Genomic DNA, 125,752 nt, shown 5'->3' with positions numbered 1-125,752 from the left:
GTGGCAATTTCTGAAAATAAGACAGCAAAGTTTTCCACATTGATTGACTCTTCCTTTCATGAAACATTTGTCTGTAACATGCAATGCTGTTTGGTACAATTTTACCCACAATAGAACTGCTTTCAAAATTGGAGTTAATCCTTTCAAACCCTGTCGCTGTATTATCAAAGTTTATGCAATATTTTAAATCCCTGGTTGACATTTCATCATCTTCACAGCAATTTTACTGAGTAGATTCCATCTCAAGAAACCACTTTTTTGGCTCATCCATAAAAAGCAAGTTCTTATTCTGTTAAAGTTTTCTCACAGGATTGCAACAATTCAGTCACATTCTCAGGCTCCACTTTTAGTTCTAGTTCTCTTGCTTTTTCTACCACATCTGCAGCTGCTTCCTCCACTTAAGGCTTGAACCCCTCCAAGTTATCCCTGACGATTGGAATCAACTTCTTCCAAACTCCTGTGAATGTTGATATTTGGACTTCTTCCCATGAATCATGAATGTTCTAAATGGAATCTAGAATGGTGACTCCTTCACAGAATGTTTTGACTGACTATGCCCAGATCCACCAGAGCAATCACTATGGCAGCTCTAGCCTGATGAAGTGTATTTCTTAAATAATATGACTTGAAAATCTAAAGTACTCCTTGATCCATAGACTGCAGAATGGGTGCTGTGTTAACAGCCATAAGAACAACATTAATCTTGTTATATATCTCCATCAGAGCTCTTGGGTGACCAGGTGCATTGTCAATGGGCAGTAATACTTTGAAAGGAATCTTTTCCTGAGCAGTAGGCCTCAAGAGTGGGCTTAAAAATATCCAGTGAACCATGTTGTAAAAAGATGTGCTGTTATCCAGGCTTTGTTCTAAGGGCCTTGGAATTTTCAGAATGATAAATGAGCATGGGCTTCAACTTTGAGTCACCAGCTAATTAGCCACTAACAAGAAAGTCAGTCTGTGCTCTGAAACTCTGAAGGCAGGGACTGACTTCTCTCTAGCTATGGAAGTCCTGGGTGGCATGTTCTTCCAATAAAAGGCTGTTGGATCTACACTGAAAATCCGTTGTTTAGCGTAGCCAGCATCATTAATTATAGTTGTCATTATTTTGTAAACAAGAGCTCTCTCGTTCTCTCTTTTCTCTGCCTTCCTCCACCATGTTCTTTAAAGCACTTTGAAAATGAACTCTCATGTAGGACTGATAGACCTTGGTCATCACTGGGGCATCTTCATCACTTCCTCACCCGCTGGAGACTCACTAAGGTTCTAAGGGACTTTCATAGTGGTGGGAGTCCATTCTGGTCACCTCGGCAATGTCCACCATCTCAGCCATGTGATCCACTCAGGTCTGCCTCTGGAGTTTCCACAAATTTCTGGGACAAGAGAATCTCTGACAGGTCTGGAAGCCTCATGCCTAACATCGTGCCTCCATGGTGCCCCAACAACCTATGATATGATAATCCTCAGAGAAACTCTTCTGCCCTCTGGTTGCCTAGAGGTACTCACTCACGTTTCTCTTCTCCACCTTCCTTTGTGATAGTTGAGCACAGTTGGCTCAGTGTCTTGGCCTTTCACAAAAGACAGGAAGAATCTTTGAATTCAAGGCTATATTTTTCCACACCCCAGGGAAATATTAAGGGACTGGTTACCACTTAGGTTGAGATATCAGGGTTTTCAAAGGGTCTGAGAATGAGTAACTTAAAAATTTATCCTGTTAAATTGAATTTTTTGAAATAACCTGGGATTATAGCTATGAATTGTAATGTAATTAGTAAAATGTGTTCTGAGTTCCAAAAACCTGACTTACAAATGAATACAACTATTTTGTAATGAGTAGAGGCAAGGAATGATACCTGCAGTTTATAATGATTACATCCTTCTACAAAGTAATATGAGTTTGCTTCTTGATATTTCATTTCAATCTGATTATACATTTCCCTCACATTCCTTCATGCAATTTGTGTGTGAATGTACGTATGAATATATGTGTATATACAAGCATACTCATTTGTATAAATATATATATTCTTTCATATATATATAATCCATGCAGACTTCTGATCTTGATACCATCTTTACACCTCATCAACTTTTTATGATCCTTGAAATTTATTTGAAAATACACAATGTCACCCATTTTTCCAATCATTCTAAGGTTTCTCTTCCCTTTCCTGATCTCCATCTTGGAACAGAAGACCATGCTTTCTCTTCCTAGATCTAGATCCCAATCATTATTTTTATGTGCATTTAGGAAGAACAAAGGACCATCTGAAATGGAAGACAGTGAAGATAAGTGTGAAAATGTGATCACGATTGAAAATGGCATCCCCTGTGATCCCCTGGACATGAAAGGAGGGCACATTAATGATGCTTTTGTGACAGAAGATGAGCGGCTCACCCCTCTCTGAAGGGCTACTGTTTTGCTCCGCACCCTGAAATTCAACACTTGTGTCTGTGCAACTGCTGAGCATCACAGTTTATCGAGGCAAGACTATATATTTTGTTTTCATCATTCTTCTTTTGTAAGAATTTTGAATGTGCATGAAATGAAAAGGCAATGAATTATACCCATGAAGACTATTGGAATCATAAGCTGCTGACTATTCAAAATATTCTAAAATAATTCCCTGACAACACAGTGTATGAGTGTAGTCATGTGGCATTTGCAGTTATTGATTTTAAAAATATATTAGTATTTAAGCATTTCTAGTCATAAGGTCAGGCCAGCATATATATATCACACTTTTGAAGATCTAAGAAAAAAATATTTCTTCCAGTGGAGAATGCCTATAATATGGTGTCTAAATCATTGAAAACGGATCCTTTTAAATATCATATTCTGTATATGACTAGATAAGGAAGAATAACAAATAATTACTATAAATTGGATGGATAAAAATGGGAGTGTTGAAATACAAGGTGGAACTTGATCCTGTTATCATACCAACAGTTGCTTATATATTTTTTCTACAAGTCTCTGATAGGACAGCTCTGCAGTTTGTACAAGTACAGTCTATGCTAACTTAATAAAGTACTTATCATTTCTTTTTGATTGACTGATTGTGGTCTGTAATTTGTTTTCACACTGTGGAACATAGTAAGTTTAATTTTTATGTTATGTTTAATCTGCTTTCCAGTCCTAGAAATAAATTGCTTTTGTTGTGTGTATCCCTACTTGAAGATTGTAGTTTTTAGACTTGATTTTACCCTCAGAATGAGAGAAAATAATAGCAAATGAAACAACTGACAAAGGATTAATCTCTAAAATATACAAGCAGCTCATACAACTCAATACCAGAAAAACAAACAACCCAATCAAAAAGTGGGCAGAAGACCTAAACAAACAGTTCTCCAAAGAAGACATACAGATGGCTAATAAACACATGAAAAGATGCTCAACATCACTCATTATCAGAGAAATGCAAATCAAAACTACAATAAGGTATCACCTCACACTGGTCAGAATGGCCATCATCAAAAAGTCTACAAACAATAAATGCTGGAAAGGGTATGGAGAAAGGGGAACACTCTTGCACTGTTGATGGGAATGTAAATTGATACAGCCACTATGGAGAACAGTGTGGAGAGTCCTTAAAAAACTAGGAATAAAACTACCATATGACCCAGGAATCCCACTACTGGGCATATACCTGAGAAAACCAGAATTGAAAAAGACACATGTAACCCAATGTTCATTACAGCCCTATTTACAATACCTAGGACATGGAAGCAACCTAGATGTCCATCGACAGATGAATGGATAAAAATCTTGTGGTACATATATACAATGGAATATTTCTCAGCCATCAAAAGGAATGCATTTGAGTCAGTTCTAATGAGGTAGATGAACCTAGAGCCTATTATACAGAGTGAAGTAACTCAGAAAGAAAAAAAACAAGTATCATATATTAATGCATATATATGGAATCTAGAAAGATGGTACTGATGAACCTATTTGCAGGCAGCAATGAGGATGCAGACACAGAAAACAGACTTGTGGACACAGTAGGGGGGAAGGAGAGGTTGGGACCAATTGAAAGAGGAATGTTGAAACATTTATATTACCATATGTAAAATAGATAGCCAGTGAGAATGTGCTGTATGATGCAGGGAGCTCAAACCTGGTGCTCTGTGACAGCCTAGAGGGTGGGATGGGGTGGGAGGTGGGGAGGAGGTTCTACAGGGTGGGGACATATGTATACCTGTGGCTGATTTATGTTGATGTATGGCAGAAACTAACACAATATTGTAAAGCAATTATCCTCCAATTAAAAGAATCATACTAATAGACTTGATTTTACTTCCAGACAGGTATCATTCTAAATTCTAATAATAATTATTATGCATGTACCCGGAAAGATTGAGGGCAGGAGGAGAAGGGGACGACAGAGGATGCGATGGTTGGATGGCATCACCGACTCGATGGACATGGGTTTGGGTGGACTCCAGGAGTTGGTGATGGACAGGGAGGCCTGGCATGCTGCAGTTCATGGGGTCACAAAGAGTCAGACACGACTGAGCAACTGAACTGAACTGAGCTGATAGAAAATTTGCAGCTCAGTCTCCACCCACTGCCATCACCAACAGTTGGTGTTATAGCAGTAGTCTCTAACTCGCTTCCCTTATCCCTTTTTATTTTGAAGGCATGGGATGGACCAATTTGATCACTAGATCATTTTCTTCACTGTTTATCGTGAAGCTGAGGGGATTTGTTCCACTTGCAAGGGTCTGTTCCACTAAATATCCTTGCTGAGGAAGTTTTCTTTACTAGCACAAATGCGCTGTAAAATTGACCATCAATATAACAGCAAAATAGAGCTTATGTCTCCTGCACTGGCTTTGACAAACATTGAGGGTAATTAGACAGCAGTCAATCATAAACCATACCTTTCATTTTAAAAATAATGATCTTGTAATGTCCCACAAAGGAACACATTGTGAGGTGATATGTAGTGGAAATAAAGTGTTGTAAATTGAGTGGAAATATGGCTGTCACTCTCGTCTCCCAGTCCTTAGCAAAAACTATAGTGAAACTGGAAAGACAGAAGCATGTGAAAACCAAGTCACTGCAGAAAAAATGAGCTGAGATGATATTTGGATTTGTTTCACAGAAGAAATGTAAATGCAGGTAGATTTTGGTTTTTGGGGTGTAGTTTCATCTACCATATTTTCCATAAGAACCAACCAATACAAAACATCACTATATAAAAGAATGCAGTGGACTCTTGCATCTAGAATGATACATGATCAGATATTAATATAATCAAGTGAAGTATACACATTTTTCATCCCTGGATAAGGAACAAAGAATAGGAGAGAACACAGGTGAAGAACCAAAAAGAGTATAAAATCCCTCAAACTCCAGATTCCCAGTCCTTATTGCAAAAGTCAATGGGCCCCTTAACTTAGTGTTTTATTTCCCATCTTACACCTTGTTTTTTATTTATTTTTAATTTTTGAATTTTGCACCTTGTTTTCTTTCAATTACATAAGCAGATGCATGGAAGTTTTCTTTCCTACTAACCGTCCTTTGACCCTTCCTCCATTCATTCCTCCATCCCTCTCTCCCTGCCTGAGGAATTTATTGAATGGAGACAGTCTGTGTAAGATAAGATGTTAGGTTCAGGAAATATAAACAGAGAATTTCCTAGAAGGGATTTGTTCATTATTTATGACAAGATTCAGTTTATTGCTGAGAATACCATTCTTTTTAAGGAAATTTTAGTTTGAATGAATATGGGCATGGGATTATGGGGTGTAGGATGGAGACATTTAATCAGATGCAGAGAAAGAGATCCCAGTTTTTTTTTTTTTTCCCCCCAAGTGTCTGATGTCTTTTGGCCCAATCTGAAAATAGATTCCCAGAACAACATGGGTAGGTCATATCCAAGACCATGGGAAAGGGTGGCACAAGAGCTCCTGGGCATGGTGTAGAACCAAGGTGAGCGCTAGCCACCATGGGCAGGCAAGCCTAGAAGGTGCCATGGTCAAGTGTCTTGCAGCACTGAACAAGTGGCCCCTTTTGCAAAACTTAGCAAAAGTTCAGTTAAGACTCATGTGTTCATCACTCCTGGATTCTATCTGTCCTCCTCCACTGTTAGTTCACAGTCCACCATAATTAGTGAACTAATAAGACAATATTATTTATATCAAGGTTGCATTTGTAAACTTAGGAGGTTGAACCAGATCAAACTGCTGCTATGCAGTCATTTTTGCCCTACAAAAATGACAGTTAACCTGTGTTTCAAGCTGTTAGTTCTCTAGTCAGTTCTTTGAAATTTAGGAATGATGTTCCCCATGTAAATATGTCATACATAGTAAGGCAGCCTTCAGGCCAGTTCACAGGAGCATATTAACCCATGGTGTAGCAGAAATATTGTGTATTTATGTTGTAAAATATTAGAAGACAAACTGTTGTAATGCCAGCAGTTTAATGAAAACAAACAAAAAGAAGACAATGTAATACAAACCAGCTTTGGTTGTGTTTTATTGTCAGTGCTTGAGGAAAAGCAGATTTTAATGGAAGAGTGAGGAAGTGCATGGAACTGGTAAAAGGAACTTAACTCTGAAGACCTTCAAAAGTTGTTAATCCTGGCTCATTAAAAATTAGGTCTATATTTATTGTCTTGGCTTCACCAACATCCACATGCTTTCCAACTGTGCCTTCTGGGGTCCATTCCCATGTGTGTGTGCTAAGTTGCTTCAGTCGTGTCTGACTCTGTGAGACCCCATGGACTGTAGCCCGCCAGGTTCCTCTGTCCATGGGATTCTCCAAGCAAGAATACTGGAGTGGGTTGCCATGCCCTCCTCCAGGGGATCTTTCTGACCCAGGGATCAAACCTGTGTCCCTTACATTACATGTGCCTCCTGCATTGGCAGGCAGGTTCTTTACCACTAGCGCCACCTGGGAAGCCCTCCATTCCCATAACCCTGAAGAAACTGTTCCCTCAAAGGTCACTAGTGAATTGCTGGTTGTCAAGGTCATAGCATCTTGGTCCTCAACTTCCTGAATCTTTTTGACCCTTCAACAGTGTAGGGCGCTCTGCTCCCCACCTTTTGACACTCTCCCTTCTTGACTTTTCTATGATATGACGCTATCATTTTACTCATCCCCTCTCTCTAACCTTTTTTTTTTTTTTTTTTGGCCACCCTATGCAGCATACAGGGATTGAATTTGTGTCCCCTGCATTGGAAACATGGAGTCTTAACCACTGGACCATCAGGGAAGTCCCTCTAACTGTTCTTAAAGAATCCAGAGAAGAAATTGAAAGGGAAATAAAGATACCAGTGATGAAAAATTAAGAGATGTTGTGTAAAGTATGGTTGAGCTCTCAGTAGTGAAAGAAAAGAGTTGCCCCTTGTGCATAATGAAGGTGGTGGAGAAAATGCTTGGGCTTAATGGTTCTCTCTGCTGACCACCAACAGGTTGCTTGCTATTCAGAGAAGGCTTGGAATAAGAAATAAAACGTGCATTAAGTAGTCATTGTATCTTAAATAATGAGTGCTTCACGCAGTGGTGGAGAGAGAGCACCAAGGTAAGAGAACACACTTTCACAATCCTGCAACTCCAAAATCCAAAACCCTCTAAAAGCCGTTTGACAGCAACCCCTGACCCAAACAGATATAGTACTCTTTATGGTCTATATTTATTGTACTCAGTGGTCTTTATTTATTGTACTTAATATTATTGAATGCAGAAATAGTCAAGTGTTTACTGATAGGACGCTGCCCCAGATCTCACAGAGTGTAGATTAATACATGGTATATTTATTACCTCTATTCCTGAGTCATTTTTAAAATATTTATATATTTGGCTGCATTGTCTTAGTTGCAGCATGTGGGATCTTCCTTGCAGCATACAGGATCTTTTTAGTTGCAGCATGTGAACTCTCAGTTACAGAATGTGGGATCTAGTTCCCTGATCAGGGATTGAACCTGGACTGCCTGCCTTGGGAGCACAGAGTCTTAGCCACTGGACCACCAGGGAAGTCCCTATATTGCCTGAGTTCTAATCCTTACACCACCATTTACTAAGTGGGTGGCCCCAGTTCATAAAAGTGGAGAGGAAGCAGTCCAGTGAAATAACTTATTTCCATTTGATGTAAATAGACTAGCTTTAAAAAGGAACTAATACTTGCCCTATCTGCCCAAAGAGCCATTGCGAGAACAGAATGAAATGAATAAAACCAGCAGGATTAATAAAGAAAATGTGCACTGTCAATGCAATTTTTACTTACTAAAATTGATAGTGAAACTTCTCAACTTGATGCCATAAAAAGTAATAAAGATTTATTTAAGGAAAATATTTTGCTGTATGAATAATTCATAATTATACTGGCTTAATCTCAGAAGTAGATAGCCTGCCCGCCTAGGAAGACACAACTACACATAAATGAGGTATTTATTTGAATTTTCAGCCCAGAGGTATTAAAACCTACAAAACTCCACTACTGTAATTGCAAAGAAAAAACAGCCAAGTCCGTACACATTAATTCTAACCACCATGATCCCTCATTTCCCCCCCATTGGCTATAATCCTATATAACCCCTGAAGAGACAGACAGAGCAGCTTGTGGCAACTCAGCTAATTATTCCAGTAATAACTTTAATTCAATTAGGTAACGATGATTATATTTTTAAATGATTTTTTTTTTATTCTCTGACTTATCATTGAACCAGTTGATATTTGTTCAATCAACTGGCCCACCTATCAATTCAGTTAAAAAATTTTATCTGGATGGATAAGATGTTCTGTTGGATTGACAAGTTAATTCACAGTAGAACTTTGTGCATCTGGTCAAATTCTGATGATACTCAGATTCTCCTATATCGAGGATTGGTGCCTGTGACTTGCCTGCCAGGTATGTGGGAGTGAGTCAGCCATCCCTGTTTCTTCATTACTTGGGGCTGTTTCCAGCAAAGACTCAAAGGTCCCGGGAAGACGGGGCCGCAAGACAGCAGTAGAACAATTAATTCATGTGATAAGCCTTTTTGGTTTTTATTTAGGAGAATTCCAGGTAATCTAACATGCTTTCTGAAAAACTGAAGTGAGTGAACTGAAGTCACTCAGTCGTGTCCGACTCTGTGACCCCATGGACTGTAGCCTACCAGGCTTCTCCATCCATCGGATTTTCCAGGCAAGAGTACTGGAGTAGATTGGCATTTCCTTCTGCAGGAGATCTTTCCGACCCAGGGATCGAACCCGGGTCTCCCGCATTGTAGGCAGATGCTTTACTGTCTGAGCCACCAGGGAAGTCTCCGGAGAACTAAAGTAAATTTAAATCTATAAATGCAAGAACTAAAATCTGCTTGCTCAAAAGTGACAGAGGCTTGCCAATGTTAATATCTTTGCCATCATTCCAGGGGTGACTGAGGCTCATATTAAACTCTCATCACATATTATAGTATTACCTGCTGGATTATCATCTGCTTAGCTATAAAAGGGAATAAAGCAGAGACATTACTTTGCCAACAAAGGTCCGTCTAGTCAAGGCTATGGTTTTTCCAGTGGTCATATATGGATGTGAGAGTTGGACTGTGAAGAAAGCTGAGCGCCAAAGAATTGATGCTTTTGAACTGTGGTGTTGGAGAAGACTCTTGAGAGTCCCTTGGACTGCAAGGAGATCCAACCAGTCCATTCTGAAGGAGATCAGCCCTGGGTATTCTTTGGAAGGAATGATGCTAAAGCTGAAACTCCAGTACTTTGGCCACCTCATGCGAAGACTTGACTCATTGGAAAAGACTCTGATGCTGGGAGGAATTGGGGGCAGGAGGAGAAGGGGACGACAGAGGATGAGATGGCTGGATGGCATCACTGACTCGATGGACGTGAGTCTGAGTGAACTCTGGGAGTTGGTGATGGACAGGGAGGCCTGGCATGCTGCGATTCATGGGGACGCAAGGATTCAGACACGACTGAGCGACTGAACTGAACTGAACTGAACTGAACTAAAGGTTCATTTTAGTAGTACGAAAACCTCAGGTTACAGTTTCAAATACAGTGCTTTAACACAGCACGTTCCAATAGATCAAGGGAAAAAAAGCCATTTAGAAAACCTCCCAAAGGATTATACAGGTGTCTCGAGGAGAATTGAGGGTGTGGGGGGCTAGAAATTGGGGTACCTGGCAATTTTTCGCAGAGTTTTGTATAGTACTTTTTTGTGTTGAGAATCCAAATAGATGCCTTACATATCTCTGTATTTCCTTTCATCACCTCCCTCCCAGAGCTATGTTTCTTTCCAGATAGATAGGTTATCCTGCTTAAGATTTAGTCATTGTAGATTTGCATATCCATATTGTAAAAATTTTTCCCTAAACAAATCCTGTTTTCTTTTCTTTGTGAACTCGAGTAGTTTTAATACTACTTTTTCTAAAGAATATATAGGTTTTATTCACAAGGTTAATTTCATTCATGAATTTTTACTGCTTCACATTATTTTATTCAAAAGCAATTATTACTAATCCTACTTAAGGAAAGTAGAAACAGCTGAGTGAATTTAAATATCTTGCCCCAAATCATGCAGCATTTAAAAATGAATTCACTTGTTGTTAGAGGGTTTGAGCACTCATTCTCTTAGTTTTCATATTTTAACTATATTTCTCTACATTTAGCTCTGTTCCGCTTATAAAGGACTTTGTCATCAATTCGTCTTCCTAGTGTAACTTGAACGTGTCATCTATGCCATGCTAGATGCTAGACAAGAGCTGGGATTGGGGTGCCAGAAACCCCACAACTGGGTAATGTGTGGGGTGGTTGCCAGGATTATTCTTGGTCCAAACTGAATACATTACCATGGGTAGTGGCATACAGAGAAATTAGAATCTGAAACAGATTGAACATGTTTCACAACTGGAAAATTTTAAAACCATGGATTATATTCTTGCTTCAGCATTTGTATAGCTCTTTGGATCATTGTTGGCCGTTCCTGTGCTATGCTTGATTTAGGTCATTTTCTCTTTATACTTGGCTTGGGAGTAATGAAGGGTGCATTTTAGAGGCTCTGGTAAAATTACAATCAGAACTGCAACTTTCCTCATCCTATATGGAGTCAGATTTAAATGGAGGAAGGAAGCCTTGACATATCCTGTTAAAATGGAAAGCTAGGGAATTCCCTGGTGGTCCAGTGGTGAGGACTCTGTGCTGTCACTGCCAACGGCCTGAGTTCAATCCCTGGTTGGGGAACTAAAATCTCACAAACTACACAACACAGAAATAGCAAACACCCAAATGGAAAGTCAGACGATACCGTTCCTTTGCTTAAACCTCTCCTCTCTACCCATCTCTTTCCGGGTAGAACCCAACCTCTCACGATCTGCCCTCAGCCCCTGTATAAAGGTAAAAGGTAAAGTGAAGTTGCTCAGTCGTGTCCAACTCTTTGTGACCCCCACAGACTGTAGCTTACCAGGCTCCTCCATCCATGGGATTTTCCAGGCAAGAGTACTGGAGTGGGTTGTCATTTCCTTCTCCAGAGGATCTTCCTAACCCAGGGACCAAACCCAGGTATCCCGCTATACCTCCTGATATTTTTTATTATAAACATTATCATGCATAAAGAAAGGTTGAGGAATAGTATAATGAACACCCACTTAGCTACCACCTAGATCTAACCATTCAAAACTGAAATTATAAAGGGCTGGGAGAGATGGGGTCCTGAGAGGGTTGGCAATGAGAGAGAACCCACTGGGTCAGGCTGTTAAAGATGTAATGGAGGATGGGCGAGCTGCCTATGAAGCCGAGGTCCTCACACAGGGAGTGGGAGGTAGGGACGGGGAGGTAGGTGAGGAAGAAGCCACGTCTGGACTGTGGTTGGGCTCATTCCTAGGGCAGCACTTGGTTTCATTTGTTTGTTTGCCAGCTTTATAGAGATATATCAGTAACTGGCATATAACGTTGTGTAAATTTAAGGTATACCATGTGTTGATTTGATATAGATTGTAAAATGATGGCCACCATAGTGTTAACTAACACCTCCATTACATCACATAATTACAATCTCCTTTTTTTGTGATAAGAACAGTTAAGATTTACTCTCAGCAACTTGCAAGTATTTAATATAGAGTCATTAATTATAATCACCATGTTTTACATTAAATCTCCAGAACTTGTCTTATAACCAGGAATTTGTACCCTTTGAGCAACATCTCCCATTTTTCCCACTCCCAACCCCTAGCAACCACCCTGTACCCTCTGTTTTTCTGAACTCAACTTTTTTAGTTTCCACATGTAAGTGAGATCATACAGTATCCATCTTTCTCTGTTTGACTTACTTTGCTTAGCTTAATTCCCTCAAGGTCAATCCACATTGTCATGAATGGCAGAAATTTTTTTTTCTCATGGCTAGTAATAGTCTAATATGAATATGATATATATATATATATATATATAACACATATATAGCTATTTTAATATGTATATATATATATCACATCTCTTTTCCAGCTTCATTGAGATATAATTGACATATAACATTGTGTGAATTTAAGGTATGCAATGTAATGATTTTTTATATGTTTATACTGCAAAATAATTACCACAATAAAGTTGGTTAACACACCTATACCTCATATAGTTACAATTTTTCTTTTTGTGATGAGAACTTATAAAATCTACTCTCTTACCAACTTTCAAATATACAATACAGTATTGTTAACTATGGTCACCATACTGTACACTACATTTCCAGAACTTCTTTATCCATTCGTACACTGACAGACACTTCAGATGTTTCCGTATCCTGCCTATTGTGACTAATGCCGCAATAGACACAGGAGTGCTAATATCTCTGAGAACCTGTTTTCATTTTCTTTGGATATATACCCAGAAGTGCGGTTGCTGGACCATATGGTAGCTGTGTTTTTTAATTTTTTGAGGAACCTCCATATTGATTTCCATAGTGGTTGTACCAATCTACATTCCCAGCAACAGTGGGCAAGGGTCCCTTTTCTTCATCCTCAGCAGTACCACCTTTTGCCTTTTGATGATACCCATTTAAAAAGGTGTGAGGTGATATCCCATAGTGGTTGTGGTTTGCCTTTTCCTGATGGTTAGTGATGTTGAGAACCTTTTCATGTACCTGTTGGCCATTTGTATGTTCTTTTTTGGTGGGGTGGGGAATGTCTTTTAGAAGAGAATGATGTGTTGTGTTTCCATTGTCATTTGTTTCAAGATTTTTTTTTTTTCTATTTTTATGTATTTGACTTATTGGTTGTTCAGGAGTGTTGTTTAGTTCCCACATAGTTATGACTTTTCCATAAATTGAATTTATTTGTGGAATGATAAATTCTGTAAACTGTTGTTGAATTCTAGTTTAATACCACTGTTGTTGGAAAAGATACGTTGGTATGATTTCCATCTTCTAAAGCTTGCCAAGACTTGTTATATGACCTATCATATGATATATCCTGGAGAGTGATCCACGTGTGCTTGAGAAGAATGTGTATTCTGCTTCTGCTGGATGGAATTTTTTATACGTCTACTAGATTCACTTGGTCTAAAGTATGGTTCAAGTCTAATGTTTCCGTATTGACTTTCTGCCTGGATGATCTATCATTGCTGCAAGTGGGGTATTGAAGTCCCTACTATAATTACATTGTTGTCTTTCTTCAGATCTGTATTTGCTTAATATATTTAGATATTCCAATGTTGGGTGCACTTATATTTACAATCGTCATATCTTCTTGATTAATTGACTCTTACTATTATATAATGACTTTCTTTGTCTGTTGTTACCATTTTTTACTTAAAGTCAATTTTTTTCTAATAGAAGTATAGCCACCCTTACTCTCTTTTGGCTTCCACTTGAGTGAATTATCTCTTTTCATCCCTTTGTTTTGTGTGCCCTTGAAGCTGAAGTGCATTTCTTGTAGGCAGCATATAGTTGGGTCTTGTTTTTAGCTGTTCTGTGTCTTTTGATTGGAGCATTCAATTTATTTACATTTAAAGTAATTATTGATAGGTAAGACTTACTAATGCCATCTTTTTAGTGGCATCTTATTCATTGTTTTCTACCTGTTTTGTGGTTCTCTTGTTCCTTTCTTCCACTCTTGCTGTTTTCCATTATGAACTGATATGCTTTGACTCCCTTCACTTTATCTTCTGTGGATCTACTGTAGGTTTTTGTTATATGGTTACCACGAGGCTCACATAAAACACGATATGGCTATAACAGAATATTTTACACTGATAGCAATTTAACTTTGATCACATGTAAAAACTTTCCCCTTTTATGGTTTTGATGTCAGAATTTGCATCTTTTTATATTGTGTATACATAACCAAATTATTATAGCTATTTTAACTAATTTTGTCCTTTAAACTTTATGCTAGAGTTAAGTGTTAACACACCACTGTATTACAGTATTAGAGCATTCTAAATTCTTTACCAGTGTGTTATATATTATGCTACTAATTAGCACTCATACCTTTCAGCTTGAGGAGTTCCTTTCAGCATTTCCTGTAAGACAGGTCTAGTGGTAAATGAACTCCTTCAACTTTTGTTTGTTAGAGAATATGTATCTCAATTTCATTTTTTCCTCTACTTTTTTCACCTCCATTTTTGAAGGACAGCTTTGCTAGTTATGGTATTCTTGGCTAATAGTTTTTTTTTTCCTTTTAGCCCTTTGAATACATCATCCCATTTTCTCTCTAAGCTTACAAGGTTTTTGCTGAAAAATATGGTTATACCCGTATGGGGCGGGGGTTCCCTTGTATAAGAGAAAATTTTTCTCCTTGCTGTTTAAAAAATTCTCTCTTTGGCTTTGATTTAGTTTTATTATAATGTGTCTTGGAAAAGACTGTTTTGGATTGAAATTTTAGGGGTAACCTATTAGCTTTGAGAACTTGGATGTCCAAATCTTTCCCCAGTTTTGGGAAGTTCTCAGCCATTATTTCTTTAAAAAGTCTTTCTAACATTTTGCCCCTCTCTTCTCCTTCTGGAATTTCAATGATATAGACATTATTTCTCTTAATGATGTCCCATTAGTCCCATAGGCATTCTTCATTCCCTTTCTTTCTTTTTTGTTTTTCCCAGAGCAGCATTTGACTGGAGCTCTGACCATCCAGCTTTGACCTCTGTCAAGGTCAAATTTAAACCCTCTTAAACCTTCCTCAGCCTATGAAACCTTCCAGAGACAAAGATTCGATAGTCTATGTCAGTGTTGACAACTGTCAAGTGATTCTCCCTTAGGACTAAACTTGAACTCTTGCCATCATGTCCTCTCAACCCATTTCCTCCTATCATTTTCTTGGGAGTAACAGAACTGTCTGGATTATATCTCCTACACATTGACGTCAACAAATTTCAAGGCAGAAGTACAGCATCATTTTCATCTATTTTTAAAAATTGTAATTATCTTCTTCAATAATCTTACTGGCGCTTTTGAACTGAACATCCCATGGAAAGAGACAGGAATTGAAATGGAAAACACACTGGCAGATTTACCCTGGTTCTCTTACTGGGTCGTATAGAGCTAGTTACTGATCATGCTGAGTGTTTAGAAGTAACAGTTTCCACAAACGTAGATTGTGAACACTCTGCAAGGTAATCTATAGTAAATGCTTTAAGTGTTAATTTCTCCCCTGTCATTTTAAACTCAGGGCTAATTATTTGTACTGATATTTTATTTTTTCCTGCTTTCTCCTATTTGTTATTGCTGCTGCTAAGTTGCTGCTAAGTTGCTTCAGTCATGTCCGACTCTGTGCGACCCCATAGACGGCAGCTCACCAGGCTCCCCCGTCCCTGGGATTCTCCAGGCAAGAACACTGGACTGGGCTGCCATTTCCTTCTCCAATGCATGAAAGTGAAAAGTGAAAGTGAAGTCGCTCAGTCGTGTCCGACTCTTAGCGACCCCATGGACTGCAGCCTACCAGGCTCCTCCGTCCATGGGATTTTCCAGGCAAGAGTATTGAAGTGGGGTGCTCAATTTGTTATTGAGACCAGTGCAAATGCAGACATATAAATGTCTAACAGGGTTAGTTATTGCTCAAATGTCTTAGCAGCTTTGCTATTGGGATTAGGTAATTTACTATTCTGCTTGGCCCTGATTGAGATGTAGGGAGGTGGAATCATGCATGCATGATTCTTGAGAGTACTGTGTTCATAGCATTTTAATAGGTCAGGGTCCCTTAGCCTCAGCACTTGACACTGGGGCCAAATAATTCTTATTTGTAGGGGAGCTGTCTTAGGTGCTGTACAATGTTTAGCAGCATCCCTGAGCTCTACCCACTAGATGCAGTAGCACCGTCTCCCAAGTGGTGACAACTCCAAATGTCTCTAGGCATTGTCATCCATCCCCTGGGAGACAAAATCATCCTGGTTGAGAACCACTGTTCTCTATTACAGACATAGATTTGCTTTTAGGAGAACAAAATGACTGCTGTGCCATCTGAGGTTGTTGTCTGTGAATCTATGATCTCTAATTACTCTCCATTCCTGAACATTCTCACTGTACTGAGAAAAACATAGCTTTTCACCAAAAGAGGTAGAGCACCAATGGTCTCCCTTCAGTGAAAATTGTGAAGATGAATGCAGTAAAAGGAGTGTAAGGAAGGAACTGTGTTTGTGACTTGTGCAAATTTGCTGTCATCCTGGGACCATTTTTCCAGCTGTCCAGGTATACATGTTACGCTTCTTTATGCCTTGACTGTCCTTCTCGTCCATGCTTGCAACAGGAATTCTTTCAAAAAGCCCTTTCTAACCACAGTCTGGGCATGCGTTTGAACTGCTGAGGTTCCAACCCCAGTTCCATTGCTTCCCAGCTTTGTGATCTGGATGGCGTGCCTTCGGTTTCCTCATCTAGAAAATATGGATGGTGCTCTCACTTACCTCATGGGGCCATTGTGAGGATTAAATGCAGGGGCACATGCAAAGTAGTACATTCTGCCTGGCACATAATAAGCACTCATCAGAATTTGCATATTATTGTTTTTATTGTTAGCATTATTGTAGTATTAGTTTCTAACATTTAGAGTCTCATCTGCTTTTTCAAGCATTTCTGGCTGAGTCCTTGGGTTCATTCTGACTTCATATTTCTCTGAAATCATGAAAAGTTTTATATTCTTACAAATCAGAGTTTATTCCATCATCTTTTATCTGTGTCTTCTGAGTAAAATTTCCCAGAAACACAGGATGTAATGAGCCAGAGTTTATGTGTTCTACATGATTTGCATTCTCTCACCCATCTCGTTTATTGGATAAGTAGTTAACACTGTTGTTAACGCTGTTGTGGGGATCTATATCCCTGGAAAAAATTAGGTAGTCATTTGGGAAAATACCTTTTCTTTCCTATTAGGACTTTCTCCTCCTCTTGCCCACTCTTATTGCTTATATCATATATAGTCACTGGGTAGAGACATCAGGATGATATTGATACTAAGATGGAAACTCCCTCCAGACCAAAGCACAATTCAGGAAGATCTCACAAGCTCTGTCTTCTTTCCTGATATTCATAAGAACCCACACTCATGGTTAGAGTGAAATCTCTACAGAAAATGTCCCAGAAATAGCATGACCTAGATTAAGTATGTGAAAGGCATGCCCTCCTACTCTCTTAAGACATAGCTGTGTTGAGCTGGAGGTCTACCATTTTCCAGCATGAATCAGATGTAAACCTTGATTAGTCTAAGCCAGTTACGCTAGTCCTCTGAGAAAGCTTTCCTTAGTCTTAAAAAAGTCATTAAAAAAACAGAGATTCACAAGAAGAAACTGTTCTTCTTTTTCCATATTGTCATTTCTGGATGTGACACTTGAAATGAGTGTAGCCATCTTGTGACCCCAAGGGGAGCTTTAATCGGAACGGAGGCCAACATGCCGAGGGTGCACAGTGGAAAGATGGAAGAAACCTGGGTCTTTGATGATATCAATAAGGCACTAAATTAACTAACTCTGGATTTAACACATCATAGTCTTTCATTTGCATGAAAGTTAATATGGTTTCCTTGTTGTTTAAAGCCAGTTGAGTAAGAGTGTCTTCTTACTTGCAATCCAAGAGCATCATAACTGAATAGATAATTTGGAAAGACCTTTGTGAAGTTATTGAGAGGTCGTGTGGGTTAGCTTTTGCTACACAAAAAGCCACCCTAAAACTCCATGGCTTGAAACAGTAGCCGTTTGTTTAGTTCGTGATTCTATGGGCTGATATTTTTTTCTGGGCTCACCTGAGAAGTTCTGGTTTTAGTTGCTCTCATTCATTCATGCATCTGCAGTCAGTTGCCAGGGAGGCTGGGGGCTGGCTGGTCTAGGATGGCCTCAGCTTGGTTGTCTTATCTGCTCCATTGGGCCCTCGCTCTGCAGGACTTTCGGTCAGGCTGTTCACTTGGTAAGCTACTCAGCCTTCAGAAAGAGAGAGAGAGAAAAAATGGAGTGGCCCACTTTCACTTCTACCACATTCTATTGGCCAAAGCAGGGAAGAAGAAGAAGGGAAGAAGGGAAATAGACTATATATCTTGTTGGGAGAAATTGCACAGCCACATTATAAAGGGTGTTGAAGAAGTTTTGCAGACCACTGCAAATATCTTGCAGTGAATATTTACAAAGCCCTCTCCCTGATTAGTTGAGCATCATGGTAAATAAATGGGTTAAAATGTGGGCACCTCTACTTGTTAAACAGACTTGGGCTCTTTAGTTAACCTCTTTAAATCTTCATTCACAATCCTATTAGGTGGAAATCATCATGATTCCTTACCCATAGGGTAACAGTGAGGATTCAAGAAGATACTTCTAAAGTGCTTAACACAGTCCCTGGCATATGAATATTAATCATGATTTGTAATCTGCAAAGACAGGCCTGTGTGCTAGCTAGTTAATGCCCTAGCATTCTCTCTCCCTCTCGCTCATTTTCCTCATTCTCTTCTCCTCTCTTAGTTAAATAAAACTCTGAGTAATTTCTTGTCTGTTCTGCCACTACCTTTGCCCTATGGCTGTTCTAGTTGGCAGCTGGATCACAGCATCTCCATATCTGTCAGAGGCTCGTGCCCCCTGTGAAGCTCTTTAGGACACTGGCTTGCCAATGCCTAATGCTCACTGATGGGTGCACTGGGGCCTGGCCTAAGGCCTTACCTTGTCTTGGGCCTTGTTACTTCTGGGTTTTGATTACCAGCAGCTTCCTCTTTAGGAGAGTGCGAGGTTGAAATCCCAATTGAGTAATACATGGAGATTTTGGCCCTCCCCTACCACTTCTCCAAGTTTTCCAAGGAGTGTGTTACTTGTAGGCATAGATCTAGACTACGAAAAATGTCTCTCAAGTGCCCCATGCTCCCGGGCACCCTGGATCATCCAGAAACATTGTATGGAAGAATTGGAGCTGTCCCCAAATTTCAGGTTCATGTTGAATTTGTATGGAACTTGGGCATAAAGACTTCTTGACCAAATAAATTCAGAGAGGATTCTGAATCAGCTTTGAAAGAAGATCAAGCATCCCAGCAAGCTATAACTGACTCCTGCTCCCCAGCTAATTTTAGGGAAATTCCAGTTTTACAAAGCTGCTGCTGCTGCTAAGTCGCTTCAGTCGTGTCCGACTCTGTGCGACCCCATAGACGTCAGCCCACCATGCTTCCCTGTCCCTGGGATTCTCCAGGCAAGAACACTGGAGTGGGTTGCCATTTCCTTCTCCAATAGTTTTACAATAGGAGGGGCAAAAAAGCTTGTGACAATACCAATCAGAAAATCCAGGGGAAAGACTGAACAGAGAAAGATACTCTACGAGAGTTCCTCCAAGTGTATTCTCAAATTTTCAATATTCACAATTGCTTGGTGATTTTATCCTTGCACAGATCACTGAGGCTTTGCCTAACCTCATATAAAGCAATGTCAAAATATCAGGAATATCTGAGATCCAAAATTAACATCTTATAACATAATGGTGTGATCCAAGTTCCAAGGTCCTAAGGCCTTGATTCTTTTCTGGGTGGAATCCAAATGAATATTATTAATATCTACCACATTCTGACTCTCCTAGAAAAAATGCAAGGCTGTCCTGGGATTTATGTTACATAGTTTCTGGTTTCTAGGCATATTTCATCTGACATATTTCTCCAGCCAAAGAAGATTCCTAATGAAACATAACAGGCCGGCAAACCTTGGGAGGGTCTTTAATGACAAAGAATGAGATAGTTGTCTCTTACCCAGCTGAGCTTCCAGCCTTTATGTATTTGTGGTGACATTTCATCAAAAGCCAAGATATTTTTATTTAAAAAACGGTAGATTCTGAAGTCTCAGAAAAGTTCTTATAATTTCAAGTGCTTGTATCCATGTGGGCAAGAGATTGAAGCTTTTACCATTCAACTTTTGACTTCCAGACTGATCCTCCTTGAACCTCAGATGTTAGGCCCTTGAGGATTTATAATGTGATTTATCTACTCCACATGTCTCTGATCTGGCCAAGGTAACTAGCCCTGGCCAAGCCACACTGATGACCCAGACCAGATACATCCCTTAGAAGAGGAGGTAGGAAGGGTACAATGTGTCTCCAAGATAAACCTACTAGACTTCAAAAAGACGACTACTGTTGGACATTTCTAGCTGGATCAGAAAATATGGCTCTTATACTCAATCAACAGACTACAGTAGAGGTCAGTAGGGATGAAGGCTTATCCTAAGATATTTAGTTGGTGATGGACAGGGAAGCCTGGCATGCTGGAGTCCATGGGGTCACAAAGAGTCGGACACGACCGAGCGACTGAACTGAACTGAAGAAATATTAACCAAAGTGTATTATTATTATTATTTTTTTTACTTTACAATATTGTATTGGTTTTGCCATGCATCCGCCATGGGTGTACACGTATTGCCCATCCTGAACCCCCCTCCCACCGCCCTCCCCATACCATCCCTCTGGGTCATCCCAGTGCACTAGCCCCAAGCTTCCTGTATCCTGCATCAAAAGGTCTTCAGTCACCCTCAGATTCCAGCTGACAGGTAGGAGCTAGCTGCAAATGGAGTCTTCTATGCTTTGAATGCCCATCAGTGTTTCAGCGTTGACCTGGACTGGGTTTAAGCTACTTGGCTTCAACTATGTATCATGTCAGCTGCCTTCTCTGCACCTGCATCTTGCTTCAACTCAACCATCCTGTGCTCCTGAGATGAGTCTACTCGTCTATAAGCCAGTTGAGAAATGTGATGCTCTGGTCAAGTTCCTAAAACTCCCTTCTATCACTTCCCTGTGCAGTCCACAGATGGCTCCCCTAGGGAGGGTTATTTGAAATAACTTTTTTCCTTCTTATTCCATCCTATTTTCCTCCTGAGGTCTGGACTAAGTCATACTTGCCAGCACACCAGAATCCTGAATAAGTAAGACCCTTTCCTCTTTGTCTTAACTGGAAAGACCTATTTGACTAACCATCTCTAGATAACAACTCTCAAATTTTCTATCTTCATCCCCGACTTCACTGCCAACCTGCAGGTTTGCATATCTAGTTGCCTCTTCAGCACCCTCACTTGGATTTCTCATGACCTCAACTAAACTCCTAGTCTTCCCTCCAAACCATTTTACCTGCAACCATCCCATTTTAATTGACGTCAGTCTCATCCTTCTAGTTGTTCAGTCCAAAAACCCTGGGATAATCTTTGACTCTCTTGATCTTTCACAGCCTACAGCTAATTCCCCAGAGAATCCTGCTGGTTTTGTTTTCAAATTGTATTCAAAATCTAGCCACCTGTTCTCCATAATGCAGCCAGAGTGATTCTTTCATATATAAATGACATGGTATCACTCCTCTGTTCAAACTCTACCATAGATTCCCATTTCATTTAGGATAAAGGTTCAAGTTTTGCTTCTAAGGCCCTAGATATAAGTTTATATTAGTGGCTCTAGTGTTACCTGCTATTTTGTACAGTTTGGGTTACATGACAAGCACTGTACTATCATAAATTCAGACAAATAATCAGTATAACCTTCCTGGAATCCACAGTTTGACTTTTACAACTTGAACTCTGTCTGTTGAAAACATTTGTCAATTGGTTAATGAAGATTATCTTTGCTCTATCTGTAAGAAAAAGGGACAGCTATGCAACTAGAAATGTAAACAGGAAAGAGCTTTAGCTTTTCCTTTGGGTTAAAGAGTCAACTTATTTATTTTAAGTAAAGTACTTATAAATTCACTTTGTGTGATAAATATGTGGTTTAAACCAATTGGACTAAAGGCAAATCATTCTTGATCATGTACAGTTTTAAATTCACTCTGTTTTATATTCCTGATATCCTTTCTTATTTCTTAGAAGCATTACTCTATCAATTTTAAGATAAGAAATTATGCAAAACATCCTTTTTTCTCTGACCAAAGTTATCTTCTCAACTTGGAGAACTAGAGGAAGTTTATGCTATAGCTATTTAGAGACCTCACCGTTTATTACTCAGTTGGAAGTGGATAGAAAGCTGAGCAGTAAGGGAAATAGGGATCTCAAAGTCTATGCACTTTGCTCGAGCAGGATGAAGACCCACCCTCAGGTCCAAGCCTATGAAGAGGGAGCGTTCTAATTGAACTCCATGGTTGTCTGGTTCTTGCTTAGTTCTCAGCATACAGCACATCAAACACAGGGAGGGAATTTGCAATGGGCAGGGCCACTCAAAGTGCAATCTTCAAGAAGTGGCACCGAATTAAGAGCCTGCAGAGACAGCAAAGTTAATAGCAATAAAGCTGTTTGGAGCCATTTAATGTGCAGCCCCAAAGATGTTGTCATGTTGGAGCCTAGTCAGTGAATGCTGTCCAAGATGATGACACTGAGTCACCTGGAAAGAAAAAAGGGCACATAAAGTAATGTTCAGGCAGCACTCTGATTAGGATGGAATATATTGTAGGAAAATACCTACTTTAAATGGTTAAAAATGCACAACTAGTAAGAATCAGAGTAGTACCTTTTCATTTTGCCTACATGTGCACACTCATTCTCAGAATAAGTTTTCCTTCAGAACTCTTACGGTTGAATCTCCCATCTCCCTCACTTCTCAGTGTCCCCTAATTATTACATAGCTTTGCACACTTTGAGTGACTTTTATTCCTAGGCATTTTTCTCTGTGTTCTCATGTATTCATTGATAGAACACGTATAATGTCCCTGTGAGATGGCTATACTATTATTATCAGCTTTGAAATAAGGAAATTAAGTATGAGGGAAATACTAAGTATTATCTGCCCAAAGTCATACAGCTAATTAGTGGCAGAGTCAATCCGTTAAGCTACCCAAGTCTTCTTCTAAATGAGTCCTGTGACAGAGGAGAGCAGTCTTTGCTGGGTCTCCTTTCTCACATATGCACCATGCTTCAGATGATGTTATTTTAGTCCTACTTATTGCAGAATCTCATGGACAGAGGAGCCTGGTGGGTTACCCTTCCCATAGGGTCACAAAAAATCAGGCCCAGCTGAGCAGTTAACAGGTTTCTTGCTTTCACTCTCTTCTTTATTTTCCTCTGGATGCTCTCCTCTCTCTCTCTAAAATTGTAGGCCTCAGAAATTAGCACAGTGCTCTGAATTGTTTTGTATCGAATACTTCTAGTAACAAAGACTAAGTCCAAGATGGGTTTACCTTCTGGTGGCAGCCATGTTGGACTGATAGCTCATGTTAAGCTTTTATTCAGCCTAGCTTGACAAGGCATCTATAGTAGCTCCCTGCCTGACCTCCTTGCTTCTGCCGTACTCCCTCAGTGTCTGTTCTCTAACTAGCAGTGAGAGTGATCCTGTTTAAACAGCTGCCAGATCACTTCTCTGCTGGAGGCCCTCCAATGTCTTCCCACATTTCTCAAGAGTAGAAGCCAAAGTCCTACAATTGTCTTTAAGGCCCTCCTTACAGCTTCCTATCCATCTTCACCTCCTGCCACATCCCCGTGCACTTTGGGCTCCAGCCACAAAGGCCTCTGATGTTCTTGAGACCTTTGCACTCGCAGTTCCCTCTGCCTACAACAGACTCCACTCAGATATCCATGTGGCTTTCATCTCTTTCTTCAGGTCTTTGCTCAGATGTCATCCTCTCATCCCCACCCCATCATTTACCACCCTCCTTTCCTGCTTATTATAAAGCCATGGCATTTACCACCAGCTATTTGTTTCTTCCTGCTACCTCACCTCATATATTATCCACAGAACTTTTCTTGTCTTATTCATTAGTGTGTATCCAGTACTTAGAATAGTGCCTTGCATATAGCACATAACCAATAAATAATTGTTAAATCAAGATTCTTTTTTAAAAATTGAAGTGTAGTTAATTTACAATGTTGTGTTAGTTTCTAGTGTACAGCACAGTGATTCAGTTTTATACACACACACACACACACACACCTGGGCTTCCCTGGTGGCTCAGATGGTGAAGAATCCACCTGCAATGTGGGAGACCTGGGCTCAATCCCTGAATTGGGAAGATCCCCTGGAGGAGGGCATGGCTACCCACTCCAGTATTCTTTCCTGGAGAATCCCCGTGGACAGAGCAGCCTAGTGGGCTGCAATCCATGGGGTAGAAAAGAGTCAGACACAAGTGAGCAACTAAGCACAGTGTGCGCACACACACGCGCGCACACACACACACATATTCTTCTTCAGATTCTTTTTCATTATAGGTTATTTTAAGATATTGAATATACATCCCTATACTATACAATACATCCTTGTTGCTTATCCATTTTATATCTGTGACTCAAGACTTTTGTTGTCTTCAACATGAACTGTTGTTGATCAGAGGACTGCTTAATTCTGTGCTATGTGGTTCTTTTGGGGACATTTAGATCTAGTTGTAGAACTTCACATTTTGTTAAATCTCTTATTGAAATGAAAGATACAAAGGTAATAAGTCGGGCAGCGTCTGATTTGTTCCTAGTGAATCCCTAGATATATATTTGAGATTAAAGATATATATTTTCCAAGTACAAACCACAGTCTAAAAAATGATATTTTATAGTTTTGTCAGGTGTCACAACCAAACTCTCCCTCTCTCCTTTTGAAAAGAAGAGTAAGTTTCCTCAATCTCCAGTCTACTTTTTTTCTAGTGCTTCATTCTTTAACAAAGAATCTGTTCGTCTGGCAAGTTGTTTTCCTGGGTCCCATCCTCTGGGTCTTCAGTGGATTCTTTCCATTTTCAGAATGGGCTGAGAGAACACTTCTGCAGAGCTAAAAGAACATGAGTATCTTCTCAGTAGGGAGTCAACAAAAATTTCAATAATTAGTCACTGCTTATAGTTGGCCATTGCAAGCTAGTTTTCCTACAGAATTATTGTGACAAAATTCTCCCATTTCCCTCACTCCTCAAAATTTCTTGGCTGCCAGAATTTTCCTGCTTCAGTGTTATCTTAGGCTCCTTGTTCATCTATTTTTAGCTTTCTGATTTCATATCCTGCTTTCTCTACTTCAACTCGATTGCATTCACCTGACTTTCTGCCTCAATGTGTTGAAGTTGGACTACTCACATTTTTTTTTTTTTTTCTGAATCTAAGAGCTTCATTCAGGAAGCAACCTGAGTAGACTTGTATTTCAGCTTTTATTAAAGTGACATCCCGCCTCTTTGTTCAGAGCCTCACGCACTGCCCCCTTTTCTCTTGACCGGTTTTTCTCTTAATGCTGTGAGAAGCGAGTGGATCTCAGCTTCCTTGAATGTGGGAGGAGCTTGACTGAAACTGCACTGATCCCTGTCAGCTCACTTTGTTTTAACCTTCTTGATCATAATTGCTTAAATGTGTCAATTACTTTATGTCTTAGAAAGATGATGTCTTTTGATTCATATCAAGGGTAGTAAGAATCCACCTCTCGGGACTTGCCTGTTGGTCCAGTGGCTAAGAGTCTGGGCTTCCAATGCAGAGGGCGCAGGTTTGATCCCAGGTCGGGGAACTAAGATCCCACATGTCGTGCAGTGTGGCCAATAAATAAATAAAAAGAAAGAAAGAATCCACCTCTTTTTGATGTGACCGAACCAGATCCGTCACATCCTTGAAGGCCCACGTCCCTGTGCTGCTCCCAATCCGTCCCGACATCATTGCTCTTAGACCACTGACAGCACTAAAGGCCTATACCATACACTCAGATGGCATGCTTTCATATCCTGGCTCTGCCACTCCCTGTGTGAGTGAGGTTTGGACATTTATTTAAGTTCTCTGAGCCTCAATTTCATAATCTGTATAATGGCAATAAAAATGTTTGCCTCTAGGTTTGCTTCAACGAGATATTATAATGCAAAGCACTTTAAACAATTATTATTTTTTGCTCTTCAACAATAATATGTACAATGTTAGAATAAGGGGAAGTAGTGGAAAGTTTGATTTAAAGGCCTAGTTACTGCCATTTCACCTGGACCTGGAAGACTTGTTTTTCTGGGTGAAGAAATGTTTTCCCTGTGTGAAAGTTTCATAATCACAGCCAAGCAGGCCAACGAGCCCTACCACTTAAAGCGGCTCGTCTCTTTTATCTGTAACACTTATATCTATAGCCTGGGAATGAGGATACTGGTCCAACTTCTGATATTCTACAGGATAACCACTGAAATCTCTCTGAATTCGATGCCATGATCCATGGCAATGGATGACTAGGACTGACATGGACACTCTGAATTTCATTCCATGTGGTGGCATTCTGATTTCCCTGTGAGCCTGACTGAGTTTTAAACAGGTAAGTGAAAGGGATGGAGGCACAGTGACCATCTGGGAGAGAAAAGAGGACCCTTTTAAAGTTTTTCCAAGTTAAATCAGGAGAGTCAACTTGTGGAGTGAAGGGTAGTTTTATAATTCAAAAAAATGGCCCTGGAAGTGAAAATTTACCAGAAAAAAATGAATTCTATAAAGACAAGGGCAAAGTTGTTTACTTGGGAAAGTATTATCCAAGTGGAGATTTTTTGTGAATATGAGTTTAAAATAAAAAGGAAGGAAAGATAAGTGATTATTAATGGACTTGTCTGTAAAACATCTAAGTCCCCAAACATTAGCCCCAAGATTCCTAATACAAGAGCTCATTGGTCACTGTAAAATCCTAATATCTTCAGTGTATCTTTAACAGATTTTAAGGAACATATTAACCAAATGTACAAGTTTTGATTTGGCCATAAAAATGCAAGAAGAGCTGTGATTCTCTAGGATTAATGAATAACATTTGTTTATTTGATTTGCTCTAAGAAATCATTCTAAAATCTGTTTACATATCTGGCCTCTCCAGGATGAATTTTATGTTGGTTCAGCAGATTGTTTACAGTTTTTTCTTCTTCTTCCTTTTTTTTTTCATCTTCCCTGCTCAGTGCCCAACCCAAGGTCAAAGGCTGATAGAGAGTAAATCTCATGAGGAGGTTTTACTCTAGGGAAGTTGTTCAGTGGATGGGATCTTGGCGTACAGAGAAAGATGACAGGCTCTTTCTGGCTCCTTCTCAGCCTTGTTGCTGTAACTGCTGCTCAATCCACCACTGAAGAACAGGCCAAGACATTTTTGGAGAAGTTTAACCATGAAGCTGAAGACCTGTCTTATCAAAGTTCACTTGCTTCTTGGAATTATAACACCAATATTACCGATGAGAATGTCCAAAAGATGGTGAGTCCTCATGGCTACAGAGGGGTATTGGTTGCTTCTTAAAAATCAGCTTACTGCCCAGGAAACTGAAAAGGGAAATCAAACAAATGCTCTGAGCTATGAGATTGGATGTTTGCCTCAGTATTTCTGATTCTGGAGTCCCAGATGACTGAAAAATTGACCTTTGAGTTTACTTGAAAAAATGTTACAAAATAATTCACTGGTCTCAGTCCAGATTCTTGGTGAATATGCTTTAGAAATTTGCCACCATAATTCTTATCATAGTCAGGCTTTCAAAGCATGTCACAGAAATGCCATAAGTTATTCAGTTAATAATTTCCTCAAGCCTACAATGTCAACAGGAATATCTAAAGACTCTCTACAAATCATCTATTAACTGAAAAAATATGCAGCTGAAGGCTTAGTGAAAGAGCTCGCTAGTAATTAAGATTACCAGGGGTCGGGTGAGGCTGGACTTGGGAATTCCTTCCTTAATTGTCACGGAGTTCTGAGGGACTTTCAGAGCATACAGGATCCACAGAGCCCTCCAAGAAAACCCATAATCAAACCAGTTCTGACAAATCTCAGAATGCTCTGGGAAAGCAAGATGTACTCTTTGACAAGTGCAAGGATTTAGGAAGTTTCTTCCCTCACATATCTCAAAGCAGTGCTGGAAATGGAGTGACATTATTTAAGCAAAGTTTTTGTGACACTTGTCCAGCAATGCATTCTTTCAAAAATGTAGTTCAAATCTTATTTTTTCAAATAGTGGATTACAGGTTTAAGTTAAATCACTGCCACTCACTGGACAGATTCTATATTCTGGACAGATTCAGTCTGAGATCTGCTGCTTCATGTGAATTCCCCAGGAGATTCCCCCCCACCCCCAGTTTTTCTAAAGAGATTTGGACAGCCCAGTGTTGTCATAGGAGACCATTTTTTTCCTTGTCTCGTATTTTGGTCTTACCTTTCTTCACTCTTCATGGTTGCTTTTTTCTCACATTTTATTTGGTCTTGATGAGCACTGTGCATTTGTTTTCATTCTCAAATAGTCCGTAGGTGGTGTTGAAGGGAGACCAGCATTGTGCCTAAGAGCTCTGGAGTCAAGCTGCCGAGGTCCAAATCCTGGCTCCACTGCTTTCTACCTGGGTGAACTTGAGCTACTTAATGAACCTTTCTGCGCCTTAGTTTTTCTGCCTGTGAAAAGCCACGTAATACCATATTTGCTTCATAGGGTTGCTGTGACAACAGCTAATACACAAAGCCACCAGAATTGTGCTCAATGCTTGTGAGCCTGGGAGAACAATACAGTACCATTGGTGTGAATGTGAGAGGGTATTCTAATTGCTGAAAAAATGTGTAACAGTTCTGTTCAGTGTCCAGATACTGAGAAGGCATTTTACAGAAGGAGATGCAGTGATGTTTGTTGAAATCATCTCTGGATCATTAAGTGCTATCACTTTTGAATTGCACTGGTTGATTAGAGGAAAGGCAGAAATGAAAGGGCATAAGTCCACGAAGGGTAGTCAAAGTGCAGACAGTATGGGCCCTTTAAAGAAAAGTGAAAATATGCAAACACAAGAAGCAAGCAGGGGGCCCAGTATCTCCTTCCTCCAGCAGTGGTGAAGGGTGAGTTAGCGCATTAGTGCATCTGTGTGGATTTACCTGGGGAGGAGGCAATAGACAGGGAGGACAGTGGCTCATCTGTTCTCTTATCACATTTATTGAGATCCCCTAATGAAATGGGAACTGCAGCTGGTGCTACACGAGGTACCAAGATGAATAGGAAGCTGAGATAATGGTCCACTGCTGATGGCCATGCTTATAGAAAGAATTGGAGAAATGGAGAATGTTTTCCAAGGAAAGAGCCACTGGAGTGATTTACGGGGATGAGAGAGAGTTAGAAGGGAAAACAGAATTAGCTCTACAAAGCCTAACTCAAAAAGAAAAAAAAAACATGAGTCTGAGATGGAAGAAGAAAGACTAGAATGTTCCCAGTTGTATTGGCCAACTCTCTTCAGATTAGAAAGGTGGTGCCTTTGAAAGCTCAAAAGAGATAAATTTACAATAAATAGGAGGAGGTGCTGTTTCTATTACAGGTAGTGAAACTGGTAAGACTTGTAAATCTAGACCATTCTTTAATCTGAAAAAGTGAGACATTGAAAACTATAAATAGGTTTTGGAAATATTTAAGCGAATGTAAGGATTGTAGATGCACTGTGGGTGAGACATGCATTTATGAACCCAGTTCTTTACCTTCCTCAGTATCAAGGCCCAAGGCTATGTCACTTTACAGTGCCATCTCACTGAAGGTGACGTGACTGTGTCCTTTGCCATGTGACTTACATCTGCTGTTAGCAGATGTCTTACAAGTAGAGGCATGGAAGGACTTGAACGATGGGACTTTTCCTTTGCACCTTTGCCTTTACCATGAGGACATGCCTGGATTGACCAGGTAAAGAGTGAGAGATGTGTGGAATAGTTGTCCTAGCAGAAACTAATCCCCCAGAGTTTTAAGAAGATCCAGTTAAGATTAGCAGAGTTGCCTGGCAACACTCAGTGATTCTAGGCACACAAACAATGAACACTTATGCCGTTGAGATTTTGGGTTGTCTGTTATGTAGTACTATTGTAGCAGTCTTCTTCCCTTCGCTCAGTCGTGTCTGACTCTTTGTGACCCCATGGACAGTAGCCTACCAGGCTCTGCCGTCCATGGGATTTTCCAGGCAAGAATACTGGAGTGGGCTGCCATTTCCTTCTCCAGGGAATCTTCCCAACCCACGGATCGAACCTGGGTCTCCTGCAATGCAGACAGACGCTTTACCATCTGAGCCACCAGGGAAGCCCCATTGTAGCGATAGATAACTAATATAAGAAGAGAAATTTGGGCTGTATGACATGTGTATGTTCATATCCTATCATGATTGAGGGCAATCTGTCATTTCATAATTATTCCTTGGTATAACGTTCAGAGTCAGAATATTGGGCTTATCAGCCAATCGACCTAGTGTGGCAATTCTTAGATAAAGTCATGAGAAGAGTTTAAAATAATAGAGGGCACTAGAATTTGATCAGTATAGTGTCCCCAAAGCTCGCTGTTTAGGAGAGGTCCATCAGATAGATATAAGAAAAAAAACTTTGTTCAAAACAGATTTCCACATAGTTCAGAAATTCAATGAAAAAAAATTACCAGACACTTGCTTTAGAGCAAATACAATTCTCATGTTTGAGATCAAACATTCACCAATTAAACTGTAATTCTCTTCTCAGTAAAATGACATTACTTTTTTGTATTTATTGTTGGTTTGATTTTTGAAAGAGTCCTTTGTAAGTCAAAGGATTTTTGTTTCTTTTTTTGCAAAGTCAGAAGCTCTTTGGCAACATGGGAGGTCCCTGGACAATTTTTTTCCCCTGGAAGAGAGTGAAAGGATCCTGCCACTGGCAGGGGCATCCTGGTTCTCTGTTCCAGTATTTGGCAGTAGCTACTACAGCTGCCCCCAATTCCTGTGGGCACAACTGTGAAGGGAGCATTGAAGACTGCCCTGTTGGAGCCCCAGAGGTCTCAGAACACTTCATAAATATTTCTTGTTGAGTTATCAGAAGCTGTGAAGAGACAGCAGAAGGCCCACACTTACCCTTTGGGTGGGCAGGGCCCCTAGAGCCCTTGGGCACACCTGCTTCCTGGACCTTTTCCTCTGTCTTTAGGGCGGGGTCACAGTGAACCCAGAGCAGGGTCATTTTAAACTGCTATTCTGTACCCAAGGAGAGAACGCAGACTTCAACCCTGTCTGCAATGAGTCTGTCCCACACTCCCCAAGATATGTAAGCACCTACACATAGGTACAGGGGTGGGGAAAGGTCAGTGTGATGCAGATACGATGGAATTCAGGAAATCTGATGCTATCGTGATTCTGCTAAGCTGGCTGTGATGCCTTGGGCAAGTCACTTACTTTTTATCTCATAAATGTAAGATAGTAGATGGGCCCAGTCAAGATTTTTCGGTGGATAACAGTGGTGAGTGGACAAGTTCCACCTGTGGAGGATTAACAGGAGTCAAGTGCATTGGAGGTATTGTTCATGCTAGTTTTCCTTTGTCATGAAAACTTTATAATGTCCCAGTTGAGTGATGTAATTTGGTAAAATTGAACTTGAGCAATTCAAAATGACATGTTTCATGCCATCCAGATTTGACACACTCATTGATCTGAGCACTCTGACAGAACACCAGGCGGCCACCAGCTACACCCAGGGAGGGCAGCCTAATGGTCAGGAACTACTGCTGCTTCTCAGTGTGTGCCAGGTAACTGGGCAAAAGACAAAACATTTAATTTTGGCTAAATCCTTTGGTTTGGAGCAGTTCCATGGAGGTTTAAGATCTAGTTATAGGATCTAGGGAATAAAATGAGTTTCCTTTTTCTTTACTTTTACTATTGAGGGCTTTTATAACAACAGCTTTATTGAGATAAAATTGCGTGCTAAGTCGCTTCAGTCATGTCCAACTCTTTGTGACTCCATGGACTGTAGCCTGTCAGGCTCCTCTGTCCGTAGGATTTCCCAGGCAAGAATACTGGAGTGGGTTGCCATTCCCTTCTCCAGGGGATCTTCCTGACCCAGGGATTGAACCTGTGTCTCTTACATCTCCTGCATGGGCATTGGCAGGCAGGTTCTTTACCACTATCACCACCTGGGTTATGTACCATAAAATTCACCAATTTAAAGTATACAATTCAATGTTTTTTAGTATATTTACAGAATTATGCAAATATCATCACTATCTCATCTTAGAACATTTTCATCACTGCAAAAAGAAAGCAATCTCTTCTTCCCCTAACCCCCCAGCTCTCAGCAACCACTAATCTACTTTCTGTCTATAGATTTGCCTATTCTGGACATTTCATATAAATGGAATTATACACTAGATGGTCTTTTGTGATTGGCTTCTTTCACTTTGCATGCCATAGCATGTATCATTATTTTGTCCCATTTTACTGCCAAATAGTATTCCATTTGGAGAAGGCAATGGCACCCCACTCCAGTACTCTTGCCTGGAGAATCCCATGGACGGAGGAGCCTGGTAGGCTGCAGTCCATGGGGTCGCTAGAGTTGGACACGACTGAGCGACTTCACTTTCACTTTTTACTTTCATGCATTGGAGAAGGAAATGGCAACCCACTCTACTATTCTTGCCTGGAGAATCCCAGGGACGGGGGAGCCTGGTGGGCTGCTGTCTATGGGGTCGCACAGAGTCGGACACAACTGAAGCGACTTAGCAGCAGCAGCAGCAGTATTCCATTATATGGATTTTACTTTACTTGTTATTGTAAAAATTTTCAAGCACATATACAAGAAGAAAGACTAATATGTTGAATCTCCTTATACCCATCACCCAGCTTCAGCAATTATCAACACTTCAGCCAATCTTGTTTTATTTTTCTACCCAACGCCATGTTTATTGGATTATTTTGAAGGAATAACTATATGTTTTATGTAATAAATGTTTCACCTTGTAGCTCTCAATGTAAGAATTTTTAAATAACCTTAATAGCAGTTTCATGTCAAAGACTTAACAATAATTCCTCAGTATAATCAACTATCTAGGCAATATACAAATGTACCCTAATATCTCATTTTAAAAATTCAGCTGGTTTGTTTTAATCAGGATCTAGCAAAGTCCTCTCTTGATCATTTTGGCAGATGTACTTTAAGTCTCTTTCAGTCTATAGAGCCCTTCCTCATTTTTTTTTTTTTTGTAATTTATTTGCAGAAAAATTGAGTTGTTGCTCCTAGAGAAACTCCCACATTCTGGATTGGCTGACTGTGTTCCCATAATGTTGCTTAACATGCTCTTTTGACCCTTGTATTTGCTACAAATGTATAGATCTGGTACAGAGGTCAGCACACTTTTTTCTGTAAAAGGCCAAGTAGTAAATATTTCAGGCTTTTTGCCCTATTCAACCCTGCCATTGTAGACCAGTCAACTCTGCCACTGTAACACAAAAGCAGGTATAGACAGTACATAAATAGGTGTGAATATGCAAACTTTATTTATAAAAACAGATGGTAGGCAGAGTCCTGCTCTAGAGACTTGATCAAAATCAGGTTTCCCCTGTGAGGTTTTTTAATAGGTATGGAAATTGAATCTATACTACTAGCAGGGTGCAGGAATATTGAGCCAAAAAATTAGCCAAAAATTAATTCAGGTTCCTAGAGCTCTGGAAAAAAGAAGCAAATTAAAAAATCTGTAGGGACCCTTTTTAGATCCAAAGCTCAAGGCATTTCTACTTTATGCAATAGATACAAATAAATTTAAGACAGACCAAAAATTAAATAGGAAAAGCAAGTCAAGCTTTTATAAGAAAATATAGGTGACTTTTGGTTAGGAATGGTTTATTAAGTGAGTCTTGGTTGGGAATGGTTTATTAAATGAGTTTTACTTGAGAATGGTTTATTAAATAAAAGACAAAAAGATCAATCTATAAAGGAAAAGGCTGAGCAAATAAATTTCATTAGAATTAAAAACAAACTTTTGTGCACCAAAAGACATCATAACTGCACACACACACAAGACAAGAAGCAGAGCCCACCCGCGGTGTCCATGGATACAGGTTGAGATGGCCGCCCTCCAGCCCTAGACACTGGGGCGGCAGGATGGCGAGGATGTCGGCTTCGTTAGTCCGGGCCACTGTCCGGGCTGTGAGCAAGAGGAAGCTGCAGCTCACCCGGGCCACCCTCACCCTGACACTTTCAGCAGTAAACAAGATAAAACAACTTCTTAAAGATAAGCCTGAACATGTTGGTGTGAAAGTTGGTGTCCGAACCAGGGGTTGTAATGGCCTTTCCTACACTTTAGAATTTACAAAGACAAAAGGAGACTCTGATGAAGAAGTTATTCAAGATGGAGTCAGAGTGTTCATGGAGAAGAAAGCACAGCTAACAACTGTTAGGAACAGAAATGGACTATGTTGACAAATTATCCAGTGAGTTTGTGTTCAATAACCCAAACACATCAAAGGAACATGTGGCTGTGGAGAAAGCTTTAACATTTGACTCCTCAGGACTGCTCTGGCTGTAGGCCACCAGAGACCTGTGGAAGCTCTGGGGCTTATTGACGAAACCATGTGACTGTCACATACATGCTTAAGGTGTGTAATGTATGGCTGCCTTCCAAGGAAAATAAAGTGATGCATTTGAAAATGAAAAAAAAAAAACCCACAAGAAACAGAGCTTGAGAAAACATTTTGATACATATAATTAACAAAAGATTGACAGCCAAGATATATAAAGAAATTTTACTAAATGATAAAGACAAAAATTCACTAGAAAAATGGGGGAAAGATATGAGCAACAAATGCATAGAAGAAGAAATTCAAATAAATATATATATATATACATATATATGTTTAACCTGACTAATAATCAGGATAACATTATTTTAATAGTGAAATACCAAATTGACATAAAATCGTATTTGCCAAAATATGATATCTGTAGAAGTTGAAACTTGCTTTTTAACCCATCAGTTCCACTTCCAAAAATTCCACCTGGAGAGCCTCACCTGTGTACTCAAGAAACTTTATATATTTGCAGATTTAAATTAAATATTAGCAATTTTATATGATTTAACCTAATACAAGGATGTATATGGTAAAAAAAAAAAAAGTATTACTTAAAGACAGGAAACGTTCATAGATGAGAAATTATTAAATAAATTTGAATTTGGTCATATACTTAAATATTATACAGCAGTTAAGATCAATAAGGAATATATACTTGAAAAACTAGAAAAAATAAGTAATGCTAAGTGAAAAAAGCAGAGAGATTTTCTTTTTTTCTCAACTTTATTGAGATATAATTGACATATAACATTGTGTAAGTTTAAGGTGTACAAACTGTTGATTTGATACACTGATATATTGCAAAATATATGGTAGCAGTAGTAGCAGTCTTAACTAACACCTGCATTACATCACATGATTACCATTTGAGAACATTTAAGATGTATTCTCTTAGCAACTTTTGAGTATATAATATTATATTATTGACTCTAACCACTAAATAAATATGCCTGAAGCAACTATTATAAAGTGTTAACATTTTAAATACCTGAGTACAGGTTTTTGTGACATTTGCTATGTTATTTATACTATATTATATTTTTATTATGAAATATATCAAATATATATCTGGTGGGCCACTTTCTGGCAGGACCCAATTTCAGGAGTGAGTTTCTTTTTCCCTATAAATTAAAAAAAATTGAAATGTTTGAAAGCCACATTGCTTCCTCCCATCTGGAAAAAGAAAAAATAAAATTTTGATTCTCAAGACAAAGCAATAGAATTCATATTCTTATAATTTAGATTCCTTACTTTGTTGAATAGAATAAGTGTTTTTAAAAATATGCACATATCTGGGCCTATTTGACAGAGAAGGCAATGGCACCACACTCCAGTACTCTTGCCTGGAAAATCCCATGGACAGAGGAGCTGGTAGGCTCCAGTCCATGGGGTCGCTAAGAGTCGGGCATGACTGAGCGACTTTACTTTCACTTTTCACTTTCATGCATTGGAGAAGGAAATGGCAACCCACTCCAGTGTTCTTGCCTGGAGACTCCCAGGGACGGGGGAGCCTGGTGGCCTGCGGTCTATGGGGTCACACAGAGTCGGACACGACTGAAGCGACTTAGCAGCAGCAGCAGGGCCTATTTGAAAAGTAATCAAGGCAGTTTTCATCTTTAAATCTGATGTGGTTTGGAGAGCTATGTCTGGATACTGGGTCAACACATGGGGCCTGAGAGTGGAGGGTTCCCTGGGAACTTGTTGGGTGCCAAGTCACTGCCTAGATGTTAAGATTCCTTTGAGTTTTTCATCTTCTATCTTCAGGAGACTCTCATACCTACAGGGAAAGAAGTGGTTTAGAGACTGCTGAAAGAATAGCCTAGCAGTTGATAGTGAGGCATAGAAAAAAAGAAGATGAAATTTTAATTTTTTGCATTTCAAATAACTTATCACAAAAGCATTTTAATTGTTTAAATAAAACTATCATAATTTGGGAAGAGACCACAAGACCTATGACTTAAAACAAAGCTCATATGAAAACATCTAAAAGCATAATGAGATCATATTTAACTTGCATATCATTAGGGCCAAAAAGAACAGGATATCTTATGGAACGGAAGGAAATGGCAACCTGCTTCAGTATTCTTGCCTGGAGAATCCCACGGACAGAGTAGCCTAGTGGGCTACAGTCCATGTGGTAGCAAAGAGTTGAACACAACTAAGCAACTAACAGACACACAAAGTGTAATTTAGTATTTTATATTTTCAGTCCTTGAAATGACAAAGAATCTCTCAATAGGATGAGAATATGGTATCCACTACAGTTATACATAGCGGGTCAGACAGGGTTTTAACTTCCTGTGATTATACTGAGTTATGTGTGTCTTGACCCCAAGCCCCCATCAATGGCTGCAGAAACGTTTGCTGTGTTAATTGCTTCTCTTCTGCCTTTGCACAGAGGCAGTATGGGATGCTGTTTATTTGACCTGTAATAGTTCTTTTTGAGGAGAAGGCAATGGTACCCCACTCCAGTACTCTTGCCTGGAAAATCCCATGGACAGAGGAGCCTGGTAGGCTGCAGTCCATGGGGTTGCACAGAGTCGGACACGACTGAGCGACTTCACTTTCACTTTTCACTTTCCTGCATTGGAGAAGGAAATGGCAACCCACTCTACTATTCTTGCCTGGAGAATCCCAGGGACAGAGGAGCCTGGTGGGCTGCCATCTATGGGGTCGCACAGAGTTGGACACGACTGAAGCGACTTAGCAGCAGCAGCAGCAGCAGTTCTTTTTGAACCCTGTAGCAATGTAAGTAACTGTATATGCTTCAATTCATTCATCATTCAAGTGCAAAAATTACATATAGCTGTCAAGCAGTATCTAAGTGACTTGGTTGGTATGTATGAACTGACTTTGATTCTCTGTGTAACTGCTTAGCTGTCAGTTTTATTTAGGCATAGGAACCTTATAGTATGAATATGGAATAAATTGTAAATAAGATTAAAAAGAACAGCTTGAGATGGAACAGTGTATCCTCAGGGGCCAAAATTCAAGACAACATAATGTTTTTGTGATACAAAGTATAACACTTCTAGTATGATAATGATAAATAAAACAGATATCTTCAAAGTTCCCACATACATTATCATTTTTAAAAATATTTTAAGACTGAGGCCTTTTGGGGATTCTGGGTTGTCTCCAAGGGAGATTGAAAATAAAAGAATGCTCTTAATTTGGGATCAAATTTTACCAGAAATTTTGCTGTAAATCATCCTAGATTAGATGAAAAAGGGAAGGGGCTGAGAGGTGGGTGGTGGATTATGTAAATGAATCTGTGCTGTAGAACAAACTCCTTTTTCCATAGCTCATTCCTTCTCATTCAGACATGGTACAAAGAAGACTAGAATATGTTGAATCCAATCTACAGCCAGTGGTTAAGAGCATTTAGCTTTAGAGGCAAACATATCTGTGTTGATTCCCTGATTCTTCCAGTTAATAGCTGTGTGACCTAGTCAAAATTACTTACCTGCTCTGTGCTTCATTTGCCTCGTTTGTTAATTGGAGACAGTCACAACCACCTCACAAGATTGTGCAGACTCATTGAACAGTAGTTCATAAGGGGTTGTGTGTGCTCAGTAAAGAGAAATCATTTTCCATTTCACTGTGACTCTTCTACTCATCTCTTGTATGATCCATTGCTGCACCTTTCATGAACCACTCTCATCATGTCACACACCTGCTTGAAACCCCTAAGTGACTCCCTAGTATTCACAGGATAAAAGTACAATTTCTTGATCTAGAAAATGCAGTCATGCCTGGAGTCCTGCTTTGGAATCTCTACTATTTATCTATTGTGTAAAAGATTACCACAAAAGATTATCTATTGAGTAAAAGATTACCAGATCAAAACAACACACATTTATTATCTCCTGGCATAATTTAGCTGGATCTGCTTCTGAGTCTTGCAAGATTACAGTCAAGGTCCTGGCTAGAGCTGTGGTCTCATCTGCGACTTGACTGGAGATGAATCCACTTCCAAGCTAATGTTAGTGGTAGCATTGAGCTCCTCGTATGTTCCTTAGGATGTCAGTCGGAGGCCATCTTGAACTCCTCACCATGTGGCCCTAGCCATGGGACAGCTTACAACATAGCATCTTGCTGCATCAGTATTAGCAAGGGAGATTCTTCTAACAGGATAAAAATGATAGCCTTGGAAGTTCCCTGGCTGTCCAGTGGTTAGGGCTCTGTGCTTCCACTGCAGGAGGGAACGAGTTTGATCTCTGGTTAGGGAACTAAGATCCCACAAGCTGTGTGGCTAAAAACAAACAAACAAAACAATCTTATCTAACATAAACATGTATATCCTTCACTTCTGCTGTATTCTCCTTTTGGAAATGAGTCATAGGTCCTGCTCACACTCAAGGGAGACACAGGAGGGTGTGCCACCAGGAAGTAGGGGTCCTGGGAACCATCTTAGAGTCTGCCCGCCTCAGGATCCAGGATTCAGATGCTGGCAATTAGTTGACAGCTCTACCGTTTATTTTTCTTAGCCCCTTTCTTCACATACGAAAAATGGAAATAGAGTAATCTTCTATCTCTTGGGATTGTTAAGAAAATCAAATGAGGTAAATTATTTTGCAAAGTACTCTACAGTGATCTATTTTCTGCCTACTTTAAGATCTATCTTAAGTTCCGCCTCCTCCAGGAGTCCTTGCCAAATCTGGTCCCTATAACAGGAACTGCTTGGCCCCACTCGTAGTTTATATGGAATCATAGGCTTTTATGTTTCAGTAATGAAACATTCATGATGTGTATCTTATCTCCTTGATAAAACAATAAGCAGCTTAAGGACAAGGACTTTTTTTCTGTAAGTGATAAAGTAGCTACCATTTTTTAGTGCTTAGGATGTATCAGGGACTCTGAGAGGCATTTTATTATTTGCTAAATTTTCTTGTCCTTTCAACAACCCTTTGAGGTAAGTTCTGCTATTACTCTCATTTTATGGATAAGGTAACATGACTCAGGCTAAGTAATTTGCTCAAGGTCACACAGCTAGTTAGAGGTGTCTGACTCGAGGAATGGAGTTCTTACGTGCCTCATTTGCTACCTCTTTTTTATAGTCTAGAAAAGTACAGTGTAGAAAGTGGTTGCTCGTTTTAGCCTTTGATAAATGGAAGTGAGCTTGTACACTGAGAGAAGACTGCTGCTGCTGCTGCTAAGTCGAGTCAGTCGTGTCCGACTCTGTGCGACCCCATAGACGGCAGCCCGCCAGGCTTCCCCGTCCCTGGGATTCTCCAGGCGAGAACACTGGAGTGGGTTGCCATTTCCTTCTCCAGTGCATGAAAGTGAAAAGTGAAAGTAAAGTCGCTCAGTCATGCCTGACTCTTCTCGACCCCATGGACTGCAGCCTACTAGGCTCCTCCGTCCATGGGATTTTCTAGGCAAAAGTACTGGAGTGGGGTGCCGTTGCCTTCTCCGAGAGAAGACTGCATTGGATACATATGGAGAAGTCAAGATGGGGGGCAAGTGAACCCTGGTATCACTACCTGCTTCTTGGTTTCTCTGGTGAGTGGGTAATCACATTGGCTACCAAATGGTCATGTTCAGGGCAGTCTTGAACTGGAGATCAAAATTCAAGATTAGAATCTCTGGTAAATCACCATACTATGAAGCTTCCTGCAAACTGGTTCTTTCTCATGGTTCTCATCACCATGAGAAGCTGTATTCTCAGGAGGTCCGCTCCAAGCTCTGCTGGGCTTTCCCTTTAGAGTGTTTATCATTGAATCCTTGAGTGACTCACCCACGTCACAATGCTAAGGCCATACATCCCAGGACCCCACAACATAAATCATCTGTGAGAATTCACTTCCAGTTCTGTGGACAGGACCCTTGGGAAAATGAAGCAAAAGGCCAGGAAGAGAGAGTGACCAAGAGTGGCTTGATCACGCTTAACCTAAACCTTGACCTTCAGCAAAGTAGAGAATTAAATAACTCAGGAAATATTAGATGTTCCACCAGATGTTCTTTGGCCTGTATCTTCTGTCTATTTGAATAGTCCCATTCTAACTTCAACTTCATTTTTTGTTGTCATTTCAGAATGAAGCCAGAGCCAAATGGTCTGCCTTTTATGAAGAACAGTCCCGGATGGCCAAAACTTACTCACTCGAAGAAATTCAGAATCTCACACTCAAGCGTCAATTGAAGGCCCTTCAGCATAGCGGGACCTCAGCGCTCTCGGCAGAGAAGAGCAAACGAGTATGTGACGTGCTAGCACTGATCCCAAGAATGGAAATACTGGGGAAATCTTAAACATTAGTATCACTCAGGGCTGCTTACTTTATCTGCAAACCTAGCAATGCTCACAATAGAAAGAGCACTGTGCCTTGGTGGGGTGGTCACGTAATTTATCCTCCAAATTGGGATCCTTTGAGAGTGAAGGGGGACGCTGGTATGTTAGGACACATTGTTAAACTAGGATTGTCAGGGCTTTGTGGTCCATAGATACAGTGACAGAGATCGCCTTCCTGAGGACCAGGCACTTAGCCCATGTCTGTGCTTCTCAACTGCAAGTGATTTTGCCTACCAGGGCCATTTGACAATGTCTGGAGTTAGTTTTGGTTGTCACAACAGTTGAAGGGTGTTATTGGCCTCTAGTGAGGAGGGATGTTGCTAAACACTCTGCAAAGCGCTAGGAAGTCTCCAGTGACAGTTGTCTGGTCTAAAACATCAGCAGTCCTAAGCTCGAGAAGCCCGATCTGTCATCTCATCCTCCCCCACCCCTTTCATTCTTGACTGTCTTCTGCAACTTCTTTAAAATGTTGCTAAACCACTGCAGCTCAGACCACTTTAGGGATAGGCGAGTCACTTCTTTCTAAAACATCATTTCCATATGTGGGTCCCTCTAAGTAATGGCAAGATTCTTCCTCCATTAAGCATAAAGCGATTTACCTCCACTTTCTACCATCTTCTGGGGCCAAATGGCTGTCTCCTATAATAGTCTTCAAATAAAGGAAGGCAGGTTTTTTTTTTTTTTTAACTATTTAAGGCTTTTTTCTCTAGCCTAAAACATCCTTCCATCTGTTGATTTTTTCTTATACGATGGTTTCAAGTTCCCTAACCAGTCCTGGTTGCTGGCTTCATTTTGTCAGTATCCTTGGACTGAATGCAGCCCTCCAAATGGGTTCATCTCTGCGTGAAAGTGAGCAGAGGTATGACATCCTGCTCTTCCAAGACATAGCTCTCAGGTGCCCCCTCTTTGAAGCCATTCCTGAATTTCCAAGTTACTAATTCAACCATTCCCCCCATATTGCCACATCACTTTTTGGTGACAGTTGTAGCATCTGTCACTCTGTTATGTAATCATTGATTTCATGACTCGCTGTGGCATGTTTGTGGGGCTCTTAAAGACCAGTGACTCGTTCATGTCATAATTATCAGAGTGTAGGACGTAGTAGATGTTCAGTAACTGTGCACTCAGTGAAGCCTAAAAGGAACAATAAACACACTACTCTTTGCATGTGTAGGTGAGAAACATTCTTGGCATTTGGGCAGATCTGTTTTTTTTTTTTTTCCGGTCACTCCACATGTATTTATCATATGCTTATAAAGGCAGTCTGTGCTAGTTGATGATGGGAAAATTTAGCTGAGATATTCCAACCCTACATAAAAGAAGATACTTGGCCAAGAAGATGTGAACTTCTGTATTTTGAGGCATAAAAAAATTGCATGATTGAAAAGACATCTCTACATTAGCATTCTCTTTTGTATATCTTCCATTTTTAACATTGTTTATTATCTTTAATTTGTAGTTGAACACGATTCTAAATAAAATGAGCACCATCTACAGTACTGGGAAAGTTTTGGACCCAAATACACAGGAGTGCTTAGCACTTGAACCAGGTGGGCTATTCATTTTGAGCAGTGATTATAAAATTTACTTTTTTTTATTCCAAGCTTTAAAAATGAGATTAACATCAGATGATGATGTTGTGCCTTTCAGATGGACAATCCAAAGAGGGAAAAATTCCAAATGTGTGTGTTTTAGCACACGGATGTTCTTTTAAGTTTTAACAGAACTTCACTATAAATCCTGTCACACTCAAGTAGTTTAATTAAGTTAGTAATTCAATGATCTCAGTGGTTTATTTTCTCTGCAGAATTATTTTGAAGCTCAGATAAGGGTGAGGACACAAAATGGATTAAAGATCTAAACGTAAGACCAGAAACTATAAAACTCCTAGAGGAAAACATAGGCAAAACACTCTCCAACATAAATCACAGCAGGATCCTCTATGACCCATCTCCCAGAGTAGTGGAAATAAAAGCAAAAATAAACAAATGGGACCTCATTAAACTTAAAAGCTTTTGCACAACAAAGGAAACTATAAGCAAGGTGAAAAGACAGCCTTCAGAATGGGAGAAAATAATAGTAAACGAAGCAACTGACAAAGGATTAATCTCAAAATTATACAAGCAACTCCTGCAGCTGAATTCCAGAAAAATAAATGACCCAATCAAAAAATGGGCCAGAGAACTAAGCAGACATTTCTCCAAAGACATATAGATAGCTAACAAATACATGAAAAGATGCTCAACATCACTCATTATCAGAGAAATACAAATCAAAACCACAGTGAGATACCATTTCACGCCAGTCAGAATGGCTACAATCCAAAAGTCTACAAACAATAAATGCTGAAGAGGGTGTGGAGAAAAGGGAACCCTCTTACACTGTTGGTGGGAATGCAAACTAGTACAGTCACTATGGAGAACAGTGTGGAGATTCCTTAAAAAACTGGAAATAGAACTTCCTTATGATCCAGCAATCCCACTGCTGGGCATACACACTGAGAAAACCAGAATTGAGAGACACGTGTACCCCAATGTTCATCATAGCACTGTTTACAATAGCCAGGACATGGAAGCAACCTAGATGCCCATCAGCAGATGAATGGATAAGAAAGCTGTGGTACATATACACAATGGAGTGTTACTCAGCCATTAAAAAGAATACATTTGATCAATTCTAATGAGGTGGGTGAAACTGGAGCCTATTATACAGAGTGAAGTAAGCCAGAAAGGAAAACACCAATACAGTATACTAATGCATGTATATGGAATTTAGAAAGATGGTAACGATAACTCCGTATGCGAGACAGCAAAAGAGACACAAATGTATAGGACAGTCTTTTGGACTCTGTGAGAGAGGGCAAGGGTGGGATGATTTGGGAGAATGGCATTGAAACATGTATATTATCACATGTGAAATGAACCACCAGTCCAGGTTTGATGCATGATACAGGATGCTCGGGGCTGGTGCACTGGGATGACCCAGAGGGATGGGATGGGGAGGGAGATGGGAGGGGGGTTCAGGATGGGGAACACATGTACACTCATGGTGGATTCATGTCAATGTATGGCAAAACCACTACAATATTGTAAAGTAGTTAGCCTCCAATTAAAATAAATAAAAAAAAAATAAGGGTGCGGACATGAATGAATCATGAGATTTCATTGAACAACTTTATGACCTTGATATTTGCCAGCCTTTCAATTCTTTACAAATGAAAATTTCTAAAAATTCTAAAAAAATTTTTTTTCCCTTTGGGTGCTTTGTGATAATAGGTTTAGATGACATAATGGAAAACAGCAGAGACTACAATCGGAGGCTCTGGGCTTGGGAAGGCTGGAGGGCTGAAGTTGGCAAGCAACTAAGGCCATTGTATGAAGAGTATGTGGTCCTAGAAAATGAGATGGCAAGAGCCAACAGTAAGTTTGCTGGGCTGTGGCGGTTCTGAAGCTCCCTATAGGGCTGTGGGGCTATTTCTCATGAATTACCAAGCCTGCCCTTTGATATAAGGGGTATCCCTAAATTAATCACCTGCTGAACAATTCAGGTTACATGTCTCCAAGAGGAGACCACTAGGGAATAAGGAAAGGTGAATTGACATTCTACAGTTTAAAGGGCTTGAGAGCAAGACTAAGTTACCAGGCCTCAAACAAATCAGTAGTCTGGGAAGGGCTCAGGCTCCTGAGGGTTCCTAAGGTAGTCTGCGGATGGACAGAGTCTATTTACCAGAAAGGATGAGAAACAGAGATACCGTCTCTCCTTTAAACTCCCATGTGGCCACAGTTCATTCTCGAAGGTCATTTGTGTGATTATCTCAGAGTGGTGTCCCAGAAAGAAACAAATCAGAGTACTTTAGGCTGGGAACTGTGGTCATCAAAATCTTAACATGCGGAGGAATTTCCGTATCTCTCAAGTTATCCTCCTGCCTGAAAGATGAGCTCAAGCGTGGCGTTGTGAGGAAATTTCTGTTTTGGTCGTTTACTGCCTCCTGGGGTTGAGGAAGGGAAAGCAGTTTTCATCTGTCTTTCTGTGTTCCACTGCCGCTTAAACTCATGTTCTCAGGCCAGAGGCGCACTAGAGACTGGAACCCATCGTCACATCCTTCCATCCAAATATTTACTTCTCTCCTCATCTTCCTGATCATTCATCGCCAATGAGCATGTAAACAGTAAAACGACTAAAATACATTTACAGAGTTTATTAGCGGTTATCCTGACCCAAGCTCGTGTTTCTTGGCAACAAGACACTGCATGAAGCACAGAGATGGGCTGTGTATGTTAGAATTTGCCAACAATCACAGGTCCACTGTGGCCGTGTCCAAGATGGGTTGGGTTACAGTTGAAAATATAAGGCCCTAAACAAAATGAGAATTTAAAGACCCAATCACATGTTTTAAAGCTAAAGATGCTAACTGACCTATGGAGAGAGTAGAGACCTGGGGTTAGGAGACTAGGAGTCTGCCTCTCACCCTCACCAGTTGTGTGACCTTGGACAAATCCTTTGATCAGCCAAGAGCCAGCTGTTACCCAGCACCACGGGGACTGTAATACTGACCATCTTGTAGAGTTTTTGTGCTCATTAGATGAGATAATGAATTAAATTTCAGACACATTAGCTAGTGTTATTCATTTGTATCCCTTTGAGTTGAAGGCCAATAAAAATGTGACAGGTTTTTGGATTTTTTTAAACCTCCCAGGAAGGCTAGTCTATGTATACTGTGCTTTATCTCTTTCTTTCCAGATGTTCTCATTTTCTTCTTTTTAAAACAGATTATGAGGACTACGGGGACTATTGGAGAGGGGATTATGAGGTGACTGGGGCAGGGGACTATGACTACAGCCGTGACCAGTTGATGAAAGATGTGGAACGCACCTTTGCAGAGGTAACGAGACACAGAAGTTCACATATTGTATGATTTCATTTATATTAAATGTGCATAATCGGCCAAACTATAGAGAAAGAGATCAGTGATCACCTGGGGCTGGAGGTGGGAATGGAGTTGACTGCAGGCGGGTACAAGAAAACTTTTGGGAGTATTGGAAATGTTCTACAACTGGGCAGTAGTGATGGTTGTCCAATAGTATACTTTTATTAAAACTCACAAAACTGTATACTTTAAAATGGGTAAATTGTATGATATATAAATGATACTTCAATTTAAAAATGAAAGAAGTAGGTAGCATCTTAAAATGAATATATATATTTTTCGCATTTGCCTTCCAACTGGGGCTTCCAAAGTGGTGCTAATGGTAAAGAACCCGCCTGCCAATGCAGGAGACATAAGAGATACGGGTTTGATCTCTGAGTCGGGAAGATCCCCCAGAGGAGGGCATGGCAACCCACTCCAGTATTCTTGCCTAGAGAATCCCATGGACAGAGGAGCCTGGCGGGCTACAGTCCATGGGGTCGCAGAGTCAGACACGATTGAAGGAACTTAGCATGCACACCCTCCATGCGGTATTTGTATCCCTCCAGACGTGTTCACCGCTTTATGCAGTGGAACTAGTCAGCATCTATATCTGGTAAGAAGGAATGCATTCAAACTCTTCAGAATATTTCAGAGGAGAAGAAATTAGAATTTAGGGTAATTCTACTGTCTAAAGAAGCCTCTATTTTTAGTGTTGGGGATTGGAAATTGGAATAGGCTATTCTTGGTCTTAAACTGTCTTCCTGGGCTTTTCAGATTAAACCATTATATGAACAACTTCATGCTTATGTGAGGGCAAAGTTGATGCATACCTACCCTTCCTATATCAGCCCTACTGGATGCCTCCCTGCGCATTTGCTTGGTAAGAAGCTCGGGGAATTCTTTGTCTACTTTGCTCTTTGCTGTTTCCACCAATAAGGTAGTTATTTTGGGGTGAGGCCCAACTTTTGAAAAATTCTGTGAATGAAGTTAGTAACATTCTAGAAATCATATTTTGAAAGCACTGTCTTCACCAGAAAAGTCATTTTAAATTGTCCTCTATTGCATTACTTTATGCACAGAGAGTTGTTTTGTTTGGCCTCAATCCATAGATAAAGGGATTATTTAAGATCACCAGAGAATGAGAGTGAAAATGGGGAAAATAAGTTTTTGTTTTGTTTTTAAGATCCTCAGGTTTATTTTTATTTTTTAATTTTTGGGCTGTTCTGGGTCTTCCTTGCTGTGGACGGGCTTTCTCTAGCTGTGCTGCACAGGCTTCTCTTGTTACACAGCGTGGGCTCCAGGCACATGGGCTTCAGTAACTAAAGCTCATGAGCTCTAGAGCGTGGGCTCAGTAGTTGGGGCACACAGGCTTGCTTGCCCTCTGGCATGTGGAATCTTCCTGGACCAGGCATCAAATCTGTGTCCCCTCCATTGGAAGGTGGATTTTTAACCACTGGACCACCAGGGAGGTCTGAAACTAAATTGTATGATTCAACTTGATTGGCTGACCCTTGAGGTGAGATTTTAGCATCATGTTGTCAGAGGAAAGAAGCTTAGTTGGTTGGGAGTGGTCAGGGGTGAGAGAAAAGCTATCTAGAATTAAGGTATAGCCTGAGTGAAAGCTCTGTAAGTTGATTGTTCAACTGCAACAATATCTTTTGCTGCAAAGTACTTGGTTTGGAATCACATGGGTAGTCAATGAAATCCTCCTCATGAAGAAAGCTGCCTAGCTTAAGAGGAGAAACAGTCTTCAGAGAACTCCGGATCCTGCTGTAGAGCTTTAGTAGACCAGGCAAGACCTGGAGCCCTTTACTGAACTCCCTTATTCCTCGCCAGAGAGTGGTCACCCTCCCTCCCCTCTCCCTCACCCTCAAAGCCTTGGCCAAAGAAATATCTGTGTTGGCAAAGTTTACATCCTGCATACACAGCAAGCCTACTACAGCAAGCTAAGTTGCTAGTAGCTGATTCTTTACAGGCAAGCTTCTTTCTTAGCAGGAGGAAATCTGGACAAAGGAGCAGTGGAGACTTTTTCCTCTAAAGCAATATATAAATACTCTCTACAGTGTCTTTGGCAGGCATCCTTTGGCAATTCATTTTCTGCTTAAACCTGTCCGGCATGAGGTGGCTCTTGCTTCCTTCCAAAATAGACTCATCTATCACTACACTGTACCAGTTATAAGAAAGTCCTACGTTATGTGGAGGTGAACCAACACCCCTCTCATGCCTTCCATTCATTCTGCCTAATTCTGTGCTCTGAGGTTACCCAGACTACGTCCACTCTTCTTGCACAAGATGGCCTTCTAGAGAGTTGTAAACAACCATTGTCAAGGTACAGCACAGTTCCTGACACAAGAGTATGTACGCAGTATATTTTACTATTATTCTTGTCATCGTGTATACACTATTTTTTCTCATATGTTAAATATCCTACATAGACTTTCAGCCATTCTTTAAAAATCTCACTTTTCTACTTGTTCTCATTTGGACAAGCAAATAAATAAAATCAACCTTTATTGATGTCCCTCTTCAAATACCATGCTTAGAACTGAGCAGTTACTCCAGCTGAGGCTTGCCCGGCATAGAATAAAGATGGTGCTGTGACTTCCTTTGTTCTAGACACTGTAATTCTATTCTTTTACCTTAAGGTGATATTTGCATTTTGGAAGCCACGTCATACTATTGTTGGATCCCTTTTGGTCTTTTACATGTGCGCTGTGTTTCAACCTGATGTCATATATCACATATTTCCATAATAGCTATTTCTTTACAGTTGAAGCATAGGACTTTGCATCTATCTCTATTGAATTTTATCTTTTAAAACATGAATTTGTTGGCATATTCTTCAGGTAGTTATTTTGCTCCATTCCTTTGGTGCCAGAATTCTGGTCCTGCTGTTACATTGATTTTTTTTTTTCCAGATCCATTTTCTCTTTTAGGGTTTCTGGCCTTGGAATCCAGTTTAACATTTGTTTGAGATCTTTGAAAAGTCACCCAGTTAAGTAGATTACTATAGTATAGTAATAAAAGTGGAACTTAGTTACTAGTTATTAGCAGAGTGTCCTGAATGATCATCCTATATGCGCTCAGTTTTCTTTTCCATTATAGTTTATTACAGGATCTTGAATATAATTTCCCATGCTATTCAGTAGGACCTTGTTGTTTATTCATTCTATATATAAAAGCTTGCATCTGTTAACCCCAAACTCCTAATCCATCCTTCCCCCACTCCCTCTTCCCCTTAGCAACAGCAAATCTGTCTATATACTCTCTGTTAAATTCAATATCATAGATTACTAGCAGTTTAATTTGTAGTATTTTGTCCCATGGATGAGGGACTATATAAACCTATTTCTAACCTATAGTAGCTATGATGTCCTGTATATTTAATACATTGTGCCTTTGAATTGTGATTTGAAATGAAAGAAACAGGGATGATTCCTTAACAAGCTTTGCCTCACCACATCACCTCTTGGCATTTTAACCTTTTAGAGGAGACAGTAAAAGAAGGGAATGTTGAAAATATAAAATAAGAGAAGAGGAAAAGAGGTAGTGAAAGGAAGCGCAGAAACTATTGAGTTGGCAAAAAAGTTCATTCAAGTTTTTCTGTAACATCACTTTTTGGCCAACCCAATAAATTAAATCTAGAATACTCTATGGCCTGTTTACCAGTCCCACCTCATGTGCTATGTAAAATCATGTCTATACTTCTACTATATTTATCACATATTAACAAACCTTTTTTTTAATAGGTGATATGTGGGGGAGATTTTGGACAAATCTGTACTCTTTGACAGTCCCCTTTGAACACAAACCAAGCATAGATGTTACTGAAAAAATGGAGAACCAGGTAGGAAGAAGACACCTTGAAAACTAAATCCTCAACCTCGTTCCTTTTTATGCTACCCTTCTCTTCTTATGTTATAAAGTCATGTAAATGAGAAAAATTTCAAGCTATTTTAAATTTATTTATGTAGGTGTTCTTTCATAGAAAAGTGGTTTATAATGACAGTGACGTCTAGTACCTAGAATAAGAATGGCATTGATCTTGCTGAGAGTAACTAAAAGTGGAGATGACCTGGTTTTCCATTAAGCAATAAGATGTGGAACTGTGAACTTAACAATTCTTTCTAAAGTTAGTCATTACTATGTAGTCAGTAACCTCTATGAATAGGGGAAAAAAAGGATATCTTTAGATTTTTGCATATTAAAAATCATTATTGTTAAAGATACCATAAGAGTCTGCAATGGTTTGCAAATAAACTTTTTGTTACCATCTTGGAATAATTGTTTTAATTCTCTGTGTTCCCTTCTATTGATGAAAGCATATTATAGTTGTAATTGTGTGTTTTTCTTTATTGAGCTAATACTCTACAATTCTGGGTAGAATCTATAATCATACATCTATTAGCTGTGTAAAATTTTTCCAAATCATTGCACTGTGATTTACATTAGTATTTATGCATTGCTTGTGAAGTTTTAAATCTGTAAGCAACTACGCAATGAACACCTTCACTTGCATAACATATTCCTGAGGTAAGTCCACAGCAGAATGAAAACATGAAGCTTCAAGAGCCCCCAAACTCCTGCAGCTGTTCTAGCCCCATTTTGCAATTGAGTAGCAGCAGGGGCTCATTTTTATGTACCTCCGTAGCCTGTCTACGGTGTTTTCACACCCACCATCTCTCCTAATGTTATGTTTACAACAAATCTATGGGACTATCAGAGCAGGTCGGAGAAGGCAATGGCAAGCCGCTCCAGTACTCTTGCCTAGCAAATCCCATGGATGGAGGAGCCTGGTGGGCTGCAGTCCATGGGGTCCCTACGAGTTGGTCGCAATTGAGCGACTTCACTTTCACTTTTCACTTTCACACAATGGAGAGGAAATGGCAACCCACTCCAGTGTTCTTGCCTGGAGAATCCCAGAGATGGGGGAGCCTGGTGGGCTGCTGTCTATGGGGTCGTATAGAGTCGGACACGACTGAAGCGCCTTAGCAGCAGCAGCAGCATCAGGGCAGGTATTGTGATAGTTCCATGTCATAGGTGAGGAAACTGAGGCTTGGGTAAATGATTCACCCAAAGTCACAAAGACAGTCAGTCAGTGGCAATTAAGGTTGGAACACAGAATTTGCAGTCGGTTTTTTACCCATTCATTCTTCATTCAACAGATATTAACTGTGCTTGTCAGTCTGCACTCTTGATATACATTCATTTTCCTTAAGAACACCATAGTCACCAATAGCAACATTGTCTGACGTTAAGCCTTTGAAGGTAAAAAAACAATCCATAGTGTCTCTTATATCCAGTTACATATTTTCAAGGCAGACATGGGAGAAGAAATTAACTTGACTGGTTTTTAAAATCAGAGGAAGTTTTCTGTGTCACTAAAAAGTGATTCGTTAACTATCTGCCAACTGTACAAATTTAGTTTGACTGATGTATGGGCCTTATCTCCAGAGAAGTCTTGGTCAGCTCCAGGGACACTGGTTCCCAGAAAGATTTGCTGAATGACAGACACCTTCTGCTGTCCTTCTGCAGTTCCAGAATATTCTGAAAGTTTACTCTTGCCTGGAAAATCCCATGGACGGAGGAGCCTGGTAGGCAGCAGTCCATGAGGTCGCTAGGAGTCGGACACGACTGAGCGACTTCACTTTCACTTTCACTTTTCACTTTCATGCATTGGAGAAGGCAATGGCACCCCACTCTAGTATTCTTGCCTGGAGAATCCCAGGGACAGGGGAGCCTGGTGAGCTGCCGTCTATGGAGTCGCACAGAGTTGGACACGACTGAAGCGACTTAGCAGCAGCAGCAGGTTCCTATACAGACTATGAAGCCTAGGCCCAGCTACCCATTGGCTGCTGGGTCTCTTGTGGGCCTTTTTGACTTCGAAAGCATGTGACTTCATGTTTGCTTTATTGTTTGTGTCTTCCTCGGACACAGACACTAATAATCCCCAGCCTAATACTGGGGCCTTGTTCACTGAACGAACTCAATCAAGGGTTGTTGTCTTGAGTTGAACAGTTTTTAGCAAAGAGAAGGTCATTAGTACTTGTCTTTATACCTGGAGCATAAAGAATAAAGGCAAAAAAATTCATACATAATCACAGTCTACTCCTGACATTTTAATGCACTTCTTCATTAAAATTATACTATATATGTGTTTTACATATTTTATCTTCTCACTATTATTTTTAAAAATCAATAAAAATTCTTTATAAATCCAATTTATTTAGGTTTTCTATTCCACAAAGGCATCATTATTTAGCCATTCTGGAGGCTGTTTCCACTTTTCCCTCTATTAAAAATCATTTTGTAACACATACAATTTGTCAAATATATTTTAGTTGAAAAATAGTAATAAAAATCATTTAAAATGTAATTCTTTGACCTAATTTCGGAAAATTTCCTAGGTTAGTTCCCTAGAGACTGGATTACTGAGACAAAGAGTATAAACACTGTGAAAGCTGTCTGTACATGTTGCCAAATTGCCTTTCAGAAAGGCTATGCCTTTGTACATACCCAACAAAAGGAATGCTGTGATTTTAATGCTACAATTAAATGCTGTTCTTTTTTTCCCCCAGTCCTGGGATGCAGAAAGGATATTCAAGGAGGCTGAGAAGTTCTTTGTGTCTATCAGCCTTCCTTACATGACTCAAGGATTCTGGGACAACTCCATGCTGACTGAGCCAGGCGATGGCCGGAAGGTGGTCTGCCACCCCACAGCGTGGGACTTGGGGAAGGGTGACTTCAGGTAGTGAGACTGACGTTCACACTGCCAGTACTTGAACAGGAGACAATGGAGGGATGAGGATGAGTTTGGATTCCTTGTCTGCTTCTCTGAGCGCTGAAGAGAGGAGTGAATTTTCCTTGAATAGAGGCTGGGAGTCCATGAGACCATATCTGGGTTTCCGAGGAAAAGGGGGTTGTCCTCAGGCCCTCAGCTGCACCTTTAGACAGTTTAGCTCATCTGAAATAATATGCATTCATTAGAGTTTCATGGTCACAAGTATCGTGGTGCCCCCATTAGGAAGGGCTTGGTGCAAAGATGTATGGAAGATGAAATATATGAAGCAGACATTAATCCCCCCTCCCCGTTTCTTTCTTCTGAGTGAACTAGGACAGGTGGGTAGAAAATCTGCTATGTATCATAGGAGAAACACAGAGAGTACTTAAATCGTTTCTTTAGGCTTTGCAGGTCTCTGTTGCAGCTACTCGTCTCTGCCCTTGTGGCATGAAAGCAGCCAGAGACAATACAGAAACAAGTGGTTGGGGCTGTCACAGTAAAGTCTAATTTATCACAACAAGTGGCCAGCTGCAGGCCAGAGCTTACTGACTCCAGTACTAGGGTAAGGCTGAAACATGAGGAAGTGTGTATAAGCTTCCAGCACAGGATCTTACACACAGTAGACATTAAGTAAGTACCTGTTCTTATAATTGTGTCAAAGAGAATAGAGGAAAACCAAAATTAGAAAAAGAGGTCATATTGGGTGTATAGAGGAGATTGAGTTTGTTCCTGAGCAGTAGGAGTCCTTAAAGGGTATTTATTGGGGGATGGTGTGCTCAGAGTGGTGGGAAAATGACAACACCTACTGAAATATGACCCCTCCACTCACCTACCTGAAACTGCTCTTGCCAAGTTGAAAAGGACTAGTATCTAATCACCAAATGCAGTCTTTGGGCCACAGCAGCATGAGACAGTGTTGGTTGGTTGTCTTTGACGTGTTTTTTTCACTAGTGTCTGCATTGTCCTCCCTTCCAGACTTCTTTGACTTCTCTCTCTGTCCCCTTTTCCTCTCTCCACCCTGTACATCCTGGGACCTCCTGGAGCTTTGTCCTTGGCCCTCCTTCCTTGCCATCCTACACTAGCTTCATGGGCCATCACATCCACTCCCCTACTTACATGCTAATGATTCCCAAATGTCAATTTCTAGTTCCCACCTGCCCCCCCCCCCACTTTTTTTTGTTTTTTACTGCTTCTCTGTCCTAGCTGTCCCAAACTGCTGTCTGTGTTCCCATTCTTTTCTCAAGCCATCCTCATTGAGCACTTCTAGGAAGGTCAGTCTCTTGACCCTTCCTGCCATCTACCTGGCAAACTGCTGTGCTTTAATCAAGGTCAAGATTGCTCATTGCATCTTGAGTCATGCCATTCCTGGTGCTTCTAGGAGACTAGGCCTGCATTTACTCATCATTATGGCCAAGGCCGTGTCTGCTGATCACTTGTAGAGCACTTGCCTCAGAGTTGTCGTAGTAGAAGACTCTGTCTTCCTTTCTATTAGTCTGTGAGTAGGAGGACAGGATTCAGCCCTGCCCATCACTTTATATTGAGCACCTAGAACAGTTTCTAGAACATATGAGGTAGGTCCTCAAGATTCATTGGTCAATAAATCTTGGAAATGTGATGCATGCTATAGAAATCCCATATAACTATTATGATGAATAAATGAAATTCAGTGAGGTTCACGTTAATCTTGCCCATTTTTGTTCAGGATCAAGATGTGCACGAAGGTCACAATGGATGATTTCCTGACAGCCCATCATGAGATGGGCCACATCCAGTATGACATGGCGTATGCCGCACAGCCCTACCTGCTCAGGAATGGCGCTAATGAAGGTTTCCATGAGGCTGTCGGGGAAATCATGTCACTGTCCGCAGCCACACCTCACTATTTGAAAGCGCTTGGTCTTCTGGCACCTGATTTTCATGAAGACAATGGTATGAACATTTTTCTCATGGCTTCTTTTGGGTATTCTTTATTCTGACATGGGCAAAGGTATTTCTTGTCATGCATAAGATATATTTAATTTTTGCCATGTAAAATATAATGTATTTATGGGTAACTGGGAATTGCTTCTGGTTAAAGAAAAAACAGTATATAACATAACATGCCAACTTTTGTTTTTGTGTCTCTGAGAAGAGATAACTAAGTAAATGATCTTGGGACTCTAAGAATCATCTAGCAGAAAACTTTTATTTTATTTTACTTGTTGTTTAGTTACTCAGTCATATCTGACTCTTTGCGACACCATGGACTGTAGCCCACCAGGGTCCTCTGTCCATGGAATTTTCTAGGCAAGAATACTGGAGTGGGTTGCTGTTTTCTTCTCCAGAGGATCTTCCCCACCCAGGGACTGAACCTGTGTCTTCTGTATTGGCAGGGGGATTTTTTATCTCTCAGCCACCAGGAAAACCCAGAAGATTTTTAAAAAGATGTTAAAACAGACCCACAGAACTGAAATGGCTTATCCAAGGTCACCTAGCTAATTAGTGTCAGAGTTCAGATTGAATTCCCCCAGTTCTAGGTAAAAACCTCAATGATGGAGCTGGGAAAGATTCTAAAAATCACTTTGCAGAGGAAGCAAGCTAAAGGCATGAGAGGGAAAATAACTAGCCCAAGGTCCAAAAGCAGCATGGCAGAACCAGAACCAAAGACCCAATCCACAACTTCCCCACAATATTATGGGAATATTATGGGAGTTCTTAAGGAGCAGGTGGTAGAATACGAAGATTGGAAGAGACTGAAACTTTTTTTTTCATCTAGCTGAAACATGAATTTGCCCCATAACATCCCCTCAGATCCAGGGCATCCTTCAGCACCTTTGTTTGAGGCAGCCTTTTTCTCTTTGGATGGCCTGGACTTGATGGAACCCAACAAATATTCACAAGATCCAGATTTTTTTCTGTGAGGATTCTTTCTTGTAAAAGGACACTTAGAACCAAATATGTTCTTTCCCATGTTTTTTTCTCCCCTCATAACACCAGCTCTGCTGACTGGTGCATTTAGTCAATGAGGTCAAGGTCATAAGCTCCATCTTTGTGTGGACAGTTCACTTTGCCTTGACTTCTGACTCCAGACCTTGATGATCTCACAAGTACTTGGGAGTAGGTCACTGTAAAGCCATCATCATGTCTGAGAAAATGTAAGCACAGACCCAGTGGGTAATAGACAAGTAGCAGTATCCTTCCAGAAGTGAGCAACAAAGGAAAGGGGTTTCACAGTAACCACACCTGTTGCCTGATTTTAAATTATTCTCAAGTCAATTCACAGAAAAGGGTTTTATCATTTTTTAATATTCCTTTACAGCAGGCAAAGATGATTGAATCACTGGTTTGAAAAACTCCTGCTTCTTTCCTTGGCTCTGCTCCTGATCTGTGAATTATATTTGACAAAATAAAGTCCTTCATTCCTTCTTTTCCTCTTTCTTTCTCCCTCTCTTCCTTTCTTCTTCCAAAAGTGTAAATCATTTTTAAAGACACTAGAAAGATACAGTGATAATAGCCCCCTGGCTACATTCCAGTAAGCTGCATTTATACAACAGATATGAGCTCCACGGCCCGTTTACACCACTGCTGCTGCTGCTGCTGCTGCCAAGTCGCTTCAGTCGTGTCCTACTCTGTGCGACCCCATGGACAGCAGCCCACCAGGCTCCTCTGTCCACGGGATCCTCTAGGCAAGGATACCGGAGTGGGTTGCCATTTCCTTTTCCATTTACACCACTAATAAAGGATAAATGAAATAATATAATTTGTTAAAGCATTATAAACTCTGGTAAGGAAGATATTTGTAAGGCCTGAGGAAGCCTTACAAATAGCTGTGAAAAGAAGAGAAGCGAAAAGCAAAGGAGAAAAGGAAAGGTATGCCTATTTGAATGCAGAATTCCAAAGAATAGCAAGGAGAGATAAGAAAGCCTTCCTCAGTGATCAGTGCAAAGAAATAGAGGAAAACAACAGAATGGGAAAGACTAGAGATCTCTTCAAGAAAACGAGATATCAAGGGAACATTTCATGCAAAGATGGGCTCAATAAAGGACAGAAATGGTATGGAAGGAGAAGATATTAAGAAGAAGTGGCAAGAATACACAGAAGAACAATACAAAAAAGATCTTCACAACCCAGATAATCACGATGGTGTGATCACTCACCTAGAGCCAGACATCCTGGAATGTGAAGTCAAGTGGCCTTAGGAAGTATCACTACGAACAAAGTTAGTGGAGGTGATGGAATTCCAGTTGAGCTATTTCAAATCCTAAAAGATGATGCTGTGAAAGTGCTGCACTCAATATGCCAGCACATTTGGAAAACTCAGCAGTGGCCACAGGACTGGAAAAGGTCAGTTTTCATTCCAATCCCAAAGATAGGCAATGCCAAATTGCCTCAATTCTCACACGTTAGTAAAGTAATGCTCAAAATTCTCCAAGCCAGGCTTCAGCAATAGGTGAACCATGAAGTTCCAGATGTTCAAGCTGGATTTAGAAAAGGCAGAGGAACCAGAGATCAAATTGCCAACATCCACTGGATCATCGAAAAAGCAAGAGAATTCCAGAAAAACATCTATTTCTGCTTTATTGACTATGCCAAAGCCTTTGACTGTGTGGATCACAATAAACTGTGGAAAATTCTGAAAGAGATGGGAATACCAGACCACCTGACCTGCGTCTTGAGAAACCTATATGCAGATCAGGAAGCAACAGTTAGAACTGGACATGGAACAACAGCTTGGTTCCAAATAGGAAAAGGAGTACGTCAAGGCTGTATATTGTCACCCTGCTTATTTAACTTATATGCAGAGTACATCATGAGAAATGCTGGGCTGGAGGAAGCATAAGCTGGAATCAAGATTGCCGGGAGAAATATCAATAACCTCAGATATGCAGATGACACCACCCTTATGGCAGAAAGTGAAGAAGAACTAAAGAGCCTCTTGATGAGAGTGAAAGAGGAGAGTGAAAAAGTTAGCTTAAAGCTCAGCATTCAGAAAACGAAGATCGTGGCATCTGGTCCCATCACTTCATGGGAAATAGATGGGGAAACAGTGGAAACAGTGACTGACTTTATTTTTTTGGACTCCAAAATCACTGCAGATGGTGATTGCAGCCATGAAATTAAAAGATGCTTACTCCTTGGAAGGAAAGTTATGACCAACCTAGACAGCATATTAAAAAGCAGAGACATTACTTTGCCAACAAAGGTCCGTCTAGTCAAGGCTATGATGTTTCCAGTAGTCATGTATGGATGTGAGAGTTGGACTGTGAAGAAATTGAGCACCGAAGAATTGATGCTTTTGAACTGTGGTGTTGAAGAAGACCGTTGAGAGTCCCTTGGACTGCAAGGAGATCCAACCAGTCCATCCTAAAGGAGATCAGTCCTGAGTGTTCATTGGAAGGACTGATGTTGAAGCTGAAACTCCAGTACTTTGGCTACCTGATGTGAAGAGCTGACTCATTTGAAAAACCCTGATTCTGGGAAAGATTGAAGGCGGGAGGAGAAGGGGACGACAGAGGATGAGATGGTTGGATGGCATCACCGACTCAATGGACATGGATTTGGGTGAACTCTGGAAATTGGTGATGGACAGGGAGGCCTGGAGTGCTGCGGTCCATGGTGTCCCAGAGTTGGACACAACTGAGCCACTCAACTGAACTGAACTGAAGGTATCAGTAAATTTAAAGTTCATGGTACTTCTGATTATCTATTGGATAATTAGAGGAAGGAGGCTGTTTTTTCTTTGTATCTTTTTCCTCCCTGGTTTACTGGCTTTTGGCCACATCTATTTAATATCCATTTATTTAGCAAAGACTCACACAGGGCCTCATGTAGCAGACACCAGTTTAGATATAGTCTTGAATGAGACATTGACAGTCACTGCCTTCATGGAGCTTACAAGAATAAATAGTATGACTAGGAAAGCAGGCGAAATAGCCCTACTTAGCTCTGACAAGAGGTAGTTAAGGAAGGCAACTGAAACTAATGCAAAAAAGAGGGTTACTTGTGGATTTATTTAACCTGTTCTATCCAAGGCTTCACCCTACTTCAAATCCCTCAGCTGAGAAAATGAATAAATACATATTATTATGTCCACTGTCAATATTTCTCATGTGATCATGCTTATAGTAAGTATATCTTGAGGAATAATATCTTGAGATTAGGAAATCATTGAACACGAAATGTCTACTGTCATCCTCATCTTAATATTTATCCTTTCCCATTTTCCTTTCAGAAACAGAAATAAACTTCCTGCTCAAACAAGCACTTACAATTGTTGGAACTCTACCATTTACTTACATGTTAGAAAAGTGGAGGTGGATGGTCTTTAAGGGTGAAATTCCCAAACAGCAGTGGATGGAAAAGTGGTGGGAGATGAAGTAAGTCAGTGAATGTGCACGCAATCAGTAAAATGTTTTCTCATGAATTTGCTGTTTATTTAAAAGCATCTAATTGGCCTATATAGACACACACACACTCACATAACTACTTGCTTTTTATTAAGTCTCCATTTGGGTGCCTTCTCAGATAACATTTCCTTGGCTTTGCCCACTCACTCAAAAGCAGGGTCAAGTGATGAAATTTCTCATGCTCTATCTTCTTGCATGTTGAGGCACCCGTTAAACTCTGATATTATTTAGGAAGTAATCAATGTGTTCATTTCCATTTTTTATTTTGTCCATTCTTTGAAACAAAAATTAATAACCCCATATTTTAGGTAAAGCACCAGGGATCCAAGACTGATCGTTTGCACCAGCGTCATTAAAGCGTCTGCCTGCAATGTGGGAGACCAGGGTTCGATCCCTGGGTAGGGAAGATTCCCCTGGAGAAGGAAATGGCACCCCACTCCAGTATTCTTGCCTGGAGAATCCCATGGACGGAGGAGCCTGGTGGGCTACAGTCCACGGGGTTGCAACGAGTCAGACACGACTGAGCGACTTCACTTTCACTTTCACTTTTCTTTCAGCAGGGATCCAAGACTGATCGTTTGCACCAGGGATCTGAGGCTGATCGTTTTTGATGTTCTCTTTGACTTCCAAGAGCTTTTAGTTTATGGAGGGATGTGGAAAATGAAACCACTGCAGTGTGTTGAATTGTGATGGAGGGTGTGGGGATCCGTGAGCATCCAAGGGGGGATCCAAAGCCCTGGCCAGTGAGTCAGATGAGGAGAGGCATCCAAGCTGAGGTTTGAGAACAGTGTGGGAGTTAACCAGGTGTACATAGAAGGGAAGGGAGAGAATTCCAAGCCAGTGAAAGCCTGTCACATTTGGGCCACAGATGGTGATGCCTTTCTGTAGTTTTAGTGCTGCGGCATTCATCACTATATCCCAAGTGCTTTGCACAGGGCCTGGCTCAGACATGGATGAAATAATGATGAAAGTACTACTGAGGAAGATGGAAGGAAGAAAAGAGATCTCCCCACCATGTTAGTCAGACTTCTGTTAATGATTTTTCTTTATTTTTCCTTTTTGGAGTGAAGATCTACAATTATAACATTTAGCCCCATGTCCATAAGTTGAAGTCAGTGCCACTGCTAAGATTCTTTCTGTTGACATAAATCCTCCTTGGGAGGAAGGAGACAGCATCTCTAATAACTGTCTCTAGCATTTAAGTATTACCAAAATTATGTCTATCACGATCCCACAATCAGAAAGGACAAATGTATTCAAACAATGCCAAATACATGGTTTCTGTACCTTTTTATCCTGATTAAATTTTGACCCCTTTTAGTTTATTTCCAAAGGTACATGGAATCAGGCCATTAAAATGGTTCATTGTACTCTATTCATGTAATAAGTCCACATGAAGTCTTTTTTTAGCGTTGGGCATTGCGGCTGGCCCTGGAACTATAAAGATGACCAGAACACAGCCCTGCCCGCTAGGTGCTCAAGTCTCCAGGGCAAGAAGGAGCTGTATGTGAATAATTATAAAACAGAGAGAGAAATGGCAAAGGAGGCAGAGCTAGAGAAGGCCTAGGGAGCTGGAGGGCTTGCTGTGGTGGCAGGTGCTTGGGGTCAGGGGCAGGACTCACAGATGAGGGGGCATTTGAGCTGACCTTGAAGAATCAGATCAATCAGAAGAATCAGTGATGTTTCAATTTTAGAAAATTCTGCCTACCAGGAGCCCATAAAATATGGTGCAGGAGAGGAATTTTTAGGACTTTCACTGTATGGTTTTGGTCACATAATACACTTTATGAATTGGTGTTTTGATGATACAGCTATTTTTCAATGTTATATACTGGCTGAAGTAACAAAAAACAGAGATGATTACATGATGGGCTTTATTCTGTAATTCTTTACACTGTTTCAATTTCACCTGACCACAGATTCCAATAGAAATGCCATTGACTGATGGCACTGCACAATGGCACCATCTATACCTTCTCTCAATTCGTGACCCACAGCTAATATACCTTCTTTTTCCTCCAAAGGCGAGAGATAGTCGGAGTGGTGGAGCCTCTGCCCCATGATGAGACATACTGTGATCCTGCGTGTCTGTTCCATGTGGCTGAAGATTACTCATTCATCCGGTAAGTGACAGTTTTCTTCTGTTTCACTTCTAGAATTTGTAGACAGAATGACAACTTTAATTTCTCTATCTCCATTCACCTCCCCCTTAGAACCTCAGTTTCAATTCTATGTAACTGAACATGATATATTGAGTTCAACAAAAGTTATATGAGCTCCTTTTCTCCACCAACAGGGAATTTATCGTCTCCTTGGGAGCAATAGAAATGTTTCTGTTTGTCTCCTTGTTACTGGCAGAGTTCAGGGTGATTGTAATAGAGCATTTTTAACTTGAAGTCCCCAAATCTATGTTCTTCACCTATTAGCTCCAGATCTTGAATTTGTTGAGTCTCAAAGTTTCTTTATTTGTAAAGTAGAAATAATATTGATGATTTGCCAGAAGGATTGATTGGCATCAGTTATGTGAAAAGGCTGTAAATCAGTAAAACAATACAAATGTGAGCTCACATTTAACAAGATAATGCGGCCTTTTTATCAGCTGACACATAAATGCAAGTATGATGAGTCTATAGGGTTTGTGTTTGGGTCTTTCTTGAGTGAAAAGAGGTTTAACTGACATTTCTTTGCTTGCTGGGGCCTCGAAATTTAAATATATGTCCCAATCTATGACTTTACCACAGAAACTACACACGGGACAACTCTTTTTTTTTCTTTGTCTCTTTTACAGGTATTACACAAGGACCATTTATCAATTCCAGTTTCATGAAGCCCTTTGTAAAACAGCTAAACATGAAGGTGCCCTGTTCAAATGTGATATCTCAAATTCCACGGAAGCTGGGCAGAGGCTGCTGTAAGAGATGCTTCAAAAATACTGAACCTGTCATCCTATTTAATGTTACTCATTTCCATGCCTAGGTTTGAATTTGATTTCTTTGTTCCAAAAAAAGAAAATTTGGGGACTCAAAACGTCTTCATCCATGAATTCAATGTTTGTTCTGTGATCACACAGGAACCTGGATCCTGTGATGGCTAGACAGGCCACCTCCTCTCCCCATGTCGTAACTAGAGAGCTCTCTAGGGAAGAGAGATTAAAAGATGAATACATCTTTTACCATGCCTTCTTGTCTTATTTGCCAGGAGCAAACTTAGTCAAACCAAAGAGGAGTAACCATAGATTGAACATGTAAACAGATGTACATCTGGAATCCTTCCAAAGGCCCTGAACCCACCTTCCCCCGCTTTTTTTTTTTTTTTTTGTAGCCAAATGCTGCGCCTTGGAAAATCAGAACCCTGGACCTTAGCATTGGAAAATATTGTGGGCATAAAGACTATGGATGTAAAACCCCTGCTCAACTACTTTGAGCCCTTGTTTACCTGGCTGAAAGAGCAGAACAGGAATTCATTCGTGGGATGGAGCACGGAATGGACTCCATGTGAGTAGATGGCATTGACACATTTCGAATGGCCCTTTTTCTGCTTCCCTAGTCCTCTCTGGCCCTACTCTCATGGGACTTACACAGTTGAGTGTGTTCTCCCTCTACCTACCCCCTGTACTATGGTGGCAGATGCCATTTTCTCTGGGAGGAAACACATTTGTTGAGCACCTACTGTGTACCCGACCCAGTGAAAACTCCCCTCCTCTTGTTTTCAATCTGCTTTACTAGCCCCATATTTAAAATAAGAGTCTAACAGTTTCCAACCCACTGTATGTGAACCCTGCTCTTCAAAGGCAAATACGTTTAACAATTTTAATGCAGTCCCCTCTTCTTTCTGGCAGCTACATCCATATTTCTAAACAGTTTGTTTATATTGTCATTTCCCCATTGCTCAGTTTTAGACATGCACTTCTGCCTACTCTTCTGCCTCCATTTCCCATTCTCCCAATGAAATTTAACATAATTTTTAGTAAAGAAATTACCAATATTTGCATCATTATACCTGCAGAACCGAGTAATATACTATTTTATATCTTTTTTAATGTAGCTTTTTGTTTGTCCTGAAGTTTCTATTGCCTCACTTTTTTGCATGCCTAATTTGCTGTCTATGCTATATTCTTCTCCAACTATTCCAACGTATCTATTCTTTTCAGTCTCATTTTTTCCTAAAGAACTCCCTCTCAGAGTCCTCCGGTCTCAATCTGGACCGCAGTTTTCATCCTGAGTCATGCCTTTGCTGCTGTCCTGGGTTGAATCCACCCCTTCCTGACGCCATGTCTTCTTTCATGAATTACCTCCCATTTTGCTGCAGCACAGCCTCCAAGTGACTTTCTAAGCAAGAGCTCATGGGGTAGGAGCATCAACTGTTCCCCTAAGTGGCTATAACCAGACCTAGACTTTCATTTTCCCTGTTTTCAGTCCAGTATCTTCTTCCTAGCCTCTGCTGTACCTGAATCCCAGGCCTCTCCTGGATTCTCTGGGGGGTCTCTACTGCTCATGTGTACACATTACACCATGGCTTTCTGACCCTTGAGAAAGCATTTACCACTCCTCCATACCTTCTCATTTTCCAAAGGAGTGTTTATACCTTTAAAAAATTCCTTTACTATCACTTTAGTGGGATCTTGGGAAAGGAAGGAAATAAACACACATGGTTAATCTGCTGTCTTTAACAACAGTCTGTTATTTCTCTTTAATCAGATTCTGACCAAAGCATCAAAGTGAGGATAAGCCTAAAATCAGCTCTTGGAGAAAATGCTGTGAGTATTCTAGATAGCGCATCTATGACTTTTCAGTGCATTCCCTTATTTAGGGCACAACAAGCCCATTTCAGTGCAGTTGAAAAGATGAAAGGGCACGTGGTTCTCTTAAAAAGCCCTAGATTCTGGCCTCTGGCATTTGAGTTGGTTTTTTCAGTAATACATTTCTTGTTGAATTAGCTATGCCTCTGTTTTCCTTGTGACTCTGAAGGTATTATGAAGATCAGTGAGAAAACATATAAAGTATCAAATACCTACCCTCCCAATTCACTCTAATCACAATTACTTGTATTTTTAAAAAATATATTTATTTGGCTGTGCCGGGTCTTAGTTGTGGCGTGTGGGATCTTTAGCTGCAGCGTGCAAACTCTTAGTTGTAGCATGTGGGATCCAGTTCCTTGACCAGAAATTGAACCCAGGCCCTCTGCTTTGGGAGCCTGGAGTCTTAGCCACTGGGTCACCAGGGAAGTCCCCATTACTTGTATTTGAGGAAGAGGACATGTTTATATTTTTAGAGACTGCTTTTAGAAGTATTGTAGGCAGTTTGGCTTTGTTTTGTCTTAGTCAATCATCTAGGTACTAGAAGCTTGTTTTAATCTTAGACCCCAGCCTTGGACCTGCTTTATCAGAATCTGCGCTTTAACAACCCCCCAGGTGGTTTGTAGACACAATAAAGACTGCTGCTGCTGCTAAGTCGCTTCAGTCGTGTCCGACTCTGTGAGACCCCATAGACGGCAGCCCATCAGACTCCAACGTCCCTGGGATTCTCCAGGCAAGAACACTAGAGTGGGTTGCTATTTCCTTCTCCAATGCATGAAAGTGAAAAGTGAAAATGAAGTTGCTCAGTCGTGTCCGACTCTTCTCGACCCCATGGACTGCAGCCTACCAGGCTCCTCCATCCATGGGATTTTCCAGGCAAGAGTACTGGAGTGGGTTGCCATTGCCTTCTCCGAACAATAAAGACTGGGAAGCAACAATTCAGACCACTGTTTCTCAAGCTTGACTGCACACTGGAGTCATTCAAGATGTTTTTAAAAATATTAATGCTTCAGCCCCATTCCCAGAGATTCTGACTTACTGCTCTGAGGTGTGGCATCAAAACCCACTCCAGTATTCTTCCCTGGAGAATTCCATGGACAGAGGAGCCTGGCAGGCTACAATCCATAGGGTCACAAAGAGTTGGACATCACCGAAGCGACTTAGCACGCATGCATCTGGCATCAAGTCATCAAAGTTCCCCAGGTGATTTTGATTACAGCACAGCTTGAGAACCACTGAGGCAGAGATGCATTTCTGGAAAACAAAAAGTTTTACAGAAAATCAGATTACTTACACCTTCATGTGAATTACTTTAATCAGCTATTGCTTTCTCCTAAACACCTGTCTCAGGTTATCCAGTTTGAAGCATTTTGTTTCAGGGAAAAAGAGGAGAGGGTTGCCTCAGGCAGATGGAGATCAAAGGCATGCATGGAAGTGTGGCACCCAGGAGGCTTTGCAGGATTAGAGAGCAACCTGGCATTATTGGATAAAACAGTCCAAGGTGCTACAGAAAATTGTTCTTTTCACTGGATAGAGTCAAAGATGGCATTTCTACCCCCACACTTTTCTTGGGAAGTTAACTATTGTCCAAGGCTCCACAGGAGTTGTAGTGTAATTTTCATATATAAGCAAAACATCTAAATATAAATAACATGTCATTGCTGTTGTTTAGTCACTAAGTGATGTCCAACTATTTGCGACCCCATGGACTGTAGCCTCCAGGCTCCTGTGTCCATGGATTCTCCAGGCAAGAATACTGGGGTGGGTTGCCATTCTGTTCTCCAGGGGATCTTCCCAACCCAGGAATCACACCTGGTTTCCTGCATTGGCAGGCAGATTTATTACCACTGAGCACCCAAGGAAGCCCATAGTAGGAGTAAAAAATGAAGATTTCAGAAACAAGTATAAAATGGAGGTGTATCACTTCTCAAATCTGAAAGTTCAAGTTCCTATTTCTTAGAAATCATTGTCTCTGGGGTTATTTCTCCTTCTGTCCTATTTTTATTAACTCTTCCTTGGACTGATAAAATTTAATTTTAATTTAAAGTATCCAGTAGATCAGGATTCTTTTCAATTATCTTCTTTTTTCTTGACATGTTTTTTCCCCTGTTCTCTTTCCATGCAGTGAGGGATTAGTAAATAGTCTTCAAAGGGTTAGATGGTGTAATATTCTGAGGCCCATTCACAGAGCAACAGGCTGCTTTGATGACAGTGGAGTTATACTTTTAGCCAGAATAACTGTCCAGTTCAAGCTACTTCATAGCAAAGTCCACCTGGATTTTTGATACTATATTGAGAACTTAGCCTTTACTTTTTAAATATAGAAATAATAACCAGAATATTAGTGGCCATGTTCAGTTCAGTCGCTCAGTCGTGTCCGACTCTTTGTGACCCCATGGACTGCAGCACGCCAGGCTTCCCTGTCCATCCCCAATGCCTGGAGCTTGCTCAAACTCATGTCCATTGACTTGGTGATGCCATCCAACCATCTGTTGTTCCCTTCTCCTCCTGCCCTCAATCTTTCCCAGCATCAGGGGTCTTTTCCAATGAGTCAGTTCTTCGCATCAGGTGGCCAAAGTATTGGAGTTTCAGCATCAGTCCTTCCAATGAATATTCAGGACTGATTTCCTTTAGGATGGACTGGTTGGATCTCCTTGCAGTCCAAGGGACTCTCAAGAGTCTTCTCCAACACCACAGCCATATTAATAATATTATTACTATTAAAGCAACTTTCCCAATAAATGAGTGGTATCAAGCTGGATTCAATGTAGCAATCCTTTGAATTTTTTTTTTATATACAGCTAAAATTTTCTTTTGAAAATGTAACATTTTCAAATTGAAGTATAGTTGATTTAAAATGTGTTTGTTTCAGAGGCCCAGAATCCGTTCAGTTATACACATACATATATATATATTTTCAGATTATTTTCCCTTATAGGTTATTAAAAAATATTAAGTATAGTTCTCTGTGCTATACAGTATGTCCTTGTTGATTATTTTATATATGGTAGTGTCTGTCTGTTAATCCTAAATTCCTAATGTTTTCCTCCCCCCTTTCCCATCGGGTAATCTTAATTAGGTTTGTTTTCTATGTCTGTGGGTCTATTTGTTTTATAAATAAGTTTCTTTGTATCGTTTTTTTAGATTCCACATATAAGCAATATCTTAACAATATTTGTCTTTGTCTGGCTTGCTTCATTTAGTACGATTATCTCCTGTAATTGTTTTTCCTAAAAGAGGGAAGAGAGGCAAGCTTTGTGCTATTCATGATCTCTACTGCCATCTACTGGAGGAAAGGGTGAATTTTTTTTTCTCTTTGAACAGGTTTTTCCTGGACTACACAAATTTTACACAAGCCATTGGTTTAGCACTGGAAAACAAGAATTACCTTGTCTACAAAAAGCTATTTTTTCCTTTGAACTTGAAGTTTCTTTTTCTTTTACACTTACACATGTCTGAGAACTTGCTATAAAAATAGTAAAAGGTCAGCATACTTGTCTACAGTATATGGATGTTTTAACCAAAACCAATGGCACACATAACTCCCATCTATAAACCTGCCCTAGAGTGCTTATTTCAGCTTACTTTAAGTTAAATTCAAGGGACCAGTGAGCCCTGTGGTTCTTAAAGCATTGGTGCTGGACCAGCAGCATTGCCACCATGTGGGAGCTTGTTGCTGCTGCTGCTAAGTCGCTTCAGTCGTGTCCGACTCTGTGTGACCCCATAGACCGCAGCCCACCAGGCTCCCCCGTCCCTGGGATTCTCCAGGCAAGAGTACTGGAGTGGGTTGCCATTTCCTTCTCCAGTGCATGAAAGTGAAAAGTGAAAGTGAAGTCGCTCAGTCGTGCCCGACTCTTAGCAACCCCATGGACTGCAGCCCACCAGGCCCCTCCGTCCATGGGATTTTCCAGGCAAGAGTACTGGAGTAGGGTGCCATTGCCTTCTCCGTGGGAGCTTGTTAGAGACGCAGAATTCCAGGTCTTCTCTGAGGCTTTCCAGAATTCAGTGATTTGACAAGCCCTCCAGGTGATGCCAGTGCACACTCAAGTTGGGGGTCACTGACCTTATGCAGAGCTAGAATCTTTGGCATATTAGACAATTTAAAATTAACACATGGCGGGAAGTCCCTGGTGGTCCAGTGGTTAGAACTCTGAGCTCTCTCTGCTAAGGGTGTGTATTCAATCCCTGGACTGGGAACTAAGATCTCACAAGATGCGTGGCATGGCCAAAAAAAAAAAAAGCTTGTGGAATATCAGGTTTTAATGTCCCCATGATCTCTACTGAGCAGTGTTTTTGTTGTGAATTTTCAGTATGAATGGAATGACAACGAAATGTACTTGTTCCAGTCGTCTGTGGCATATGCCATGAGAAAGTATTTTTCAGAAGCCAGAAATGAGACCGTTCTTTTTGGGTGAGTTGATGTGCTGTGCTCTCAATCAGTACTTCCCTTACTCTTGGATCAGAAAGTTTTATGCTTCAACTTTTATTCACGTGAAATTGAGAAAAACCTCCTAACAACTATTAAACCTCATTGCTCTCCTGGAATTAGGGCCACCTTTTTTAAGGGATGCTTGTGACTTATTTGACTTGTAGATGGAAGAGCTTTGTTATTATTAAATGGCCCTCTCCTCACCTCTTCCCCCCCACCTTCTCTCCTCTCCCTTTCTTTTCCCCAAATGCTCTCATGCACCCTCAGCACTGAAAACAAAAGGCAGAAATCTCTGCTCTCATTGACCTTGTATTCTAATGTATCTATTTTGTGTGTGTGTGTGTGTGTGTGTGTGTGTGTTATAGACAGTCAACAAAATATATAAATGAAATATAGTAGAATTTGATGGTGATAAGTCCTAGGGAGAACAGTGCAATAGGAAATGGGCAAGGGAGTGCTTGCTGGTTGTGTGTGTGGGCGGGGGGGTTACATTTTAACTAAAATGGTCAGGGAAGACCTTGGTAGTATTTGAACAAATAGCTGAAACAGGAGAGGGAGTCAGAGGTGCAGACCATGGGGAAAAATGTTGCAGCTTGAAAAATAGCAAGTAGAAAGATCCCGAGGAACAAGCATCCTTCACCTATTGAAGGAACAGCAAAGAGGCCACTGTGGCTGGAGCAGAGTGAGCTAATAGAAGACAAGTAGGAGATGCGGTCAGGGGCAGACTGGGGCATGGGGATGGGAAGGTGAGAAGAAAGTGTGTGTGCACCGCCAAAGCCATTCTAAGGCCATTGGCTTTCCTTCTGCATGAGAAACGCTCTGAACCACATGATCTGCCTTGGGTTTTTTTTTTTTTTTTTAAACTTTACAAATTGTATTAGTTTTGCCAAATATCAAAATGAATCCGCCACAGGTATACATGTGTTCCCCATCCTGAACCCTCCTCCCTCCTCCCTCCCCATACCATCCCTCTGGGTCGTCCCAGCGCACTAGCCCCAAGCATCCAGTATCGTGCATCGAAGCTGGACTGGCAACTCGTTTCATACATGATATTATACATGTTTCAATGCCATTCTCCCAAATCTCCCCACCCTCTCCCTCTCCAACAGAGTCCATAAGACTGTTCTATACATCAGTGTCTCTTTTGCTGTCTTGTACACAGGGTTATCGTTACCATCTTTCTAAATTCCATATATATGTGTTAGTATACTGTATTGGTGTTTTTCTTTCTGGCTTACTTCACTCTGTATAATAGGCTCCAGTTTCATCCACCTCATTAGAACTGATTCAAATGATTTCTTTTTAATGGCTGAGTAATACTCCATTGTGTATATGTACCATAGCTTTCTTATCCATTCATCTGCTGATGGGCATCTAGGTTGCTTCCATGTCCTGGCTATTATAAACAGTGCTGCGATGAACATTGGGGTACACGTGTCTCTTTCCCTTCTGGTTTCCTCAGTGTGTATGCCCGGCAGTGGGATTGCTGGGTCATAAGGCAGTTCTATTTCCAGTTTTTTAAGGAATCTCCACACTGTTCTCCATAGTGGCTGTACTAGTTTGCATTCCCACCAACAGTGTAAGAGGGTTCCCTTTTCTCCACACCCTCTCCAGCATTTATTGCTTGTAGACTTTTGGATTGCAGCCATTCTGACTGGTGTGAAATGGTACCTCATAGTGGTTTTTAGTAAACATTCGTTGTTTTCATTTTGGCTGCGCTGGGTCTTCATTGCTGCACGTGGGCTTTCTCTAGCCGTGGCAGGTAAGGGGCTACCCTTTGTTGTGCACAGGCTTCTTATTGTGGAGGCTTCTTCTTGCAGAGCACAGTCTCTAGGCACGAGGCATGTGGGCTTAGTAGTTGGGGCTGGCTGGCTCTAGGGCACAGGCTCAATAGTCGTGGGTCACAGGCTTAATTGCTCTGTGGCATGTGGAATCTTCCTGGACCAGGGATCGAACCCCTGTCCCCTGCATTGGCAGACAGATTCTTATCCACTGTACCACCAGGGAAGTCCCTGCCTTGCATTTTATTAGGATCAGTCTCATCAGCTGTGAGAGCATAGTCTTGTCACATCCTACTGTAAACCCCACTCCTCACCCTCACCTGTGGGGGCAACATGCCGAGTTTTGCCAGGAGGGGCCCGGTTGGAAGATATCAGGGCACCGCCTCTGTCCATGGAAGGGAGCCATCGCTGCCCACCATGTTATCACAATCCTGGGTCACCAGTGATTCCTCGCTGATTCTTCCGCTGCTTTGTTTGAAGTATTTCTATCACTAAAAAAAACTGTGGTTCTTATATGGTAGCAGAACCAATCATGCCAAGACTTGCTCTCACACCTTAGGGAATTGAGTTCACGTGCTTTGGGCAGTGTTAAGGTTATTGGGACAGTGACATCCTTCCATGACGGGTCCTGCTCCAGGGCTCTCCACTCTACCCTGTGATTGTCCCCCCCATCTCCAGCAGCAGAAGTCTGCATTCTCTTCACAGTGTCCTCTGTGCCACCAGGGAAAATGTTTCTTTTGTTTCTCCACAGAGAAGACAACGTGTGGGTGAGTGACAAGAAACCAAGGATCTCCTTCAAGTTCTTTGTCACGTCACCTAACAACGTGTCTGACATCATTCCGAGAACTGAAGTTGAAAACGCCATCAGGTGATACTTGACTTTCAAATGCAGGATAGAAGGGTCAGGGGCCCCAGTGCAACAACAACAGTAATGAAATGATTTGTGTGTTCCTAAAGGTGCCAGGCACTGTTCTGAGTCATTTGCGTGTTTTTCCTCATCTGAAAAACTTGGGTTTTAATTCCAAAAGGATCGCATAGCAAGGGGATTGCCTTCATTGGGTTTCTCCAGATGCAGGTCCTTAGACAAGGATTTGAAAGTAAGTAGTTTAATTGGGAAGTAACCTCAGGAAGAATGGATTGAGGAGTGTGGACAGGAGACAGAATGGAAGGAAGGTAACCTGACATGTTATGAGCAAGTTACCACCGTGGGCAGCTAGAACTCCATTCTGCTGGGAATTCTGGGAGATGGTGTGGAATATGCACCTGAATTGTCCCATCAGAGCTGGGGTATTTATTCACCACTTCCCATCAGTCACTGGTTGAGAACTGCGTACTGCTGCTGCTGCTAAGTCGCTTCAGTCATGTCTGACTCTGTGCGACCCCATTAGACGGCAGCCCACCAGGCTCCACCATCCTGGGATTCTCCAGGCAAGAACACTGGAGTGGGTTGCCATTTCCTCCTCCAATGCATGAAAGTGAAAAGTGAAAGTGAAGTCGCTCAGTCGTGTCCGACTCTTAGCGACCCCATGGACTGCAGCCTACCAGGCTCCTGCGTCCATGGGATTTTCCAGGCAAGAGTACCGGAGTGGGGTGCCATCACGACAGGGGACAGTAATTCCCCAGCCTTACTGGCCTGCGGATAGGGCTGAATCTTGCAGCCTGAGAATGCTCTCAGGCAAAGGCAGCAGGTCCCGGCTGAAGGAAGTCTAACCAGCACGCCCAGAAAATGGGTAGGCAGAGGGTACCTGGGCAGGTGTCGCCATCATTGCTGTAGGGACTTTGATGCAGAATTCATTTAACCAAAGTCTGAAACAAGGCAGGCAGGGACAGGATTCCTTAGATACTAAATAAGTAAGTGTTAGTCGCTCGGTCGTGCCCGACTCTTTGTAACCCCGTGGCTTGTAGCCCACCAGGCTGGATAGATGTTGATGTTTCCCCTTGTCATTAAAAAAAGAAGAGAAGAAAAAAAAGGCTTAATATACCATTGCTATGGGAAATGCTACTAGGTGGCGCTCTTGAGCTGCTTGTCGTCTTTAGAAGCAGAACCAAAACTTGCTGGGCAGAGTTGGCCTAGAAAATCTGGCTTAGTGGGGTTTACAACCCAAGCACACCCAGACTCACTGGCTGCCTCCACAAGACTTGTCTTGAGGGAAGGTGCTAGCTGAGATCATCACGAAGGAGCCCAGCACTCCTGCAAGCTCCGAGGAGTCCTCAAACTTTGTATTTCCAGAGTGACGAGACTCTTTCAGATGGAGGTTGCTGCTTGGATCTCTCTTTCTGGCTGGACTCTGACTTCCTGACCTGCACTGTATTCAATGGCAGGAGAATGGGATGCCAGACACTTTGGTTTTCAACCTGGAACACTGAACATTTCACTGTTTTTTGTTTTAAAAGTAACCTTCATCCTTTTTCCCTCTATGAAATTCGGCCTATCCCAACACAGTGCTGGAGAATTTGGCAAAGGCTCCTCCCCCGTGTTCCTCCCCAGAGCTGCCATTTATTAGGATGTCAACACCTTTTATTTGGAAAATACAGCTGTTGAGACTTGTATATAGGGCCTGATTCATCTGTAGAAGAGGTGGATCCAATTGTCCTTTTCCATTATTTGATATAAAGTCATTGTAGACATACCTCAACAGAAGGGAAATTCTTACCAAATATGCAACTTCACCTTTACAACACAGTAGTCACAAATGAACAAATGCCAGCCATCTGCACATTTCCACACTTGCAACCTCATTTTCCAGTGAAGCTGTTTCCAAACCTAATCTAGATCACAGGGTATGAAAGAGGTATGATTGTTAAAACTCAAATCTGTCAGTGAACCTGGTTATTGACTTTGATTTCATTGCTTCTTTGGGTAAGCCTTATCAAATCTTTTTGGAGACAGTGATATAGGCAGTAAATAACTGCACTGTTTTCTTTTGCCTGAGTATTTTGCTTTTGGGAATAGGTTGTCCCGGGACCGTATCAATGATGTCTTCCAGCTGGATGACAACAGCCTGGAGTTTCTGGGGATTCAGCCGACGCTGGGACCCCCTTACGAGCCACCTGTCACCATATGGCTGATTATCTTTGGGGTCGTGATGGGAGTGGTAGTGATTGGTATTGTTGTGCTCATCTTCACTGGGATCAGAGATCGAAGGAAGTAAGTGACCTTTCTTGGACTTATTTATCCTAAAACAGAACAGTTTCAGGAAAACTAACTGGAAAATTTGCAGTAAGTGGTAGGTTGTACAAGCCAATTACATATGTGGACAGTTCCACAGCTAAATATTCTTGTGCACCCCCTAGAAGTTTACCAGATTTCATCAGCACTTCGCCACCCTAGCAGGCCCCACCATACAGATCTCCAGCCTGGAGTTTACTACCGATATGCCCCAGTAAACTCCATCCTGGCCACAGCATCATTTCTCTACTGCTAAAAGGCACTCCAAGCTCTGCAGTGGTGAGTGGGCTCGGGGGGGATTATCCTTACTGAGGAGTCCTCCTTGGTCTAGAAGTGATCCTAGAGAATGCATTAGTGATGGATTTGAACTGTGAAATGGTTCAAGAATGAGCTCTGAGATTTGCTCCAAACTGCTACGCTTGAATCCTCTGCATCCCTCCTCCCATGGCTCGGATGCCTTACTATACCCTCAGTTCATGGGTCAGGCACCCTCTAAATTGTTCTCGAGTTGAAGATCCAAGTTCACTGTGGATTTAAATCACAGAGGCCTGATGTATAGTTGTGCCCTGCCACTAGATTTGTTTTCTGATCTTGAGATAGCGTTTACTTTTGTTGAGCTTGTGTAATTGAGGTTAATCATATTTTATAACACCTAACAAAACTCTTTGCACACATTAGGTTGTTTAAATGTGTTCTTTAATTTTAATATGCACTAGTCTGTTTTGCTTAATTTTCTTCACTATATTGTTTCCACAAATAACTTCATTTTTAAAATTAGGCATTGACAAAAATATATTCATATAGTAAAAATGTTTTAAATACAAAAGGATACATAGAGTTTCCCTGTCACTTGTTTTGCTTCCAAGTTCCCTTCCTAAAGTTGACAAAAATGGTCAGTTAAAAAAAATTTTTATTAGTTGTATAGTTGATGGACAATGTTGTGTTAGTTTCAGGTATACAGCAAAGTCATTCAGTTATACATGTACACACATCTATTCTTTTTCAGACTCTTCCCGTGGAGATTATTAGAGAATACAGAGTTCCCTGTGCTATACAGTGGGCCCTTATTGGTCATCTATTTTATATACAGTAGTGTGTATCTGTTAATCCCCAAGTCCTTATTTATCCCTCCCCTCCCTTTCCCCTTTGGTAACCATAAGTCTGTGACTCTGTTTCTGAAAAATGATCAGTTTTTTGGAGACCCAGTGTATCAGAATCTGCATTTTAGTAAGGCCCTTAGGTGACTCATATGCACACTACAGTTTGAGAAGTGCTCTTCTACATAGTACAGGTTTGCATGTAGACGCTATTCCAAAGTTCATTCATCAGAGAAATTCTTTTTGGGCTCCTCCTTCATGCTATACACTGCATTAATAGAAGCTACACAGAAAAATAAGACTGCTTATGTATTTCTTACATTAATGTATTCAGCAACTGTATAATATATAACTATGTAATTATGTTCATGTATATATAAGACAGAGATTCAGAGAGGCCAAGAAACCTTCTCAAGTTTGCACAGCTAGTCAGTGACACATGAAGATATGCACTTGGTTTCTAAAGCTGGTGTCATAGTACAAAGCGGGCCCATCCTGACCTTCATACTTTGGAAATCGGTAATTTAGTAGGGAAGTTTTTTATAATGAAGTGATTGGCTAAATGACCACTGAGTTCCTAAAAATAATAATAATGGTTAATATTTATTGGGGATTATATGCCGGATACTGTGAGTACTCTGCCAGCATTATTTCACTGAGTTTACATATTTGCCATCATTTTCTGAATAGTTAGACTGAGGCACAGAGGCCTCCACTCTCAGACTTCAGAGCTTATACCCTAACCAGTCTCCTACTCTGCCAACCATCGTGCCAACTGATCATCGGGCTAAAGAAGTGAATTCAATGCACTCTGGGTGCCCACAGTCCATTAAAAGGGGACTGGTATGCAAATGAGTACAGGTGGTAAGATGCTGAGATGGAAAAGATACCTGGGCCATTGGAGTCCAAGGGAGGCCGTGTCACTCTAAGATCATGATATTAAGGTGAGTTCACTTTATTTAACAGGAAAAATCAAGCAAGCAGTGAAGAAAATCCTTATGGCTCTGTGGACTTGAATAAAGGAGAAAATAATTCAGGATTCCAAAATACTGATGATGTTCAGACTTCGCTTTAGAAAAATCTTTTTTATTTCCTCTTGAGATGAATTGATTGCATGTAAATATTAATTTCACAGTACAGAACATAGGCAATGATAAGAATGTCATTAAATGTCAAAGCTCTGGCTCTGTTCAGGAAAAGCTGTCCAAAGAATGCATGCCTGAGAAGAAGGCATCTTCCCTTGCATCACCTTTAGTACTTGTTTCCGCCTTAGGACTTGACTTCTGTTTCCTTAAAGAGATGTTTCTGTTTGAGAATAGAGACAGTATGTCTTTGGCCTCACAGGCTGTTCAGGGGTAATGGAAATGGAAATTTCCATTGTGTTGCTAGAGATGGATAAAAAGGATACAGGGCAGGAGCAAGTGTGTGGAATCTGGACGGATGGCTCTTAAGGACGTGCCTGTGAATGGATGGAGCTGCGAGGTGGAGCCTGGCATGCACTGTTCACTTGGGTTTAATTCAAGTGTAAAGGAGGACATGCTCTCTTCACGTTAACTTAATCTAGGTACTCCAGTGATTCTCCCCAGTCATGATTGGACCAGAACATGCCTTCTTCAGAGTGACAGGGCTACAGAAGAGAGAAGAATCCAGACAGCCATTGGAGGACGTTGCCTTTTTACTTTCAAGCTGCTTGGTCACCGTCTTTCTGACAATATCACACTAGCCCCAGGGGCTTCCATGAACCCCCTCCCGAGCTGCCATGATAGGAACTTGCTCCCGTTGCACTCTAACTATGAAGTGCACGGGGACCCCAACTGAATGTCACTTCTGAAGTGGGCTCCCAATTTCTTGACTCTTCTGTATTTGCCCATAATGTTTGAGTAGTGCTGAGCACAAAGCTCACAAAGACAATAAATACTTGATTCACAAACTCCTGTGGTCTCGTGTGTACTTCTGTGCTCGGCCTTCCGTGGATTATCTCTGCTTTTCACTTCCAGGGACAAAGCTGCCTGGGTCTCCCGACCTCCCACATGTCTTGAAGTGCATCCCAATATGTTCAGTTACTTTATTGTATAAAGTGATTATGTTCAATAAAATCTGTTGAAAAGAGTTGTATTAAGAGCGTCTACACTCAGGTTAGGAGCCAAACCTGGTAATGCTTTTACAAATCTCAGAGCCCCTAGCCCAGTTCTGAGCACAGAATCCAATACAGACCTGAAAACGTATAAAATGGATTATGTAGATTAAAATATCCAAACTCTACCTATCGGTTCACTTTATGTGGTGACCAGCATACTGTAGAGTAACTTAGTCAAGTAAGAAGAACTAGCAGCTTGTGCTCAAAAGACTGGAACTTCATGCTCGCTTTTAGGAAAGGGCTTTTAAAGGCAGCATTAGAGCTGAGGGTTGTAGGGTGCCTGATCAGCTTGAGGACATTCTTCTGATCAGCTGATGGTGAGGTAGCTTGGGTGGTATTTCAAGAGTCAGCATCATCAACCTTCTGGTTGTAACCGGTTTGGGGTCCATGTGCTGGTGGTCAGGATGCAGTTAAGTTCTTCCACCTGGTAGGGATTTTGCTGCTGCTGCTAAGTCACTTCAGTCGTGTCCGACTCTGTGCGACCCCATAGACAGCAGCCCACCAGGCTCCCCCGTCCCTGGGATTCTCCAGGCAAGAACACTGGAGTGGGTTGCCATTTCCTTCTCCAATGCATGAAAGTGAAAAGTGAAAGTGAAGTATCTCAGTCGTGTCCAACTCCTAGCGACCCCATGGACTACAGCCTACCAGGCTCCTCCGTCCATGGGATTTTCCAGGCAAGAGTACTGGAGTGGGTTGCCATTGCCTTCTCCGGTAGGGATTTTAGTATCTGCCAAACAGCTCAAGCACATGGCTCAGGATATTATCTGTAACCCTTGAGGAGGAACTAAAGTTCCTTTACTTTGCTTTATAGCTAAACTATGATCATTTTGTCTTGATTGACTGTTTTTCTTTGTTTCTGCATTTTCTCTTTTCTCTTATGAAATTTGCTCTATAGAATGCAGGGAAGGTCTAGGAAGCTAAAGATTTTCTACAAACAAGAGGCAGGGTGATGGGAAAAGAGGGGTCATCCCCGGGAAGGTCCCATAGAGTCCTGCTCAGTTTCATCTTTAGATCAAGTATATAAAAATAAGGAGAAGAAAGAAAAACGCCCTTTGGTGGGGGGGGGGGACCAGGAAGACCTAGTTTGGGCATGAGAAATCTTTCTCACGGAGGCATTAAGTCTGTAGTGCAAGTCTCTGGTGGATGGAATCAGAGCCGCAAAGACTGGTACCCACTCCTGACGATGGGCCTGTTGAGAGGGAGGGGCTGTGTTATTTGTTCCTTTTCTCTTGGGGAGAAGGGAACCTGGCACACAGTACCTGCTAAATAAATGCTCACTGAACATATAAATGCCCTAGTGGCTGTTTCAAAAGTTCCAAGAGATTTGTGTGCTTCTGTAAAGAAAAAAAAAAAAAGGAACAAATAACCAAGAACAATCATTCGCAATAGCTTAGGGGGAGTGAGATGAGGAAGGGTGTGAACGTCCCTTAAGGGAGATTGTTCTATCTAGAAAACAGTAGCGTCTTTTCACTGTAATGCAGCCCTTCACATAACCTCTCTCTCTCCCTTCTTGACATTACAGACATGACAGTGACGGACTCCAAAATGATGAAAACCTAAGGGTTCAGCAGCAGGCCGTGAAGGTGGACATTCCCAGGAACAGTCTGAAAGCTACAGTACCTTTTAGTAATAGTCATGAGAAGCTAAAATAGGACGCGTGTACTTCTGTGTCAAGATAGAAGACGGAAAGAGAAAGTTCGGTTACCAAACTAGCCACAAGTCCCAGGGCTCCAGACGCGAGGATTTTAAATGGTTACAGTAGGGCTCTCTTATCCCCAGTTTCACTTTTGGTGGTTTCAGTTACCCGCGGTCAACCACTATATGAAAATATTTAGTAGAAAACTTCAGAAATAAACAATTCATGAGTTTTAAAGTGATGAACTCTCGTGACGTCAACTCTGCTCCCCCAGGCTGCGAACCGTCCCTTTGTCTGCTGTGTCCCGCCCGTTAGTCACTTAGCGGCCATAGTTATCAGGTCTGCTGTCACAGCCTCAGTGCTGTGTTCAAGGGACTCTTGTTTTACTTACTCCTGGCCCCAAAGTGCCAGAGGAGTGATGCTGGTGATTCGGAAATGCCAGAGAGAAGCCCTAAAGTTTTAGTTTCCTTTAAGCGAAAGGGTGAAAGTTCTCAATATGGAAAGAAAAAAATGAATGCTGAGGTGGCTGAGATCTACGGTAACAATGAATCTTTTATCGGTGAAATTGTGAAGAAAGAAGAAATTCATACTAGTTTTGCCGTCTCACATCAAACTGCAAAAGTTACAGCCGCAGTGCATTAAGTGCTTAGTTAAGATGCAAAAGGCATTCAATTTGTACAGTTAGATATTTTGACAGAGAGACTACATTCACATAACTTTTATTACAGTGTAATTATTCAGTTTTATTATTAGTTATTGCTTTTAACCTCTTACTGTGCCTAACTTATAAATTAAACTTGATCATAGGTATGTATGTATAGGAAAAACATATTATATATGGGGTTTGGTACTATCCTTGGTTTCAGGTATCCACTAGGGGTCTTGGAATGTATCCCCTGCAAGTAAGGGCAGAGTACTATAGAAAGCAACAATCTGATACAAGACCATGGTTATAATTGAGTTGAAATTGATAATAGTTTGAGCAAAAGGAAAAAGGCATCCAGTTTTACCTTAGCATCTTTAAAAGTTGTCTCTGTGACACATAGTTAACATATTATTGAATAACGTTGTTTAACTTCAGTTGTATATTTGTGTAGATGATGACATAAATCCGTTGTTCTGATTTGGATATCAGATGAGAACTGTATCATTCGAATTGAATTATGGAACACCTAATGGTGCCCACCACATAATGAGGTCTCCTAGGGCAGTTCGGAATGACTGCACAGAAATATCTGGGAGGTTATTAAAAGTACAAATTCTCAGGCTGCATTCAGACCTGCTGTACCAGAATCTCTGGGGTAGTTCCTAATGAACCTGTGTTTTCATAAACTCTCCATTTGATTCTCATGCATGCTAAAACTGAAACCATTGAGACATGAAGGCAGGTGTCACCATTTCTATACTTGTTAATAGCATATTTAATTATCATGATAGTGGTGATATTAAGAAAAACAACAAATATCCAAAAAGTAATTTTTCATTTCTGCTCAATCTTTACACATAATATACATCCTCTCTATTTTGCTATCAGAAAATGTGCTTCTGCTATAGGCTGGAAGGTATAATACTAAGAGAAGCATAAACAAAATTACTAACTTGACCTAAATATCAAGGAAATCTTTTGTTTCCTACCTTGTTTTTTTCTAGATAATAGAACAGACAAAACAGCACACAGACTACCGATAAGAAAAACTAGCTAAATTACAACATCTGTGCTATGCTACTTTCCTTAAAAAGAATGAAAATGTTGGTCAAAATTTATACTCATTCTCATCAGATCTTCTCACGTATTCTTCAAGGCTTGTCTTTTTCCCGAAGTGGTTCAATGGATGATAGGAGCTGCTGAAATGTGGGACGCTTTTCTGGAAGCTAGATAAAAGAAAAACCCAATGGTTTAGTTTATGAAGGTTCCCATTTAAAATAAACTATGTAAAATATTTATACCTCAGTCCTAAAACTAGCAATTCTTAAAATGTGGAAATGCTATAGATATTTCTTCTAAAGAGAAAACAAATAGAGCCCTAAGAATTGAGAAAGAAAAATAAGAGTATCTTTATTTGAGTAAGATATGACTGCATACCTTGAAAACCCAAGAGAATTAATAATAGAACAAACCCAAATAACAAAGGAATTCATCAGGAGAGCAGTATATAAAATTAACTGACAAAATCAATAGTCTTCCTGTATATATACAATAACCAATTAGAAGATATACTGGAAGAGAAAACTCAATTTACAATAGCAACAAACCCCAATAAAATACTAAAAAAAAGTACTCCCCAAATGAGGAAAACTTTAAAATGCTGCTGAAAAAACACAAATGTAGAATTGAGCACGTAGAAAATAACACTGGTTGTCTTTGAATAGGACACATCAATAACATAGAGATGATGGATCTCCCAAGTTAAAATACAAACTCCTCCAAATATGAACAAGCTTGTTTTAAGCTGAACAAATTGATTATCTAGTTTGTGGATTTTAAATATGCAAAATAGCTAAGAAAACTATTCAGAAAGAGTCAGACACAACTTAGCAACTAAACCACCACCAAGAGAAAAGGAAGTAGGTCTGACTTACAGGTGTCTGTTTCTGAGTGGGAAAATAAAATTATGACTACAAAAAGTGATAAAGAGTTTTGTGGAAAGTGGACACCGGGAAAAGAGTTTTGTGCATGGTCAAGATTGACTAAGTTTAAAATAAAATCTGACCAAATGAATTTAAAAGTAAGCTGGGCTTCTCAGGTGGTGCAGTGGTAAAGAATCCTCCTGCCAATACAGGAGACGCAGAAGACACAGTTCGATCCCTGAGTGGGGAGGATTCCCTGGAGAAGGAAGTGGTCACCCACTCCAGTATTCTTGTCTGGAAAATTTCATGGACAGAAAGGAGCCTGGCGGGCTACAGTCCATGGGTTCACAAAGAGTCAGACATGACAGAGTAACTAAAAGATCATAGCCACAACTAAGACTCGACACAGCCATAAAGAAATATGAACAAAATTGTTGGCACCTACAGTGCTGGTTTCAGATCACAAACACCTGAGAGCAGGGGCCCAGGGCCATCGTCACCGGCTCTGTAGCAAGTGTGCGCATGCTCAGTCGCTTCAGTCCTGTCAGACTCTTTTGTGACTCCACGGACTTGTAGCCCGCCAGGCTCCTCTGTCCATGGGATTCTCCAGGCAAGAATATTGGAGTGGGTTGCCATTTCCTTCTCCAGGGGATCTTCCAAATTTAAGGACTGAACCACATCTCCTGTGTCTCCTGTATTGCGACCAACTCTTCACCACTGAGCCACTTGGAAAGCCCCTGGAGCAAGTGCCTCCGCTCAGAAGCGCTCCTTCCGGTGGTGGTGACGCAACAACCAGCCAGATGCACCTGCGCCCCTGCCCGCTGCCCTCCCCTCGTGGGGCACTCGCCTCGTGCCAGCAGCTGTACATGATGTGGTAGACGGTGTCCGACGCCAGCTGGGGCCGGTAGAGCCGGTGGCCCTGGGAGACCTTCACGACCACCTGCGAGTTGTCGTACAAGTCGTAGGGCTGCTTCCCCAGGCTGAACACTTCCCACATCAGGATCCCTGCCCCGCGACGAGGGCGGCCAGCCGACAGAGGAAAGAGAGCCCACGTCAGAATGTACAGTTTGTTACGTGAGCTTCACGCGCCCGGCAGGAAGGCTCTGGGTCGGAGCCTGGGTCCCTGGGGGATGAGTCCCAGCAAGAAGGGCAGGTTAGGGAGGACAGACTGGGCTAGCCCTTCTGGAGCCCCAGCTCTCTTATTCCTGCTCCCCGAGGCCCCGACGCCCATTCTTGCTGGGAAACGGGGAGGCGGCCTGGGTCGCTGCAGGGGGAGGTCCCTGGGGCCAGGGCCCCTGGGCTGCTTCAGAGAGGCGGCGGCCCCGTCGAAGCCACAGTGACAGCCCCAGCTTCAAGCCTTAGAGCGAGGCGTGGAAGTCCCCGCCCTTTCTCTCTGCCTTGGCAATAATTTCCTGGCACTCACACATTACCTTTGGGTGGAAATTTAAGATAAAGTCGTGGACAACTTTCCGGCTTTTCTATTGCCTCAGTGCTCTAGAACAGTGGTTCTCCACCTTCTTGGCACCAGGGACCCATTTCGTGGAAGATAATTTTTCCCCGAGACCGGAGAGGGGGCAGGATGGTTTGGGGATGTTTCAAACGCATTACATTTATCATGCACTTTATTTCTAAGATAATGCTGCCACTGATCTGACAGGAGGCACCGGGTCTCTGCCCTAGAGGCTGGGGACCTTTGTTCTAGAATACTTTGTGGGTCAGGTGTCCTTTTCAGAATCTGCTTAAAACCATTGGCTTCCCCTCAAAACAGTGAATGCACAGAATTTTCTGACTCATTTTCTGGAAGTTCACAGAGTGTTTTCTGGAAGTATCCAGAGTATGGCAGACTCCAGATTAAGGAACTGAGCTCTGGTCATGGTGGGCAAGAGGGTGGCGTCTCGGGCCAGTCAGACATGGCTTTTGAGGCACAGGTTTGCCACTTACAAGGTGGGCAGGCTTCTTAGCCCTTCTCAGTTCTGCTTCCCCGTCTGTAATATGTGGATATTTGCATGCCACAAAGTTGTCATGAGGATTGAATAGGATGAAACACTCGGAGCACTTAAAGGACGCTGGGGACATTTTAAGTTCTCTAAATGGTGGCCATTATGCTGTCATACTAGCCACGCAAGAGAATTCCAGCAGGGAACCAACCTCAAAACCTTGGAAACCCAGACATATGTAAGAAGGGAGAAAATTGTTCTGGAACCATAACTGAAGTACTAACTTCAAAACTTTGACTTTTAGGGCTACAGATTTTATGTAAAATATTTATAGTCAGGCATTATTACAATTTGTGGGGACTGTGTGTGTGTGTGTTTTAAACGTTCTAAAAGAACCATCCAAAAATTTGTTGACTCCTTCACAACTCCTTGGAAGTGGGTCCACTTATCTCATGAATAATATCGTTGCTTAAAATGTCTGTGGGGCTCCTCTTTGAGAATTGCTTTCAGAGGTTCTGGTTTATTTTGAGTATCCTTACTAGGGTCAGATTATTTAAGAAAGAATTTAGTTTTTGGAAACGGCCAGAAAATATTTGCAGCCAAATTCTGGCACATAAAAGATAAGCAATTGACCTGGGTAATACAATTTTTGGTCAAAAAGCAGTTGTGACTATTACGAACTCTGATTTTTTTTTCTAAGAAATTTTTGTTAACTTGAAAACAAAGTATTTTCAGAGTGTTATGGGTATGCAAATTAACCTTATTAATTGCCCTTTACACTCCGGAAATATCTTTGTACTGTATTCAGTCAGGGCTCTGGGGCCACCTTTAAGGGGCAGAGTAGTGGCTTGGCTGCCTGGGGTCTAAACTCTTTCTTGGTCTACTGGAGACATTCTGATTTCATCTATTTGTACACTGGGACTTTGACTAAGATATATTTTAAATAACACAATTTTCTGATAGTTGGAGTAGGGCGGGCCTAGAGTCTTATTTTTTTAAAATATCTTTTATAAGGCATATGAATTGATACAAAGAGATTGAAACTAATTTTGACAAGTTCATCAGCACAAAATGACATTAAGTATTCACTAAAATGCTCTTTGTAGTTTTTCCTTTTTCTGTATATTTCTTGGAATTTTTTTACAGTGAACAATACCAGTTTTATAAAAGGAAGAATTATTTTAAAAAATTATCACATAGAAAAATAAATGGCTAACTAAATTTTCCTTTGTTCAGACAGTCTCAGTTGTCATGTAGAAAGTCAAATTATACTTATGGACTAAGACAGGCATGAAATAGTTCTCAGTTGTATTTAATACATTCCATAACCTTATGATAATTTGTAATACTTATCCTGAGCCCATCTGACAGTGATTTTAAACAAGCCTGACATTCCTACTGATGTGGAAAAATACCAGAATATCTACAGAAGCACAATTTAAGAATTATTTCTGTTTTCTAATTGCTGCTGCTGTTTATTGGCTAAGTTGTGTCCAGCTCTTTGCGACCCCATGGACCGTAGCCCGCTAGGCTCCTCTGTCCAAGGGATTTCCCAGGAAAGAATATTGGATTGGGTTGCCATTTCCTCCTCCAGGGGCTCTTCCTGATCTAGGGATCAAACCTGTGTCTCCTGTTTGGCAGGCAGATTCTTTACCACTGAGCCACCAGGGAAGCAATTTTGTAATTATGTTTACTTAATTTCAATGCAGATCTTTTAATAAAATAGGGAAGGCCACACAGTAAGTTTGCTAGGTTTGAGGGTCATGCAGTCTCTGTGGCAGTTACTGCTGCAAGCACAAAATCAACCACAGACAATACATAAACCATATGTGCAGAGGACACGGCAGCACTCCAATAAAACTTCCCTTATAGAAACAGGCCACTGGAATTGGTTCTGTGTCATGGTTTGCTGACCCCTGATCTAAATGATGAATTTTAACAAAGACACTAGCTGAAATTGGGATGGGCCAAAGAAAGTGCTAACTCATGTTTGGTGTTTACACCAGGCATGCCCCCCGAAATTGATCAACTCAGAATAATGGTTATCATGCCACTTTCATGCAGAAAGTTGATGACTTCATTTTAAGCCCTTTGACGTTTTATACCTCATGCAAACTGGGTTTTAATTTTCAGTGACTCCTTTTTGAAAACGTAAAATCTTCAATGCAAAAAAGCTTTTAGCCCTTTGGATTTTTATGAGGAGGTGTTAGCAACACGCCAATTATACAGTAAGTGGCAGACATCCTAACACCGACCCAAGAAAGGGTCACCATCATCGTCTTCAATCCCTTGCTTATCTCTGGGTATACAGATCATTTTGTAAGTGCTCAGAGGATTTGCTGAAAATGGATGTTGCTGCTATGTGGTTTCCTGTTGTGGAAGCCAGCTTGTGAAATGGGTCTCATGTGGCCACATTCTTACCGAACGCCCATACGTCTGACTTGCTGCTGTATTTGAAGTAGTGAAACACCTCTGGGGCTGACCACTTGACTGGAAACTTTGTTCCTACGGAACTGACATATTGGTCATCAAGAACATACCTGCAGGGGAAAACATCAACACAGCCCTTACACCGCTTGGCTGTATCAAGTGGGAAGCCCTCTGCTGGCCGACGCAGGGCTTGCAGCCATCCAGTCTCCGCCGAGGGCCTTGATTTTCTGGATCTTTCAGTTTTTGAGCTTAGCTACAGGCTGCTTATGACTTGTAAGCATTTTTTAAAAATGGTATCTAGTTTTGAAAATACCAAAATATGAATGCCACGTATTTGGTAAATATAAAATTTTAAAAAAACACATAAAAGTGAAATCACTCTGAATCCCACCCCAAGGATAGTCATTCTACCACTTAAGATACATTTTTGCTTGTACTTTCCAATCTTTTTTCTATATATAATTTGAACAAAATTGGGTTTCTGTTGTACTGAGGTTTGCTTTCATTTTTCCTTTAATGACATATCAAGAACATTTCCCCCATGGTTACGTTTTCTTCTGCAGCATCATGTTTAATGGCTGAATAGTCTTCCCTCTTATGGATTAATCTTATTTGTTTAACTGTGTAAGTTGCTTCTAACCTGCTGTTGTAAGCAATGATGGACAACAATATCTTATGAAAATATCAAGATGATAAAAATATATGTTCAAGGATATGCAGTACACTTTTGTTTATAATATTTAGGGGTTCTGGAAGAGGAGCAGCTTTTCATAATGAATTTTGAAGAAAACTTAAAAAAAAAATACAGATCTCCCTATGGTGTTTTTAGGGACATGTTTGCTAAATATAGGGCTGGATTTGGTCAACTCTTCAGAATTTGAAACTATATTATCCCTCCTCAGAATTACATGTGGTTATGTTGAATTGGCACAACTTTATAGCTGTATTTTGTCTCAATGGCAGGGACATCTGCTTGCCCTCTAGACTCAACTGTGGGCATTTTGAGGGCAGAGATTAACTCATTTATATCAGTATCTCCCACAGGGCCTAGGCATTAGGCACTCAATAAATGTTTGTTGAATGGAAAGGCTACCAGATATGTCTTCATTTCCTGTATAAAACCATGAAAATTGGCTCTAAGGCTTAAATAAATAGTAAGAGGATTCAGAATTCAGGAAATGGAAGATTCTTCTTAAACTGCTATCACAATCAAACTAATTTTTCAAATCCTAAAGTGTTGCTAGAATGCCAAGAGAATGAGTCTACGGCCTTACCTGATGCTACAGAAAATTTAATAAATGACAAGAAAATTTTTCCTAGTGTTAATGCTGTGCCCATTTGAGCATATAGTATTAAGAAAAAACCAGAACGGGCTAAAGGAGCCATCATACACACACAGAAACACACACACGCATTCTCTCTCTCTCCCTACCCCACCCCAATCAAGGCTTTTTAAACTTTTCTTGTTTTTTCCTGGCTGTAACAGGTTATATACGAATATTTAGGATCTTTTGTGGATTTATTTGCATTTAGAAAATATTTATCAAAGTTTTGAAAGAATTAAGAGAGCTTTGGGATAATTTCTGAAGAACAATCCTATTTTTATCAGTGAAGAAATGAGTGTTCAGAGGTAGTGTGAGTGAGGAGATCCAGGTTTCTAAGCCCCCAATTCAGAGCATGTTTTGTACCCCCGTTTAGATGTGAATGGAAATCCCTCTTTCACGCGTTGCCCTTTTGGAACTGGCTTACCTCGTCATCCCAAAGTCAGAAACCTTCACAGAGAGATCACTGTCTACCAAGCAGTTCCGAGCAGCCTTTAGAGGGAAAACAAAATTACCAACAGTGAAAATGACCAAGGATCCCCTGACATCAAAATCACACATTTTCCTTCTCTTTGGGACATTTGTCAGCAAAATCTAAGATATCACAACCCCAAATGCTGTATTTAAAAGAAAATATCTAGAGTATAGATGTTGTCTTTTTTCCTTTGCAATTTTCAATCTTTCAAAATGAAAATGTGCTCACAGAAGTATCTTCCGTCAAGCATCCATCCTTGTCAAACGGTATGAGAGGTATTAGACATGAAACACAGAACCTGAGCTCGTCAACGAGAAGGGAAAAATCACGTCTAGGGGTTCCCTCTCCATTGCTAGGACCCTGTGTGTTAACAGGTGCTTTGAAGGTGTAAATGCAGCACTGAGAATCCGGAATGCACTGGCCTAGCATGCGTGGCATGTTTGCTGTTTAGCACCAGAAAATCTCTAAAGATCAATCAATACCAGTACAAATCAAGAAGAATACTCTCCACATCCACCCTGACTCAAAGATGTACGCATTTCATTTCTTGTGTTTTCAGTTATCGTATTAAATGATTGCTTTAGCACTAAATCCTTCCTGGAGTAAAGGTAAGCTTGGGTTAAATGATTCTGGGAACCACTAAATTGACCAAAGTCTTTCCTTTGCATCTGTTTTCCATTATACCACGACCTAACTACATAGACCTGGATGGCTTCTTTAGAAATTCCTTCTATACTTAAGTGTTTTATTTTGAGTTGTGATTTTTATCACAAAAGTGTCATGTGCTTAAGCAAATGGGCAAAATATTGGTTGGTCAAAAAGTTCATTTGGGGTTTTTTGTAACATCTTATGGGAAAACCCAAATGAACTTTTTGGCCAATGCAATGTAAGTGAAGATGCTCTCTTTGCCATCCCTCCCAATGGCCCCATTGCTGAAGATGGGAGCTGGAGATGGCTTTCTTTCCTTACCAAGTCCCGATGTATGAATTGGTGGCTCTCCAAGAAGGCCATGCCTTCACAAACATCATAGCACATTTCTAAGAGCTGGGAGGGTTCAAGTCTTTTTCCATGACTCTTCAGGTAACTCAGTAAGCAGCCATTGGTTATATATTCAGTCACTATGTATATAGGGTATCTCTTTGAACACACTCCGTAGAATTTCACCAGCTTGGGATGGTTGAGTTTCCTGGAAACAACAGATATTCAAAGTTCAATACTGAATTTCCAAACTCCATTTTCCAGATGTCCTGAAAAAGAATCACTGTCAGATTTTTGTTTGTTTTAATTTCTGCCCTTATACTGGAACAGAAGAGAGGGGAAAGTTTAGGATCTGATTCTGGGAGCATTAGCCTTTGGAGGCAGAAAAAAGCTGCCTCCTATTGGACACTGACAACCTCAGCATCCATTAAGCTGCTTTGGGTGCTTATTCAACTTTCCTGCAGAGAATCAGGGAAGCAGTGGTCTGTCTAATACCTCAGAAATCCTGCTTAGTCTTGTAGCATCTTGAGAACTTCTATGACTGATTTGGAGGAAGCTATATCCTAAGAGCCGGAGAAGGCAATGGCACCCCACTCCAGTACTCTTGCCTGGAAAATCCCATGGACGGAGGAGCCTGGTGGGCTGCAGTCCATGGGGTCGCTAAGAGTCAGACATGACTGAGTGACTTCACTTTCACTTTTCACTTTCACGCATTGGAGAAGGAAATGGCAACCCACTCCAGTGTTCTTGCCTGGAGAATCCCAGGGACGGGGAAGCCTGGTAGGCTGCCGTCTCTGGGGTCGCACAGAGTCGGACACGACTAAAGCGACTTAGCAGCAGCAGCAGCAGCAGCATATCCTAAGAGCAGTCACTTCTATTTTAAAGCATCTAACTGATGTCTAAACATTTCATTAGTAAAATGAAAACAGTTGTCATATTAGAGAAGTGAGATTAGTTGTGATTTTCTTTTCTTTTAAAAAAGCTTCATTTTGAGTTAGGATGTCATTTTTTGTTAATAGATTAGAAAATAGTAACTACATGACATGGGCTTCCCAGGTGACTCAGTGGTAAAGAGATCTGCCTGCCAAGCAGGAAACATGGGTTCCATCCCTGGGTCAGGAAGATCCCCTGGAGGAGGGCATGGTAACCCACTCCAGTTTTCTTGCCTGGAGAAGTCCATGGACAGAGGAGCCTGGCGGGCTATAGTCCACGGGGTCACAAAAGAGTTGGACATGACTTAGCAACCAAACAACCACCACAACCACATGACATGGCACTTCTAGTAGGTCCCCACAGCTATTAGGATGTTCATCAATTACTCCTTATGTAATTGACCTACTTTTATCGATTAACAGGATGATTCTTTTTTCTTTTCCATTATGGTTTATTACAGGATATAGAATATAGTTCCCTGTGCTATACAGTAAGACCTTGTTGTTTATCCATTCTGTATATAATAATTTGCATTTGCATTTTGCACCCCAAACTCCCACTCCATCCCTCCTACTTCCCCTCCCCCCTGGCAGCCACAAGTCTGTTCTGTATGTCTGTGAGTCTGTTTCTTTTTCACAGATAAGTTCATTTGAGTCCCATTTTAGATTCCGCATATAAGTGTTATCATATGATATTTGTCTTTTTGTGTCTTCACTTAATATGCTAATATCTAGGTCTATCCATATTGCTGCAAATGACATTTTTCATTTTTATGGCTAATATTCCATTATATATTCTATGATATGTGGACTCTTGGTTCAGGCCTTACAGATGTTAGGGACAGTCCTGTTAGCATGAATGTCCTCTCATGATGAGGGCTAAACAACAGTTCCTCAGAAGAAACTTACGTCATGGTCTGGGCCTCCTGGAAGAATTCATCTTCTGACATGGAGCCCTCCTTGATCATCTTAACAGCAACATCATACTTCCCCTTCCACTTGCCCAGATGGACCACTCCAAACTGGCCACTTCCCAGCTCCTTCAACAGGGTAATCTCTTCACGTTTCAGTTCCCAGATTCCTAATAAAGCAAGACAGGCACTCTTCAGGATAAGAATAGAAGAGTTTGAGGCTAACAGCTTCTCAAGTGACTTCCTCTCCAGTGAGACTTTAATATTGACAACATGAAGAACAGCAAGACTTTTTTAAAAAGTTGCTCACTTAAAAAGAAAACTGTTAGTTATGTGATCTTATGACCTGTTAAACCACATGACAATGCCACCAGAACAGTATTGTTCCTGAAGTAGCTTCAATTAGTGACAAGAAAGATTAGAGTTAAAAAACCTTTAGCAACCAGAGGTATGTTGGAAAGACTTGATGTGTTTAGTGCTCTTAGCTTGGTGAAATAACATTACATTTTCTTATAAAACAAATTAAACTCTGATCCGGGAGGGTGTCATTATTGTAAATTTACTGGGGGAAAAAAAGGAAGACAGGAAGCAGATCCCTGTTCAGATAGGGCCAGGGAGGGCCTCAGCTGTAATATATTCATTAATTTTCTTGAACAAACTAAAATCTTTTCTATCCTACCAACCTAATTTTGTAATCTCCCGAGCATACCAAAAAGATGGATCCACTGCCTGTCCTTTCTCATTCTGGGAGTCTGTGCCTGATCATGGGGCTAGTTTGCAACCTTGTGTACTTATGATAATGACACTCTCCCAGATCAGAGTTTAATTTGCTTTATAAGAAAATGTAATGTTATTTTACCAAACTAAGGGTACTAAGCACACTAAGGATTCTTTACCGCTGAGCCACCAGATGTATAATATATAAAAATGTATGTATATATACATATAAATATATGTATATTTTTAAACCACAAAAGATAGGAGTTTAGGAGCACAAGGGCATGTCCATACCGCTTCCCAAGGACACAGAGGTGGGAACCTTATTGGCCTTGGTCGACACAGGGTGGCGGAGTCGTGTGATCATGCCTGCAATGAAATCAGCAACATTATCATCACATGATCACATTGTATCACATCACATTACATTACATTGGTTCACATCTCTGCTTCTGCTGTGTCTAGAGGAGCTGAAAAAGCACAGAGTTCAGGATGTTCTCATGCAGAAAGAATCTATTTTGACCATATTCGTCCTGTAAAATTAATTTGCTGGACTTGACTAATTAGTTCTATTAAAGCAAAAATTAAAAGTGTAAAACTACTTTATATGATTTTTTAAAATCTCATCAAAATTAGTTTCTTGATGGAATCTATTTAAAAATTTTCCCCATTTTTTCTAACTTTTCTCCTTTTTTATTATTGTGTTATTAGCTAGCCATCTGGAGAAGGCAATGGCACCCCACTCCAGTACTCTTGCCTGGAAAATCCCATGGACGGAGGAGCCTGTTAGGCTGCAGTCCATGGGGTCGCTAAGAGTCGGACACGACTGAGCGACTTCACTTTCACTTTTCACTTTCATGCATTGGAAGAGGAAATGGCAACCCACTCCATAATTCTTACCTGGAGAATCCCAGGGACGGGGGAGCCTGGTGGGCTGCCATCTATGGGGTCGCTAAGAGTTGGACACAACTGCAGTGACTTAGCAGCAGCAGCAGCAGCACAGTGGATTTACAATACTATATTAGTTTTGGGTGTACAACCTAGTGATTCAGTATTTTTATAGATTATACTCCATTTAAAGGTATTAGAAAATAATGGCTATATTTCCCTGTGCTGTATAATATATCCTTATAACTTGTTAATTTTATACATAGTAGTTTGTATCGCTTAATCCCCTACCCCTGTCTTGCCCCTTCCCTGTCTCTCCCCCAGTAACCGCTAGTTTGTCCTCTGTATCTGTGAGTATGGTTAGTTATATTCTTACTTTTGTTTTATGTTTTAGATTCCACATATGTGATAACAAAGTATTTGTCTTTGTATGACATTTCACTGAACATAAACCTTCTAGTCCACTGACTTGTTGCAAATGATAGAATTTCATTCTCTTTTATGACTGAGTAATGTTCCATTGTATATATGTACCACATCTTCTTTATCTGTTCATCTGGTGATGGATACTTAAGTTGCTTCCATATCTCGGCTATTATAAATAATGTGTCTATGAACATGGGGTTCATATATCTTTTCAAGTGAATGTTTTTATTTTCTTTGGATATATACCCAGGAATGGAATTCCTGGATCATATGGCAATTTCTGTATATATATTTCAGCAGTCAATCAGGCAGAATTAAAAAGAGTGATAGTACCCAGAGTCAGTGAGAATGAAGTGTTGCTCTTGGTGGGAGTGTACATTTCTGAAAAGCATTTGACAGTGCCTCAATTTTAAATGTTCTTAACCATTATCTCAAATTCTTTTAGGGAGTTTGGCTACAGAAACACCCATACAGGTGCACAAAGCTATATTTACTGAAACAGCCAGTATTATGGGAAAATATTGTATATACTCCAACTGCTTATCAGTGTAGGATTAGGTGAAAAATGATGGAGTCATTCTACACTAGAATTCTCTTTTAACAGAACAGACTCAACTGTATGCACGTGCGTGGAAAGACCTCTAAGATGCTGAGGAAAGAAAGTAAGCTGAAAAGTAGTATGTGTAGAATGATCTCATCTCTGTAAACATATAATGTGTATACATACACACATATATAATATATATACATATATAATGAGTGTTAGTATCAGCGTAGAAAAAAATTTCAGAATAGACACTGACTTGTTCATGGAGGTTATGTCTCCAATGATGCACATTTCTATCTTATTTGAATTTTGCAATCATCTTCTATAGGCAGAAAAAAACCCTGCAAATATTTTAAAAGGGAATCTCTACTTCTAAGTCATTGAACTCACTCAGCTTTATTTTTTTCTGGCATTGTAGAGTGTATAATGTTATATTCCAGGAAATGTAGGGTAAAAACTACACAGCAGGGCTTCCCTGGTGGCTCAGTGGTAAAGAATCCACCTGTGAATGCTGGAGAAACGAGTTCGATCCCTGATCCAGGAGGATCCCACATGTCGCAGAGCAAGTAAGCCTGTGCCCCACAATTACTGAGCCTGTGCTCTAGAGCCCAGGAGCCACAACTGCTGAAGCCTGCACAGCCTAGAGCCCATGCTCCACAACAAGAGAAGTCACTGCAGTGACTGCCCACGCACTGCAACTAGGGAAAGCCAGTGCAGCAACAAAGACCCAGCAGAGCCCAAAGTAAATGAATAAATAAAATTGTGTGTGTATATACACATACACATACACACAAAACCCCGCACAGCAGGCATAGGGCTTGTGAGCATTTTCCCCCTACTTTCATGGTTCCTTATATAATTGAGAGTATTGGGGGAGGGGGAGGGATAAATTAGGAGTTTGAGTTTAGCAGATACACACTACTACATGTAAAACAAACAAGGTCCTACTGTAATGCACAGAGAATTATATTTAGTATCTTATAATAACCCAAAATGGGAAGAATCTGAAAAAGAATATATATATACATATAACTGAATCACTTTGCTGTACACCTGAAACACTGTAAATCAACTATTCTTCAGTTTTAAAAAAGAATTTGGAGGGTCAGTAATGTCCAAGAAAATTTATATTTATCAGCATAAGAGAAAAACTGAACCAAGTTACCTGCTGAATTGTGTTGATGATAGTGAATAAGCTTTGGAATGGAATCAAAACAGTAGTTTTCTGCCAGGTACAATTTGTTCTCAGCATTTGTATGCACATGGTAATGTTTGACAGTTCCTTTTTTATCACTAGTAAGGAAGAAAGAATGTTAGGATGTTTTAAATCAACAACTGAAGCTTGATTAAAGAATGATTAAATCATTTTCTTAGGTACATTTGCAAATTTTGGAGAGGAAAGTCAGAGACGGTTTCTCAGTCTCGACATCCAGTGTTTTTTCTGAAGGTATACATGACAAGCCATAATTATGTAAGAGAGCTCCTCTCTGAACTCAGTGGATCCTTTGTGCTCATACAGAATTCACCTATCATAAAATTCCCCCTTTCTGTACGGTTCTTCCCTTAGTAAGTATAAAGCAGCCATCTTCCTTTGATGATTGAGAGCCCTGCAGTTTTTAGGATCATTATTCTGAAATATCAGTTCTCTTTTAGGATAATAATGGAGATTAAAATGTGGGAAAAAATGGTCACTAGACTGTGGGTGGAGGCTCTTTTGGGAGTGGAGTGTACAGGATGGAGTGGGTGGGAACAGCCTTTAATTCCTCTTGTGAACTTGTACCTTTTCCACATAAAACATTCTTTTTCTTTTGCTCTACTTGTAGAAAATCGTGGTGAATTGATGCATGTTGATTTAGGCTAACCAGCAATGATGTGCCTGTCTTAGATTTTAGAGTATGGCATGGCAGTCCAGGCTTCCCTGTGCCTCAGACAGTAAAAAATCCACCTGCAATGAAGGAGATGCAGGAGACAAGGGTTCAGCCTGAGTTGGGAACATCCCCTGGAGAAAGGAATGGCTACCACTCCAGTATTCTGGAGAATCCCATGAACAAAGGAGTCTGGCAGGCTATAGTCCATGGAGTTGCAAACAGTCGGACATGACTGAGTGACTAAGTGCATGTGTGCGCGCGCGTGCACACACACACACACACACCAGTCTAGAACTGGGTTTTGAGTAGAGTTCTGTTGCTGGCTAGTTACCTCATCCAGTTATTTCAAAGTTCAGTTGAGATTATGACCATATCAGTTTGCACTATACTTGGCACATAAAAAACTATTAATATATTCTTATTGCTATAATACCACCCTTACTAGAATTGTAATTATAAAAAGAGAAAGGATGCTTTCTTGTTGCAAATGGCTCATTGGCTCTTGGTCTTAGAATCAAATTCAGCCCACTGATGGTGTTTCATAAAAGAAGCCTTCTGTAGTCATTCACTGGGATTCTTTTCATTTGATTTCTCATCTGTTTGCTGATTTTTTTCTCCCTAGCCACCTTCAAAAATGAATCTGGTGTCAAGAAGCTTAACTAAGAGGACTTTTGACATCAGATTTGGCTGAAACTGGAGGGCCTGAGGGCCGCAGAGATTTTGATATTCAGTGATCCAGGCCTTCTCTGCCTCCTTACTGGGTTGGCTTGAGTCACCACCCACATTTGCAACTTTGTGCATGAGGTGCACCGGGAATGTGGCTTCTAGCAGTGAAAGATGCCATGCGGATGTTTATGGTGCATGCTGTTATCTCAAATTGGAAGTCGGCACTCTGTGAAAACATTCCTGAAATAAAATAACTTTTACATTAATTATTTTAAAAATACATATATGCAGCATGAGACAGGGCATATCGAGAAGCCATCAAGGCCCTTCAGTCATTCAAGGTCATTCAATCCAACCATTAAGAAAGGGTCGCAAACGTAGACTTTTTTTTTCAAATGGTCCTAATCAAGATCTGACCAGATTTCAGCAAAGACACAGGGATATGGTTGAGAGAACATGAACATGAACTCAGCTGTTGAAGATCTGGGTTCAAGTGGGTCATTTATTAGTTTTGAGGGTGGGTCTTTGTAAGCTCTGTTTGAACCACAATCCTCTCATGTAAAATGGTGCAAGTAAAAACAGCTTTCCTGTTTGCTTCACAGGATGTTTAGAAGGAACAAAAAGGCTAACAACCAATGGGAAAGTGGCTTATAAAACTCTGGAGGGGAATCCTGATGTTGATGACAGCTTGCTTGAGATGACTGTGGGGGCCTTATATACACCTAAGTGTTGGGATAGAAGTAGTGAGGCAGCTCATATTACTTTTTCCAAACAACAATAATAATAGTAAACACATTACTATGTGCCAGGCACTGTTCTGCTCCAATATGTGAATTAATCCATTTCATCCATAGAACATAATAATTGTTATTATGTCCACTTTTCAGATGAGGAAGTTGAGGCACAGAAATTAAGTAACTTGCTTAATGTCCTAATGTTTTGGAATGGCAGAGTCAGGATTTGGACTCAGAGGTGCAGCTTCACACCGGAACTCTTAACCCCACCAATAGGACAGCATCCTAGAAAGGAGCCATCAGTGAAAACACTGCTACACTGAATCAACCTCCTGCTCCCACTGGAAAGACTTACTAAAAACCAGACGTTGGGGTAGGTTTCTCAGTTCGGCTGGTGGCTAGAACCAAGAGTGGAGAGGTGCCATTGCTATTTTTCTCTCTTTCTAGGCTCAGGATGAATCAAGGGGGAATAATGCAGGATTCCTTTAACAAGCGTTTCCTGAGGCAGTCCGTATACTGGGCAATACTCTGCTGCCTGCAATGGGTAGGAGCGAATCACCTAGAAAACAGCCTCTTGAAAGTAGTGGGGGTGGGGGAAGGCAACTACAAATAGTCACATTCAACAGAAATACTTTGATTCCAAATTCCAGAGTTGAAAGATGGGGTCTTATCGCAAAATGTGACCCAATGACCAGGATATTCAAAGAACATACACAAGAAGATAAAGAAATCCACATCATACTTACTTCATAGCCTTACTAAACAAGGACACTGTGTACATTCCCGCCTGGCTGGAGTTTCTAACCATAAATGCTCCTTCTTTCCCCTAAATAGAAAGGCGAATATGGAAGGGACAGAAAACATTTTCATTATTCTTGAAAATGACTTGTGCTGGTAGGTGGTAGGAAAATAGATCTTTTAGATCCACTTTAAATGTCATTGACAGCACAGATTGCCCACTAGTTGGCACGGAAAGAACTCCCAGTTTAGCTTCCCTCTTTCTCTCATCCATTGTCTTTATAGGTTTACCCTGTGAAGGGGACGACAGAGGATGAGATGGCTGGATGGCATCACTGAGTCGATGGACGTGAGTCTGAGTGGACTCCGGGAGTTGGTGATGGACAGGGAGGCCTGGCATGCTGCGATTCATGGGGTCACAAAGAGTCGGACAAGACTGAGCGACTGAACTGAACTGAACTATGTGCCTCAACTCTTCCTCTCCAGTTAATTTTTAACCTGTGATAGTTTTCCCTGTTTGGTGTTTGTGCAAGCCTAACATTTTAATCTTTCAGAAATAAAATTTAAAGCCAGCTATCCAGATGGTAAACAATCTGCTGGCAATGCAGGAGACCTGAGTTTGATCCCTGGGTTGGAAAGATCCCCTGGAGAAGGAAATGGCAACCCACTCCAGTATTCTTGCCTGGAGAATTCCATGGATAGACCATGGGGTCTCAAAGAGTCAGACATGACTGAGTGACTAACACTTCTATCACCATATCATGCCCCTGGACCACCAAAGATACAGAACAAATCATTTGTTAAATTTATGCTCAACTTGCTTTGCTTAATGTTCTGATTCTAAGCAAGTTTAGATTGAGACAAAGTGGATTTTAAAACTGTGAATGTGAAAAAATACTGAGTTCGATAGTGGTCACCACCTTCTCGTTATTAACCCCTCAAAGAAATAATTGGTGTGCTGTATTACGTTGAACTATAGCAAAGTATTATTTTTGTAGGTCAAAAGAGTTTGCCATTGGTAAGTCCATTACCAACTAGTAACAAAATCCGATAGATTTACTCCCCATTACATCTGCTGTATTCTGGTTTAGGTGCTAATGGTTTTTGTGACAGAATTGAAGTATGAGGTGCAGATGGCCCCCAGTAAGTCTTCTCTTTGTATATTCCTGCTCTGGGTAGTCCCCTCCCACATTGACTCTGGGCTGGGCCATGTGATTTGCTTTGGCCAGTGGGACATTAGCAAACATGACAAAAGCTGAGACTCCGTATTTACTTGCCCTGAACTGTGAGGCTTGGCCTCTTCAACCACTGCCTTGAGATCACCATGCTGTGAGGAAGCCCAAGTTAGCCACATGGAGATGGAACATGGCACCCACCCTGGTTGACTACCCCAGCTAACCCCACTGTTAGTCAGTCCACCAGCTAAAGGCAGCTACGTGAGTGAATCTAAGCAAAACCTGCAGAAAAACTGCTGGCCCAGCTGCCTCCAGAATGGTGAGGAATCATAGATCTTGCTTCAACCACTAAATTTTTGAATGGTTTATTATAGAGCAAAGGGAATAGAGGAAGGCTAGATGTGAAGGACCTGGTAACCCATAAGCTGAACAATTAGCACTATGATGTCTGGACTGTATAATTAACGATAGGGTTTCTGTGAGCAGTGCGGTACCCTCTGAGCCCAACAACAGAAAGACATTCTTAGAGGCTATTTTAAAGATGAAACTACTTACCTTTTGTCTCAGTAACTGCTCAGATTGTGACCTGGAGATGTTACCTGCAAACCAGCTGCAATAGAAAAGAATTCCATTTTGAGAATGAATAGTTTTTAATTGCATAACTTGTCACTTAACTTTCTCATCTGTAAAATGATGCATTGGCTTAGATCAGGGGTTTCCAAACTTGGCTGCTGAAGAGAATCACTTGAAGAGCTATTTAAAAAACTCAGATTCCTGAGTCTCCACCACCCAGTTGTGATTCTGGGGGTGGGGCCTACATATCTTTCCTGATTGTTTCCCCAAGGCACACCTCTCACCCCACTTTGGAATCTAGAAATGATGGAGACAGAGACTGTCTGTATGGTCACAGCTGGGCTTTCTGAATCAAAGGAAGCCTTCCAGTTCATCTAAATACTAAAGACTAAAATCCATGATGAGAGGTTCACTCCCATTGGTTTAAATCTTTGTCAATTGTTAAAGTACAATTATCTTTGGATAATTTTTGTGCTGGTCTTTCTCAGTCATTTTTATCTTAGTTTGAATGATTCCAGCAGGTGCCTTCTGGAGGGTAAAAGTAGGGGAAGTGGAGGCAGTGACATGTACTTTGAAAAAGCTCTCACTACACTTGTAGCCAATGAAACAATAACAGAACTCATACAAAAACAAAGCTAGTAATATGTGTTCTCCTAGTGTCCAACTGACTTAGTCACTGTCAGGTAGCAGGTTGTCTGAGAGATGCAGTGTGCCTTGTTATTCCCACTTCTCCTTAATGCCAGCCTCTTAGTCCCTGGTGGCTCAGATGCTAAAGAATCTGCCTGAAATGCGGGAGACCTGGGTTCAGTCCCCAGGTCAAGACGATCCCCTGGAGAAGGGAATGGCAACCCACTCCAGTATTCTTGCCTGGGAAATTCCATGGACAGAGGAGCCTGGCGGGCTACAGTCCATGGGCTCACAAAGAGTCAGACAGGACTGAGCAACTACACTACAACTAAATCCAGGAGATGATTATTTGTGCCTAATTGTTGTCCAATGATAGAATCTTAGATTTTGGAAAGGACCTTAACAGCCACTTAAGACCACTCTGTCTCTGTGTAATTGAGGTGAGCACACATTCTTACTTGCCCAGAGGAGTCCACTTTATGTCTGTATGGTCCTGTGTCTTTGTCCTATGTCCAGGTGTAACACTGAACAGTACATTCTTCCTCTTCTTAAAGTATCCTAGTTTGGATGTTCAATGATAAGGTCACCCTTGAAATAGGAATCTCCCAACATAAAAATGCTCTGATATTCAAGGCTCAGTTGTGCTACTATGTGAAATTACTGCATCATAACTAACTTCAAAATTGGACTTAAAGCTAATAAGAGCCTTCAAAAATCATCCTGATGAGGGCCTCCAGGAAAGAAATAATCAGCAGAAATGTCATAGGCTGTATCTATGAAGACAAAGCAAAATAAAGGGATGGGGGTCAGCTAGGTAATAAATCCCAAGAATTTGTGCAGCCAGTTTAGATCATCTAGATTGGGGGGAAGTATATTGATGAGGATGAAAGAGGAGAATGAAAAAGCTGGCTTAAAACTCAACATTCAAAACACTAAGATCATGGCATCTGGTTCCATCACTTCATGACAAATAGAAGGAGAAAAAGTGGAAGCAGTGACCAATTTTATTTTCTTGGGCTCCAAAATCACTGCTGACAGTAAATGCAGCCATTAAATTAAAAGATGCTTGGTCCTTGGAAGAAAAGCTATGACAAACCTAGACAGTGTATTAAAAGGCAGAGGTATCACTTTTCCTACAAAGGTCTGTCTAGTCAAAGCTGTGGTTTTTCCAGTAGTCATGTACAGATGTGAGAATCGGACCCTAAAGAAGGCTGAGCGCCAAAGAATTGATGCTTTCGAATTGTGGTGCTGGAGAAGACTCTTGAGAGTCCCTTGGACGGCAGGGAGATCAAAACCAGTCGATCCTAAAGGAAATTAACCCTGAATATTCATTGGAAGGACTGACGCTGAAGCTGAAGCTCCAGTACTTTGGCCACCTGATATGAAGAGCCAACTCACTGGAAAAGACCCTGATGCCGGGAAAAATTTGAAGGCAAAAGCAAAAGGGGATGGCAGAGGATAAGGTGGTTGGAAGGCATCACTGACTCAATGGAGATGAGTTTGAGCAAACTCCAGGAGATAGTGAAGTACAGGGGAGCCTGGCATGCTGCAGTCCATGGGGTCACAAAGAATAGGACACGACTTAGCAACTGAACAACAATTTCATTAGTAACAGCCCAGTTTATTGTCACCCATCCTCCAGTTTCATGGCCCAGAACCTCACAGGAGTTTCTCCATGTAAATACAGCCTTTTCAGAAGAATAGAATAGAAATATCTATGTCTAGTTTTAGAGGAACACAGAGGACTTTCAAAACTCACTCATAATCATCAAGGTTTTCCTCTTCTTCAGATGAACTTGATTCAGGGGAGCCCCTTAAGAAGAGAGGAAACGTAGTTAATACACACACACACACACAATACCAAGAAATAATCCAAGTGCCTCACAGTGCCATGTCAAATCCCACCCTGCTTTTATCCACATAAATAAAATCTGCACTGTTAGATTTCCCTTTTTTGCACTTGGGAAGGGGTCAGCAAAGTGAAGAGAAGGTTGCTCACAAGTTGAGCTCATGCTCAGCCTCATAAGACATTGGCTCCTTGATACAGGAGGATCCCAGGAATGTAGATTTCTTTGACTCTGTCAGAAGAGCAGACTCATGAAATAGATGAAATGCTTCAGGGGCAGCTGTGATATGAAGTTAGAGAAAGTCTTGGGTAGTGTATAGAGGTATTCTCAAAGAAGAGTTCCTCAACACCACGTTGTTTTCCCTCTGGCTCACATAGGTAGGTTCGTGTTCATGCTGACACCTGTGTATATCATGTATGATGGGTAGGAAATATCAGTGTAACCTCGGAAGTTATCCATTCAGACCACTGTCAGGATTCAAAGAAGCAAACTCCATGTATTTGTTTGTTTTATAGTCACCTTAAAATTAAAGGCTAGTTGCAAAATTTTTACACCTGTGGTTAGTTTTCCTGCAGATGAAAGAAATCCTGGCTGCAACAGAATATCTGAAGTTGATTTACCATGACATCTTTGAGGTGTTGTGATTTACAACATTTCTTTCCCTTTGATTACTGCATGCCAAATCTTCACTGCTACAAAAAAGAGAGATACAGTTCATAAATTTATATTTATTTGTAAATGTTAAATGACAAAAGTAATTGTTTGGATATGTTTTAGCTTTATTTAATATTGTGACCCATATATGTCACTTGGTTTGGAAATTGAAGCTGATGAGTCATTTTCACATTTTCATCCTTGCAGTGAGCCCACTAAAAAGCAGTCATTTGATAGGATGCCTAAACAAAAGAGAGTTTTTAATAATGGCTCATAATAACCCCAAACAATAGAAAACTTGGGTTAATAAATCATCCTGACTGGGTTTGCTCTGATTTTCTTGTATGTGTGCAAGCATTCTGTCATTAATATATTTTAATATGTCATTTTCCTCTTTGCTGTTATGCTTGCAAAGGAAAGTCCTGAAAATACTGAACCTTTTAACTCCATGTGTACACACACAGATCTGCAGGGTTCTCTTCATCCTCTCCACCCATCATTTTATCTCTTTTACTTGGTGTGTGAAGCAGCCCATGAGGCAGTGCCGACTTCTCCAAGTCCAAAGGCTGTTTTAGTTGGAAGGTAGGACCTATTTCCTGTTTGCCTTCACAACCCAGGCTCTTTTTCAAAATCACACTTCAGAGTGACAAGCTTCCTTAACAAGGAAGTGCTCCTCTGGCTGCAGTTCAAGGAAAGCCTGGAAAGCCCCAGCTTCCCAAAGAGCCTTGCTCACTAGCAAAGCTTTTTCCCTTCAGCTCTTCATAAGAAAGCTCTTATTTAAAAATACCAAGCAATTTATTTAGCCTTTTTGTGGTTTTTAAGAACATGTGGAGAGTGTCCATCAGTTGTGCATCACTTAGGTTTATCCACATGATGGAATACAATACAGACATTCACAATAATCAGGTAGCTTACACAACAGTGGGAATGTCATGAACACTACTGAACTCTACGCTGCAAAATGACAAAGGTGGTAAATTTTGTGCTGTTTTACCACAGCTAAAACATTAAAAAATTAAAAGTGTAGTATATCCTCATGTCTTCAAATAGGAAAAATGTCCCAGATGTGAAGTGAAAAGTGTAAGTGGCAAAGAAGACTATAGGTGAAGGTGTACATCCTGAGAAGGCAGCCACAGCCTCGTTTGAATACTTGGCATTGGCCAGTGATGCCAAAGCACGTTGCAAAAACCTACCCACTCTAAGCTCTCTCAGATAAAGGATATATTTTAAAGATTTGGTGTTCTGGAATGTGGGGTTATTTGGAGGAAGAAGGAAAGAAAAGAAAGGGAATAAAGTGCTCAAGTATTGTACACATCATTAGATTCAATCATCTAAATGGCAAGTCTGTGGTGCTGAGTCCCAGTGGGGCCACCACTACTCTGGGCTTCTGGCTCAGGCACAGGATTTTCTGAGAGGGCAGCCCTGTCTCATGCATGGCCTGTGCAGGCTGTGCTGAGGCTCAGCTCTGAGGCAGTGCGGTAATACCTACTTGACGCGCTGTGCAGCTGGACTGAAAGCTGGGACTTACCTTCTCAGTTTTCTTACTTGCCACCAGTCAGGGAAGTCTTCTTTTGAAATATACTTCATGTTGATGTTTGACTGGGAGCCATAGTTTTTCTTGGAATCACTGTCATACTGGGCTAGAGTGGTACTTGAAGATGGTTCATCTACTTTGAGAATAGGAACTGCTCTAGGAATCTTCAGCTTTGGAGGACAAGAGATTCAAGTACATCACAGTGAGGCACAGATTCATGAGCTGGGAACTGACAATCAAAGTATATCAGCTCTTAAATTTAAAAAAAATAGGAAAGAAAGGGGCAGTAACTAGTAGTCACAAGACATGGAGCAGCTGGAACTCTCATACTTTCTTGGTTGGAGTATGAAGTGCATGACCACACTGGAAAGTTGTTTGCACATATCCTAGGACCCATATATGCCCAATAGTGAAACCAAAAGACATATAAAAGAATGTTCCATAGCAGAATTATTTCAATTAGGTAAAAACTGGAAATGACCTAAATGCCCAATAATAACCTTATTGTGGCTGTAGTCGGTTAAATCATGCCCTTTCCCCAAAGATGTTTATGTCCCAGTCCCTGCAACCTGTGAGTATGTCACCTTACATAGTAAACATACTTTGCAGATACGACTTAAGTTAAGGATCTTGAAATGGGGTGATTATCCTGTATTACTGGGATGAGCCAGATATAATCACAAGGGCACAAGGGCACAAGTGAGATGCAAGAAGGTCAGAGATTAAGGAACAGGTATAAAGATGGAAACAAAGATCAGAGAGGAAAGCAGATGCTACCAATCTGGCCCTAAAGATGGAAAAAGGGGCCAGGAGCCAGGGAATGTAGGCAGCCCCCAGAAACTAGAAAAAGTAAGTAAATAGATTTTCTTAAAGCCTCCTAAAGGAATACAGCTTTGTAGACCCGATTCTAGACTTCTGACTTTAGAATTATGAAAAAAACTTTGTGTTGCTTTAAGCCACTAAATTTGTGGTAATTTGTTACAGCAGCAATAAGAAACTCATACAGCATTATATTCACACAATGGAATTCTGTACAGCAATTGAGGATAAACTGCAACCACATACTAAACTATGAGTGAATCTCATGATAAAATAGGCAATAAACAACTATATACTTTATAATTCCATCTGTGTAAAGATCAAAACTAGGCAAATAATCTGTGCTATTATATGTCAGCCTAGTGATTACTTTTGGTGGAATGTAGTGACCCAAAGGGAAGATAAGGGTGGTCCTGGGGTTCTGAGATGTTCTCAACCCATCTGAGTGTGAGTTATTACAGATATGTTTGGTTTGTGAAAATTCATGAAGTTGTCCACTTAGGACTTGTATACTTGTCTAAGTGCATGTTATACTTCATTAAAAATTCATATAGATATATAATCTGAATTTAATTTTTTTCACATATTTTACTTTTTTCCAGGGATTGGCATCCTAGATATTTTAGCTATGCTATTTATGAGCTGTGAGGTGCTTCTTTCCAAAGATAAATGCAGTAGAAATTTCCCAAAACAGAAATCTAAACAGAATGACTAGAGAGCAGATTTTAATTTTCCTCATCTCAGTAAAACAAGTCCTTTACTGAATGATCTGGTGAAAACAAGCAGAGGAAAACAGGCTTTTCACAGTATCTTCTATGATCCTTGATCACTTACGGCAGCTTATAATCAAAACAGACTTGGGAACCCTTGGCCAATGATTTGCCCAACTGATCATTTTCAGCACATTTCACAAAGAATTCCTCACCAGAGACTAGATGCCTCGTTTGGGCTCCTAAATTTTCCTCTGCTCTTAGATTTGTTTAAAATAAACTTTACTGGAGCACAGTTTATATACCACATGCCACCCTTTGTGGTATTCACCCTTTGTAAGTATAGGATTCAGTGACTTTTAGTAAATTTATCAAGTTGAGCAATCATCACCACCATCCAGTTTTACCATTTTCCATTACTCCTATAAGATCTCTTGGGCCAATTTCTAGTCAATCCCCATTCCCATACTGACCCTAGGTAACCACCAGTTGACCTTTGCTTGTTGTGGACATTGCTTTTAGGTGTTTTACAGAGCCATAATTTTCAAGCTTCAGAACTGAAGCATGTATCCAAACCAAAAAACAATGTCACTGATAACAACATAAAATCCCCAAACCTTAATAATTCTATCAGCTTCCTAGGACTGCCATAACAAATTTCTACACATTTAGTGGTTTAAAACAAAAGAAATTTATCCTCTTACAGTTCTGGAGACCAAAAGTCCAAAAGCAAGTTTTCATGAAAGGCTGAGGGGGAGGATCTTTGCTTGCCTCTTCCAGCTTCTGTTGGGTCTAAGCATTCTTGGCTTCTGGCATCATAAGTCCAATCTCTGCTTAGGTCTTTAAGTGGCTACCTTCTCTGTGTATCTCTCTGTGTTCCCTCCTCTTCTTATAAGGACATCAATAATTGAATTTATGATCTATCCTAATCCAGGATCTCATCTTTGTCCTTAACTAATTATATCTCAAAGACCCTCTTTCCAAATAAGGTCACATTCTGAGGTTTTGGGTGGACATGAATTTAGGGAGACAAAATTCAACCTGTGACAATAATGGATTTAGTTTTGTCTTTCATGTTGGTTTACAAAAATTATATGTTGTTTTGTTTTGGCTGTGCTCCACAGTATGTAGTTCAGGGATGTAACCCATTCCCCCTGGAATAGAAATGTAGAGTTTTAACCACTGGACCACTAGGGATGTCTCTAAAAATTATATGGTTTTTACTTTAGATAGAAAGAGAGAAGTAAGTATGCATGAATGTGTGTGAAAATAAGTACCCAAGCCACCACAGAGCTGATGGGTGGATGGAGATGCTCTCTTCATTTCAGGTGAGCTTCCAGAAAACTACTGGGAGCCCATGTTATATGTCTCAAGGCATTTGAGGAGGCTGACACCTACCTGGGAAGCCTAAAAGCAGGAAGTTACGGCTTTGAACCCAAGAAAGCAGAGCAGAAGGATAGCCTGTACTGTGAACTTGAACCACATACAATTTTACTAAGCAGAGAGATCAAGGCTCTGTTTTCCTGTAGGCCAACTCCACCCTTGAGAGAGAGTTAGCTGGAAGCCATCTTGAAAGGAACTCTGCTCAAAATGAGTGAATGGACCCAGTAAAAAGTTGGAGGGGTAGAAACCGAAGAGCTAAGGTCAAGACATTTGCTCTGTCATAAAACTACACCCCAGGGGGAGACCCGTGAAAGTCTCCCATATGATAAAGAGTCAGTGTTAGAAAACTGTCTCACCCAGAAGCCACCACTACCAAATCGTGATGGGGCCAGCCACATATGACTCTCTTTTTCATTAGACCTTCTCTTCCTGAGCCTCGATCCTGAAAGGGTCAGAAATCTTAGCCTCTCCATGACCTCTTCCCCAAAGCAGGCTGCCCTCTGATGCAGACTTGAGCTAAGGGAAGGGGGTAAGTTTTAACTTGAAATGGTGTTTGGAGTCATATGATTATAATATTGGCTGGATCACTTTAGAGGCTATTCTCATGACTACTAGTAATTGGGAAAATTTATTTCATCTGAGGTGACTGGAAAACTATGAAATGTCCAGATTCCATCCAGGAACAGAGAAGAAAGCACACTAAGTGGCTTTGAAAAGATAATGGAGGGAAAGAATTATATTCTGCTTGTGTCCTGTGTTGTCCCATTCCTTTCCCAGGGCACTTACATGAGGCAAACTTAGCCATGCTGGTGGTAGAGGAGGAATGCCAGCCAATAATAGCTGCCTGTTATATGTCATACCATCTTAAGGACTTCTCTGTCATACACCATTTTTTTGCGTTTACAGGTTAGAAATAGGCTTGGTTATCAAATGAAAAAATATAACATGATAAAAATGGTTCTATGTTTGAATTTATTATTTGCTACTGCCATAGCTATTGGCGATAGCACACATCTTCTCTCTCTTGCTGGGCATTCTGAATGAAGCCCATGTATTCTAGTCTTGAATTTGGCAACTCTCGGTTTATTTAATATACCCTGACTGTGAAAAAAAATTGAAATGTTGACGTACCACTCTGTCTGGGAAGATGGGAACCCCGTGTTTTTCTTCTTTGGGGGCAGTGTGCAGATCAGCATCTGAAGAGTAAAACCAAGTAATATCAGAAGAAAATTTAAATAAAACAAAATAAAACACCCAATGTTATGAATCAAAAGAGTGAACTAGTTAGTGTGAGCAATATTCCAGATTACACGGACTTAGACACAACATCTGGAGTGATTATGTTGCTCTCCTGTATGATATCCAACTCAAATACCACTTCACCATTGATTATCAGTATCTTCCCAAGCAGATAAGAAATTCAAGTTGCTCTAAATTCTATAAGCTGTTAATTTATACCACATTGCCACCTGGTATTTGAATAATAGATATCTAATCTCGTTGGGTAGTGTCAGTGACCCTAGGATTCAGAATCCGTGTCTGATTCTTCTTTGATTGGCCCCTACACAATGCATATAAATAGCTGATTTACAAGTGAACACATCTATCCTGAACTTTTTCCTCTCCCTGTTCTTAGTATAATTGTTGGTTTTTCTTTCTACTCACACATGTAGATAGATATCCAGTCTGTGAGTGTGAAACCAGTATATGCCTTTTAAGTGGGGTTGCCGTATGGTTTATTGACCAAGCTGGGACATTTCTGACGGTGATAGGTAGGCTTTTAATAATTATGCCAGGTCCCCAGCTGAAGAATGAGACTGTCTCAAACAAACTGGGGTGTATGGTCAACTTACTTTAGGCCATGTACTTTGGAAAGATGCCCAACTGTTTCCTTCCTCGTAGATATGCCTGTGGGCTGCCCTGTAGCTCACAGAGGAGGAGGTTGAGGGAGTAAATTACACTTAGGCAGATAGACAATATCACAACTGCCTGTGAGCCTAACACCTCTACTAAATTCTGTAGTTTTCTTCAGAAGCTGGCAGAGAGCCTGTGGCACCCAGGACACATGGCAGGTGCCATGCAGACAGAGGCCAGGAAGATGATCCCAGGGCAGTGCTCTCTCTGGCCTGTTTTCTTGCTCTTTCTCGGGAGGTTAGGGTGAGGTCAGAGCTGGAATCTGGCCTGCTGAGTAATAATGCCGACCACAGACAGAAACACTGGGGTTAATGATTAATGTTACAAGGAAACATTACTCTCTGGCCTTCACACTGGAGGGAAGATCCATGCACAGTGCATTCTGTAAAGTTCATTGAATCATTATCATTCATGAGTATAAAGAGCAATATGATCTAATTAAGATCAGTAAATATTCATTGTGTAGTTTCATTGAGATGGGAAACGCAAGGACTATTTAGTCACTGATTTTGCTGTAAAATTACAAGTAGTAACATTAACATGATTCTCAGTGAATTTGAATAATATTTCATGTCCCTGTTTGTTCTACAGTTCTTGAAGTTGTTATCATGCAGCTGATCTCACGTAATTCTTTAGTTATAATCCAAGCATATTTTGTCCAGGCTGGTAAAACTGTTACCAAAACAAGTTCTCCTTTTTATTTATCAACAGCTTAATGTTGTTAAACAATGATAAATTTCTAAAATATATGATTGTTTCATGTAAGTATCCTGGTGATAGAATGGGACTCCACAGGGCACGAGCAGAAAACAGTGTAATTCTTTCCCTCCATTAGGCCTTCAAAGTCACTCAGTGGGCTTCCTGTCCCTGGATAAAGTCTCAGATAGATTTCCCTAGAAATATAACTCTGGATAGAATCTGCACATAAAGCAAACCCTATACTACCTTCTCTGTTGTTATGAGGAAATCAACAAACATATACAGAATGGCAAGTCATTTTAAATTTATCTTTGAAAACTTGGCCATCCATCATTTTGGTATCTATGGCAATACTTATATTTTATCCTTTGACATATTTTTTAAAAGAATGTTGGTGTTTTTAGTTTATGATGTTAGTTTATGAACCATGGTGATGTATGTTCACCACATTCTCCTCTTTTGGAGTTTATCTTAAACCAGGAAGAATTTTGGAAGGAAATAAACAGCTCCTTTCTTGATTTATGATTTCCCTTTAAAAACATTTCTCGTGACATGAATGAATGGCAGATGTTTGTGTTGTTATTATTTTATGGAACATGACTCAGTTGACTCTGGAATTATGTTTCATTTGTCAGATAGCATGTTCAAGGCTGGGTATGCACAATGCTGACCAATCTGGCACATTATGTTTTCCCGAACTGGTGAGCTGTTCTGGCATTTGCCAGTTCTGCCTAAAGGGCATTGTACCCAGGGTCCAGCCCAACAGAGGAGTCACATTACATGCTTCCCAGAGAGTACATCCTGGGGCCGCTTTGCAACTCTGCTGGCAGCACAGGAACTTCCCGTCCACGAAGAACCCACTGTGGTACTTGATCAGCAGGTGGGGGTTGCCCCTTATCTCTGGGGAGCAGGCAGGAAGAAAACACAGCATGAGCAAATGTTGACCCAAGAGAAGAAGCACATTCAGTAAGTGCTGTCATCGTAAAACAATGAAAACCTCATTTTGCCAGTAACCAGCCTAAGAGCAAATGGTTCCTAAAGGATGTAATTCTTTCACTCAGAAGTTGAAAAGCCAAAGAGAAAAGTCTAACCATGTTTATAGAGAACACACAATAACTTACATCAGTCTTAAAAAAAAATACCTACTAGAAAATACATATACACATCAGCTTGGTGTTAGGATTTTAGAGTAGGACTAGATCTTAACAAGAAGAAAAGAAATTTCCAATAAACATATACTCTCCCTTCTACTTTTTATTTTGAAACATTTCAAGTGTACAGAAAAGTTGCTAGAATAGTGAAGGAAATGTCTATATACACTTCATACTGCTGCTGCTGCTAAGTCACTTCAGTCGTGTCCGACTCTGTGCGACCCCATCAACGGCAGCCCACTAGGCTTCCCCGTCTCTGGGATTCTCCAGGCAAGAACACTGGAGTGGGTCGCCATTCCTTCCCCAGTGCATGAAAGTGAAAAGTGAAAGTGAAGTCGCTCAGTCATGTCCGACTCTTCTCGACCCCATGAACTGCAGCCTACCAGGCTCCTCCATCCGTGGGATTTTCTAGGCAAAAGTACTGGAGTGGGGTGCCATTGCCTTCTCCGACACTTCATACAGATTCACCTATTTTTAACTGTTTGTCACATTTGTTTCTTCTTAGTCTCTTTTTTTACATACATATTATTAAAATTTTATCATTATTTTGCTTAACCATTTGAGAGTAAGTTGCAGATATCATGACCTAAATAATGTCGCCCATTAATACTTTAGCATGTAACTTCTGTTAACAAGTACATTCCCTTATATAACCATAATACAATGATCGATTCAAGAAATTTAACATTGATACCATACTAGTACTTAATATACATTTTGTATTTAAAAATTTTCCAGTTTTTCCAATAATACCCTTTGTAATCATTCATTTTTTTCTGATCAAGGATCCAATCTAGAATCATACATGGCATTTAGTTATCTAGTTTTTCTTGATCTGGAACAGTTCCTTGTCCCTTCTTTGTCTTTTGTGACTTTTGACCTGTTTCCACAAAGGATTAGATGGGAATATAATACTAAGGAATATGGGATTACTTTTCTAGGAGTATGTGTGTATTTTAAAAAAATGTGGGAATAGGGCAATGTTGAATGCAAAAAAATGAAGTTCCAATATTTGAGTATAATACTGTGTCTGCAACAAATTCACGTCTCTCAAAATGCAGCAGAGAAACCTACAAGGTCTTAGTAGAGAACAGTTCAAGAAGAGTCTCCAGGTAGGGAGGGCTGGTCTAGGTGTGACTTAAACTCCTTCCTTCTTGATTTCATATTCATCTTGAGGATTCCGTATTTTGATACCAGGAGAACAATGTTCCTTCTTTACAACCCTGACTCCAGGAAGTGTCTGGGAATAATAATATCTACTTTGCTGGGTCATTGGGAGGAGATGAGCCAATCTATGTAAAGCATCCAGCATAATGTGTGGCTCAGAGGAGGTGCTCAGTGAACAGTGGGCTTTAATGATATCATTTCTTTAGTGTAATTCAACTCAACTTAGCTAAAAAATTTGGCATTAAAAAGCTTTACCAAATATTAATGGGAATTAAAGGGAAATTATTACAGAAGTCACAAAAAGCAAAAGAAGTTAGGATTACAAAACACTAGTTCTTGACCTTAGTCCCTAATGGTCATTGCAATTCCTTGGGTACATTACATGCCTTTCTGCTCTGTAAGGTCCTGGTCTCTGTGTACCAGGGTTGTTATTACTTCCTATTACATGAATTTAGCTTCGGGGGTAACTAATTGTTTTCCAATCAAGTCCAGAAGTCCACACTGCAATACTCCTACCATCTAATAATGACACTAAGAGAAACTCATATATTAATATGTGTATAGGACTTCACATTTACATATTTTCCCTCACTTGCACCATTTCATTTAACCTACTCAGCAAACTGGAGGGGAGCTGCTGTTGCTACCATGGCTCTTACAGAGTCAGGTAAGCTGAGGCACAGAGAGGTGGTGTCGCCTGATCGAGTTCATTATCTAGCACATTTGAGACTCAGACCCAAGCTCGATCTACTATATTACAATGCTCACATGCCCACTTCCCTGCCAAACTCCCTTCAGTTTTAATTTTTGAGAAGAAAGGAACACTTTATTCACATCTGGTCAGCTGAAGTCAAAGCCATGGTAGCCGACACTCTTGAATCAGCCCAAACCCAATGTAGGTTACCATCTGGGAAATTTCGTGTCTCTGATGTCCACCTCAGTTTATAATACCTGAGCCAAATAATAGACACAAAAACGTTGGGACACGGGTAGGGGGGTGGTGTCATTCTAGATCAGGGAAACTTCATAGGAGAAAGGATTTGAGTGAGGGAACCGTTTTGTTTTCCTGTAGCAGATTGGTTGGCCACACTGACAGCTGATCTCACCCACCTTCTCTCTTGCTATAATCCATCACGGAGGCTGGAAAAGCCAGATGCTGTCTTCCAGCCTCCTTCTCACACAGAGATGGCCATGAGACACAGTTTTGGCCAATGAGACACAAGCAAGAGTTTGCAGAGAAAGGTTTCTGGGAAAGCTCAGAGCCTTTCTGGAAGTCCCTAAGGGTAGCAAAGCAGAGCTCTAGAAGGAGCCAGTGTTCCTGCTGACTCCATTGAGCTGCTGCACCAGCCCTGGGCTTGTTTACTTCTGGATTTGGAAGAGGAACAAACATGTATTTGAGCAGCTGTGTGGTGTCTTTTTACCTGTGTCCCAAAGCATCACTAACTGGTACAAAGGGCTTACTGTGCACAGGGCAGCCCTAGCGATAGGGGCTCTCTCTCAGTTTAGAGGCTACGAGAGTTACTTCTTCTCTCTCTTCTCCTTTTATGTTCCATTTGCCTTCACATGAGCTGCCCAGGCAGAGAAGGCAACAGCACCCCACTCCAGTACTCTTGCCTGGAAAATCCCATGGGCAGAGGAGCCTGGTAGGCTCCATGGGGTTAGGAGCCTACCAGGTAGGCTCCTAGTAGGCTCTTGGTAGGCTCCTGGCAGTCCATGGGGTCATGAAGAGTCAGACATGACTGAGCAACTTCACTTTCCCTTTTCACTTTCCTGCATTGGAGAAGGAAATGGCAACCCACTCCAGTGTTCTTGCCTGGAGAATCCCAGGGATGGGGGAGCCTGGTGGGCTGCCGTCTATGGGGTCGCACAGAGTCGGACACGACTGAAGCGACTTAGCGGCAGCAGCAGCAGAGTAGGTGGATGTCTAAGTGTTGTAATTTGAGGTGTAGTAAAAAAGAACCTGAATCTAAAACTTAAATAAAATTATCCCCATCTGGGAGCTTAATATCTTAAATTCTACCAGTAGAGCCATTCGTTTGAGTTACGTATTGTTCTTACACCTTTACCCACCTTTAAAATAAAAATATCGTACGGAGAAACATCATAGTGCCAAGTTACTATTAATTTTCTCTCTTCTGCCAAAGGATGTTACCAGGGCAGCCTAAGAATCACTAAATAAATGTTTCATCAAATTCCCAGTTTTGCCTGGCATTTATACTGTACTCTTAAAAAGTTGGATTTGGGTAATTGAGTTATACGTTCTTTGTAATTAGGTATTTGATGTCGGCCATGTCTGTTTAACTTCACTTATCTAGAAAACAGAGAATAATATTACTCCTTGCCATAGAGTTGTCAAGAGGATTACCTAAGAGAGTGTTTTACAGCTATTCAACCTAGTAGCTGGCAAACGATAAATACTTTGTAAGTGTTAAGACATAAATTTCTATAAACGTCGAAAGTACAGTAGCTACGGGAGCTGCCAGAGCCCCATGAGGACCTAAACTTTGCTCTGATAAAGGCAAGCACAGTGGGTGGAGAGCAGGTGGCCTGATTTCCTCCCAGCTGCTGGATGGCACAACGCACAACACCAGCTCTGTGCTACCAGGCAGGAAAGGGAATCAGATCCCCAGGCTTCCTCTAGGTAACAAAAGAGAATGCAAAACGAGGGTGAGTGCAGCACGTTCTCTGAGGCTGGTAGGAAAATCAACAGATTCTGTCTTGGTGGTAGGCCCTTTTATTGCCACAACTTTCTCCACCAAGTCTCAAAGAACTCAGTCAGCAACTCCCTTTAATGACTTTTTAAAAAGTACCTTTTTGTAATGCTTTCAGCCACTGACTTCGGCTCTCTTCATTTGATGCATACACATAGAGAAGCCCATCTTTATAGACAATCTGGAAAGGAAAATATTTGGTGTGTTTCGATGTAACTGTGTTATAGTTCACTCTGGTGCAACTACAAAATTTTTGTTATTCAAAAGAAACATTGAGTTTTATTACATGATATACATTAGCTCTGAATTAGATTTTTAAAATTTAGTTATTTTTATCCTCTACCCTTCAATATATTTTATCCCAGATATGTTTATACTTCAGAAAACCACAGCAACGATGCATCTAGCAGCAAATATGGAGGTCTCAGCAGGAATCCCCGAGCCATGGAGAATTATAAAAGTATAAGACCTTAGACATTACAGATGTCTTAGGAGTGTTCTGGTCCATCCACCAACCCAGTGCATGACTCTCTTTGTAGCCTACTGCAAAGTGTTTATCTGCTCTATTCTGGAAAATATCTTCAGGGATGGGATGTCCTTTCCTTTTATTATACCATCCTGGTCAATATCCTTTCATTCTGATCGTTATATAGCTCATGCTTATGCTGGGTTAAAATGTGACTCCCTACGGTCATGTCCCATGTTGGGAGTCCCCAGGATAAACAGTTTTCTATTTTTTAAGACGTTTGGTGAGATGTGTGAACATTCTAATGTCTTCCCCAGATCCTTCTCTAGTTTATTCAGCTTTTGTGGGTAAACAATGCATTGCATTTATGCTCTTTTCTAGACAGTTTAACATTTTTATTCCCTTTCAACTCTACAAAAATATGAGATTATGCCCACTGTAAATGAGGAAACAAACTCAGAGGTTGAGAATATTTGTGGGGCATCAAAGCCAGTGTACTTTTGAGTATTCCATGCCATGCTGATATTCATTTCAAAGCTTCTGCCATGAGCACATACTCCCTTGGTTTCTCCCAACTGAGTAATGTTCTTTTTTTTTTTTTTAAGTTGTAAGTATGGGTTGTTCACTGACTGGATTATTTTATTTTATTTCATTTTTGGCCACTGTTCCCTCATACTAGTACAGGGTAATCTGACCATTGGAAGGACAGTCCGTCTGTCTTTAGAGCAGATAGATAAATATTCCTAATATAATAAAAGTAGGGAAGCTGTTAGATCAGGCCATTTCCACCTGTACTGTAGGCACAGTCTTCACAGCAAGCCAGTGTTTGAAATACTTGAGGGTAAAATTCTAACTCCTTAGCATGCCGTGCAATGCCATTCATGATATGGCCCAGCCCACCTTTCCAGACTCTTCTGTCACTCTTTCACTGGGCTGCTTAATTCTAAGCACCATCTGGGTCTCTCTAAATATGCCATACTGTTCCACCTACCAGTGCCTTGACATCTGCTATTTCTTTGGCTTTGCTGCCCTCCTGTTTTTGCCGAGCTAAACCCCATTGTTTTTCCCAACCCAAGTGTCACCTCCAACAGGAAGTCTCCCTGACTTCTTAGAGTGAGGAGTGCAGCTTCTGCTTTCTGGGACACCATGGGTACGCTGACGTTTTCATCTTAACGCTCTGTAAATGCCTTGGGGACAGGGATGGCATTTTATTCCTGACATTGTGCCTAGTACCTTGCAGTGTAATGGAAATGCTCTGCAATTTTGGATAAAAGAGATCATCAGACCCCAAGGCAAGTCAGACCACTGAGGCTTACACACTTAGTAAACTGCACAACTCCCATCTGGGGATGTTACAAATTCAGAGAGAGAGGTTGAGAATGCTGTCTATGGTTACATAAATATAAGCACATGCCATCATCTTAATGAACCATTTTGCAATGTCTTTATTTATCGCCCCAATACTGAGTTCGTAGTAGAAAATACTAAAAGAACAGCTATCCATCCAATGGATGTTACCTTTCCCCTTACCTGAAATGGGTACTGTCTCTCCACAGGGGTCTGCTCCTCAAGATTAACTTTCTCCACACATCTGATTTTCTTAATCTCAATCGATCCTTTTCTGCTGCCTCTTTTCTGAATTAAAAGGAAAATATAAGATGCCTCATGTGATATACAGTGGTACACAAAGAAATGCATAAAGTTAAGGTTATGCTTAGGAGAGAGAGATTGTGAGATGACATGAGCATGTGAAAATCATTCCAATTATTCCATAATAGTAAAAATTCAATGACAACATAATATATTTTTCGAGTGTGGACATAAACTTAATTAAATTCCCCCAAAGCAAGTTATTTGATAATCTTGAAACACATTTCAAATCTCCTACCATATGGTTAATCTACTCAGTAACATCAAGGTTTAACTCCACAACGCATTTTCATTTTTCAATTTTATGACAGTATTTCAGTATTTCTACCATGATAGATTTCTCAGCTGCATATAAATACTCTTATTTCCACCCATGAGACGCCAATAGCAAACTGTCTTCCACCTTCAGTGATGACAACCAACCAAAAATGGTCCCAGCCATTGCTGAGTGTCCTTTAGGGGGCAAAATCACCCTCAGTTGAGAATCAGTCTTCTAAAGTTACACTTTTCCTTAGTAAAGTTAACCAATGTTTGAAAAATCCTTTATCTTGAATTATGGGCTTCACTGGTGGCTCAGATGGTAAAGAATCTGCCTGCAATGCAGGAGACCTGGGTTCGATCCCTGGGTGGGAAAGATCCCCTGGTTGTTCAGTCACTAAGTCATGTCCAACTCTTTGCGACCCCATGGACTCCAGCACACCAGGCTACACACTCCAGTACTCTTGACTGGAAAATTCCATGGACGGAGGAGGCTGGCGGGCTACAGTCCATGGGGTCACAAAGAGTCAGACACTGAGTGACTAACACTGGTATCTTGAATTAATTATAACTTGGTTAAGAAAAGACAATGGGATAAGAGAGTACAAGTTGGTTTTTACTGTGTAAGCTGAGAATTCTGTTTCCTTATATTAAGCACTAAGGCAATGGCACCCCACTCCAGTACTCTTGCCTGGAAAATTCCATGGATGGAGGAGCCTGGTGGGGCAGTCCATGGGGTCGCTAAGAGTCAGACACGACTGAGCGACTTCACTTTCATTTTTCACTTTCCTGCATTGGAGAAGGAAATGGCAACCCACTCCACTATTCTTGCCTGGAGAATCCCAGGGACAGTGGAGCCTGGTGGGCTGCCGTCTATGGGGTCGCACAGAGTCGGACACGACTGAAGTGACTTAGCAGTAGCAGTAGCAGCAGTGGAGACTTAAAAATAAGTAGTATAAAAACAATGGAACAAATAAGAGTCTTACCATTTTGTCATATTCATAGTAGGAGAGATTTGTTTTGGTTAAAACAAAAAGCCGCTCCTTGTAATTATTGGGTGACATTTTCTTCTTTTGCTGTGACCTTTTGAGAAGAAGTTCTTCTAGAATGGATTTTGTGTCCATATCGTCGTCCTAAATAAAAGAAAGTGATTAAAATGCGTGTTAGCAGCATCTGGCTAGGTTCTCTTTTAGCTTTCATAATTTTTATTCAACTATTTCTCGTTAAGGGATAGTATTGTTGTTCAGTCGCTAAGTCATGTCTGACTCTTTGTGACCCCATGGACTCCAGCACACCAAGCTTCCCTGTCCTTTCATTATCTTCCAGAGTTTGCTCAGATTCGTGTCCTCTGAGTCGGTGATGCTATCTGTCTCAACCTCTGCTGCCCTCTTAATTTTAAAAAAAGTAGAACTACAGAGGAAAATGGAACAAAGCATGCTCTTAAATGCATACATACCTGCACTTTTTCCCTACTGCCTTGGCTATGACTTATATAAATATGTTGATTTTTTAATATCATTTTTATGTGTGCTCATCCCCCACTTTGGATCATACATTCACCATCTTCACACTACCCTCCAGATCACCACATCAAAATTCTCCTTTTTTCCTTAAGTATTCTATGGACATTTGTTGAATTGAATTGAATATCATCCAACTTTTAAAAATTTCAACTCCTGACAGTTCACCACGTTTGAGGTAACTGATCAACTGAAATTTCCCTCCACTAATGGGGTCAATTATTGGACCAAATTATCCAAACTACTGTGAGACTCTGATATTGTTGCTAAATGACACCACAACCCCTGAACATGATCAATCTTTAGCATAAAGGACATGGGTATAATTTTCACTATTTCTAAGTGTTAAACTTTTTCAAAAGTTAATCAAGAGAGATGTAAAAGAACTGAAAGAGTCGGTGCTTCATAAACTAAAATACTCTCGCTTTTTCTTCCAGAATTGCATAAAACATTAAAAGTTAAGCTATTTCTGGAAAATGAATGCATTTTCTGATTTCTCCTGTTGCTTCAACCCTCTGTCTGATACCAGGTCTGGTAATGAAAAGGAATGCTAAGTAGTCAGTCACAAGAGAACAACTTCCTTATGTTCTTCTTTGCTTTGTGAAATCACATGGTTCTTAGCCGTCAGACGCCCAATCATTACTATCTTTTTTGTTTACTGATAATCTGAAGGTAATTAACTTTACTCACCTTAATTTTGATAGAGCCGAAGAAGTGTGCTTCTATGTCTTTAACTCTCAAGCTCTAGGCAAAAAGTCTCTGCTCTGAGGCACCCCACTCATATTCCTTCTGGCTATGCCAGGATCATGCATTAAAAAGAAGGTATTTGCATCCAATTCATCACTTGATCAGGAAGCAGCCACACAGACATTGCTCTGTCTGGATGGAGGCAGATGCCAAGTGAACCCATCCAATCACTAACGGGCACGGCCCTGGAGTATGCTGGCCCGCTGGGGTAGGGGAGTTGAAGAAAGGGAGACTGAGAAACTCAGCTTGACATAGAATAAACTATCTCAGGCCCAGACGACTTCCCTCCTGACATAGGCCACGCCACTCTAAAAATGGGAATCAAGCAACTCAGCTTTTATCGTTTATCATACATGGATCAGGCGATTATTTATGAATCCCTCTAGCGTTCTCCAAGGGTATTGCTTTTCTCTTAGGCAGAAGTAGTAATCTTATCCATTAAATATAGTAAAGTCTTTGTAACTCTTTACTTTGAATATTGTTTTATCTGGAAGAAAAGTATAATTCCTTTGAGTGCTATTCTCCATGGTCACTGGTTTGTTTGCCTTGGACTCAAAAATGAGGCAGAGATTGGGGTGCAGTAAACCCAGCCGGATCTGGGAAGGCAGGGATCACATCTTTCTTTCACCTTTGCCTCCATGATAAAGTCTATACACACGCCTGTTCAGATAAGATTATTTTCTACACCAATAGCCTATGGCTGGAAGAGAATTCACTTGAAGACTTACTGAAACTATGAAGGGTCTACTTTTTGTTAAAGTCTGCTTTGGAGGAGCCATATCATACTGGTCAGAGGTGTAGGGAACTTTTGCCTTTTAAATTTCTCCATGAAAAAAATTAACAAAGCTGAAAGAGAACACTGTGAAAACTCCTGTCAAAGATCTTTTATATCCACACCTGAAACATTCTTCCTCAAAGCAGAGTGGTAGTTAAATAGATGTTGTGGTTAGTTGAATATAAAGTTAATGTTGCAACATTTATTTCAGATGCTGAATCAATGTGTAAAATTTAGAGCACTGTTTTAGGGAATTCCCTCGTGGTGTAGTAGTTAACATTCCATGTTCTCACTGCTGGGGACCAGAGTTCGATTCCTGATTAGGGAAATAACATCCCACAAACTCAAAAAAAAAAAAAAAAGCACTGTTTTAAAAATGCAAATTCCAATGCCCAAGGTAGTGCACAGTCCTTCCTGGTACTACGTGTGATACACATGCTTTTCTGTTTATAGAATTTGCACATTCATCACATGAAAGATTCTTTCTTGGGGAATTTTATCTAAAGAATTAGTATGATGAACCACAGAAACCACTGACAAATGAAATTCACAAAGTCTCTTCTGTATATTGAAGGGAAGAAGGACATTGACTAGAAAGGAAGGTACCAAGTCCTCCAGAACATTTTCTAATACAACTCCAAGAATTTATACACATTGTTGCATCTGATGGAATATAATTTGTCAAATTTTAACAAAAATGTTTATTCCAAATCGTAACCCTTGTGAATTTTTTGGCTTTCATTTTTAAAATCATATGGATATGCATTTATTCAGCAAAACCAAGAAGCACAGACAAGCAAAAGGAAACTTAACATTTTGGTGAATGTACCTCTAGATTTCTTTTCAAATTACATAGGCAGTTGTTTCTTTTCACAAAAATGAGTTCACATGCTGTACATATGTGTCTGTAATCCATGGTTCTCATGTCATAAACACCCGGAGCCACCTGCTTTTGATGTCCTTCAAAGTTCCACTCCCTTAAGATGGACTCCGAGCATCTTAACAAACTTAAAGAACCCTGTTTGGATGACTCACACCTTTTTTTTTTTTACCTCCTGATCACTTTCTTCTGAGACAAAACCTGATTCCTGATCAAGTTTGAACAAGCCTTTCTCCTTCTGTTTTCTTCTGTCCCTTCCTTGTACTTCCCTCTTTTCTGAGATTAGCATAGATTCTAAATTGGAGGCATATCTATGGTGAGGACTAATTTTTAGAAATAGAACGTCTCCCATCTTGTATTAGCACAATACAATAAGTCAACAGGGCTCTGGGACCACTGTTGACTCAGCTACCTCTCCAGCGACTAGCAAACTCAGGTCTGCCTACCCACATTTAAGGAAAATTCATTTGGGAAGGTTTAAAAAGAAACTAAAATTCTGAAAGTGATGGGAATACCAGACCACCTGACCTGCCTCTTGAGAAATTTGTATGCAGGTCAGGAAGCAACAGTTAGAACTGGACATGGAACAACAGACTGGTTCCAAATAGGAAAAGGAGTATGTCAAGGCTGTATATTGTCACCCTGCTTATTTAACTTATATGCAGAGTACATCATGAGAAATGCTGGACTGGAAGAAGCACAAGCTGAAATCAAGATTGCCGGGAGAAATATCAATAACCTTAGATATGCAGATGACGCCACCTTTATGGCAGAAAGTGAAGAGGAACTCAAAAGCCTCTTGATGAAAGTGAAAGAAGAGAGTGAAAAAGTTGGCTTAAAACTCAACATTTAGAAAACTAAGATCATGGCATCTGGTCCCATCATTTCATGGGAAATAGATGGGGAAACAGTGGAAACAGTGTCAGACTTTATTTTTGGGGGCTCCAAAATCACTACAGATGGTGACTGCAGCCATGAAATTAAAAGACACTTACTCCTTGGAAGAAAAGTTATGACCAACCTAGATAGCATATTGAAAAGCAGGCATTACTTTGCCAACAAAGGTCTGTCTAGTCAAGGCTATGGTTTTTCCTGTGGTCATGTATGGATGTGAGAATTGGACTGTGAAGAAAGCTAAGCGCCGAAGAATTGATGCTTTTGAACTGTGGTGTTGGAGAAGACTCTTGAGAGTCCCTTGGACTGCAAGGAGATCCAACCAGTCCATTCTGAAGGAGATCAGCCCTGGGATTTCTTTGGAAGGAATGATGCTAAAGCTGAAACTCCAGTACTTTGGCCACCTCATGCGAAGAGTTGACTCATTGGAAAAGACTCCAATGCTGGGAGGGATTGGGGGCAGGAGGAAAAGGGGACGACAGAGGATGAGATGGCTGGATGGCATCACTGACTCGATGGACGTGAGTCTCAGTGAACTCCAGGAGTTGGTGATAGACAGGGAGGCCTGGCGTGCTGCGATTCATGGGGTCGCAAAGAGTCGGACACGACTGAGTGACTGAACTGAATTGAAAAAGAAACTAAACAGAATAAAATTCGATCCTAAAGCTAGAAACCAGAGATCTATTTCCATAGAGAAGCTGGTGGGATTTGGCGGGATACTCGTATATCAGTACCTACATAGAATAGATGCATCAATTTGCTTACCAAATAGTTCAGGCTGCCTATTTCCATAAACACATGAAACTAGGAAGATTAAAGTGCAAGGGAGGCAGAAAAGAATAGCTAGAAGAAATCAGTATTTTCTGTAAGGAAGTCAGCAACCATGTGTAACCTTTAATGCATAAAAGGTGCATGCTGAATTAACCAGATATATATATATATATATATATATATATATATATATAAATATATAAAACACACATGTGCATATTGTTTTCAGATTCTTTTCCCTTAGAGGTTATTACACAGTACTGAGTAGAGTTCCCTGTGCTATACAGTAGGTCCTTGTTGGTTCTCTATTTCATATATATTAGTGTGATCTGTTAATCCCAAACCCCTAATGTATCCCTCCCCTCCCCTTTCCCCCTTTGGTAGCCAGAAGTTTGTTTTCTGTGTATATGCACAGCCCATATTCTTGAGCATAACACTGATGGTAGAGAAGAACATGCCAGCTGTGTAATCATCCTAATCAGAGAACACTCTAACCTAAATGTAGGGAGGTAGCTACAGGGTATCAAAGGTGGTAGAAACCCTGGAAGTCATTTTTCAGAAGCAACACTGAGCCCCAACAGCTTAGGTGACTCAGCCAGAATCGCAGCAGTGTGACCTGAGAGACACAGCCCAGGGAGCCAGATCACTGTTGTCATGTCTGGGACACTGCCCACCCCTTCATGGCAATAAATACACTAAAACATCTGTATGTTCAGCTAAACATATGATAGCCTTGCTTAAGCTTCAGTATGGTAGGACTCGGCATCAATTTCAGTCTTGCCAGACCCACACAAAGGACCTTTTATTGGAAATATCAGAAAGATGTGACCCGTTAAGTAATCTTTCAGCAGGAACCTCCAAAGCACTGTTAAACAGCAAAACTCTAGCCCACGTTTTGAAAATAGGTAAGAACATACAACCACAGAAGTTGGAATAAATTCTAAGTGGTGCAGAAGCAGAGCAGGAAGCAGGAAAGGAAGGGAGAAAGGTATGTCCAGTTAAAAGGGGCCATCAGATAGTTCCTGAAACCAATGTGTATATTTCCTGACTGGCTCAGGATGGAGCCTTTAAGGCTTTAGTTTTTAGAATTGAGAGGTGAGGGTAGCAGTTCCTTACCCATTTATTTGATTTAGTTATCCTCTTTTACTTTGCATGTCATTTACCTAAGGATTTTGATAGGTGTCAGGATATTAAAATAATACCTAGCATGGGAAAGCAGTGGAGGAGGGAGAGCGGGAAGGAAAGGGAAGACGCTCCAAGTGCAGACTGGGACCCAAAATGGCTAGACCTGTGACAAACTTGATCTCCCACTATTTGCCCAAGGCCAGGCCTGCTTATCTTCCTGCTAAATAACTGAAAAAAAAAATATGATGGTAAGTTAAACGGGAACAGAAAGCTTAACTCAGAATCATGTAAAGTGATTGAAAAATATAACTCTTAAGACCCTGGCCTGAGACGAATACTGGCTCCACAGAAACTACGTATCTTAACCACTGTGCCACCTGGGAAACACCCCACAGAAGCTGCCAGGTCCCCATTTATGTGACATTTTGCAGGCAAGAGAAAGTTACAACTGATCTTGGCATGACGTGGACAGAAATCCTTTAATAGTGACACTTGAATCCAGCATTTTGAAACACCATACTTTGGTTGCTCCAAAACGAATTTTTGAAAACTACACAGTTTGTGAAGCTATTTTTAGACAAAGAAGATGAGAATGCCAGTGTCTTTCCTGTTGGAGCTAATATTTGCTTTAGGTGTGAAATTCGTCTTCAGTGCCTCATAGAGCTTTGCTAAACCCTTCCTTCTTCTCAGCAACCTCTTTCCTTCTGCTCCCTCCCCTCTGCCCAGGACACCTTTCTGGGCACCTTCCTTAGGAAAAAAGCAAAAAGTGCTAAATCCACATCCTAATACCTCATGCTGAATTTATTTAACATGTTACACTGCTAAGGATACAGGTTGATGTGGACAAAAGCACCAGGCTTTGGTGGGTTCAAATCCTTGCCCTCTCTCTATGCAATGTGGCACATTACTTAACCCTGCTAAACCTCAGCTTCCCTATCTGTAAAAGGAGTAAAACAATAACCACCTCAAAGGATTGTTAGGAGTCGAGAGAAAATGGCAGTATGCTGCCTAGCACCCTAGTAGCTGTTCCAGAAACCTGTACCCCTTCTCTCATCACTCCATAGGTGAAGTTTTTCAAGAGATCATAGTGAAGTTTAAAAACTGGAGACAGTGAGATGACCTTCAACATACGTTTCAAGCCTTGCCCCTCTTCCCCCAGCGCCCCTGCCTCTGTCCCCCGGGGATAAGAGGTATTGGGAAGAAGATTCCCCATGCCTTCTCTAGTCAACAAGCACCTGCTCTGTGGGTCTGTTACAAGCTTTCAGTCCTGGGACTGGTTACCTTAAAATCAGATTGACTGTGTATTTGTGCCACCAGATTTCTAACAGATCAATATTTGGATGTTAATTCAAAGTGTGGTCCATGGACAGGTAGCATCAACATACTCTGGGAGCTTGTTTTAAATTCACACTCTTAGATCTCACCCCAGCCCCAGTACATCAGAATCTGCATTTTAGCAAGATCCCCAGAGGACTTATGTGCACAAGAGAGTTTGAAAACCACTGACCTAGACTACATTATAGTTGTACAACCTCTTCAATCCAATGAAACCATCACGGTCCATGAGAATTTTCAAAATTCTATGAATTTGGCTGCAATTGTGTGGTTCACCTCCCTCCCATCTTCTACCTCCATCTAAAATACCCCAGACGCCTGACTTAGGGGGACTTCAGGAAGCTAAGAACAAATATTCTTAGCTAAAACAACATCAAAAAACCCAGATAAATAAAAGAAGGCTTGACTAACATTTCTTTATCTTTTCAGGAGTAGTTATGAAGCCAGTATGAACAGTCATGGAAGGACCTATAAAGGAAAAGAATCTGAAAAACTACATATATATATGTGTGTGTGTATATATATATATATATCTGAATCATTTTACTGTACACCTGAAACTAATACAACATTGTAAATTAACTATAGTTCAATTAAAAAAATAAATAACTAAAGGAAGAAACAAACTCCTGGAAAGGCAAAGGCTAAAGAATGGTATGGAGAAAATCAGCAGAGGAAACGACACAAAGCCAGATCAAGCCAATGGTGATGTGCACACAACCTGACAGTTTCCATGAACGAGATGCTGAGCTAGGAGGGAATTTCCAGTGAATTTCCTGTAGCAGGCCCCTGAACGACATGGTCCTACCAAAGAGCCCCATCAGCGTCACATTCATAATTTTGCCGTACTTTTCTTAAAGCGCTCCCCCCGCCACCCCATCTGTGAACTTCAGGGTCTACAACACCCAGATGCAAACCTATTTTGTAGCCACTTGCCGCTTACACGCACCATTTTGGCTGGTCCTGCTGCTCAAGGCCACGGCTGTGAGGTTGCTCTGCTCTTGCAGGAACACAGCCCCAGCTGTCCTCCTTCCAGCAGCAGCAAATTGTCTCACATTTTCCCGGCTGCCAAGTCAGAAATGGCCACATTACTCAGTGCCCCCCAAACGTTTATTGTCCTGCAAGGCCTTACACAATCCCACAGGAAACCACGCTCAACGCTTGGCCAACACTTGTTGACCTGATTGAGTGCAACAAAAACGGAGACAAAAGCATATTTCATACAGGTTCCAACTTTGATAACTACAGCTCCTGCTTTTCCCAGGCAGCTCTCGGGTACATGTGATAACCTGTCTTTGTTTGGAGAGCTCTGTGCTGGAAAGGAGGAGAAAATATCTCGGCCAAAGCCTGCTTGTGACGCTGACTCCTCTCACACGAGTCAGGAAACCATGAGGTAACGCCAAAGTGTGCAGAGAATAAGCAATGAAAACTAAGTTCAAGAATGGACCCAGGGAGGCTAGAGAGGGTATGAGAGAGCCAGATAGTCAAATGACCAAAAAGAAGCCCATTTCCACAGCTTAAGAAATCCAGAAATGGAATAGAGATGGGTTTGGCTAATGTACCATGCACCAAGAGTGCAATGAAAGAATGTGATTATCATTTGACTGATTTATGATTATCACTGTAATGATTTATGACATTGAAACATTTAAACTTCATTTTTTTAAAAATTTTATTGTAGTATTATTGATTTACAATGTTGTGTTAGTTTCAGGTGTACAGGAGAGAGGAAGGAGGAGACAGGAGACAGGAGAATATTGCCTGAATATGGCAATAAAGAGAATTTAAAAGAAAAATGGATTATAATAATAATATTGGCAGTGTGCAAATGCCTAGGCATGGCAGAACTAGAAGACATAATGAAGTCAGATGTTTTCACCTATCCAAAGTAGGTTGTCTCCTCTCCTCAGTTATACATACATATATATATTCTTTTTCCAATTCTTTTCTATTATGGTTTATTACAGGATATTGAGTAGAGTTCTCTGTGCTATTCAGTGGGTCCTTGTTGTTTATCTATTTTATATATAGTAGTGTGTATCTGTTAATCACAAACTCCTAATTTATCCCTCCCCTGCCTCCCTTTTGGGAACCATAAGGTTGTTTTCTATGTTTGTGAGTCACAACATCATGGCTTTACTCATCTTAATATCTTCTCCTGTGCACACTGACTGTATGTAATCAGTAATCAGATCAGATCAGATCAGTCACTCAGTCGTGTCTGACTCTTTGCCACCCCATGAATCGCAGC

The 125,752-nt window shown here is 40.8% G+C and overlaps 2 protein-coding genes and 1 pseudogene across 6 annotated transcripts; 2 read left to right on the top strand and 1 right to left on the bottom strand.

Moving 5' to 3' along the window:
* Nucleotides 1–26,397: 26,397 nt before the first annotated feature.
* ACE2 (angiotensin converting enzyme 2) lies at nucleotides 26,398–78,168 on the top strand. Of its 3 annotated transcripts, XM_070365797.1 has the most exons (19): nucleotides 26,398–26,570; nucleotides 27,320–27,476; nucleotides 40,607–40,765; nucleotides 42,319–42,409; nucleotides 44,135–44,278; nucleotides 45,629–45,741; nucleotides 46,543–46,648; nucleotides 49,518–49,615; nucleotides 52,347–52,516; nucleotides 54,252–54,478; nucleotides 58,761–58,905; nucleotides 60,960–61,058; nucleotides 61,724–61,846; nucleotides 62,257–62,429; nucleotides 63,633–63,691; nucleotides 68,041–68,141; nucleotides 70,692–70,808; nucleotides 72,894–73,088; nucleotides 77,866–78,168. In XM_070365797.1, the coding sequence occupies exons 2-19, from the start codon at nucleotides 27,474–27,476 to the stop codon at nucleotides 77,993–77,995; spliced, it is 2,253 nt and encodes a 750-aa protein (XP_070221898.1). In that variant the 5' UTR covers nucleotides 26,398–26,570; nucleotides 27,320–27,473; the 3' UTR covers nucleotides 77,996–78,168. The 3 variants fall into 3 exon arrangements, with proteins under 3 accessions (XP_070221898.1, XP_070221897.1, XP_005903173.1); XM_070365796.1 differs by lacking the exon at nucleotides 26,398–26,570 and having other exon boundaries at nucleotides 27,222–27,476; XM_005903111.2 differs by lacking the exons at nucleotides 26,398–26,570; nucleotides 77,866–78,168 and adding an exon at nucleotides 75,173–77,286 and having other exon boundaries at nucleotides 27,225–27,476.
* On the top strand, nucleotides 34,075–34,576 carry LOC102274597 (iron-sulfur cluster assembly 1 homolog, mitochondrial pseudogene; annotated as a pseudogene).
* Nucleotides 78,169–78,343: 175 nt separating the features above from the next.
* Nucleotides 78,344–124,578, bottom strand: BMX (BMX non-receptor tyrosine kinase). 3 transcript variants are annotated; one of them, XM_070365798.1, is made up of 19 exons: nucleotides 124,451–124,578; nucleotides 116,441–116,587; nucleotides 115,077–115,181; nucleotides 113,180–113,261; nucleotides 108,832–108,951; nucleotides 106,570–106,634; nucleotides 102,521–102,696; nucleotides 100,959–101,030; nucleotides 100,251–100,304; nucleotides 97,847–97,901; nucleotides 96,125–96,204; nucleotides 93,276–93,403; nucleotides 90,544–90,618; nucleotides 89,531–89,702; nucleotides 87,681–87,897; nucleotides 86,664–86,728; nucleotides 84,906–85,024; nucleotides 81,395–81,552; nucleotides 78,344–79,851 (listed from the first exon to the last, which is right to left on the bottom strand). In XM_070365798.1, exons 1-19 carry the CDS (start codon nucleotides 124,451–124,453, stop codon nucleotides 79,777–79,779), a joined length of 1,968 nt encoding a protein of 655 aa, XP_070221899.1. In that variant the 5' UTR covers nucleotides 124,454–124,578; the 3' UTR covers nucleotides 78,344–79,776. The 3 variants fall into 3 exon arrangements, with proteins under 3 accessions (XP_070221899.1, XP_070221900.1, XP_005903174.1); XM_070365799.1 differs by having other exon boundaries at nucleotides 100,959–101,027; XM_005903112.3 differs by lacking the exon at nucleotides 124,451–124,578 and adding an exon at nucleotides 117,665–117,936.
* Nucleotides 124,579–125,752: the final 1,174 nt, after the last annotated feature.

Source organism: Bos mutus, chromosome X (assembly GCF_027580195.1).
Source record: "Bos mutus isolate GX-2022 chromosome X, NWIPB_WYAK_1.1, whole genome shotgun sequence".
In the NCBI taxonomy this organism is placed as follows: Eukaryota; Metazoa; Chordata; class Mammalia; order Artiodactyla; family Bovidae; genus Bos; species Bos mutus.
The sequence above is the reverse complement of the archived record's forward strand: the minus strand, read 5'-3'. Positions and strand labels throughout refer to the sequence as shown.

Bases quoted from the DNA above. Each gene is read 5' to 3' on its own strand.
- ACE2 (XM_070365796.1), top strand. From the start codon at position 27,291: ATGACAGGCTCTTTCTGGCTCCTTCTCAGCCTTGTTGCTGTAACTGCT. The intron at 45,742-46,542 runs GTAACGAGACAC...TGGGCTTTTCAG, and splicing joins TGGAACGCACCTTTGCAGAG to ATTAAACCATTATATGAACA. The intron at 62,430-63,632 runs GTGAGTAGATGG...CTCTTTAATCAG, and splicing joins GAGCACGGAATGGACTCCAT to ATTCTGACCAAAGCATCAAA.
- BMX (XM_070365798.1), bottom strand. The intron at 100,305-100,958 runs GTAAATCAACTT...TCTCTTCTTAAG, and splicing joins AACACCTCAAAGATGTCATG to GGGCTCCCCTGAATCAAGTT. The intron at 89,703-90,543 runs GTATGGACATGC...TTGCTTTATTAG, and splicing joins CTCTGTGTCCTTGGGAAGCG to GAATCTGGGAACTGAAACGT.